Below are 114,785 nucleotides of genomic sequence, written 5' to 3'. Positions count from 1 at the left end.
TGTGAAAGTATTTGTTAATTATTAGAGGTAGATACATGGCTATTATATGAATCTCTGTGCTTTTCTATATTTTTCAACAAATAGACACTATTTCTGTGTATTAACGTCTCTTTCTTGTTATGCTTAATATTATATGAGGCCTTGGGATTTTCTACAGAAACATCCCCCTTTAAATAATTTGTCAGTAGCTGTGGGAGACTGAGATTGTGGCCCCCAGTTCTTTTTACCCTTCCCTGAATCCACACCCTTCCCATGACTCTAAGGAGGCAGAAGGCCTTTCAAACCTTTGGTATGTGTTTCAGCTGTATGACATGCTGTGACCGATCAAAGGAGACACAAGTGACAGTTCGTGAGTACAGCCTGAGCCCTACGGGGTGTCGTGTCTTTCACCTTCTTGTGTTCTGCCTTGGCTGTGCAGAGAGCCTTCCCAGACTAACCTGCTGGCCCCAGGAAGAGAGTAACAGTCCCGTGGAACAGAGTCACTGTAGCCAAGCCACCCTAACTGAAGCCAGCCTAGCACACCCCTTAATTTATAGTAGAAAATCATCAGCTCTCACAATTATTGAACAGAGTAAACGCCATGGTGTTCAAAGAAATACTACAGGAGTTGAAGCAAATATAAGCTAGCTAACCCAACAGTTGTTTGAAAGGCTGGCTAATGCCCCTTTTGAAGTGGTAGGAGGCACTGTCACTGTTCTCTTGTGTATCGTCCGTGACTGTAAGGAGTGTTGAGGTGGTTGCCGCGTGCTAGAGATCTTGCTATGAGAAACTCTGACCTATTCACAGTTTTACATAAGACCTTTATCTTCTCTGAGCTCTACTTCCTCATAAGGAAATGTGTGTGGAAGTAAGGTGACTTGTTGGGCTACAGTTACTGAAAGGCATTTAACTTTTGCAAGACAAGCTCAACTATCAGCATTAAATTGACCTCTCATTTCTCCCCCATGCTTTGACTGTTTTACTTTTCTTAGCACTTTCACCAAAGCCAGAGGTAACCTGGAGGAAGAGGAAAAATTCAAACTGGCTATAATTTAGCTTTGAGGGCAGTGGTGCTAAAGTCTACTTCCGGCATCGAGATTAACTAAAAGTTACTTGCCTCTTTCACCACATCATTCTCCCGTCTAGTTAGAAGAGTTTGAGGTAAAATTACATGAGAGCTCATGCAATTGCAAGACTCAGATTGTTTCTTCCTCTTGCCCCGGCTTCTCTGTACCTGTCTCCTGCTTCCTCTGAGATGGGTAGTTCAATACCAGAGTGAGAGGGTTGGCTGTATTCCAGGAGCCAATGAACAAATTGCTTATGATAAAAACCACTGAATCGTATGCTTTTCTCTGATTAGCCAAAGGAAGCACTTGATTTTCTTCTCTCAGGGCTATTGTATCCTTTTGTTAATAGTTTCTTAATTGATTTTTAAGAAGTAGCTATATTACAGAACACTAAATCACAGAAGAGTTGAAGTTTTGGGTATGTCTGAGTGCTTCCATTTGAGAACAATTTACATGAAACCTTTTTGGTTTTCCTTAACTGTGGGAATAGTGGGCTAGAGGGTGAAGATATAATTTCTTTGGTAGCTTTGATCTTTGATTTGCTCTGCAGTTTGGAGGCCTTTGTGAAAGAGAGGAGGCCAGCGTGCTTTGCAAAGGGTTGTTGGCCTGGGGACCTGACCAAACACACTGGCTCCTTACTTCTGTGTTTCACTAAAATGAACCTACCTAGAAATAGCATGCTGTGTTAAGCTACTGATTTATTAAACAAATGCCTTCAGAAATCTGAAATTAGTCCAGAACTGCTCTGCTAAAGTCTGTCCTAGTCATGATAAGAATGAAGAAGGCATTAAATACAAGTTGTGGCCAGTAGAGCCTTAGCCTCATGATGAGGCCTTGTGTGTCACTTTCCATCTCTGATTTTAGAAGGCCGAATGAACATTTAAATCCATTCTTCCTTCTCCCACCCCCTTCCCCTCACTCCTGCCACCCCCCACAAATCCTCTGTGGGGACAGACAACGGTAACAATTGCAAGTATGACACATTAGTCACCACAGCTTTGGGAAGTGCAGTTAGCAAAGAGGAGGGGTTTGATTACAAAAATCATTTTATTTTTATTTATGTATTTATTTTATTTCTTTTTCTTTTTCTTTTTAAATTTACTTTTAATGTTTATTTTTGAGAGAGAGAGAGAGTGCGCATACGAGTGTGGAAGAGGGGCAGAAAGAGACAGAGACACAGAATCCGAAGCAGGCTCCAAGCTCTGAAGTGTTAGCACAGAGCCTGACTTGGGGCTCAGACCCACAAACCATGTGATCATGACCTGAGCCAAAGTTGGACACTTAACCGACTGAGCCACCCAGGATCCCCCCCAAAATAATTTTAATATGGAGAATCATTCCTAAGTTTTCCAATGTATAGGGCAGTTGACTTATCCTAGAAAACAGGAACTTGAAGCATTTTCTAATAAGCCATTTACTTTTTCACTCATAGGATAATGGGGGGGGGGGGGAGGGGACAGATAGTGATTCCTAAAACCGGCATTAGATTTTATTTGCTTTTTTTTTTTAATGTTTTATTTATTCTTGACAGAGAGAGAGAGCATAAGCGAGGGAGGAGCAGAGAGAGAGGGAGACACAGAATCTCAACCAGGCTCCAGGCTCTGAGCTGTCATCACAGAGCCCGATGTGGGGCTCGAACTCACAGACCACGAGATCATGACCTGAGCGGAAGTCGGACGCTCAACCAACTGAGCCCCCCAGGCGCCCTGGATTTTATTTGCTTTAAATTAAGTTGTAAACTACTGAAAAGGGAAAGTTCTCTTTATGAAATGTAGACATACAACACAACTTTGTGTCATGTCTAACACAGTATTTCAAGGTTAGAGGGATGTGGCCAGGAGGTTTGCTGACTAGAGGCTTCTGAGGGAACATTATCTGTGTCAGAGTGGCAACTGTGAAGTGCAGGTACCATTACTTTCCTGCCTACATCCAAGGCAGACATTACTCATCAAGCACGGTCATCTGTCAAACTCTACTCAGATGTGTCCTCATGATCTTGCTCCTCACAGAGTCTTTCCCAACTGGGAAAGCATCTTGATTAATATCTACTTCTCAGAGCACCTGGGTGGCTCAGTTGGTTATGCGTCCAACTTTGGCACAGGTCATAATTTCACAGTTCGTGAGTTCAAGCCCTCCTTGGGCTCCGTGGTGACAGTTCAGAGCCTGGAGCCTGCTTCAGATTCTGTGTCTCCCTCTCTCTCCACCCCTCCCCTGCTCACGTGCTCATGTGCGCGCTCTCTCTCAAAAATAAACATTAAAAAAATTACAAATAAAAATAAAATAAAATCTACTTGTCATTCTTGATTGAGGTAAATTTATCTTAATCCAGAGTCTGCTCTTATTTATTTTATTTTATTTTACTTTATTTATTTATTTATTTATTTATTTATTTATTTATTTTTTAATTGTATTTGTATTTTTTTCAGTATCCCAGACTCAGACACAGGCAGGGTGAGTGACTCAAATTCATCAAGTTACTGGAAGATAAATGAACACAGAGGTAGATAGATAAGTAGGTATTACTTTCATTGGAGGTGATTCCTCTCTACTGAGGGGTTGTACTCCCTTCTTGATGTTGGAGCCCTTGGAGAAGTGGTTTGATCAATTTGGAATGAGAACAATAAGAGATAAAGAATTTTAAGGGCTTTTCCAACCAACTATGTGGAATCTTTTAAATTTTTTCCTCTTGATTAAATGGACTAGAAAACATGTCCCTCTTGAGTGACACCAAATGCACCCATGAACCTCTGTCTCTTTGATTCCCTTTCTGGCACCCTAAGCCCATGTTTTTCAACTGGGAGTACCTGGATGTAGGCCAGGTAACACAAAAGCAGTGACACTTGATATCTATTTTTTTAGGATTTGGGAGTGGGGCCAGAGGAAGAGGAATAACCATTATTTATTTACTATAGTAAGTGTGTGTTTTTTTTTATATCTGCCGACATATTAAATCTTTTTAAAATTAATATTTAATTTATATATTATAAAATTTACCCTTTTAAATTTTGTAAAATTTATTTTAAATTAAATAAAACCCTTTTTTAGTCTGTTTACAAAATCACACAAATATTACCAGAACTTTTGTCACCCCCAAATGAAAAACCATACATGTTAGTAACCACTCCCCATTCCTACTATCCCCAGCTCCTGGCACCTGTTGATCTACTTTTCCTCTTTTTGAATTTGCCTATTCTGGACATTTCATATAAATGAAATCCTTCAATATGTGGCCTTTACTGTCTGGTTTCTTTCACTTACCATAATGTGTTCACGGTTCATCCATGTTGTAATATGTATCAGAACTTTATTCCTTTTTATGACTGGATAATAGTCCAGTGCATGAACATACTACATTGTTTAGTTGATGGGTATTTGGAAGGTCTCCACTTTTGGCTATTATGCATAATGCTGTTATAAACAATCAGCTACAAGCTTTTGTGTGGTCATGTGTCTTCAGTTCCCTTGGGTCTGTCCCTAGGAGTGGAATTGCTGTGTGTTTAACTTTTTGAGGAACTGTTAACCTGTTATCCAAAACAGGTGCATCAGTTTACATTTGCACCAACAATGCATGAAAGTTCCATCTTCTCCATGTCTTTACCAATGCTTGTTATTATCTCTTTTTGTTTTTTTAATGTTTATTTTTGAGAGAGAGACAGAGTGCAAGTGGGGGAGGGCCAGAGAGAGAGGGAGACACAGAATCTGAAGCAGGCTCCAGGCTCTGAGCTGTCAGCACAGAGCCCGAGGGGGCCATGAGGTCATGACCTGACATGAAGTTGGTTGCTCAACTGACTGAGCCACCCAGGTGCCCCTTATTATCTCTCTTTTTAATTATAGCTATTCTAGGGGATACAAAGTGGTATCTAATTGTGGTTTGGATTTGAATTTCTCTCATAACCAGTGAGGTTGAACACCTTTACATGTGCTTATTGCCCATTTGTATATCTTCCTTGGAGAAATGTCTTATTTAAATCTTTTGCCAAGTTTTCAATTGAGTCATTTAACCTTTTATTGTTGAGTTGTAAGAGTTATTTTTTATCTTCTAGGTACTAGTCTTTGTCAGATATATGATTTCCAAATATTTGGTTTCACCATATGTATTGTCTTTTCACTTTCTTGATGGTGTTCTTTGAAGGTCAGAAGTTTTTAATTTTAATGAAGTTTACTGTATTTTTTTTCCTTTGGCTGCTGGTGTTGCAGGTGTCATATCTAAAAAATCATTTTCTGATCCAAGGTCATGAAGATTTATGCCTTTATTTTATTCTAAGAGTGTTAAATTTTACATTTAGGTCTTTGATTCATCTTGAGTTAATTTTTATATATGGTGTGAAGTAGGGGTTCCAAATTTATCTTTTTGTATGTAGCTATCTGGTTTTTCTAGCACCATTTGTTAAAAAGACATATCATTTCCCTCCTGTAATTTTGTTTTATTTATTTTTATTTATTTAATTTTGTTTTATTAAAAAAAGTTTTTTAACGTTTATTCATTTTTGATAGACAGACACAGAATGCAAGTGGGGGAGAGGCAGAGAAAGAGGGAGACACAGAATCTGAAGGAAGCCTCAGGGGCTCTGAACTGTCAGCACAGAGCCTGGTGCAACGCTCGAATCCACGAACTGTGAGATCATGACCTGTGCTGAAATGGGACATTTAACTGACTGAGCCATCCAGGAACCCCTCATGTAATTTTATTTTCTGTACCCTTGTTGGAATTCTGTACTCTTGATTCTGTTTCATTGATCTATATGTCTGCCCCATGCCAATAATGCACAGACTTGACTATGCTTTCTAGTAAATTTTGAAATCAGGAAGTATGAGTCTTCCAACTTTTTATTTTCAAAAATTGTTTTGGTTATTCTGGATTCTTTGTATTTTCATATTAATTTTACAATCAGCTCATCAGTTTCTGGAAAAAGACTGACAGGTGGCTGAAATTTTGATAGAGATTGAGTTGAATCTGTAGATCTGTCTGGGAAGTATTGTCATCTTAATGATATTAACCCCCCAAGTTTTTTTTTAATTTTTTAAATGTTTATTTATTTATTTAATTTTTTTTAATGTTTATTTTTGAGACAGAGAGAGACAGAGCGTGAACGGGGGAGGGTCAGAGAGAGGGAGACACAGAATCCGAAACAGGCTCCAGGCTCTGAGCAGTCAGCACAGAACCTGACGCGGGGCTTGAACTCACAGACCGCAAGATCATGACCTGAGCCGAAGTCAGACACCTAACCGACTGAGCCACCCAGGCGCCCCAATGTTTATTTATTTTTAAGAGAGGGAGAGAGACAGAGCCTGAGTGGGGGAAGGGTAGAAAGAGGGAGACAAAGAATCTGAAGCAGCCTCCAGGCTCTGAGCTGTCAGAGAAGAGCCTGATGTGGGGCTTGAACTCACAGACCATGAGATCATGACCTGAGCCGAAGTCAGACACTCAACCGACTGAGCCACCCAGGCTCCCCTCCCCAGGTTTTGAACATTTATTTCGGTCCTCTTTAATTTATTTCAGTGAGTTTTGTAGTTTTCAAGGTATACATCTTACACTTCATTTGTTAAATGTATTACTAAGTATTATATGGTTTTTGCTGCTCTTACAAATGGAATTTTTTTAAACTTTGTTTTAAATGTTTATTCATTTTTGAGAGACAGAGAGAGACAGAGCGCGAGTGGAGGAGGCACAGAGAGAGGGAGAGACACCGAATCTGAAGCAGGCTCCAGACTCTGAGCTGTCAGCACAGAGCTCTATGTGGGGCTCGAACTCACCAACTGTGAGATTATGGCCTGAGCCAAAGTCATATGCTCAACTGCCTGAGCCACCCAGGTGCCCCAAATGGAATTGTTTTCTTAATTGCATTCTCATATTGTTCCTTCCTAGTGCATGGAAATGCAACTGCTTTTTGTATATATATCTTCTGTCGTACAATTTTGCCAAATTAATTTATTAGCTCTAAGAGTTTTCATTTTTTTTATGGATTCCTTAGATTTTTTTTGATATACAAGCTTATATCATCTGCAAATAGGCCTTTCTATTCCCCTGTTCCTCATTACTACCTTCTTTTGTGTGCAGTAGATATTTTCTAGTGTACCTTTTATTTCCATGTCATTTCTTTTACCATATATTTTTCAGTTCTTAATGGTTACCCTGGTAATTAAAACTTAACTTTAACAGTCTAATTCAGATTAATACCAACTGAATTGCAATAATATACAAAAAGTTTCCCCCATATAGCTCCATTCTGTCACTCCTCTTCTTTGCTTTGTCATACAAATTATACCTGTATCTATTGTGTGCTCATCAACACCCAGATTTAGAATTATTGCTTTATTCACCTATGTAGTTACTTCACTGGTACTTTTTATTTATTTATTTTTGTATGGGTTCGAGTTATTATTTAGTGTCCTGTCATTTCTGCCTGAAGGACTTTCTTAGCATTTCCTGTAGAGCAGGTCTTTTAGCAACAAATTCTCTCCAGTTTTGATTATCTGCAAATATCTTAACTTCTTCATTTTTGAAGGATAGTTTTGCCAGTTGTAGAATTCTTATTTAGCAGGTGTTTTTCTTTTGGTACTTTCAGTTTTGTTTTGTTTTTGTTTTGTTTTCTGTACTATGTCCTCCCAATGCCTTTTGGCCTCCACAGTTTCTGATGATAAATCAACTGTTAGCCTCCTTGAGAATTCCTTGTATGTGATGGTTGCTTTCAAGATTCTGTTTTTGCCTTTGTCTTTTGATTGTTTGAGTATGATGTGTCTGGTCTTTGAGTTTTTGAGTTTTCCTTACCTAGATTTTGTTGAGCTCCTTAGTTGTGTACATTAATGTTTTTCATCAGATTTGAGAAGTTTCCAGCCGTTATTTCTTTAGATATTCTTTCTGCCTTTCTCTTTCTCTCTCCTGTCCTTCTGGGACTCTGTTATGCATATATTGGTATTCTTGAGGATGCTGCACAGGTCTCTGAGCCTCTGTTCATTTGTCTTTATTATTATTATTATTATTATTATTGTTTCTGAGACTAGGTAATCTTAATAGACCTATCTTCAAGTTTGCTGATTCTTTCTTCTCCCTTCAGGTGTTGAGCCTCTCTAGAGATTTTTTTAAAATTTCAGTTATTGTGTTTTCCAGCTGTAGAATGCATTTTATATATGCATACATTTTATAAACGTATATAAAATTTCTGTCACTTTATTGAAATTCTCTATTTGGTGAAACATTGTTTTCATACTTTCCTTCAGTTCTTTATAAATGATTTCTTTTAGTTTTTTGACCATATTTAAAATACTGACTTATAATCTTTGTCTAGCCTGTGCAGCATCTGCTTTTCCTAATGACAACATCTATTGGCTGCTCTCTGTGCTGAGTCCTCATATAAAATTGTGTGGCTTTTTCTGATTGTCAGAGCCTTGACCCCCATGGGAAGTGCTTGTACCTGTATAAAATGTAAATGTCCTCTCTCTTTATTTGTACTGTGTGCTGAGGACAAAGGATCAAAAGTGAGGAGGTTACTCCTTGCAACTCATCAAACTTACACTTTCTGCCTTCACAGCTTACAGCCACTAATATTTTACCTGAGGTTGCTCTCAAGAGCTCTTGTGAACTGATTGACTCTCCATCTCTGGCAAACCTTATAGCTAAAAGACATAAAATAAAACAAGACCACTCTAGCCTGCAAGATTTAAATTATACATGAATTTTTCCCAATAAAAATTTTCTTTATCTCATTGGGCACAAGTATATAACCAACAAAGACTCTATACCTGCTCTTCATTTAAATCCACTTTTTTCGCAAATGAGAGACTCTTGGTTTTAAAATCCTGCCTAAGGATTTTGTCTCACCACTGACCATTTGATTATAAGATTCTAGAATGTACTAAGCCCCAGTCAATAGACAACCCTCACTCTATCAAATACTTCCAGACCCACAGTGGGCATATTTCCTCACCCAGTTTCACCATCTGCTAGTACTTTGACCAACAGAGAGCAAACAGCCCAGGGCCACCTAGGGAAACACAGACTTAGATTACCTCAAACCATGGTAAACAGATGTAATGGGCCCACTGAGCTTTGAACCCTCAAATTGCACCACACACAGACATGGTCAGAGCACTGCCAGAGGTTACAACACACACATTCTTGGCACCATTGTTCTGATTGACTCAGACCAGCTGAACTTCTTAAACTGTATGATAAATTCATTACAACAATGGAAGAAATGATGCTCTTCTGTTCAGGGATTAAAATGTCTCTCTAGCTACTGATACCTCCTGAAAAAGAAACTGACTTCGAAAGTTACAGTGCTACTTCACCGTTCCACAATTCAAGCCAGCCCACATTTGGTGGGCAGTGTGTGTGCAAGGCGCTGGGTGCAGCACTGTGAGAATGGAAGAGGAGTCGGGAGGCAAATAAGCCAGGAAAGCCTGAGAACTCGGGAGGGGTCAACCCTGGACATGAGAATGAGGATGACAATGGGTCAGAATGTACGACACAGGCAAAGGGAGTGTTGATTGTCCTGTAGCTCCCTGAGCCCATGAAGGATTTCAGAGCGCCTTATAAATCAAGCCCAATCCTACTGTTTGCTTGTTTCCAGGAGTAAAGATGGGATTTTTGGATTTCATTTGACTCGAGGGAGATCTGGAACTGCTCCAGGAAGATTTGCGTTGGATGCTATGAAAGAGGATAAGGAAGTAATTGTTGGATATGTAAATACATTTGTGCAAGGGTGAGGTACATTTGTGTTTCTGTCTTCAAGGTTTACTTTTAAAGTGTTTTATGAGAAGTAATATCAGAGATATAAAACAATTTTTTTGTGGTTGCTAAATAGAAACCATCAGGAAAAGAAATGTAGTTGGACCTGTTGGACATCAAAGATAGAGATTGTGATATTCAGAGTTCATCACCCTACCTAAACTGAACCTGATCCAGACAGCAAGGTAAACAGAAGTTTTCAGGGACAATAGAATAGTTCTAGGATGGAAGGATCTTTTGTAATTCTAAATTCAGATGTTTTTGACCCTTGAACAATAGGGATTTGAACTCTGTGGGTCTACTTATATACAGATTTGGGGGGGGGTTGTCAATACAATACAATACAATACTGTAAATGTATTTTCTCTTCCTTGACTTTCTTAATAACATTTTCTTTAGCTTACTTTATTAAAGAATACAACATATATAGAAGATACAAAACATGTCTGTTGTAGTTAGTTGACTGTTTTATTTTGATAAACAGGGCTTCTGATCAAACAGTCTATTCATAATTAAGTTTTGGGGGAGTCAAAAATTATACATGACTGCTCAGGGGATCAGTGCTCCTAACCCCTATGTGGTTCCAGGGTCAACTCTAATTTTATTTCTGCTGGAGATGTTTTCTTTCTGTGGTTAACAAAAGAATATCCATTTGTATTAATCAAGGTTCTTCCCAGAAACAGAACCAGTAGGGTGTTTGTGTGTGTGTGTGTGTGTGTGTGTGTGTGTGTGTGTGTGTGTGTGTTTGCATGTATGTGCATACAAAATAGATCTATTATTTTTTATATTTATGTTATATACTTATGTATATAGTCCATGTATACCAAAATAACCCTCTATAGACTACATACTAGAGAGAGAAAAAAAAACGTGAGGGAAGAGTTATTTTAAGAAATCGGCTCATGTAATCGCAGAGGCTGGCAAGTCCAAAGTCTACAGGGCAAACAGTCAGGATGAAGACCCAGGGAAGAGTTAATGTTGGAGCTTGGATTCCAAAGGCAGTCTGGAGGCAGAATTCTGTCTTCCTTGTAGGGACCTCCATCTTTTTTTCTTTTAAGACTTCAACTGGTTGAATGAGGCTCACAAACATTGTAGAGAGTAATGTGCTTTACTGAAAGTCTACTGATTTAAATGTTAATCCAAAAACTACCTTCATAGAGATATTTAAACTGGTGTTGGCCAAATATCTGGATACCATGGCCTAGCCAAGTTAATCCATAAAATTAACGAGCCTAGCACCTTTGCTTCGGAAATAAGAATTTAACTATGTGCTTTGACTTCAAGAGTTGAACTAGAACAGAGGCAAAACTTGACATGCTGTGGGGACTTGCAGCTGTGGGAGCCTTCACAGGACTTCAGGAAATTTCATTATGTTGGTTTAATTTATGGAAGCTTTATGTACCTAATTACATTGTCGCTGAAAACTTTCCTTATGGTCTGTCCAATTTAAAACTTTTGATGAGGAGTTAGAGGAGAAATAAGACATAATGAAAATGATTGAGCCAGGGAAACGTCCCTAATTCCCACGTTTCTTTAGCATGTTTTGCATTTTGTGAGCACTCTGCACATCTCTTTGTATTTTACCAGTGCCAAACCGTACAGAAACAGAAGGGCGGCCCGTGAAGGGCAGAGAGTGGGTGGTGTGCTAGAGCAAACGGAGAATCCCACAAGGGAGCAGGCATTCAGGTTAGCCTGAGGCCCCACATTTTCGATAGCAAATAGCACAGTCTGTTCCAACTCATCATGTAAGAGCAATGTCAGTTGGAAGAGGGATTTCTGGCCATGGGTTTTGAAACAGAAATCACCTAGTCAGTGACTTAGTGCATTTGTTGATCATTATCAAATATTTTGAAACATCTTTTCATTATCAGAAGTTACAGTTTGTCCCTTTCTTTCCTAAATCTTGGTGTAAGAAAAAAAAGGGGTGGGGGAATGTTATGCAAAAATCCTCTATTTAACAATTCAGAGGAGTTCATTTCTTGGTGTGTTTCTTTTTAAAAGAACAAAGCGCTTTTTTGTGTGTTTTCCTTTGCTGACTCATTCGTTTGTGGTCCTGGTTTATGCCAAAACTGCAGCTCAGATGAGTTAAGTGATGACTGTCTGGCCTTGATTCCTGGGAAGCTCTCTTCTGCACCCATTGCCCTCTGAGGATGGTCTCTCTGGGATGACTCTTCATTCCTGGTCTCTTGGAACCATGGGAGCTCCGGGTGTGAATAAGTCGGAAAGAGATTTTCCCGTTTATATCTCACATTCACCTAAGACACAGAATACCCGAAGGTAATAATAGTGCTCTCTTCTGTGGGAGACTGAAAATGTAAGAGTCAGGGAACCTGATTATATCATGTTACCTAAGGCAGTGCTATAGGAAGATGAAGGGTGGTCTGAAGGATGGATGGAGAGTAAGTGACCACAAAGAAACATTTTAAAGTGGTGACAGGGTATGTTGGGAAGTCATGTAGAATGGTTTCACAATCTTCTAAGATTGGGTAACTAAACAAGATGAAGGTGGTGAACAAACAACCATGAGCTTGAGATGAAGTATGGTTGGAACTGCAGCTGAGAAATGAGAAATGAAGAAAAGGATTGCGAAGCAGCTGGGGCCCAGGAAGCCAGGCATCGAGTCTCCAGCAGTGTCTGACTGCCCAGGAGTGGGAACAGAGGATGTGATGAGCAGAGGGAGGTTGAAAGGTATCTAAAGCCCAGGATTGACACGCTTCAGGGAAAGTGCTGACCATGAGTTCTAGGCTAGGCAGAGAAACAAGAAAGAGGCCAGATGGGAACTTGGAAGAAGTTTGAGAAGCTAAAGTCATGAGATGAGTGATGGCAGGATTAGTCTGAATACTATCTTTCTATCCACGGAGCTCATTCCTGCTTCAGCCACCACCATGAATCCTTGTGAATTTGCTTCCCTGAACACTTTTTCTTCCTTCCATTCTACTCGAATGCCCTTCTTGTCCTTAAAGTTCGGTCAAGTTGTCCTATCCGCTCCACGAAGTTCTCCTATTTCTAGATTTGTCAGCACCTTTTCTCAAAACTCCCTCAGAACTTTTTTTCTGAGCCACTTAAATTACCTCAAAATTATAGTCCTATATTGTATCTATTATATGTATATGTATCTTATTTCCTTGTGAAGATTTGCAACCTGTCCTGATGTAGGAATGGAGTCATATGCTACTTTTCTTTCTCTAACATGGTTAAATGCTATTTGAACACAACTATGCTTAATTTATGATGTATTTGTTGAGGGGCACCCTTGGTGGCTCTGTTGGTTAAGGTTTAACTTCAGCTCACATGATGATCTTGTGGATCATGGGGTCCAGTTCAGAGTCTGGGCCCTGCTTCACATTCCGTGTCTCCGTCTCTCTGTCTCTCTCTGCCCCTCCCCAACTCGTGCTCTGTCTCTCTCTCAAAAAATAACTAAACATTAAAAATAAAATAAAATAAAATAAAATAAAATAAAAGTAAAAAGTATTGGTTGATTACCCAGTAAATGGCATTACTACCACATACTTATTTTGAGACTGGTGGGTTTTGTCAGATTTTTTATATTTGAGTATTTGCAATATGTTGTCCTGGTCACTCATGAGGAGTTCAGAATATGTGTCAAATAATTCTTATTTCCAATATTATTTATCTCTATGAACCATTTGATTCCAATAAAATGTTCATGGGAGAGGGGTTCCCAAGCATTTATTTTCACATTTATTAAATTATGATAGAATCAAAAGAACTAAGACTCTCCCAGATATTTTATATTTCCTTGGATTAAGCGTAGAGCAACTTTGCACTCTATTGTAACATGGTGACTAGTATCTAGCAACAAATAAATATTAAATGAATGATGAAGGATTAGTGTATTGTACAGAAGGTGACTTTTCGGCATGGACCAAAATGACTGCCAACAGGCCAACTCTACCTCTAATTAGCTGGTGACCTTGGACAAGGTGTTCCCTCTTTCTCCTTCAGTTCCTTGCCCGCCCCCACCCCCACCCCCATGAGATGCACGAGTGGACTTTTGTCTTAAGCAGTATTCAGAGCTGTTGGAACCCCTGCCGCCAGCTAGTCTGCATGGTCACATCATGGCTTTCCACTAGTGGGTGCCATTGAGCAGACTTCAGAGACTGCCTCTGCCTCTGCTCTCCGGAGTAGCCTACAGCATTTCCCATCCTGACTGACGCATTTGGGTCTGAAATGGCATAGGATTAGGAAAGTCATTGGGCATAATTCGACGCCATCAGCTATTCTGAAGGTCTTCCTTGGCTCTCTGGTTTTGAGTCATGCCCACACTGGAAGCTTGCTGTTTTGCCACCACAGCCTGTTGCCATCAAAACAGTTCATCCTTTGTGGAAAATGCTGACCCTTCTATTGCTCTGCTCTCTTAATAGGCAATTAATCTCTTCCTACATATTCAAGGCAGGCTTCATCCTCCCTGGGCTCCTGGACTAATTTTCACAGGCAAAATCTTAGAGATGACTTAAGTTGTAAAAGTTCAGAGCAGAGTGAAAGCTGAGGAGTCATTCTAGTCAAATCCTCTTGTTTTACAGAAGAAAGATCCAGAGAGGATTAAGTGATTGGAAGCCACCCAGCCCCTCAGAGAGGCAGGGCTGGAATACTTGTGAGGGATACTTGTGAGGCAGAGATCGACCCAAAAAGTGACCCTCAACTCAAGGTTCCTCGTAGCTTTCATTACCTTAACTGCCCTCTCTGGCATTTTCAGTGATGAGGAAGGTATGTGAGTTGCAGCTTGTATTGGTCTGTTTTTGAATAAATGTCCTTCACTTTGCCCTTATTGGCCGGTCATTGTATGCCAAGTGCTAGGCTAAGCTCCCCAAATGCATTATGTCTCATTTAATCCCAGGCTGTGCAGTCCAGCCTCATAAGGACAGTCTCTGGAGCCAGCAACCTGCGCTCAAATACCAGCTCTGCTTCTCAAGAGACTTGTGGGCTGGGGCAAGTGATATACCCTCCCCGTGCCTCATTTTCCTCTGCTGAATCTGAGGATGATACTAGAACCTCCTTCTATTCAGTGAAATAAAGCATACAAGCCACTTAGCAGATAACCTGGCCCATGGGAAGCACCCCAAAAATGTTAGCTATTGTTTCTATCATTCTAACGCATTAGTTTCCTTCATATTGATATACAACACAAGAACTATCTATGTTCCCATTTATACTGTAAGCAAAATATTAAAAGTATATTTAGCTATCAATATGTTAATAACTCGATCATTTGTCCTTCATATAAATAATGTTATTGTGAAATGAACAAATAAAACCAAAGTGCTATAATTCTGCTTAAAAAATTCTATGCTAGTCTTCAAAAACAGTTTGTTTTCTCCTGATGCATCTCTTCACCCTCACATTTACAAAGGTCGAAACATGGGGCACCTGGGTGGCTCAGTCAGTTAAGCATCTGACTTCAGCTCAGGTCACAATCGCATGGTTTGTGGGTTCGAGCCCCGCGTCGGACTCTGTGCTGACAGCTTGGAGCCTGGATCCTGCTTCTGTTTCTGTGTTTCTGTCTCTCTCTGCCCCTCCCCCATTCATGCTCTGTCTCTCTCTGCCTTTCAAAAATGAATAAATGTTAAAAAAAAAGTATATAAAAAGATGAAAACAAAAATAAGAAAACACTCCAGATCAAAGGCATCACCACATTTCTTCCTGATAGTCTGTTTTCTTCTTTTTTCTTTTTAAGTTTATTTATTTTGAGAGAGAGAGACAGAGAGCACAAGCAAGGGAGAGGCAGGGAGGGAGGAAGGGAGAGGATTCCAAGCAGGCTCCATGCTGTTGGCATGGAGCACAACGCAAGGCTCAATCCCACAAGCTGCAAGATCATGACCTGAGTCAAAATCAAGAGTTGGACACTTAAATGACTGAGCCACCCAGGCACCCCTCTCTTTGGTTTGTTTTTTCTTTTTTTCTTTTCTGTTGTGTTTTTTTTCTTTTAAGGATTGGCACTGTGTTTATGGCTCTGACCCAAAGTCCTTTTCCACATACACTTTGTAATGTGTAGGTGATAATTGTGGTTAACTTGTTTCTTCACAGAAGAGGACAGTGAAGGACAGTGGAGACTTTGATTCCCCATATGGGTCAATGTGGTAGCATTGTCTGAGCCGTGCATCAGATCCCCATGACAATAACCCCCACGTGTTTACAAGTTACATAAGTTCTTGCCTTCTGGACAGCCATCAGAGTTAATACACCACAGTCCGAGGATTCTGCTTGAATTCCCTTGACAGGCTCAATATTCAAAGCAATAGCTGTTTTCAGTTTGTTGCATTATAAACCTGAAAGCTGGGGTTCTAGATATAAATAGTATGCACAGTTGGACAACAGCATTGCCATCACGGTGAGATCACTTCCAGGAAAACACTGAAATGTAGCAATGGGAATAACATCTGGCCTTTCAACAGTTGCATTTGATTTAGCCTTGGACATCCCACATGAAATAGAGGCTGTATTTATTAATGACTTCAGTTTCCATGCAGTTCACTCATTTTAACTTGGAACTCACAACTTCCATAGCTGTTTGTTAAACCTACTATGTTTAGGGTATGGATGCAAAACTCATTTGACCTAGTAACTGCTTGCTCATGCATTCCTCCCTGATGCATCCATTCCCACCTTATACTACCCCAAAAGAATACAGCCAAAGAGGACCCTAGGGAGCTACGTTTGTCTTTTTCTGATAGTGGTGGTGGTGATAGGCTGGGGCTGGAAAAAATTAATAAGATAAGATCAAAATGGGAATCTTTTGTTTCTCTCTTTCCATTTCAGTGTCTGGATATCATTTTAGTTTTCCCTGTGTAGCATTGAAACCCTCTTTTTATTTCTTTCTTTCTTTTTTCTTTTTTGCTGGCTACATGGCCAACCAAAATAAAAGTTCCCTTGCCAGCCTCTGTGAAGCTAGATGTGAAAGTAACAAGTGTTGGCCAAAGAGATACAAGCAGAAATAGGACTTGCAAATTCTTGAAAAAAAATTTTTAAATGAGCTTGTAAAAAAAAAAATGTTTTGTTTTGTTTTTAAATGGGTGGCACAGTCAGTTAAGCATCCAGCTCTTGATTTTGGCTTAGGTCATGATCTCATGGTCATGATATTGAGCCCCACATGAGGCTCCGTGCTGAGCATGGAGCCTGTTTAAGATTGTCTCTCCCTCTCCCTCTGCCCCTCTCCCCGCCTGCACATTCTAAATTAATTAATTAATTAATTAAATGAGCTGTGAAATCCCTTTTCTTATCTTGTTCTTCCCATATTTGGAAAGTGGTTCCAACAGCTGGAGTTTCAGCAGTCATTTTGGACCAGGGGTGGCCTTGAAAATGGAAGATATATATGTGTTGTGAAAACAGGAAATAGAAAGAGCCTCAGTCTCTGACACAGTGGAGGGTCTTAATAATCCTAGGCAGAGAATTTCCAGATTAATGTGGAGAAATAGTATAAAAACAGTAATGTAAATAAAATACAAATATACAGCACAATGATTTATCAAAAAAGAAAGCCCCGTGCAACTACCACTTGGTCCATTTTTGTAAATATTCCATGTAGGCTTGAGAACAAAAATGTATCTTTTGTGTTTGGGATTGTAGAAGATGTGTCCATTGTGTTAGTTTGCTAATCATGTTGTCTACATTTACTATATTTCAGTTGGCTGGCTGCTTGCTCTTTTGATTATTGAAATAGGTGCACAACAATCTCCTGCCTGTGTCCTCTCTGATACTTTATTCACACACTTATATTTTGAGGCAATTTTATTGGATGCATACAGTGTTAGAATAATTGCATTATCCTCTGAATTGAACTATTCAGAAACATTTTTTTAATTTGTTTAAATTCAAGTTAGTTAACCTACAGTGGAGCTTTGGTTTCAGGAGTAGAACCCAGTGGTTCCTCACTTACATGTAATACCCAGTGCTCCTCCCAACAAGTGCCCTCCTTAATGCCCGTCACCTGTTTAGCCCATCCCCCCACCCAACACCCCTCCAGCAGCCCTGTTTGTTCTCTGTATTTAAGTCTCTTATGGTTTGCCTCCCTCTCTGTTTTTATCTTATTTTTCCTTCCCTTCCCCTATGTTAATCTGTTGAGTTTCTTAAATTCCACATATGAACAAAATCATATGAGATTTGTTTCTCTGCCTGATGTACTTTACTTAGCATAATACACTCTAGTTCCATCCATCTTGTTGCAAACGGCAAGATCTCATTCTTTTTGATCGCTGAGTAGTATTCCATTGTATAGTAGTGAATTGAACTACTTATTTTTAAAAAAAGTGTTCATCTCTGGTAATACACTTTACCTTAAAGTCTCCTTTATCTTTAAATGTTAATCTAACAGGGGCGCCTGGGTGGCGCAGTCGGTTAAGCGTCCGACTTCAGCCAGGTCACGATCTCGCGGTCCGTGAGTTTGAGCCCCGCGTCAGGCTCTGGGCTGATGGCTCGGAGCCTGGAGCCTGTTTCCGATTCTGTGTCTCCCTCTCTCTGCACCTCCCCTGTTCATGCTCTGTCTCTCTCTGTCCCAAAAAAAAAAAAAAAAAAAAAAAAAAAAACGTTGAAAAAGAAAAAAAAAAAATTTAAATGTTAATCTAACAAAGTCAAATATATTTAGAGGTTTCCGTGTTAATCTTTTCTCATTCCTTCACTTTCAACCTTTCTGGATCCCTATGTTTTAGGTACATCTCTTATAAATGGTATATAGTTGGGGTTTGTATTGTTAAATCAGGTGTCATAATCTTTTTTTTTTTTAATTAGAATACGTAAACTGCCTTAGCCACACTGAAGAACCATGATAGGTCCCTACGCAAAATGTGTTGGACGTTGAGGCTGCTGGCACCACACATATATGCCAGAGGATATGAAAAGTTTTATCAGTTACATAAGTGAAGCTGTCTGGGAGAACACGTCAGGCTCCCAGAGGAGGTCTGAAATGGCTTGAGAGAGCAAGGAAGGGAGACTGTGGTTAGAGTATTGGGTTGGGGGCTTACGTGGTTTGCATCTCCTACTGGTGCCAAAGGAGAGAGCACCAGCTTATCAGTTTTCCTGGATGTGGGGGAGGGTGAGGGAAGGGTGAGACTTAAGACCTGTCGGCACTGAAATTTCCAAAAATGGAGGCAGACTCTCTTTGTTACGTAGACCCATTCGTTTAATGTAAAAACTGATATTTTTGTTTAAATCCATCATGTTAGTCCCTTTCCATTTTTCTTGCCTATTCTATATTAGCTTTTCTCCCCACTCTTTCCTTTCTTTTGACTAAGGATTTTTATATTGGCATTAGTCCCTCTGTTAACAGAAGCATTTTGTATGTTTAGTCATTCTTTTTTCCTCTTTTTTATTGAAGTATAGTTGACGTCCAACGCTTTATTCATTTCAGGTGTACAACATAGTGATTTGACAATTCTTTCCATTATGCAGGACTTACCATAACAAATGTGGTCACCATCTGCCACCATACAGTGGTGTTATAATATTGTTGACTGTATTCCCTATGCTATACTTTTCATCTCTGTGGCTTATTTGTTTTATAACTGGACGTTTGTACCTCTTAATCCCCTTCCCATATTTTGCTCTTTCCCCCACCCCTCTCCCCTCTGGCAACCACCATTTTGTTCTCTGTATTCATGAGTCTCCCTCTGTTGGTTCATTTGTTTTGCTTTTTAGATTCCATATATAAGTGAAATCATATGGTATTCTTCTTTGCCTGAGTTATTTCACATAGTATGATACCTCTAGATCCATTCTTGTCGTCACTCATTGTGAGATTTCATCCTTTTTAAAAATGGCTGAGTAGCATTCCATTGCACATGCATACTACATCTTGTTTATTCATTCGTCCATTGATGGTCACTTAGGTTGCATCCATATCCTGCCTATTGTAAATAATACCGCAGTAAACATAGGGGTTCATGTATCTTTTCAAATTGGTGTTGTTTTCTTTGGGTAGATACCCAGTAGTGAAATTACTGGACCACATGGTATTTCTATTTTTAATTTTTTTGAGGAATCTCTGTACTGTTTTCCACAGTGGTTGTACCAGTTTGTATTTCTACCCAACAGTGCACAAGGTCTCCTTTTTCTCCACGTCATCACGAATGCTTATTTCTTGTGCTTTTGATTTTAGCTATTTTGACAGGTGTGAGATGATATCTCATTGTGGTTTTGATTTGCATTTCCCTAATGGTTAGTGTTTTGAGCATTTTTTCATGTATCTGTTGGCCATCTCTATGTCTTCTTTGGAAAAATGTCTATTCAGATCCTCTGCACATTTTTAATTGGATTATTACAAGTTTTTTGCAGTTGAGTTGTATGAGTTCTTTGAATATTTCAGATATTAACTCCTTATTGGATATATCATTTGCAAATATCTTCTCCCATTCAGTATGTTGACTTTTCATTTGGTTAATGGTTTCCTTAGATGTGTAGAAGCTTTTTCTTTTGATGAGGTCCCAATAGTTTATTTTTGCTTTTGTTCCCCTTGCCTCAGGAGACACATCCAGAAAAATGTTCCTAAGGCCAATGTTCAAGGGATTATTGCCCGTGTTTTCTTTTAGGCGTTTTATGGTGTCATGTCTCACATTTAGGTCTTTATTCATTTTGAGTTTTTTTTGTGCATGGTGTGAGAGAGTGGTCCAATTTCATTGTTTTGCATGTTAATGTCTAGTTTTCCTAATACCTTTTGTTGAAGAGACTGTCTTTTTGCCACTGCATATTCTTGCCTCCTGGGTTGAAGATTAATTGACCATATAATTGTGGGTTTATTTCTGGACTCTCTCTTTTCTAATGATCTATGTATCTATTTTGTGCCAGTATCATACTGTTTGGATTCCTACAAGTTGGTAGTATATCTTGAAACCTGGGATTGTGATACCTCCAGTTTTGTCTTCTTTCATAAGATCGCTTTGGCTAGTTGGGGTCTTTTATGGTTCCAGACAAATTTTAGGATCATTTCTTCTAGCTCTGTGAAGAATACTGTTGTATTTTGATAGAGATTGCGTTGAATCTGCAGATTATTAGTCATTCTTTTAATAATTATTTTATAGATTTTAGCACATATTATGACTTTCCAAAATCCAGTGTGAATTGGTGTTTTTCTTTCTGGAGAATGCTGTGATTTTATTTAATACTTTAACTCTCTGCTTTTGGTTGTATTTTCATTTTTATGACTTTTAAACACATAAGACATTATTATTTTACACACTTGAATGTCATTTAGATTTATCCACATATTGTCCATTTCTTTTCTTCTTTGTCTCTTTCTGCATCTTCAGATTTCTGTCTAGGATCATTTTCCTTCTACCCAAAAAATACTTTTTAGTATTTACTTCAGTGCAAGCCTGCTGATGAAAAAAATCTCTAATTTTTTACTTGTCTGAATTTTTTCATGTCACCATCTCTGAAGAAATTTTTTGGTGGATATAGAATTCTGTGAGAGCTGAGAGCACAGAGCCTGGAGGCTGCTTGGGATTCTGTGTCTCCCACTCTCTCTGTCCTTCCCCTGGATGCTCTGTGCTTACAACACAGAGCCTGAAGGCTGCTTGGGATTTTGTGTCTCCATCTCTCTCTGTCCTTCCCCTGGAGGCTCTGTGCTGAGGGCACAGAGCCTGGAGGGGCTGCTTGGGATTCTGTGTCTCCCTCTCTGTCTGTCCTTCCCCTGGAGGCTCTGTGCTGAGAGCACAGAACCTGGAGGCTGCTTGGTATTTTGACTCCCACTCTCTCTGTCCTTCCCCTGGAGACTCTGTGCTGAGAGCACAGAGCCTAGAGGCTGCTTGGGATTGTGTGTCTCCCTCTCTCTCTGTCCTTCCCCTGGATGCTCTGTGCTGAGAGCACAGAGCCTGGAGGCTGCTTGGGATTTTGTGTCTCCATCTCTCTCTGTCCTTCCCCTGGAGGCTCTGTGCTGAGGGCAAAGAGCCTGGAGGAGATACTTGGGATTCTGTGTCTCCCTGTCTCTCTGTCCTTCCTCTGGAGGCTCTGTGTTGAGAGCACAGAGCCTGGAGGGGCTGTTTGGGATTCTGTGTCTCCCTGTCTCTCTGTCCTTCCCTTGGAGGCTCTGTGCTGAGAGCACAGAGCCTGGAGGGGCTGCTTGGGATTCTGTGTTTGACAGAGAGGGAGGGAGACACAGAATCCCAAGCAGCCTACAGGCTCTGTGCTCTCACCTGTCTATCCAATAATTACTCCTTCCCGGGTAATCTGTTTTTAATGTTTGTCTGGGATGTTTTTACAGTTGTTTTTGTTTGCTTATTTTTGTTTGTGATTTTGAACAGAATTGCTGTGATGGTCCTATTGTGGCTCTCCCTTTAGTCCTGTTAGGTTCTTAGAGCTTCTAGGCTCTGTGGCTTGATATCTTGTATCATTTTTGGAGAGCCCTCAACCACTCTCTGTTAAATTTTTGTTTGGGATCCAGTCTCTCTGTAATCTTGTTTGGAGATTGCAACTACACTTTTGTAAGACCAGAGTCTCACCATCTTTGCTGTGCCTCTTCCTTTCTCCTCTGTGTTGTTTAGTACCTTTTCCTTTCTGAAAATTTTCCTTTTTCTGACTAATGCTTCTCCAATTTTAATGTCTTTAAAATCACGTAGGGATCTCATTAAAATATAGGTTCTGATTCACTTGGCCTGTAGTGGGGCCCAGGATGCTGCATTTCTAAAATGCTCCCAGGCATAAAGAGAACATTTAAAAAAAAAAAAAAAAAAAAACACACACACACACAACTAAGGAGGTATGAATAAAGTTGGACTTGAGTATTAGTTCATTAATTGTAACAAATATACCATATCAATATAAGATATTACTGATTGCAGTAATTGGGTGTGAGTTATATGAGAACTTTCTGTACTATATTTGCAACTTTTCTGAAATCTAAAATTATTTAAAAATTTAAAAATCTACTTAAAAAAATACCCCCAGCTATGTCAGTGCTGCTTGTCCACAAACCATAGTATAAGCATAATATTCTAGCCTATCTTACCAATTTTCTCGTGGGTTATCTCTATTACTAAACACATCTATTGAGTTCTTAATTTCATTTATTGTATTTTTTTTTAATTTTTTTTTTTTTACCGTTTATTTATTTTTGAGACAGAGAGAGACAGAGCATGAACGGGGGAGGGTCAGAGAGAGAGAGAGGGAGACACAGAATCTGAAACAGCTCCAGGCTCTGAGCTGTCAGCACAGAGCCCGACGCGGGGCTCGAACTCACGAACCGCGAGATCATGACCTGAGCCGAAGTCGGCCGCTTAACCGACAGAGCCACCCAGGCGCCCCTCATTTATTGTATTTTTAATTTCCAAAACTTACATTTGATTCTTTTTATAACTATTAGTTCTCTGACCAATATTCTCAAGCTTATCTCCTATCTCTTTGAAGGTAAATAGCATAGTTGCTTTTAAGTCTGTGTTGTAACTTAAACATCTGAAGCCCATGTGGGTTTATTTCTTCTCTCTATTGTTTTTCTTAATTGTCTCTCATGTTGTCATGTCTTTGTGTGCCTCTGGTTATTTTGAATCCCATGTTGAACATCATATTTACAAATTTTTTATAGAAATAATTAGAGGACTAAGATGCAGTTATAATTCTAGAAAGGAATTATGTTTGCTTTTGCCAGATCCCAAAGCATCCCAGGAAGCCAGGGTGAGCTCAAAAGCATTCTAAGATTCAGATGAGCTACAGTCCCTGCAAGACCTACCCCCCTCTTTCGCCCCTACTCCCTGGGGGTGCAGATGATTTTCAGTGTCTTGCCCTGAAGCAAAGGGGGTGACTTCAGTCTTTTACTTGACAGGCCCTGGATTCCACTGCCAGATCTCCTAGGCTGCCTAAAGTCTGTTTAGACTGTAAGTCTAAGTAGTAGGTTGGATCAGTTCAGCCAGAGGCCACTGAGAGGAATGCCCTTCTCTTATTCAAGATAATTCCTGTAATGTTAGCAATACACTCTTTCTCTCTTAAGCCTTCATAACATACAAGTCCCTTACTCAGCCCAAGTACCAGTGACTTCAAATGGGAAGATTCAAGAAAACTGTAGGCTTTATTCTACATCCTTCTTTCTCCCTATCCTAACAGTTTACAAATTCAAGTTGAAGAATAAAACTGGAAAAGATGTGACCCTTCAAGGCAGAAGATTAAGTACAGCTATGTGGTCCTCAAATGTCAGTACACATGAGAATCCTTGGTATGGTTATTGAACATGCTTATGTCTGGGTCCTCTACCCAGAGGTTTTTGGCTAGAGTGTTTCCCACAAACTCTGGATGGTTTTGATGCAGGTTTGATCATGAGGTCTTCTCAAAATGCCTTCGTGGACAGATTTGTGCCACCCTCCCCCACCCAGCTCAGAGCACCTCAGTGGCTTCATGGCACAGGTAGACTAATCAGGGTGATCTGGCCTCGGCCCACCCGCTTCTTTATTCCCACGCCACCCACTCCCCACTTCCACTCTGCGCCCTTTAGCCATCTGGATGACTTCTTCCTGTTTCTCTAGCATGCCACATTTAGTTCTGCCTCAGGGCCTTTGCACTAGCTGTCTCTTCCATCTGGAAGGCTCTTCCCTCTGTCTCCCTTCTTTTGTCCTCAGAAGTCACTTTAAAGGACACAGGTCTTCCCTGACCCTTATCACTCTCTATTCATTTTCATCCCTTTAACAACTGCTGCCATTTGATTTGTTGGTTGGTTGTTATCTGTCCCCTCATTAAATTCGAACTCCTTGCGGGTAGGAATCTTCCTCGTCCTGTTCACTGCTGTATCCTCAGTATCTAAAAGAATACCTGGCATAGAGTAGATGCTCAGTAAATATTTATCAACTACAGAAACCGAACACACGCAGGCCGTGTGGGTGCCTTCTGGGGAATGCTGTTCTCTCTGCTCTTTAACGAAGTCTTGAGCTGACTTATTTATTCGGTGTAAGCAGTCGCTGCTGAGCACTGAGCATGCGCTCTGCATAGGCTGCGTCTGAGGTGAGAAGTGGACATGGCGTGCAGACTGATGGAGACACAGCCACACAGACGAATACGGGACAGTCTGGAAAATGCTGTGACCCAGCTGGGGAAGCAGAGAAGGCACGATCTTCTGCTGACCCTCAGGCAGCAAAGTCCGGGGCAGCCACAGAGAAGGATCTTTGGGATGTGTGCGTTTCCCCCTCTTGCTTAGTGTCTCATTCCAAACTTTAGTAAGTGCCATTGAGGACAAGTGTGTGCTTCTCTTATAGTGAATAACAAGGGAGTCTGGCCTAGCCTGTGAGTCAGGGAAGGATTCCTTGAGGAAGTAATGGCCTGAGCCAAGATCTGCAAGAAGGGCAGGGGATCAGAGGGGGCTGGTGCTGGGGCAATGCCAAGGGGGAGAGAAGAGGAGGGCACCCCAGGTGCAGGCATAGCTTGTGCCCGTGCCCTGCACAGAGATGACCTGTGTGTCCTGCAGGGGCACGAGAAGGGAATGTAGGGTGAGAGGAGCCCACAGGTGGGGCTTGGGGCAGGTGTGCAGAAGTCCAGCGCACAAACTTCATGGACCACATGAGAGACTTCGGTGTCTATCTCAGAATAAAATGGGAAACCACTGAAGGTGTTTATAAGCAGAATAAGAGCCATGATCGAATTTGTGTTTGGGAAGAGGACTCTGGCTGCAGGGAGGGAAACTGAGAATGACAAAGAGGGACTGAGAAAGGGTAGCAAGGAGGACATCGCAGTATCAGTGGCTGGGTCTTTGCTGGCAGTGGAAGTGGAGAGAAGTGGACAAAGTTTGGAGACATTTCGGAGGGAATACAAGCAAGCACGATAACAGGAACACTCATGTGCTGTGCTGTGCTCACTTCAGTCTGTCACTGCCCAGCACAAAGTACCTGGGTAATTACCAGTAGTGCCATCAGCCCTTCAGATTAGCCCAGTATGTCATTCAGAGGGGTCGGTTCCCAGACAGGCCCTCCAGAGTGACTGCAGGGAAGACGTTTCCATTCGATGCAGCTCAGGTTGTGAAGAAGCTGGCAGGTGAACCCAGGCCCTCTGCATGTGGCCCACTCGGGTAACAAGGAGCTGCTGGTTCTTAGCACCCACACCGATGAGTAGAGGAAAAGCTGCCTCCTGTCTTCTCTGTGTGCTCCAGCTGCCCTTCCTCTGTGTCCCCTGTTGTCAGCTAGCTCCATGTGTTCCCTCATATGGAAGAGGGAACTTCTGATTCACCCAGACATGGAGGCTGCATGAGCCAGGAAAGGGTTAAGTCAGCCAAGTACATTTTCTGAGTCAAGTTGCCCTTCTCCCCCCCCCCCCCCCCACCGCTGCTCCTTTTCTTCCATTTTATGTTTCCTCTCTCTTCGTCATATTCCTATGCAGCTTTTTCCTCTGGATTTCCCATCCGTGGGGAGAACAAATGACATGCTAATGCGTTCAATTGGTATCATATGTGGTCGCTTGCAGAGGAAAGTGCCAGAATGGGTAAGGGAAGTTGTGGGGCAGCGGAAAGTATCCATGGCAATGTTACCCTGTTTAGCAAACATATTAAGAAAATTTTTGCTGAGATAATCAAAGCATAACTTAGAGGTACCCTTTGGCAGGTCCACATTCAAAACTGGGATTTTCCACTACTTGGCTACAAAGCAGAAATAATTTTCATACAGTGTGTGCCCTGAACGTTGTAGCAGTGGTGAGGTGGGCTTTCTGTCACTATGGATAATGATCAAAGTGTCCTGTGACTTTGGGGTGTATCCAGATCTCACAACAGTATCAAATTTCATGTAATACAAGTCCACACACCTCTCCCCCCACCCTCTGCAGTGAGATGACCTCTGGTCATGCCTGTTTCACCAAATAATTTTTATTGTTGTTTTCTTACAGATTCTGTAAGTATGTGGAAAGAGAAATATTTACATGAAATACCAAAAATGCTTACTCAGTGCAATCAGCATTTATAAGGAGTTGAGTCCTTATAAGGAGGTGAGTGGCCGTCACTCACCATTGAGTGTGCCCTCACTGCTACTCATTCAAGTCCTCCTTGTTCATGCAGCAGGTGTCCCTGCATGCCTTGGTGCATTCTGAATTGCCTAGAGTTTATGTCTTGTCTAAACTTGGCCCAAGAAAAAAGATTAAAAGCAGCAGCGTGTCGCAGTTTTCTGGAGGAAAATGGAAGGTCTGGTTTTGGGGATGGCTTTGAAATTGGCATACGTTCCATTTTCTTGCACGTAAAGTACGTCAGAACAAATTAGGCGTTGGCCTGTGGGTCCTCTGGGAATTGAATCAAATTCGTCCAACAAGGAACTATGCAAAGCTCTGCGAAAATCCAAAAGGACCTAAGTCTGGGGGCTTCTAAGAAGTGGACATTGAAATCAACCAGCTTCCAATGGCAAACGCAGTATGTGACCAGTTGGTAACAATTTGTTTAGTTACAGCAACAAATAACGTGCTGTCCTTGCTAAGTGTTGATGATTCACTGTCGAGAGGACATTTTCCTGGTAGGCTAAGTTAGACATAACCTAGGTAGTGGTATGTATATATTATTAAATGCTGTATAAACATAAAAATTGCCCATTATCCAATTATCCTAAGGGCCATAGATAATATTTTGTTGTATGTTCTTAGGGTCTGTGTATCTCTGTGTGATGCAAACTACCCTATGCTGATGCAAACAACCTGGAAATCTGTTTCGTTGGGTTGTCACGTGACCACTGAACTTCTCACAGGGCTTAGTACACAGTAATTATCCAATGAATTTTTGAAACAGCAAAGTGATAAGGGCAGTTTAGTCTAGCTTTGGTACCGAATCTTAATAGGCATGCCCAAGCCCCTCTATAAAACACATTGATAACATCTACTCTGTTTTCGGTGATCCTTGTAATTACCTCAGCCAGAAAAGTGATTTTTGGATTTATGGCATTCTTGTCATTCTTGTCTGTCATTCGTTCTGCCAGACTGAACCCAGGCTACTCTGACATGACATAGGCCACGTGCTGGGTCCGTGGCTGCCTTTCCAAGCCCAGAGTCTTTCCATGGAAGAATGCTAACAGCAAGGCCTCTGTGCCCAGGTGCTCGGCACGGGGAGGGAAGCATGTCAGTGTCTCCCCATCCCAAACCCCAGCATGTACTCCGGGAGCACTTGTTACAGTTCCACTTCTGCCTACCCACCCCACCTCTCCCCTGAAGTCACAGAGAGCCACCCAGCTGAAAATGGTGTGTTAAGTTATTCAGAACACCTAACCTAAGGTGAGATCAACAACCTTATTCTGTCTCAGAAAATCTAACTGAGTCATTGTTTGGGTTAAGTCCTTTTCCAATCCATTTATCCACCAGACCTCCCACATTGAATGTTGTAGCTTTACTTCTTTATTTTTTAAGTTATGAGAAAGAAAAAGGAGAAGAAAGAGAAGAAGGGGGGGGGGGAAGGAGGAGGAGGGGTGGGGAGGAGAGGAGGAGGAAGAGGAAGGGGAGAAGGAGGAAGACAAGGAGGAGGAGGAAGACGGGAAGGTGGAGAAGAGGAGGAGGAGGAGGCGGGGAAGGCAGAGAAGAAGAAGGAGACTATCTGGACGATGGCTCTGTGATGCTTGCTCCACTTGGTAACTTGAAAGGGAAAGATAAAAACACAGGAGCCAGAGTCTACATGAAGCAGAACGTCACCTACTTTGTCTCAGAAGCATAGGCATCTTCAGAAGGACATTCTGCCTCCCTAGAAAATCATTTCTAGACAATTGTCCAAAACAAAGACTTCAGATGAAACAGGCTCTAAGAAGTCAACACCAACAAAACAGATGATTTCAAAAAACTTTGAAATGTACACAGCCACAGATCTCTTTTCTGTCATTGGTGGGGTTTTAGGTTTAGCTCACATTTACCACCTCCCTGCAAGCAAAAGTTTCCAAGGCTGAAAGCCCATGGGAGATGCACTCTGTCAGCCGGCAAAAGGAGAAAGGGCACAAGACCACCCCGACAGAGAAGATACTGGAAACTTTCTCCCCAGTGGCTCACTCCCCTCCTGCCCAGAAATGCCTACCCCCTCGGCTGTCTGACTCATCCAAGAGCAGACAGTAAGCAATCAGGTTTGTTGATTACAAATCAGCCTATCTGGAATATAAATATTCAAGTAGCTATATTACTCTATCTCTGAAGCATGTAGGAAGTCTGCTCCATGTCATTTTTCCATTAAAATGTAGTCCTAACAGAATTCCAGCTACCCAGTAACATCTCCAAATCTTCACATGATTTATATGATTTGTGGCCAACTCCATGTATAAACACAGATAGAGTCCGAGAGGGATCTCATTCTAAACATGAGTAAAAGGGGAAAGATAGGTACTTAATTACATCATCAAACTTGTTTTAAATCTTAGAACCTCATATTGTCAACCACATTTATTATCTCACATCATTGAATCACAAGAGTGCTGTAGATATATATGTTCCTTGTAATTCTGAATATTTTACATAATTTATTTCTATGATAACTGCAGGCAAGAGAGAAGGAACAGATTCCATTAACTCTGTTCTATGTCTGATGGAACTCAGTGGTCACACCACAAATCAAGTAACCAGCACCCTACCCTTTTGGCTCTCAGCTTACTTTTTTGGTTGATAGTCTCTGCTCAAAGTCGTAAAAGTATATTTTTAAATTTTTTAAAAAATGTTTATTCATTTTTGAGAGACAGAGCGTGAGTGGGGGAGGGGCAGAGAGAGAGGGAGACACAGAATCGGAAGCAGGCTCTAGGCTCTGAACTGTCAGCACAGAACCCAATGCGGGGCTCAAAACTCACGAACTGTGAGATCATGACCTGAGCCCAAGTCAGATGCTTAACCGACTGAGCCACCCAGGCACCTCATAAGTATTTTAAATAAAAATAAGGAGAAATGTATGGCCACATTTGATTGAGGGGAAGGGCAATGCCACTCAAAGGTCTGCAAGTTCCTATGTCAGAGTGGCCCTCTTCTTTGGCTGGGAATTTTGTGTTAACTTACTTTGGCTGCTGTGTGGGGAGTAGACTACACCCTCAGGGTACACAGGTAGGGGTGGGGAGGCTGTGCCACTGTTCCTGGTAAGAGACAGTAATAGCTTGGGCTTGGGTAATGGGGTGTTTGCGCTGTGAATGAAGAGCAGGAGGCTAGTTCAAGGGAGATGTGGAAGGCCAACCAAGTGGGCTTTCTGATCACGTATGCAGGGGAGGGAATGAGAAGATAGAAAGAAGAGTGGCACTCAGGTTCCTGCATGGATGGTCTGACCATTCATTAAAATAGGAAGTTCAGGAAGAGGCCAGGGGTCCAATCAAAGAGTTTCATCTTTAACAGACTGACAGGAGATTGAGGCTTGGAATGGAGAGGTCACTGGGAAAGCAGACCGGGCATGCGGGCCTCACCCCCCTCACACCTGCTTCCATCTGTGTGATAGGTTAGTGTTCTGTGTAAATGAGTTTTGGAGAAAATAGTCTATAACCACGGAAAATACTTTTAGAAATACCAGCTGTAGGCAATGGGGAGTCACTGAAGGATTTCAATCAGGGAAATGCATTGAATGGAATTGTGTTTGCACCTGCCTTAGATCAGGAGAGAGGAGAGGGAAGAGGTTTGAATCATGGCAGGGGGCCCTCACCAGCTGTTTAGATTTGGGCAAATTAACCAAACCCTCTGGGCCCCAGGTTCTTCGTCAGCAAAGTGGACCTAGGACTTCCTTCCTCCCAGGGTTGTTATGAGAATTGTAATTAAAATGTCTAGGATAAGAAATACTTAATATGTGTTGGTTCTCTTGTCTGTGACTAAGCACCTATTGGCGCAATTCAGCAAGTGGGGTGGCCGGAGGTGATTCTAGCAGTCTCCCCAGGGAGAGGTGGGCAGAGTCCAGACTGCTGGGTTAAGTGGGTCAGGGCCACGCCGATGAGTGTGGGGTTGGGGCCCCTGATACAAGGTAGTGCTGTTGATCATGTTCAACATGATCAACATGTTAATCATGGGAGAAGAGGAGCATTTGGAGTTTGGTCAGGTAGAGGGGCCATCTGATAGCCGTTTGTATAAACAGGCCCCATGATCCTACTAGACCCTAAAGCCGCTTTGCACTTGTCTTTCCTCATCATCACCCACTCTTCCTCTTTTAGTCTCCGCTGCTGCCACTAACCACTGCTCAGCTCACGGCCTTCTTCCTCTTCCCAGTGCCCACGACCTCCTGAGACTCTCCACTTCTCACAAGCCACCAGCCCATGTGTAAGCACTCTCTGTTTTAACCCCAGGACTTGGTTTCTGCCTCTTTACAGTTAGGGGTGCTAGTTGCTCAGGTGTGAGCTCTTTGCTTCCAAAGATGGGGATGTTTTCTTTTTACCTGGTTCTCTCCATGTCTAGAATCCTGCTGCCGTCTCCTTGCTTTCCAGCCACTGCCTTTGCTGAACCTCAGCTCGTGGGCAGTATCCTGAGTGACAGTGGGAAGTGGGGTAGTGGCTGGCTAGCCACAGGCCGCACCAGGCAGCAGGACCTGGGCAATGGCCCTCTGACCCTTGATCCTGGTGAGGATGCCTTTCATTGGTGGGAAACCCCATGCCCCCTGTTCAGACTGTAATCAGGCTGGTGGCCGGGACGTGTGGATTCAGAGCAACATGGTATGTCCTGAAAGCTCTTCCCTCTGAGCCATGGTGAGACCTCTGCATGGCTTACCTGCTGCATGGCATGGGGTAAGCTTGGGGGTGGCCAGACCATCTTTGAACCTCCAAATCCAGGCTTCTCTTTCAGAACACCTGGCCCCTCTCTGTTTTCCTCTCTCTCCTTTTTCTGGGCTTTTGTTGCTGAGCGGACACTGTTTTAAGTCGGTTAGTTCACCTTATAAGCCACATTTTGGTCTCAGCCTAGGAGCTCATCTGTCTGGGAGAGACGGAGTTATCAGCGTTCTAGGGGCTGGCTGCCTCCAACATGAGTCCGCAGGCATTTTCCCGGGCTCACCCTTTACAAATCACGTGCACATCTCCATTTCAGAATGGTATGGCCTATGACGTTGCCAACAAAGTCTTAGTTGATTACGAATATACAAAGATTTTTTCTTTTTAAGTCAGTCTTGAGGCATGACTTACGTATCATAAAATGCATCCATTTTATTTATCTTTTAAATGTTTTATTGATTTTTGAGATAGCGTGAGCACGAGAGGGACAGAGAGAGAGGAGGACAGAGGATCCGAGGCAGGCTCTGCGCTGACAGCAGTGAGCCTGATGCGGGGCTCAAATTCACAAACCATGAGATCATGACCAAAGCCGAAGTCAGAGGCTCAACCAACTGAGTCACCCAGGCGCCCCCCAAAATGCATCCATTTTAAAAATACAATTGGATGACTTTTGATAAATGTATACTTCCCTGTAGCCAGCACCACAATCAAAATACAGAACATTTCCATCACCCCACATGGTTCTTTGTGCCCCTTGGCAGTCATCCCCCTGACCCCTAGCCCCAGGCAGCTACATATCTACTTTCTGTCAGTACAGATTAGTTTTGCGTTTTCTAGATTTTTATACACATAAATCATACAGTATGTTTATTTTCCTGTCTTCTGGTCAGCATAATGTCTTTGAGATTCATCCATATGATAGCATGTTATTAGTAACTTATCCTTGCTTTAGCTGAGCAGTATTCCATTGTATGGAAATCACACGATTGGTTCATCTCTTTACCTGTGTGTCCAGTGTAGGGGGTATTATGACTACAAATGCCTTTTCTGATTCTGGATGTAGCACCTGGAGTAACCATGGCTGTTGCCCTTAGAGAGCTTGAAATCTTGGCAGGAAGAGGTTTATATGATGCGATATTCGTGGAGGTGTATTATTGGTTGTAATCAACTGCAGGGATGCTTAACAGTTGTACCAGGAGTGATAGAACAGTCAGAGAGTGAGGGAGTACAGTGGGAGGGAGTCACTGTTATTTTATCTGGGGGGGTGGTGTGTTAAAGCTCCATCAAGTGAATGGGGACTAAGGAGCAAGGGGCAGGGGAAGTGCTCCTGGGAGTAGACAGGAGTGGAACACAGGAGGGAGCAATCCTGGCAGGCGGGAAGGGCCATGCGGATTCCATCAGACCTGGAATAGAGAAGTTGTGTTCAGTGAGAGGGAGAGAAAAGGGCTGGAAGGCCTTGAACACTGGGATTAGAAGCTCAGAATCGATGTCCCAAGCAAAAAGAATGGAGGTGCTGTAGGTTTTGAGCAGGGAAGGGCAAAAGCTGTATTTTTGAAAGATTCCCATCATTCGTGGGCAGATTAGCTTGAATGGAGCAAAGAGTGCAAGAATAGAGATAACAAACAGTAGGTGTTCATTTGAGCTCATTTTCTTGCCAGCTTCAAGGGTGGCCTCCCCAGCTGCAAAACATGCCTGGTCATAGAGTGCGGCCGAGACACAATGGGGGCGGGAAGTCGCACAACATACCTCTGTCATGGTGTATTAGTTTTCTGTTGGTGCATAACAATTACTTCAAAATCAGTGGCTGAAACAACACGTTTTGTTTTGTTTTGTTTTGTTTTAATTGCACGGTTTTCTGAGTCAGTAGTTGGGACATAGGTTAAGTAGAGTTCTCAGCTCATGGTCTCATCAGGCTAAAATCAAGGTGTTGGCTGAGGCTGTGTTCTCATTTGGAGCTCAGGATCCTCTTCCAAGTTTATTCAGCGTGTTGACACATTTCGAGTCCTGCACTTGTAGGGTTGAGGTCCCCACTTCCTTGCTGATCTAGGGGCTGCCCTCAGATTCCAGCCAGGTGGCCCCCTCCATAGGTAATTCACAACATGGCTGTTTGCTTTCTTCCAGACCAACAGGAGAGAGCCTGCTGTCACTTTGTCTCTTTTAAGGGCACTCCAGATTAAGTCAGCTTCACCCAGGATAACCTCCCTTTCAGTTGACTCCAGGGATCTTAATTACATCTGTAGAACCCCTTTTTGCCGTGTAAAGTAATGTAATCATTGGACTGATATCATATTTATAGATCCCACTCATGCTGAAGGGGAGGAGATCAGGCAGGATGTACACCAAGGAGTGGGTGGCTGGGAGCCATCTTCGAATTCTGCCTACCACACGTGGTTTGGTTTCTCTTTTGACTCCCCGTTTCCTCCACCTATAAGCGAGGAGTTGTCGGCTAGGTCCTCTCAGAGGTTCTCCTCTGTGTTTTCCCTTCCTTTATGATTATGGACTCAAGGTGGAAGCTCTGTTACCAATCCTCTCCTCCAAAATGTGACTGAAAGATTGTGGTGACCTGCTGGGCAAAGATGGCTGACTGTCATTGAGAAGGGTGTGTGCTGAGGGAGAGGACAGCCAAGTGACAACAGGTGGGTACGTTGTGGAATGGGTGGTTGGTGTAGTTGTTAGGGCTGTCCACCCATACACCCTTTCCTCTCCTTCTGAGCAGCACATGGTAGGACTGCTTACTTTGGCCAATGGAATGTGAGCAGGTGCGACGTCTATAATTCTGAGTGGGAGTTTTCAGAGCCAGTGTGTGTGTTTTGTGTCGCTCTTTTTTCCTCTGCCACAGTGACTAATAAGATTTGAGACAGTGGCTGCTCCTTTAGCCTGGGTCCCTAGGTGAGGATAGCAAAGCCCCAGCCAACCCACCTTGGACTGTGGCATAAACAAAAAATAAACCTTTGTTGTTTAAAGATCCTGAGATTTGGGGTTGTTTGTTACTGCAGCATAACCTAGCCTATCCCTGGCTGATACAAAGGACAGTATCAATGTTAATCTTGCTGCCACCTTCTCTCTCTTTTAATTGAAGCCTAATTAACCCACAATATTAGTTTCATTACAACATAATGATTCAATACTTGCATAATTTTATGACCACATGTGTCACCATACATGGTTATCAATTTTTTTCTCGTGATGAGAAATTTTAAGATCTATTCTCTTAGCAACTTTCAAATATGCAGTGTGGTATTATTAACTGTAGTTGGCATGCTGTATATGACATCCCCATGACTTATTTATTTTATAAGTGGGAGTTTATAGATTTTTTAAATGTTTATTTATTTTTGAGAGAGAGACAGAGTATGAACAGGGGAGGGGCAGAAGAGAGGGAGACAGAATCCAAAGCAGGTTCCAGGCTCTGAGCTGTCAGCATAGAGCTTGACACGGGGCTTGAACCCATGAACTGCGAGATCATGACCTGAGCTGAAGTCAGAGGCTTAACTGAGTGAGCCACTCAGGAGCCCCGGGAGTTTATGGCTTTTAATGTGCTTCACCCATTTTGTTTACCCCGTAGGCCCCCTGTCTCTGGCAACCACGAGTCTATTTTGTGTATCTATGAACTTGGTTTTGTTTTTTGTTTCTTTTAAGATTCCATGTGTAAGAGCAATCATACAGTATTTGCCTTTCTCTGTCTTATTTCACTTAGTGTATTGCCCTCAAGTTTTATCCATGTTGCACATGGCAAGATTTCACTGTTTTTTATGGCTGAATAATGTTCCATTGTATCTGACTATAGCACATTTTCCTTATCCATTCATCTATTGATGGACATTTAGGTTGTTGTCTATGGAACTTCTCACCTTAGCCTGATCCATTTTCTTCTGTGAGATATAGCTGTAGGACCCAATCCAAAAACCTTCATGAAAAGTGATGGTGTTGCTATGTCATCTTGTATTTTCTTTCTGTCATTCAAGCAGGACTACCCACCTGCTCACTGAGAAGATGCTTTCTCACACCCTGGACCTTGGCCATTATGACAAATAAGCTATTTTTGTTTGAGAACAAATACGTGTAATTAGCACATTTGGGGAAAGCAGCCAGGCAGGTGCACCCTCTCCTGATTTGGATGTGCTTGATGCAGTTTCCCTGTCCCCACTTTCTGAAAATCTCAACTACCGTGCAGTCAACACAGACCCTGGCTCTTTTCTTTTCCTACACCTGTAATTTGTCCATCATGTTGACGACTTTATGATTCTTGTGTTTACAGACTTGCGTGTTGACTATGTCTCTCTCTTAGATCTCTCTTTTCTGCCACTGAACTGTTTCTCTTTCCTGAGCATTTTGAAGGTCTGTCCCTTCTCTGACGTCTTGTCCAATGCTCCTTGTTTGCTTCCCTTCCTCTGAGGACTGTTTCCCCCTTTTCTTCGTAGACCTGCCTTTGCAACCCTCCACTAAGCGCTTTCTTCTCCTGCTCCCTCATATCTTAGGGCTTCAGGGGATGCCTCTCTACTGGGACTATCTACAAGCCTCCATCTGGCTCTCAAGACTGTTGTCCCTGCTACACAACTGCCTGATGGGGGGAAACACAGGGCCTTATTGGACTGTCACACAGTGATCATATACAACAATCCGGACTCCTCCCAAAGACAGCATAAATCATTGGTGACTGCAGGTGGAGATCCATGTGGGGCACATAGGCAGGGACCAGCCTCAAGGAAAGACTGAAAATAATTGCTGCTGTGGGAAGAAATAAGGCACAAGAGCATGCCGTGGTGTCAGTTATGCTGTGGTGTAAAGAGGAGGGAAATAAAACAGCGAGAATCTGGCAATTATAACAATGATAGCCAGTCGTTAACAAACACTTATTGTGTGCCAATTACTCTGTAGACACCTGCTATGGTTTATCTCCTGCATGATATTTCCTATGTGGTAACAGAAGTCTCATGCCCATCTGTCTGATGAAGAAATCGAGGCTCATGGCGTTTAGGTAGCTGGCCTAACGTAACGCAGCAAGTAAGCAGAGAGCTGGGATGAAATCCTGGACAGGACAGCTGGTTCCAGAGCCCATGCCCCACCCAGGAATGCATGGTGCCTCAAGGCAAGGGGAAGGAAGAGCCCCACGTGCAGGATGGCTACCTGTTTGTTGCCAGTGCTTACAATGATTCCCTTCACTGCAGGGTGCAAGGCCTGCTACCCACCGGCCCCTCCACCTTCCTTCCTAGCTCCTGTACACAATGCAAACTGAAGAAGCCCCAGTTTGAATTCTTCCCTTGCTGGTCCTAAAAGCCTAGAGCCGCGGGGTCCAGACCATGGGTTCAGGGGTCGACTTGCTTCCGCCTGAGGCAGTGCAAGATGGGCTTTGAGTTTACAGCTCAGCCAAGGCAGGCACCCAGGGAGGTTGCACGGCCTTGCCTTTCAGAATAGGAGAGAATTGAATCATTGTTACATCAACTCCCCTGACACTTTCAAAACTATGGCCTCCCGCCCTCCTTCCTCTGCAGCTTTTCTCTGCCTATAAAATGAAAAGCAGATTGCCTTGCCGGGGGCTCAAAGCCGGCCCGCATCGGAGGTGTGTGAGGAGGGGAAGCACAGCGTGCGAGGGCGTCTGGGCCATCTGCTTCTCATTGACCGCGGTGCCGCCATGGAACACAATGGGCCAGTGTGCAGCCTGCCCCCAGAGCGGCCGCAGCGGTGACCCCGGGCCTGCTGCCTGGCAGGCTGGGGAGTGGCCCCAGAGGCTGGGATCTGCTTTCCTAGAGTGTGGGGGTGGTTCCCCCTCATCTGACCATTTCTTCTTTCTTTTCTTCCTAGAAAGATGGCTTTCAGCTGTTTCCTCAAGACTCCTGGTAACCTCTTGAAAAAGCGGTATTTATTGTATGTGTGTTTTAACATTATAAATGTAATCTGCATTTGATGCACAAAACCCAGAAGAGTAAAAAGAAGCGAAAACTCGTGACAGTCCCACTACCAAGGGTTAGTATGTGTTCTGCCAGTCTATTTTCCGTGAATGTTTTTCAGCATTGTTTTTAAAGACATTAATGACCTAATTATACACTTCTGATTTAGGCATCATTCTAAGTACTTTGCCTGGATGCTCTCAGGCTGCATATAGTACAGCCCTGTTACGTCAACACTTTTATTACCACCATTTTTACAAATGAAGGCGTTGCAGTTTAGAAGGGGCAGGAAATCTGCCCAGGACTTCCCAAGGCGATGGTGGGGCCAGGATTTAGTAGCAGGCTGGGCTCTGCAGATTCCACAGCTCCAAACCACCTCACGATACATATCTGTGTGGGATACAGACTAATGTGTGTCCAGTTTTTCACTGAACAACAAATTGGGACTAATTTCTCATTCTTTCGATAGCCCTCTACACATGGGTTTTACAGTTGCCTATATCCCACTGCACAGACTTATCTTAACCTTTGTAGCCACTTCCCTGGTTTTGGATTGTTACAGATTTTGCCATTGTGATCCTGAGATGATCAGTCAGTACAGATTTTTTAAGCCCATCTCCCGTGATCTGATGGTAGTGGAATTCTGTGTGAATGGACACACACACACATGAAAGAGTTTTGAAAGACTGGCAAATCACCTTTAAGAAAAATTATACCTGCAACATTCAGTATTATAATCTTCTATCAAACTGGCAAGCATTTTTATTTTATTATTTTTTAAATGTTTGTTTGTTTAATTAATTAATTAATTAATTAGTTAATTAATTTTTGAGAGAGGAGAGAAAAGCAAGCCAGGAAGGGGCAGAGAAAGAGGGAGAGAGAAATCCTAGGCAGGCTCTCTGCTGTCAGCATGGAGCCCAACGCAGGGCTCAAGCTCATGAACCACGAGATCATAACCTGAGCTAAAACCAAGAGCCACCCAGGCACCCCAGCATTTTAAAAAATTTATATCTAACTTTTAAACTTTTAACTTATTTTTTTAGTGATCAAGCAATGAACTTTCTTATTTATTCATTGTCAATTTTAATTTATTCTTTTGTAAATTTACTGCTTATGCTCCTTACCTAGTTTTCTACTGTGTGTGTGATTTATTTTTAGATTGACTTGCAGAAACTTATTACATTAAGGATATTAATCCTCTGCTTTCTGGATTGCAGATAGGTATCTCAGTTTGTCTTGCTTTTAGTCAGTTTTATCCTAAGATAAAATTCAATTCGGTTTACCTTAGGATGTTTTTGCATTTTCGTTAGAGGCTTGAAAATGTTATGCAGCTGATTTATTGATCTTTTTCTTTGTGCCTGCTTCCTTTACTTTTTTTTTTTTTAACTTCCTTCTGTCTCCTCAGCAATATGACATAAACATTCATGTTGAATGTGGATTTTATCCTGTTGCTTAAAATTAAACTTGCTACAACATGAACTAAAGCACTGAGATGTCAGAGTGGGTGACTCAGTGATAGAAGAGAGTGAAATGAAACCATACCAGCTAATTACCCAGGAAAACACAACCCAGTAACACATCGATCCTGAAACGGAGATGTAGACTGACACAGTTATGTTGTTTTATCTTATCACACAACTACAGGAGAAAAAAATGTTTATGTGTTTATTTTTTGGTGTGATTTGTCAAACTTCTAAGGAAGATATCACCATTTCTTACCTTATGAATGGAATTCATATGTATTTTCTTTAAATATCAGAAAGTGTTGCTTAATTTTCTTCATAATCATTATAAAGCTAACATTTTATGACTTGAAGCACTTTTTAACATAGAACTGCACCCAGTTTCTACATGTTCAGAGTTAAGATATCATCTATATTCTGCCACAGAGCTCAGAAGCAAGGAGTGCCATCCTGATCCCAGCCTCAAGTCCCCAATCCAGGTGCCTCCATGTCTTCTCAATTTCTTCTCCATGGAAAGGAATAGGAATCTTATAGGTCAACAAGTATGGGGTAGATTCCAACTTGCAAAACCTTTATAGATGGCCTCATTTACTTATATACATGGGGAAAGGTATCCAAAAGACAGGAAGGAGCAGTAAAATATGTACATGAGTGATCCACCATACTGTTGAGAAATACCACTGAATGCCAGTGTTACTCCAATGTTACATTTCCTTGGCCTCTCTTTTTTTCCTTCCTTTAATCTATTCCAGACACGCTCATTGGCAAAACCCAACCAGAAGCCAGAGCAGAGAGCCTGGGTACTGTGTCCTATAGAGGTTACAGATCCAAGTTCACAGACCGAGGTCGAGAGACGTGGAGAATGGGTCTCATGGCAAGCAGAAACACAGAGAATTAGCCAGGATAAAGATGAGAAGAAAATTAAAAATCCTTCGGAAGTCCACCCTCCAGAGGTAACTTTGATTAACACTTCGGTCAGTTTGCAATGAGTTTGTCATACGGGTTACTTTTATACAGTTGAGATCTACTACATAATTGCTTTTGAAAGCATAGTTAACCAGGAAACTGAGGTCCAAACAAAAACTGTTTAAAATTTTTTTTTTTTAACGTTTATTTATTTTTGAGACAGAGAGAGACAGAGCATGAACAGGGGAGGGGCAGAGAGAGAGGGAGACACAGAATCGGAAGCAGGCTCCAGGCTCCGAGCCATCAGCCCAGAACCCGACGCGGGGCTCGAACTCACGGACCGTGAGATCGTGACCTGGGCCGAAGTCGGACGTCTAACCGACTGAGCCACCCAGGCGCCCCCAAAAACTGTTTTAAGAAGGGTTTGATGACAGATAATCATTGCATTTGAGTGGTTTATTAACTTTCCAAATATGTTAAAACATGCATGTGCATGCGCATGTGCGCGCGCGCACACACACACACACACACACACACACACACACAAAATGACCCAAGTCATTTAATGGGAGAATTTTTTCCCCAAAACTTTTGCTCTAGCTTCTTGAAATGTAAATGCTCTTTTTTCTTACACTGTGAGACCAACTATTCTTTCATGGACAAAATTAAGATTTTTCGGTTTATTAATTTTTTTTAAATCGCAGTATCCTGAGTATGTAATCAGAGATAACAAACGTATGACACATTTACTGCCATGTTCCATTGAATTCCCCAAGACAGACATCACTCACTGATCCCCTCCTTCTTTCCTCTGGAGTGCCCATGTGGCTCGGTTTCCTCCCCAGCACAACAATCCTCAGTATAGTAAGTCTCATAAATGGAGGCCTATTCCTGGCCATCAACTTCAGCAATCATTAAGAATAGACGTATACTACCCGATAGTTTCCGTGGCCATCAACCATGGCAGAAGATTCTTCCTAGATGTGACGTGAGAGATACAGCACCAAAAAATCCATTTCTTAGCCTCAGCAAAACTGCACAAGCTGAAAAACAGCTGAGGAAAATAAGTGAAGAGATGAGGTAAAGTGGCAGAACTCTCCACCAAAGCAACCCAACTGGATTTTGAGTTTGGGATCTCCAGAAAAGAAGAAGTGCATATCCACAAATCCCCATTCTCACATTCTTGGAGTTCATGATCTCAGCCACCAGCCTAAGTCTGTTTTGCATGCTCACGCGTCCAGGAATGTCTATTGCCCTTGCTCCGAAGACTGCAAAATGATGGGGTCCCCACTTTTTCCTTCCAGAACCCTCTGAAGGCTGCTCCACAGAGAGTGGTGAAAGAAGTCTGAGACCAATCAATATTTTATGTTCTTTATAAGAAGTTGTTTTTTTCTTCCTTGATGCCTATAATGTAAAAGTAAATTATTCTTAATATTCAAATATTTTGCTAGAATGTGTTTTAAATGAAGCCCCTGTGTGATGGGTCCTGAAGGCCATCCATCACTAGGTTTGGAAATTCACCAAAATGACTCCCAGAACTCGGCCTGAAGTATCCTTGTGGCTAAGATATATTATAGCAAAGTCATAGGAATATGCAGCTAGCTTATAAGGGCAAAGGCACAAGCAAGTCTGGCGGAATATAGGCTTCTTTTTCCTCTCTCCCTTCTCTTAGGGGTCACAGAGAGCTCACTCTTCCCCTGGCAAGGAAAATGGAACAACATATGTGTGATGTGTCTGCCCAGGGAAGCCCATTAGAGACTCCATTCTCAACTTTTTTATTGGCATCTGATCATATAGGCCCTCCAGCTAGCGTGGACCAAAATTCCAGACTCCCAGAAGGAAAGCAGGTGTCAGCATATACCCCAGCATTTGTAAAAACAGTTCAGGCACTGTGAGCCACTCTTTCCAGTTAGGCGAAGTTTTCTGTCAGTGTAGGGAACTAGTTACCAGCCAAGTTCCCAGATACCAGCCAGCATGGCTTCCTAAGGGCAGCGGCTTCAGTCTGCTTTATTAACTCTTTTCTGCACAGCCCTCTTTCAGTTTATTTTTCCTTAGAATGTGATGAGCCCCTTCAAATTGCATACTAAATAAAGTTGTCTTTAATTCTTTCATCATTGCTTTGGTTCTGGTTGTACAAGTTTCTTCCTTAAGACGTTCTATAATTCTTGAATTTGGTGAGATAGTCAAGGAGGACACAACCTCTCCTCTTCTTTCCTTTCCTTTCCTTTCCTTTCCTTTCCTTTCCTTTCCTTTCCTTTCTTCCCTTCCTTCTTTCCTCCTTTCCTTTTCTTTCCTTTTCTCTTTCTTTCTTTCTTTCTTTCTTTCTTTCTTTCTTTCTTTCTTTCTTTCTTCCTTCCTTCCTTCCTTCCTTCCTTCCTTCCTTCCTTCCTTCCTTTCTTTCTTCCTTTCCTTTCCTTTCCTTTCCTTTCCTTTCCTTTCCTTTCCTTTCCTTTCCTTTCCTTTCCTTTCCTTTCCTTTCCTCTCCTTTCTTTCCTTTCCTTCCTTTCCTTCCTTCCTTTCCTGAGAGAGAGCACAAAGTGAGTAGGGGCAGAGAGAGAGAGGTAGAGAGAGAATCTCAAGCAGGCTCCCCATTCTGTCTGCCTGGAGCCCTACTCAGGGCTCAGACTCTCAAACTCTGAGATCATGACCTGAGCCAAAATCAAGAGTTGGACGCTCAACCAGCTGAGCCACTCAGGCACCCCTCTTCCTTTTTATTTCCATCACTTTGCCTGTCTTCTCTGCATTGTCTTCTATTTCCATGCTTGTCCTCCATGTTACTCGTTCATGGTTCTATGGTCTCAGCTCTGCTTCCTGCACCCCTAATGCAGGGTTGGGAGGTAGATTTTTGTCTGGTATTGCATTAAAAACGTCTAAATTGCAAACCTGAGTGCTTTTTCCTCAGATGTTATTTTCGTGTTGTTGCTTCTCCCCCTCCAGCCTTTCTCCACAGTGAGAAGTCTATCTCGATCCATTACTTTCCATAAGAGAGGTCGTGGGGGCTTAGGCTCATTGCTGCCCCCGTCATTGGGGGTGGTGTCTGTCTAAAGTCCTTTCCAGGAGTTGAGTCATAGATTGTGGTGCAACTTCCCGGTCTTGCTCCGAGTGACCATCAGGTAGCATTTAATGAGTATCTGTTAACTGAAATCCTTCTTCTCCTGCCCCGCTGGATAGCTCTCTGATGCAGCGGAGACATGGAGAACGTAGAAAGAACGGTGCCCTGGCGTGCCTGCCTATGGGCTGTGCCATCTGCAGGCTGTGACTGTTGTGTCGTATCTGTGAAGACTCCCGTCCTGGGCTGCTGTGGAGCCTCATTGTTCTCCACCCCCGTTTCCCAGGACATGAAGAGAGGGGTGCCCATGGACGCAGCACTCTGGATGGTGTCCTGCTATTTCGGACAGGTCAGCCCTGTGGTTCTGGTTTTAGGGATCTTGGCTCATGGAATGAGAGGTCCTGACGTGGCACTTTTAATCCAGTTCATTGCCTGGCATTTGTTTGAATATTGATCTTAACTCACTGAATGATGTTTTTACTGTTTCCAATGTTTCCAATCTTAGGTATTTTCATGAGAAGTTGGGAAGGGCTTGTTAGGGAGCTATTAACCAAGCATCATTTAAAAACTCGAGTTCTAAGGAAGCTTCTGATTAAGGAGCTATCAGGGCTCACAAAGAATAAAGCGCTGCAAGCAGCCAACAAAGATTAGAGTCTCATTAAGGGGCTAAGACAGGTACATGTGGAAAATAACCCACAATCCCAGACAGTGTATTTTGATGGGTGCCCTGGGAGTACAGCAGGCTGGGACTCGGGCACCCTGGCTTCTCCTTCCTGCGTCCAGCATGGACTTGCTGTGTGACCTCGGACAAGGCAGAGCTCCCTTCTGGAACTCTCTTCCCTTGTTTACAAATGAGGGAATTGGTCTAGAGAGTTCCAGTATGCCTCCCGCTCCAACATTCTTCATCTTTCTCAGCTGTTGTGATTCAGTGGGAATTCTGTAGAAAGGAGGGATCGGCTGCCCTTGGACTGAGGGATCACCTCTAAAGGCCAAAGAAGCAGAAACTACAGACCCCTCCCTGAGTCCTGCCTCCATGCTGGCAGTGCCTGCATACCTCCAGGGCTGCTCAGCTCCATGTCTCTTGCTTGTCTCTTTGTCTCCTAGATTTCCTTACGCATAATGGCCTGTAAACGATATGAGCATGAAGTTTACAAAGGTCTTGTCTGTTTGAATCATCCCGCCTGTGTGCATTTATGTGTTCAGTGTAGCAGAAAATGGATGTCAGAGCCTTTTCAAAAGGGAAAAGTCCATTCTCCCTTTTATAATTGATTCATAATTTAGCCCTAAGGAGTTGGGTGTTGCTTCCTTCTGACAATAAGCCATGACCCTTTTGTTAGGCCAAGTTAAGGCTCGAGTGAGTAACTTCTGATACATCAGGGTGTGCGGAGACCTCAGGACCTGGCCTGGATCCTCCTCTGCTCCAGGTAGAGTTTCTTCCTGTGTTCAGAATTCCATATTCTCCGTGAGCGTCTGGCAGGCAGAGGTGAGTCACCACCCATGGAGACAGCAGCCTGGCACGCTGCTGTCTGAAGAGGCTGGTCTTAGGTATGACTCCCCCAACCATGCCCTGCCTTGGGTCAGTGAGATAAAGACCTGGGGCCTCAGGGACTGTCCTCCCCGTGGGGACACTGCTGTCTGGCTGTCCTCCTGAGCAGGAGGCCCTGCTTCCCTCCACTGTATCTCATGTGAGAACTCCTCACCCCGCCACCCCCATCCACCACCAGGATAGGAGGGCAGGGAGCTAATTTAGCAGATTATAAGACACCACCAAAACCAGATGCTCAGGCTGACGCAAAATCCTTGTGCGGGGGATAAATAATCTAACTGGCTGTTGATCTGCAACCCAATAGAGAGATCATCGAAAGTGCTCCCTGGTAGTTGTGTTGCAGTTTCCCCTTCTTCCGAGACAAACTGCTCATACTGGTGCCTCTCACATGCACCCATACTTGCAGGAGAGAGGAGAGTGGGGAGAACTGTTGTTATCTTTAGTATCTGTGAAATGTTGCAAGAGGGGGAAACGCACGCATCCCAAAGGATCCTTCTCTGTGGCTGCCCCGGACTTTGCTGCCTGAGGGTCAGCAGAAGATCGTGCCTTCTCTGCTTCCCCAGCTGGGTCACAGCATTTTCCAGACTGTCCCGTATTCGTCAGTGTGGCTGTGTCTCCATCAGTCTGCACGCCATGTCCACTTCTCACCTCAGACGCAGCCTATGCAGAGCGCATGCTCAGTGCTCAGCAGCGACTGCTTACACCGAATAAATAAGTCAGCTCAAGACTTCGTTAAAGAGCAGAGAGAACAGCATTCCCCAGAAGGCACCCACACGGCCTGCGTGTGTTCGGTTTCTGTAGTTGATAAATATTTACTGAGCATCTACTCTATGCCAGGTATTCTTTTAGATACTGAGGATACAGCAGTGAACAGGACGAGGAAGATTCCTACCCGCAAGGAGTTCGAATTTAATGAGGGGACAGATAACAACCAACCAACAAATCAAATGGCAGCAGTTGTTAAAGGAATGAAAATGAATAGAGAGTGATAAGGGTCAGGGAAGACCTGTGTCCTTTAAAGCGAGTTCTGAGGACAAAAGAAGGGAGACAGAGGGAAGAGCCTTCCAGGTGGAAGAGACAGCTAGTGCAAAGGCCCCGAGGCAGAACTAAACGTGGCATGCTAGAGAAACAGGAAGAAGTCATCCAGATGGCTAAAGGGCGCAGAGTGGAAGTGGGGAGTGGGTGGCGTGGGAATAAAGAAGCGGGTGGGCCGAGGCCAGATCACCCTGATTAGTCTACCTGTGCCATGAAGCCACTGAGGTGCTCTGAGCTGGGTGGGGGAGGGTGGCACAAATCTGTTCATGGAGGCATTTTGAGAAGACCTCGTGATCAAACCAGGGTCTCATCCTTCTGTGGGATGACCCTTCCACTGTCATGCTGCTTTTAAGGGAGGGACGTGACTTTCTGCTGCTCTTTCGCTACCACCTCACTTGCTTAGCCCTTCCGGTGCACGTTTGGGCCTGTAGAGGAGAGAGACTGGCTCTCAGGAGGACGGAAGCCACAACTCTGGGCTTGAAAGCACTGAACAACTCCACCCTGGCCAGGGCTCTTTGGTTTTGTGTGTGTGTGTGTGTGTGTTTAGTTTATTTATTTATTTTGAGAGTGAGAGAACCAGGGAGGGGCAGAGAGAAAGGAGAGAGACAGAATCCCAAGCAGGCATGGAGCCTGACGGGGGGCTCAAACCCACAAGCCCACGAAACATGAGATCATGACCTAAGCTGAAACCAAGAGTCAGATGCTTAACCGACGGAGCCCCCCAGGCACCCCTGACCAGGGCTGTTTTAAACTGTAAGTGAGAGAGACACCACACGAACCAGCTAAAGTCAGAAAGGGAGTTTGTCGGCTGCCAAGACTGATAGTGACTGTGCTTGAACTTGAATGGTTCAGTGTCAGCAGGACTGTCTCTGTCAGCTGTCACTCTGTTTCTCTCTTTGCACTGACTTTATTTTCTCTTACTCTAGCAGAGCTTCCTCCCAGATGCCTTCAGTCCTGCAAGGTGGAGTGTCTGTCCTGGACCTCATGCCTCAGGGGACCCCATGCTTTGGAGTAACTTCCTTGAAATTACTGGAGCTGGAGCCATCAGTCCCTTTATAGGTGCTCTGGTCCTCATTTCTTCCATTAGGTCCCTCTTTCACCTACAGAGTCAATCATGGGCTGGGAGGAACTTGAGAACTCACATCCGTGGGGTTATCCTGGGGCCCTGTGGACAGGCCCCAGTTCCAGGATGATGGTCTGATGAGTAGTTCACTCTCCCAGGGTAGCATGGTATTTCTTTCACTGGATCTCACAAGATGGCCATCAGAATGATGCTGACATGCTGATTCGGGATGACTTAAAAAAAAAAAATTAATGTTTATTTATTTTTGAGAGAGAGAGAGAGAGAGAGAGAGAGAGACCCAGTGCAAGTGAGGAAGGGGCAGAGAGAGAGGGAGACACAGAATATGAAGCAGGCTTCAGGCTCCCAGCTGTCAGCACAGAACCGAACACCGGGCTTGAACCAGGAGATCGTGACCTGAGCGGAGGTCAGATGCTTAACCCACTGAGCCACCCAGGCACCCCTGATTTGGGATGACTTTTACTCCCATCTGACACAGGATGAGTTCAGAGTTCTGGGCTACCATGCCTCTTGGGCTCAAGGTGCATGTGAAGGCCTGAGCATCAGTCTCTCTTGTTCATGTCCTGATTGTGGTGCCCTTTTAGTCCGTAACCCCTGAGGATGGCCTGTTGGTGGCAGGAGTCCTTTATCCTGTCCCCTGCTGCTGTACCACCCCACACTACACCACATGTCAGGATCTATACCACATGGCCATGCCTCTCTCCCTCGAGGGTTTTGAGACCATTTCTCCACAACCACAATGTGCTATTATAACTGATATTCTCTCTTGCAACAGATTGATTTTTGTGCCCTCCTGGGTCGGTTGTGACGCATGCCAGATAAGGGACAGGCCTTCTTTGTGCAGATGGAGATGATAATATAGCTCTGACCTCTGCCCTCAACCACCTGCATCTTTTCATTTACCTCCCTTCCATGTATGATTGGCTGGGAAACCTTTATAAAGCCAGGACCAAGTGGCACAGTTCCAAGAAACACAGACCATCTATCTAAATTAATTTCAAAATGGCTCAAGTATTTTTATTCTTTACTCTTTGAAAATTCTGAAGGGAATCTAAGTACATGCTTCACAGCAATTCTGTACATTTTTACCTGACAGTTCACAGCTTCTCCAGCACAGATTTCTTCAAAATTCATACCCTTCCTGGGCACCTGGGTGGCTCAGTCAGTGGGGCATCTGACGCCTGATTTCAGCTCAGGTCATGATCCAAGGGTCGTGGGATTGAGCCCCCTGTTGGGCCCCTCACTGAGTGTCAAGCCTGCTTAAGATTCTCTCTCTCTTTCTCTCTCCCCCCCCACCTTCTGCCCCTCTCCCCTGCCTGTGCTCTCTAAAAAAAAGAAAAAGAAAAAAAATTCTTGCCCTTGCCAAAACACCTAACCCCACAGCCCATGTGGCCTTTCTTCTTCATTTCTACTCTTCCTCTTAGTATTTAATTACCTAGATCTGTGCTGTCCAGAGTATGGTGGCCACTAGCCACATATGGCTGTTAAGCACTTTAAGTGCGGCTGATCTGAAAGGAGATGTGCACTAAGTATAAAAAACACACTGTATTTTGAAGGCTTGATATTAAATTTAAAAAAGAAATTTAAAATAACTGACTGATTTTTTATATTCATTCCAAGTTGAAATGATAATGTTTTAATATATTGGGTTAAATGAAATATGTAATTAAATTAACTTTACCTGTTTCTTCTTGCTTTTTCTAAAATATATATATGTATATAATATATATATACATGTACATATATATGTGTATATAATATATATATATATATATACGTGTACATATATATGTATATATATGGGATATATGTATATATATGTGTATATACATTTTTTTGAGAGAGAGAGAGAGAGAGCAAGCAGGGGGAGGGCAGAGAGAAGGAGACATAGGACCCAAACCGGGCTCTGCGCTGACAACAGCGAGTCCAATGTGGGGCTCAAACTCACAAACCACAAGATCATGACCTGAGCTGAAGTGGGACCCTCAACTGACTGAGCCACCCAGGTGCCCCTCCTTTTGCTTTTTTAGTATGGCTAGTAGAAAATTTTAAGTGGCATATGTTGCTCATGTTATATTTCTTTTGCACAGTGCTGAGTCAGATCAATGAAGACTTCCCAGTTTTCTCCTTTTCCTCCTGCTTCTTCCTCTTTCCTTCCTGGTTCTGTCTTCCTTGACCTGATGTCTTGGTTTGAAAATACAAAAGTCCCAGTAAGTGGTCTGGCAGAAAAGAAGCTCTCCCAGATGGGGGCATCAAAGGGCAAAGGCTCTAGATATGAATACATCAATCATTTATTTTAAATTTTTTTAATGTTTATTTTTTTTGAGAGAGAGACAGCATGAGTGGGGGAGGAGCAGAGAGAGAGACACCCAGAATCCAAAGCAGGCTCCAGGCTCTGAGCTGTCAGCACGGGAGCCTGACACAGGGATTGAGCTCATGAACCTCAAGATCGTGACATGAGCTGAAGTCAGACACTTAACCACCTGAGCCACCCAGGCCCCCGATACATCAATCATTTTTGTCTCATCCCACGTATGTTAAATAGATCACCATCATAAAATTTACTACACAGAAAACAACATCAGATGGAGGAAAAACAGTATTTTTTTTTCCTGAAACACTTACAATGTCCACATCTTAATCTAGAGTTTAAATTATTTCATTCATGATTTAACTCCTCGCAAATGTCTGTTGTGTCCAGGCTCTGCCATGATTCTATACTTCTCAATCGACACATTCATATTAAGACCATTAGCTCTTTTTTATTTAAAATTGGTAGGCAACACTTTCCTATTTTGTGTTTCTTCACTTGGATAAATGTCTAGTTCCCAGTCCATCATCACCAATAACTTAAGAACCATTTTATTCTTCACTCCAGGAGCCTGTCCCTAATCAGGAAAGCCAAGCTGCTGTGACTCACGCCTCGCATAAAATATGTCTGTTTGGGAAAACAGCCAGAACTATTGCTTGACCTTATGATAAGAGATAAAAAGTAGTTGTGAATACAACAGGAAGATTTGTTCTAAACTTTTAAATATTTTTATTTGATGATCTTTTAAATTTTATTTGATGATCTTTTAAATCTTTTGAAATGCAGTGCACAATGACAGCTAACAAGAGACGTATTCCCACGTCTAAGTGTTCACATATGTGAAAAATAATTGGATGTGGGCTGAATAGATGCATTTGAAACAAATCATGGGTGAAGAACAAGAGACAATCTTTTACTTGATGATTATTCTCCCTATGTTAATAAGGGAGTAATTTACCCTGGGTGGTTGCAGCCAAAGATTGAAAAGCTAACCAGTTAATGCTATCAGCCTGTGGTTTTGTTAAGTCAGGAATCGAACTTGGAAAATAGTTTCTTGGAATCTCCAGGGAACAGGGTGGGGCTGGAAAGCCGGAATCCCATGTCTTTGCCCATGAAGAGCACACATATATAATTTTAGGATTTATTAGTTAGTATTTACTAATACTTTGGTTTTGTACATTTAAAATTTCAGACAATTGCTTGTTCATGTTCACGGAGGAAGAGGAAGTCGAGTATTGTGTAATTAAACGGAATCAGGAGAATTTACGCTGATATTTGGTAAGCCATTTCCTCTTCTTACTACAAGTGTCTGATACATGCTTTTCCCGATAAGTAGCAGAACTGCTGTTCTCATCAGAAATTTCGGAGCTGAAATAGAAATCTCTGAGGGGCTGTTTGACTTTGAAGTGGCATTTTCGTAAGGATTTTTTGGAAACAAGGAGCAGTTGCGAATTTAGATCTTCGAGGACTGTGCTATTACCTCTGACGAGATGAATGTTCAGGCGTGTGCAAACAAGTCTCTTGGTGTTTGGCCCAGAAAGCTCGATTGTTTCCCCCTCTGGCCTGCACTTTCTGTGTGAGAGTGGACCCTTGCAGTAGAGCGGGAGTAGGACAGTGATCTGGAGATCTACACACTTACCCAAAAGCCCAGCCAGCTTCTCCTGAGTCAGGATGAGGCCGACTGCACTCCTCAAGAAGTCCCAACGTAGAAGCAGCTTTCAAAGGTCCCTTGACCCCCCCCTCCCCCTCTCTGCGGTGCTTGCCCTCAGCCAAATGCATGGCTGTGTGCTCCTAAAGATCTCAGGACACCTCCCAGCAGCTTTTGCAATCCGTCCCAAGCCTAACACTAGAGCAAATCCTCTAAATGTGTAATATAAATTTGCCCTGGTCTAATCTGGGGACCCCATGGGGTCGCTGCCTTAATACCACATGTCCAGGTGAGGTATGGAGAGACAGACTGATTTCTATCTCTGTTAAATATGCTCCCTCTTAAGTGATGTGACTAAGGAAGGAACACCTTCTCAAATTTCTCTGGAGGCCTATGGTTTGGTGCTAAGAAGATATGGAGGCCGAAATTTGCAGCTCTTTACTAAATCCTGCCATACATCTGCAGCCTTGTCAGTATAAATTCTGATCTCAGAGGAAAAATGAGCTTCAAATGTGACCCACACGGATGCATATCAGAACCCTGTCTAATAGATAGGCTGGCAGAGCCGTAGAAGAAGTGGGTACCAAATCACCAAGTCAAAAAGATGTCTACACCCCAATGTTCATTATGGTATTATTTATAATAAATATGGAATATATAACAGATAGATATGGAAGCAGCCCAGGTGCCACTGATGGATGAGTGGCTAAAGGAAAGGGGAGGTGCACACACACACACACACACACACACACGGGATGGAATACTATTCAGAAAGAAAGAAGGCACTGTTGCTGTTTGTGAGAACATGGATGGCCCTTAAGGACAGTATGCAAAGTGAAGTAAGTCAGGCAGAGAAAGACAAACTACTGTTTGATATCATTTATACGTGGAATCAAAAGAAGAGAGAACAGGCTGGTGGTTGCCAGACTGGGTGGTAGGGGACAGGGGCAGGGGACAAAATGGGTGAAGGGGGTGGAAAGGTACAAACTTCCCATCATAAAGTCCCAAGGGTGTAATGTACAACATGGTGATGATAGTTAATAATACTGAATGGCAAATTTGAAAGTTGCTCAGAGAGTAGATCTTAAAAGTTCTCATCACAAGAAAAAATAATTATATATATGTATGGTGATGGATGTTGACTAGACTTACTAGGGTAATCATTTTTGCGAGATGCATCAAATCATTATGTTGGAGAAATAAAACTAATACAAGGTTATATGTAAATTATCCCTCCATTTAAAAAAAGGTGTGGGTGGGTGCCTGGTAAGGGCAGGAGGTGAAGGTGAAGAAGACCTCCCAACATGAAAGGAGCACCAGCTGGGGCCCTGGGGCCCTGGGGAGGAAGACACAGGTCTGCCCTGCTTGGAGGCACGTGGAGCAGTGATGGTGGGTGGAGCCCTCCTCCCGGCATCCTGTTTCTAGACATTAAATATCTGGTTCACTGCCTGAGCAAATCTCTGAATGCTTTTCATAGCGTGAAGGGAAAACAGAAGAGGAGTCCAAGCCTAAATGCTAATGCAAGTCTCTGCATTAAAGAAACATTTATTATGGGTTTGAACCAAGGCCAGGCTCAGGCTGCCAGAGAGAGCTGGAAGGAGAGATTGGAGAGTGCTTCCTTTGAAGCTGGTGGTCAGATCTCTGCTGGCTGTGGTAGCGAACCTATCTTATCCCACCAAAGAGGAAGGCTATTATTTAGGAGGGAGGGGGCCCACATTTGAAGTTCTGTATTAACATTATTACAAATGATAGAAAACTTTTTTTTTCCAGACAGCTTTTATGTTGCAGAGACCAAAACAACTTGCCTAATGTGGGTTTTGCCCACTCCCCTTAGAGTAGTAATTTTAAAAGAGCTTTAATTTAATGAAACAAACTGCCATGCCAAATAGTCCCCAGTGGGGGTGGAGATGGTCTGCAGTGCTGAAGGGCTGTCAGCCCTGCCTGAAATTTCCAGGCTGTGGAGTTGTCCTGGGCCTGCCCGCCGCCTAGGGGTGCAGCTCTTCACTAGTAGCTCTGAGTGCCGAGCCAAGAGCCAGGATGAAAAAGGATGAGCTGACCTTACTGTGCCCTCATGGCAGCTCTGAGCCTGAGGGGGCCAGGTGGGACGGGGAGAGAGGGCATCCAATGTGAATCCAAAGCAGAAAGTATGAAGGGCCATGTGAAAGTCTGATAGAACATTTCAGGGAGATCACCACCAGGCAGGGGGCATCAGGTGGAGAAGGGATATTTAGGATACACTTCAAAAGATGGTCAGGATTTGGACAAGAAACAGAGTAGAAGACAGATGAAAAGAGGGCACATGGGGAAGTTGGAGGCATGCCTGGGGAAGGAGGAGAGTTTGGAGAAGAGTCTGAGAAAGGTAATCAGGGCCAGGTTGTGGAGGGTCTGGTGTGGGAGGGAAAGGGCTGGGGGTCGCCGCAGTGGCCCAGGGGAGAGGAAACGAGTCTGGCAGTGCTGTTGCAGGCGTGTCTGTGACAGTGACTGTCAGCGGGCCCGGGAGCTTAAAAACTGAGGCTGGGAGCACAGAACCTGAGTTTGGGCTTAAATGGTCTGAGGTGAGGCCACGGGCATTAGGATTTGTGAAAAGCTGCCCATAGTCACTGATTCTAAGATGCTGTCAAGGTGAAGAACGAATCGTTTGCATTCTGATTCAGTGGGGTGGGACTTGTTTTCAAAGCTTGCGGTGATGCCAGTGATCCTGGTCCACGGGCCACTCTTGGAGTAGCAAGAGGGTCCTTAGGACTCGGCCACTCAGAGCACCTGCCTGCAGTTGAATCTTGCTGGGGAGGAAAAACAGAAAACATTTGACCTCTTCCATCTGGTATGCCCTGGGATGCTGGCGCTTGCTGAGGGAGGGCAGCCTCTTTCACTAGCGGTCGCTGTCCTTCAGGGACAAATGGGAACTCTAAACTGAAGCACACATACTCCTAGGGCTAGAGGAAGACGTTTCAGGGGTTGAGCGAGCATGGGCAGCTTTTGCTGGATCTGTTTCCTCAGCTTCCACAGCTAGGCTGTCCCACAGAAGATCCGCCGGAGGGCACCCTCCTCCATGCTGACCCGCCTACTCCTCCTCGCCTTCCCTCCCAGTCTCTTCCCTCACCCTTGGCAGAGGGAAGATTTCCCTCTCATAGGCCTTACCACGGATGGGGCACTATGGCCGGATGCAAAAGTCCCCACGATTCGAACCAGAGGGCAACGAGAAAATGCAGGCTCTCGCGATCAAAGCAAGAAATAGTTGACGGTGTTGCCCTTGGCTTCGTGAGCACAGAACCTTCTATATCGCTGCTAGAATCATATCTTGTAAGGGATTCTCAGGAGGGCCCGCAGCAATATGTTTATTTGAATTTAAAAGGTGAAATCATTCTTTTCTGACGAGAAGTAAGTCAACTTTACTTAATGTTGACAATGAGGACTGACTTTGCAATTAGATCATACATTTATTTAGCCGTATGGACCAATCCTTATTCCAAACACTTTACACAAATGCAGTGATTTAATCCTCTCAAAGGCCTTATAATTAAGTACTACTATTATTCCCAGTTGATACAGAATATTGATGTACAAGAGGTTAAGTAACTTGTCCACAGTCACATGGCTGGTAAGGGTTGACATTTTCTATAAATTTCACGAACTCAATCTATAGTTCCAACATTTTGACAAAAATACAATGTGATGTCCATGTTCAAAGTACAGTACTCGGGCATCTTTGGCAGTTATTTAAACATATGGTAAAGATCTTTAACTATCGCCTTTAAAATTTGGCTCACTGACTATGCAGTCTTGGCCCAGTCCCACTTTTCTGAGGGTCAGCCCCTCATCTGCAAAAAATGGAACAAGCATCTCTGCTCATCAGGGTTGCTGAAAGAGCAAATGTGAGAGCCCAAGAAGTAGCCTGGCCCGTAGCCAGTTCTGGATGAATGGCAGATATTATTAACATGGTTGGCATCTGGAAAGCTATCTTGGCATGTGGTAGGAGCTCCCTGAATGTAAGCACCCTTCCACCTGATTAATGATCCCCAGATTTCATTCCCATGGCATAAAATGCCCTGTGAGGGGTGGTAGTGTGAGGCAGCTATGCATCCTCTTGTCTTCCTTGTCCAAATTTCCTCAAAGAAGACATCACAGTGCACTTCCTCCAGCATGCCCCCTCTGAGTGATAAAGCCTCACAATGACCTCTCTTTTCGTTGATCATTTGACTGGCTCACACTAGGTCTTCGTGAGCAGATCAATGAATCAGTGAATGAATGAATGCTGGGAATCGGGGAGAGGGAATGAGGCAGGCACTTCCTTGCCTTCACCAAACTTGGGGTCTAGATGTCACCAGACAATTGCAACACTGACAGATGCCAAAATAGTAGAAAAAGAGGGGCCAGCGCAAGCCCACGTAAGGGGCATCAAGGAAGGGAAGGCTTCCTGGAAGGAAGTGTTGTCTAAACTAAAATCAAATGGACAAGTAGAAGTCAGACAGCAGGAGCGGTGTGTTCATAGGCCTAGAGGTAAGAAAAGATCCACTGAGCTTTGAGAATAGGACTTAGTAAACTTGACCATGGATGAAGATTTCCTAGTCTTAAACTTGATTTCTTGCCTTCTATTGCCCCTCCCAGATGGTCAAAACACAAGGAGTTTTCTACATCTTTTGTATTCACCCTATATTTGCTCATTTCTAACCTCCTGGAGCACTGCATAGAACCCATTCTAGCCAGGAAATGGGTTAAGAGCACCCCATCTGCTGGTCCCTAGGACACACATCCCCAGGAAGCCATGCTCTGAAATATCTGTTCACACATCAAAATCGGGATTATGTGGGAGCACTTCACCTGCAAGGGGCAGACAGACCCCGTGGCCTCAGAGCTGGGGCTTTGGGTCTATAGGGTGGATGAAATGTGTGGCTTGTCCCAGTCTGCCTTTCGATCCCAAGATCAGAGAAGAGCACAGAGTCAGCAGCAGGGCAGGGAGAGCAGGATTGTCTGTTCATACTCTCCCTGTGACTGAAGGTCAAATCCTGTCACCAGCAGACAGACTAGCCTTTGTTGCTTCCCCGGAGTAGCCCTGGACACTCTCTCTCCTCCATACTTTCTGGGGCTTTCTGTTCCAGTCTGCAAAATTAACTCCTGCAAATGAAACAAGAAACAAGATCTGGACACTGCAAATCCACCAACCGAGATCAGATATGTCTTTTGAGGCATGAAAGCAAAGATTTTCTGTGATTTTTCAGAGCCTTCCCAGTTGCAAGATTTTCCTGGAAATCCACAAGTAAGTGCTACTTGTGTACTAGAAACAATGAAATTCATTCTTACGGTTGGCTCCAGAGTGGTCAGTGATATCACCACACAGGCAAACACACTCCCTATCCGTCTGCTAGCGAAGGCTACATTTATATCAAACTAATTTATGTGTTTCCAGTTTAAAAAATTCAGTTTATTTTCCCTGTGGTTGTGATGAGCAGGTTGGCTGACAAAGAAAAATCAGTAGAAGGAGACTTTCCCAAAGATCAGAAAAAGAGTAAAGCAGAATGTGACAACACTTGGCTCTGTTGGCCTGACCGGTACATTGACCAAAGTCTGAGGTCTAGGGTGAAGTTCCCTGCACATGGAGACTTGGCCACTTGAACCATACTAGAGCCTGCCATTTTCTCTCTTTCTTTCTTTTTTTAGATATAATTAAGTGTCAAGTTAGCTAACATACGGAGTGTACAGTGTGTTCTGGGCTTTGGGACTAGATTCCCCGTGATTTTTCACTTACGTGCAACACCCACTGCTCATCCCAACAAGTGGCCTCCTCGATGCCCATCACCCATTTTCCCTCCACCCCCCCCCCCATCAACCCTCAGTTTGTCCTCTGTACTTAAGAGTCTCCCATGGTTTGACTCCCTCTCAGTTTGTAACTATTTTTTTTCTTCCCTTCCCCCATGGTCTTCTGTTAAGTTTCTCAAATTCCACATAGGAGTAAGAACATAAGATATCTGTCTTTCTCTGAATGACTTATTTCACTTAGCATATTACATTGTTGCAAATGGCAAGATTCCATTATTTTTCATTTCTGAGTAGTATTCCATTTTATACACACACACACACACACACACACACACATACATATATACACCACATCTTTATACATTCATCAGTCACTGGATATTTGGGCTCTTTCCATAATTTGGCTAGTGTTAATAGTGCTGCTGTAAACATTGGTATACACGTGCCCCTATGAATCACCACTCCCGTATCCTTTGGATATAAATGCCTAGTAGTGAGCCTGACGTTTTCTAAGAGCACTTCTTTTTGCTCCTAAAAGTAATCCCAACTTTCCTTTACAAGACCTTTAACGTGTGTGTTTTCCAGGATGTCTTTCCTGACCGATCTCACCTGGCCCTGGTCACTCCTTTGGGTTTTCTTTCATGGCTGTGTGCCCCACCTTGGGTTGTAAGCCCTGTGAAGTCAGGAACAAACCATTTCTTGACTGTCCTCTCTGCAGCTCTAGAGGAAGCATTTTGTCAATGGGAGGGATGGGGTCCGAGGCTACCGACTCCACAGGTACCATTTCCTTACTGGCGGGATGTTTGAGCCCAAATCCAGCCCCTATCTTCCTCCATCGCTTTGGACTCCTCTTGCAAATAGGCCGTTTTGCACAACTGCCTTTTCTAGGAGACACCTTGCACTGCGATGCTTTTGTTTGGCTGCAGTTAACTCCAAGGCCTGTGCCAGCCACACACTCAACAAGGGCCATGCTTCCAGCCAAGTGAGTCCTCTGAAATGAAAACACAAACAGGCCATCCTGCCGGGACCAGTAGCCGCCTGCTGCTAGCTGGGGAGGAAGGACTTTCATTAGTTATTGTCACTGAGCTGGCACTGTGCCAATCCCCACATCTGGAAACAGTTATGAAGAAAGAAGAGGCATGAAAGCCTGGGCCTCATGACCCTGCAGTGTTCCTTTCTGCTGCTTTATTTATTAATTTGCTTGGTTTGGAGTGATCAACTCAGGTCCCCAGTGTAAGTTACAGGAACCGAAGTTAAAAAGGGGCCACGACAGTCACAATATGCTCCGAAAACAGGCCAAGATCTTATTTATGGGGTCTTGGATGAACTTTACATCTAAATAAACATGTTTTGAAGTTGCATAGTGTGTTGGACTTTAATCACCAAGCCAAGCCTTTCTAAGCTCTGCCTCGAGCTTCATGCTCCTCCCCAACTTGGCAGGACTCTGCCACATAGGTCTCCAGGGCACGCTAGGATTTGTGCCCATTGGATTTGGACATGCAGATAGAGCCTGCTGTTTGCGCACGCATGCACACACGTGCACACACACACACACACGCACACGCACACACAGGGACACACTTGTTACCTCCCCCGCCTGCCTCCTTTAAACTGTAAGTAACTGAAATGTTTCAGTGGAGGCTGACCTGTGTCTGCACGCACCAGTGCCATGTGCCGTTAGCTGCTGACAGTGCCCTGAAGATGAAATAGTCCACAAGGCCTAGGGGCCTGTTCCAGAGTGCTTATTGGTTCTAAAGTTTGGAAAGTGCTATATGGAAGATGGGCTTTTTGAAAAGGACCCAAATTCAAACGTTAGGATATTTAGATTTCTATACAATGGAAGGGTGGAGAAGGATGGTCTTAAATCGAATGATCAAGAAGGCATTTTCCTTGGCCATTGAGAATGGATGCACAGAAAAGCAACTCTTCCAGGCTCTTGTAGGTCTCAGAAACTGTAAGGTGCTAACGAGAACCAGAAACCCAGACTAGCAGTATGTCTGTCTCTGGTACTAACTCTGTCTCTGGTTTGGGGTTTGATGAGTTGCAGTCTACCTTGCTGACTTGGCTTCCCTCCCAACCAGATGATGAATCACCTCTTCTGGGAAGAATCCCAAACCCCCTCCACTCCTCTCACCCTCGACCGACTAGCCAGCCACCATCCCCCCCTCGCCCCGTGTGGTTGGGTACTTTCCTTTCGAGCTCCTTTCTATGGAGCCATGTATTAAGCACTTATTTCATTGTATATACGCCTGGCTCCCCCACCAGACTGAGTGCCTCATGGACGGGGAATGACTGAGTCATTTCTGCAACTGCCACAGGCAGCCCGTCGCTGAGCTCGTAGCATGATTTCTGTGAGTGTTTGTACAATCAGTCCAGAACCACTTTGTGGAGCGAGACGGTTGACCCATGCATCGGCAGTAGCTTTTTTTTTTTAATGACATAGAAAAATAGGACTTACTCAAATTACAGTTCAACTGTGACTTCAGAAACGTGCTAATTAATCCGGACACATCTTTTCTACAGACTCTGGGGGTCATTTTAATTCTTTTGTTGTCCTGGGATTTTGTTGTATTAAATGTTAATCTAAGTGACTGTGCCGTTAATTTGAAGAATTCTCAAGGACAGATAATTGATGTTTGATCAGTAATTTAAAGAGGAATAAAAGGAAAGTTTGGGTTTTTGTTTAAATGAGACTTGCCGAAGTGTTGTCGTATGTGGGGTTGTGCCAGGCACCCCAAAGAATTATCTTTCACTTCTTATGTTACACACTTTTACGGTGCTTTAAGAGAAATGAGGGCTCAGAATACATAGTCCATCCGCAGTGTGAAATGTATTAGGAAATAAAATGATCTGTCTTGCCAGCCAAAGAGTCAGATGGAGGTCATTGCTGTAGTACGGGAGGCTGCAAAGAGGGGTCTAGATAATTAAAGAGGAATGATGAGGCCTTGCCAGCGCTTGCTGCAGTATGTTTAAGAGTCCACATGTGCTGAGACCATAAGTTAGCTCTGGGAGCCTAGAGGCTACCTGATGGTAAATTGGGTGCAGGTGGGAATGTTCCCTTTGGGAGGTCCCAGGCCATGGGGAGCCCAGTGTCAGTGCTGCAAACTCCCTCAGGTGTCTGCTTAAGCCCTGGGGAAAAGACAGGGATGTGCTTCCCCCAAATTCAAGAAAGCAATTCTCGTCTTGCCTATGCCAGCTGAGTAGCATTTTTATTTGTTCAATGCAAATTCTGGAGACTTCATCAGAGGACCCTGCTAGTGGCTAATCTGGAGGAGCAGCGAGTCACTGCTATGGGAGCAGGTGGATAATCCCTTCCCCTGTATCTGGGAGGCACGGGCTCATCTAGATTCACCAAGCAGTAAATACAGATGGTTCTTTCTGTAGGCTGGGAGTGGCGTAACGGTAAGGTTGTTGAGGGGTGCTAAATAATTCTAGGTGAGTCACTCAAAGGAACACAGACAGATTTCATGGTGAAGATAAACGATGGTTCCACAGCTCAGTCCTCTGCCTCTCTGGGGTGGGAGGGAATGGCTCTGTGTCACCACTTTCCTCACCGAAGCTGCCTCATTTACCAGAAAGTCTGCTGGGGACTTGCGGGGTTTGCTCAGTGAACATCTGTGCAAGCGAGAGAAAGTTCTAGAGCTTTCGAAAAGTGTGCAACTACACTGCCCGCCGAGGGGCATTCAACAGTGGTGTAGGCAGTGCGGCTGCTAGGACCTGGTGGGCCATCTCTGTTCAAATGCTGATTCTTCCGCTTACAGCTTCATCACTTCTCTGGCAAGCTCCTTCGCCTCTCCCAGCCTTGCCTTTCTAATATCTGTAAAACAGAAAAATGATTCCCAACCCATAGGATTATGTTAAGGATGAAATGACTTAATGCATAGAAAGTACTTAAGACAGCACCTGCCGTTGGTAAGCTAGGAGTGGTGTGCAAACGGGTAAATAGTCCGTGTGCGCGCATGCGTACACGTATAGCCCGTGCGCATGTGTGCACGTATGTGCCTTTCTCGGCTTCCCCATGGCTCTGAAGCTCGCTACCTTTCTAGAAACAGCCTCATCTGGGGGATCCCCGGGCTAACCCCTGCTTTTGCTGTCTTGGGAAGCAGCAGTCCAAGCCCCTTTCCGTGGCTCCTCTCATCACAGCATTTAGGCCCTCAAGTCTTGGTGAAAGGTCAGGAGCCCCATGGGTGGAAGGCTAAGGAGGAAATGCTGGGGAAGGCTGGGAGCGGGGAGGGAGCCGACTCGGAGAGGTGGCTGGTGCTGACAGGTGGGCTCTGGGCCCAGAGCCTGACTGCTGCGTGAGGGGCGGGGCGGGTCCAGAGAAGTCAGGGTGTGTATCACAGAACGCTGAAATGTGGAGTAATTTTGCCTCCATTTCAGGGTAAAGGTGCTGATCTAGAGAACGGGCATGTTCCAAAGTGTGCCAACCAGCAGGCAAGATGTGTCTGTTATCTCTCAAGCTGTCTGCCCTGCACAAATCACCTTCTGTACCATGGATTCAAATGTCCTGAGGCCTTTTGGGGGAGGCAGGGTGGGGGCAGGATCAGAGCATTTCTTAGGCACTTTCAACATGGCTCTCAGGGTGGCTGCTGTGGAGCCACATCTCTCGATGGCTGCAACCTCTTCCCCCTTCTTCTGATGGTCACACAGCTTGCGGCTGAGGAAGTGGAGGCTTTCTCTGCATTTTAGCACGGCGGGGGGGGGGGGGGTGCAGTCAAAATCAGGATGTGACGTTGGGAGGGAAGGTGGGGAGGGGAGCCAGGACAAACATTTTTTTAAGCCCCTTGGTTTCTGCCCGACTCTGAGGGCCACTTAAATCAGAATCCTAGCTGCGTGGAGGAACCACCAGCTAAAGTGGTGTCTGTCTCCGCTTACTCCAGACCCATCTGTTGCAATGGGTGGGGGTTGCACAGAAGGGATTTAGGCTGGACCTTCCAAAACACAGACAGCAGTCAATTACTGAGGCTGTAGCTGTTAACTGGGCTCCATGCGGAGCTATTCTGAAGTTCTAAAAGAAGAGCATGTGTAAGCACTTGGGCTAAGTGTCACGGCAGACCTAAGGGCTAACATGGGAAAGGAGAGCCTCCCTCAAGTGGGAAGGCCAAGGAACGAAGACGAGATGATAACACAGCAGCCCAGAAGGGTTACGGAATCTGCCTGAGGGCACACAGCTTCTCAGGAGCAAAGCTGTTCTTACATGAGTGGAGACCAGGAGGAGCCCAGTGCTCTGCATAGCGGAAGCAGAAGTGGGGCTGTGTGCGGTGTGGGCTGTGTGCTGTGTGCCTTGCCCCGCAGGAGCCAAGGCTGATGTCAGGATACGTGGGAGAGCAGGCTAGATCCATCAAAAGGAGGCATTCTATAGGAGCCTTAGCGGCCAGGCACAGCATAAGAACGGCAATGAGTGGAAAGTAACTTTGGGTGTAGGGATTATGGATGGGATCAGTTTTATTCTATGATCTAGCCTTTTCGGTGTTTTCCAAGCTCTGTATAATCTGCATGCGTTCTTTTTTTAACCAGAAAAAAAAAAATGTCCATTAAAATGAAAGAAAACAGACAGGGAAGTCTGGATTTTCTCTCATAAACAATAGAAGCCATTGGGCGTGTCCTAGGAGATCAGTGTTTCCAGAGAAGCGGTATTTGGGGAAGATAACGCAGGCAGTGTTGGGAAAGGTGGATGGCGGCAGTGAGGGTAGGGTGTCAAGGAGACTGGCTGGGGACTGCTGCTGGTGAGAAGTGAGGTAGTGGGGTATTTGAGTGCTACCTGGGGGAGCAGAAACATCTGGAGAGGTGTGGAAAGAATGCTTGGAGGGTCTTGGTGACTGTTTGCACGTGGGGGGCAAGAAGAGGGAAGAGGCAAAATTTGCTGTGGGGTTTCCAACCCTGGGCGGTGCCCTTGGCAGGAATATAGAAGCCAAGAGGAGTGGGACGAAGGAGAGGAGTGGGACAAAGCAGCCATTGGGGCTTGCTGGAGTTTGGAATGCATTGCCTTTGGGTGATGTCTATTTTTTTGAGGCCTTTGCCCTCCAAGCAGGAAAACTTGAGGGGAGTAGAGAAAGGCATGGGTAAACTTTGTGTCTTAAGTTCCCTACTGTGGCTATCACTCCTCGAAAGTATTTGAGGTCAGGCAACCTCAAAAGTGCCTGTGGATTCTTCTAGGAGATTTTATCTGAGCCAAATCAATGCAACTCTCGTGTGAAAAATCCATTTCCCTGGAAAATGAAGTTGGGTTCTAACCAACAAGTAGTAGCGTTTGGCAAGCCCTGATTAAGAAAGCCAGTGTTTGGAGAAGTTGTGACAACAGCCAGTCATTTAGGAAAGTAAACACTGGGGGCCTCATGCCATTTTAGGGCTGTGACAGTTGGTTCTGTCCCCTTCAGATGTAGAGACTGACGCTGCAGGTTTAAGCGCTTGCTGGTACCAGCCTGTGGACCACCCAGGCCCCCTTTGCAGGCTTTGAAAAGCAAGAAGAATTGAAGGTGACCCCGACCGGACACAGTTTCCTTTCCCTGTTCATTGTGGAGAAGACACTGAATATCTAACAACTGGACTTAGCAAAACAAAAGACAAACCACCTGCCAGTCACCACGGTATCTTGACCGACATTCAGAAAGTCAGCTGGGCCTCAGTGCAGCAGCTGACCACTTTCCAACGTGGTCATGTCGCTGGTAAAAATTCTCGGGTGTCTTTCTCTTTGTCGATGTCTGTATTTCTTGAAAAGCTTTACATGAATTGAATCGTAGTTTAAACTCATCTGAGCTTTACCCGTTTAACCTAAAACGCCACTGGGCTATGTTTCTCAGACTTTGACATGCACACAAATGACCTGGTGATCTGTTAAAATACAGTATCTGACAGAGGGTGGGGTGTCTAAGATTCTGCATGTGTTCCACACGTTCTCAGGGGCAAGGTTATGGTACGCCCTTGACAACCCAAATCCAAATTCCCCAAATGGCACTGCAGTAACCCCTCAAGTTTAGTAGACAGGGCTGTTTCTTGCATTTGTCAGGGGGATAGAGAATTGCTGTGTGTATAGTACTGTTCTAAATGCTGTGTGTTGTACAAAGAATGGAAGCTTTCCCCCAGATGTGACTCATGTGTTCCTTTAAGTTGGATATCTCATGCCAAAGCTCATCCTTCTTTCTCCCCAGCAAGTCTTAGGGTGCTGAAGAGCTAATTCGCTACATGGCGGCAGCTTTTTTAGGCCGAGTGCCCTCTGGAAATTATTTTGGCCATGTCATCTGTCCCCACTGATGCACAGACATCACCAGGAGCTCTGGGGAGGATGGCCAGAGGGAGGTATGAAGTGGACCAAGCTGCGAACACCAGTTCTCCCACCCACAGACCCCCAAACCAGTTTGTCTCGGTTTCCTTTGTGGGGAACTTGCTGGAACCACTAATTCGTCGTGATGTTTAAAGCGCGTCGTCAAGCACAACAGGGTTATTTTAAAAAACTGAACTGTTTTTGGTGATCTTACATGAGCCACAGAATGTGAAAGTAGTCATTTTTATAAAGTGCCTGAAAAAGCCTAGTAATTATTGTTCCAAACAAGCCGGTCTTTCTCTGCAGTTTGTCTGACATGGAAAGAAAAAGAAAACCCCTTCCAAGTGAGCGGTCTTTCAGTGAGCTGTGCTCGCCCTAGCTGGATCCAGGTCAGCGGGGTTGGGGGACCCCTGCTTTTCTCTCCAGCTGCATCTTGTCCTGTGGTCCAAAAACACCCCTCCAAGCAGCTGTCTCTGGTGGGAGAGCATGTTTACAATCACGGCGCTCTGTGTTTTACAGTTTCCGAGAGGGGCAGTGGTGGGCAAGAACGGGATTTATTTTTTACTTACATCCAAACAGTCAATGAAATATTACTGTAATCTCTTACTGAGCTCATGGAAAAACTCAAGTCATCGAATGTTAGTTTTACAGATGAGGGAAGTTTTACAGCAACATTACCTGACTGGCTCCAAAGCCCGTAAATCTTGCTACAGGGAGAGTTAGGCTGGGAAAGCAGGGCTCCCGGGCTCTTACACACAAGATGCATCTTCCCTAAAACTGCGATGCAGCTAATGCTCCAGCCCCGGGGGAAATTTCAAGCCTGGGCTTGGATCTCTTTGAGTGCTTCCTAATGTCCTGTGCCAAGCAGTCATGTTGAAACAGAGAAACGTTCTGCTTGAAATTAATTAAAAGATCATTTTCACATGATCGCTTCTAGAGTTGCTAATCAGTGACCTCTATTATATAAAACAGTTACTGGGGAGAAGTAAGCAACTCATATGCATCAACCACTTGACTTGAGTTATATTATAATCTACCCTAAATCCTGTGGGGTAGTTTTGATGATCATCTCTATGAGATAAGTAGCAGTTGAAGCTCAGAGGAATTGACCAGCTTGCCCAAGGCCACACAGCTTATAAGGAGCTGGGATTTGAACTCAGGCCATCTGCCTCCAGAGCCTGTACTCAACAGCTTTGTTATACTGGTGTCATTACTCAGGCAAGGCTGGCTGTCTACATGGTGGATCCTGGCGTGGGGACAAACGTGAACCAGCTGCAAACCTGAACCATTAAGTGAAATTGCCAAGGGCTGCTTCCTCCCTTTCCTTCCCAGAAACTTCCTGTTGTTTCTTACCTTACCCTTCTGGTCAAAGCCACCCCAAATTTATAAAGGAGTTATTTTACAGCAGCTCACACTCAGATGCCAAACCATGGAGGCTGCTGTGTGCTCAGACCTCAGCCCAGCCAATGCAGCCTTCCCAGCTGGTGACCTGAGAGGCCATCCATCTTGACTCAGTGAGTGGGGCCATTGCCAAAGATACCTCTCTCTTTGCTTGACCACTGGCTGAGCAGAAAGTCAGCAGATAGGATTTTTTGATGGGAAAATCACCAAAATAGTTCTTCCTATGCTAATCTCTGGATTTTCTCCCACAGGGTCCAGAAAGAAAAAAAGAAGAAGAAAGAAAAAAGAAATGATAATAAGCACCACGATGAGGAAAGAATTCATAGATAAAGTGGAGCTAAATCGTAGGGGCCCAAACCCAGAACCTAGGGCAGCAGGAGAGACATTTTCCTCTCTCAGAAATTTGTTTTCAGGAAAGTGCATTTATTCCAGACTGAAGTGTGTATTTGATAGTGCTCCCCAGTGAGCAGAATGAGCCTCATCTGGACAGAGATAGGCAAAGGGAATATTTTCCCCAAAGTGGCAGAGGTCCCCAGCGCTGAGCCTGGCCCCCACAGCTAGCCAGCAGAGTGAATGTCCCAACCCTCCCTTCTGGGGAGATGGGGAGGGGAGGAGACAAGGAGGGCATCAGGGAAGGTCAATGTCAGGACCACTCCAGATCACCTCCTGGTCTTCAGGGCAGAAGACACAAGTGGGGTTTCCCGGAAACTATAGCCTTCTGGTCTTTGGCTTCCTGAGTGCCAGCCAGAGGCTAGAAGCCACTTAGTGATAGGATCCAGCTGGAACTCTGTGCCCCAGCTGACAGTGGTGATAGCTCTGTGAAATCCTCCTCTCCATTGGCCTCCCTTCAGGGTTTCTTCTCTGCCTGCCTCTCCGCCTCTCAGATGGATCCTTCCGCAAGCTCGGACCTGCTTCCTCACCTCCCTTCCCCTTGCTCTTCCTCCTTGTCTTTTCCAACGCAGGAGCTGCAGAGAGCTCACCTAGTCCACGGTTTGGCCACCACCTGCTGGTGTGCTGACTCAAATCTGCATCTCTAGGCCTCAGGATTCCCCTGGCCTCCGGCCCTGTGAGGGCAGGTCTGTCCTGGGCCTCTCCATCTGGAAATGCAGGGGGCCCAGAAGGCATGATGTGGACACACCCGGACTCGTGGTTCACTCCCCACTGGCACCTCAGTGTGCCCTTCCCGGGGTGCTGGTCATGTATCCAGTCATCTGAGCCTCAAGCCTTGGTTAACTCTGACTACCCACCTCCCTCCCTTACCCTCCAGTGCCCACGGGGTTTCCAAGTCTAGTCAAGGCCACCCTGAAATCTCCCTGCAACCTGTCCTCCCCTCTCGACTCCCTCTGTTCCTCCAAGTTAGGCCCCCAGTAGCTCTTCCTGCCCCTTCCCCTGGCCCTCAACTGCTCTGCTCCCCTCCTCTCCTTGCACCCCACACTCTGATGACCCCTTCTCTTTCTTCTTCCTTTCCATCAGCATTCTAACATGTACAAGTCTCTCTTGATTTTGTCTTCACCTGACCTCCGTCCTGACTCTCCCCTTCCCTTCCCAGACAGGATTCTTGAGAAGAATCTTCTCTTCTCCATACTCGTGTCACCACTCCAACCATCGCAGTCTGGCTTCAGCCATCCTGCTGCCCACAACCAGGTCCCCAGGGGCTGTCTGTAACGGGGCAGGCTGAGTCATGTATACAGTAGTGCTGCTAACAGCCCCTCCTTGCGGGGCCCCCTCCCCAGTGTAGCTCCACACTCCCCATCTCCTGTCCCTCTATCAGCTGCACCACCTGCCTGGTGACTGTTCTGTGCCCTGCCTCCTCCCCATCATTGCCGTCACCCACCTGCTGCTTTGCCTGCCCTCCCCTAGAGTTCAGGGACTCCTGCAGCTTCAATTTCATGCAGGCCCAGGGTGACGCCTATGTGGGAATCTCCACACCCCAGCCCCCCCCCCCCCAGAGAGCCACATCCCACATCCAGCTGTCTGTGGGACCCTCCACCTGGATGAGTCACAAGCACATCAACCTGAGAGGATCCAAAACCACTTACCCTCTCCTGGCAAACCTGCAACCCCATCCGTGTCCCTTATTCTAAAAATGGTGTCACCACCCGCCTAGATGCCCATGCCAAGAGCACCTTAGTCATTGTGCCTCCTCCTTCTCCCCTTCTTACGTACAGCGTCCAAGTCTTGCTGAGTGTATTACCTCCTCCACACCCCTGGAGTTTGTCCGCCTCTCTGAATGCCCACCTCCACCACTATTGGTCCAGCTCTTACATGGTCCCCCTCCTAGTCACCTGACCTTCCCACCCCAGGCTCACCCTGTTTTGCCTGGGCCTCTCCCAGCCTGTTCCAGACACTGATCATGTCACTTGCCTGCTTTTCCGTCACCTGCACGACTCTTAGTTTGGGTCTGGGTCCTGTGACGTGTCATCCCGCTTCCTCTCTCCTTGACCTCCCTGTTCCTGAATGCATGCCGTGGTTGCCTGGCTAACTCCTTTTCACCCTCAGGCCGAGGAACAGGTGTCACTTCCATAGAGCCAAGGGTCTCCTCCCAGCCCCCCAGGCCCCAGCTGCCACTCTCCATGGCAGGGTTATTGGCTCAGGGATCTCTAAACGGTGAGCTTTTTCAGAAAGAGCCTCGATCTCCTTTGCTAGTATGCCTCTGTCTCCCCAGGGCTAGCGGTGCCAGGTAACTGGTGGGTGATTAATAGGTGTTTGGATGGATACTTAGCTCCCTCCCATGTGACTGTCTGCTTAGGCACTCTGCGCTGCTCTGGGCCAGGAATCTTGCCCCTTCTTCCATCTCTTCACAGCATCCCTCTGGCGCGTGGTGCTGCAGAGACGTTTACTTAAAGAGAATGAGTGTGTACCAAGGCAAGGGACCCCACCCTTCTCCAGGGTTTCCAAGGGTAGCTTAGCGTCTAACAAAACCTGCCCCATGTATTTTTAGCTTCTGGCAGGCATAAGGTTTACTCCTTATCTGTCTGCCAGTTAGCAAGCCTTGGGGTGAGTGCTCTTCCCGAAATGCAGAGGCCGAGTGTGATGGGAGTGCGGTGGGCATCAGCGGTGCCCGTCAGTCACCCCTCTCCCCCGGAGTTTTGTAGCCTCAGACCAGGGAGGGACCTCGGAGCTGGGCAAGCTGCGGGCCTGGAGGACAGAGACGTGTGAGGAACCCAGCACACCACCGCCCCGCCCGCCCCGCTGTCCCCGCTGCCAGCCCCCCACACCCGCTGCGCTGCCGGATGACCCGTGGCCCCGGGGAGGGCGCAGCGGGGAGCGCGGGCCTGGGGCTGCGGGGGTGCCGCGCAGCGGGGGCGGCGGGTCGGAGGCGGGGGCGCCCGGCTTCCCCGCCCCTCGCGGCCGCTCCCTCCCGCTCGCCGCCTACTTAACCTGGCCCGCGGCGGCGGCGCTCTCACTTCCCGAGGTCCGCGTCCTCTCGCTCCATGGCGCTCCTCCTGCGGCTGCTGCCCCTCGCCCTGGCGCTGGCCCTGGGCCCCGCCGCCACCCTGGCGGGCCCCGCCAAGTCGCCCTACCAGCTGGTGCTGCAGCACAGCCGGCTCCGGGGCCGCCAACACGGGTAAGCCGGCCGCCGCGCCGGGGGTGGCCGCGGGCCGGGCTGGGGGCGCAGGGGACAGAGCGCAAAAACGCCGAGCAGGCAGCACGGGGAGGCCGGAGGGACCGGCCCTGCACCGGGTGAGAGAAGGAGGTGGGGGACCTGGAGGGCAAGCCCGTGGCACGGGCTTCGTAGAGGAAGGGGTGGGAGAACTGAGCGGCAACACCGGCCCTCGGGACAAGAGCACCGGACCACCGAGGCTTTCAGCTTCCTCTCCCAGGGGTAGGAAGGGGGAGTTGGCGGCCGTGCCCAGAATAACCGTGGAAAGGTGGCCAGGGCAGAGAGGAAGCCCACCCGGCAGGGTACATGGTCCAGTGCAGCCAGGGCCTTGTCCGGAGAGCGCCTACAGATGTGGCACTGGAGCCGCACAAGGTGGCACCGTCCAAAGCCCATGGGCTCCTGTTCACCTGGTCAGGCTCCGCGCCCACCACCTGGCTCCAGGCAGTGCTCACCAGGCACCCCACGGGCCGAGCGGCACCTCCTCCCCTGCCAGATGAAGAGCAGAATTCCGTGGGCCTCACCCACGCTGTGTAGACTGGGAAACTGAGTCCAGAGAGGACACATCCCTTTTCTCTAGTCCTGCACTGGAGCCAACACTGGAATCTGCCTTAAAACACTAACTGGGATCATAAATGTGGCACATGATCTCGCAGATATTCCTTTGAGACACTGACACTGATGTGTTGGCTGAAGGAGGCAAACCCAGGCAGAGGGTCTGACCTGGTAAAGACACCAGCCCAGACCCAGGCAAGGACAGGTGATATTTCTACATACCAGACTAGACCATCCCGCTTCACACTCACCCGGGCTTTGCCATAGCTTCCAGCCCGTCTCGTTGCACCAACTCTTTTTTCACAAGTAAGTAAAACCATACGTGGATAGAGTCATGCCACTGGGTCTGGCATTTGAACCCAGGTGGTGCCCAGGCTGCCACATGACTGGGCAGACCTGTACTCAGGTCAAAACTCACTGTTGGGGGTGACTACAGGTGACTTCAGAGGCCTCACCATGCCTTGGCTCTCCACCCTTAGGAGTGCTCCAGGGGTGGGTGCCGGCTGCCCCCCACAGAGAGCAGTTGTCCTAGTTCCCTCTGCCTTGGGCTTACCTGGCCTTTCAGGTGCCCAGGGCTGCGGGGAGGGGGATTTCTGCAGACTGGCAGGGTGAGCTGTGGCCTCAGTGCCCTCCTGGAAAGAGTAGAGCACAGGAGAATGTCTTGGGGTCTTTAGGGAAGGGGGAGAATCACCTTCGACTGTGGCTGTGTGTACAGAAGGGTGAGGGGGGCAGCTCAAAAAGTTGAGGGGGATCATAAGAGACGTAAAAGTCAAAATGTGTGCGACTGGCATCTTCATTGTCTCTGCCCAGCTCACCTTTCCCCTCTTGCCTTTCTTGCCAAAGAAGCATGTTCTGTTTGGGTGCCGCAGTCTGCCTGGGAGGTTTCTGTTCCTTCTGTATGTTAGCCACTAAGTCAGGAGAAGGTCCCGATAGCATGCCGAGCAGTGCTGTCCCCCAGAGTGGGATCTCCATGCACACCACAGTGAGGCTTCCCCAAAGGTGTTGTCAGGGCTCCACCAAGAGTCATCTCGATAGAGAAGCTCCTTCCCTTCAGAGCTCAGAAGAGACAATGACCAACTGAAAAATAGGACTTTTTTTTTTTTTAAGGCGAATGCTCTTTGTTATGGATTTCAGATATTAGCTCAACTGCCTCTGTACCCCTCTTCCCCATGCCCCTGCAGGCCAATCCTGTTGTTTTGCTTCTTGGGGGGTGCAAAGGAAGGCCTCTAGGAAGGCCTATAGAGATCTGGGATGGGCAGAATGGTCTGGGAAGTCACACACACACACCCTTCCCAGTAAAGTGTGGGTGTGCAGGCAGGTGAACTGTGACCAAACGCTTGCAGGCACAGTTGCATTTACTGTGATCTAACTGTCCCTGAAAATTCCGAGGGACTGCCTGGCCTTGCACATAGGTGTGGCACCCTGTGCAAAATGGGTAACCCTGTTCAAGCCCCAACCCTTCATTCAAAGTGAGAAGTGGCAGAGAGGGAAGAAAAATCTGCTCTTTTCAGGCAATGCGGCATGCTCCAAGACATGAAGGAGAACTAGGAAGTGTGCCTTGCCCACGGACAGCGTTTTATCACCCCACACCCCCATCTCCACCACAGCGCGGGAGATCTGTTGTTCGTGTTCCCATCTTACAGGTGGGGAAACTGCAGCTTAGTGGGTTGGAGTGACTTAGTCCCAACATGGGAAGCTGTTCGGAGAGTAGAGATTGTGATGTGATCTCTTGACTCCCAGCTGCATCCATGTTGCTACAGGGAGGGGAAAAGAAATACGGACAGAGAAGTAGAAACGCATTTGCACTTCTGACTCCCAACATCCAAAACTGGACTGGATTTCCTGAAGCATTTGAGTTTCTTTCTTTTTTTTTTTTTAATGTTTATTTATTTTTGAGAGACAGAGCAGGAGTGGGGGAGGGGCAGAGAGCGAGAGGGAGACACCGAATCTGAAGCAGGCTTCAGGCTCCGAGCTGTCAGCACAGAGCCCGATGTGGGGCTCGAACTCACACCAGGAGATCGTGACCTAAGCTGAAGTCGGACGCTTAACCGACTGAGCCACCCAAGTGCCCCAAGAAGCACTTGATTTTCAAATCCAAGTTGAACAGCAGAACTGTTATGCTGGAGGCAGAGGGCCCAGAAATGGCTAGGTCATTTCTATTAAACTTCAGCCTAGATTTCCTGTGTATACAGCCCACCCCTCCCCCCGCTGCTGTGAGTGGGAGCCACCCCCAGCCTCTGCTCCTGTCTCAAAGGGGCCGCAGCAGTGGAAACTCACTCCACAGAGGAATGTCAGAGCCACATCCACAAGAGACTCACTGAAGATTCGCCAGCCGCCTACGGAAAGTTGCAGGGAATTCATCGACAGTAATTGTTTCCTGCTTGGGCAGATAGAAGAACTTCTGAGGTTGTACAGCAATAAACAGTACCTAGGGCTGGAGTGTGGCCAGTGGGGACTCTCCAGGGGTTATTTGGGGACGGCTGTAACCTGTGAATCCCAGGCGGCAAACAGAGGAGCAAGGTGGCTTCGGTTAGAATCCTCTGGGCATCTGGTCAGACCCAGGTAGGACTAAGGGGACACAGGCTTACCTCCCTGCCAGCCTGTGATTTGCCACCCCCCCCCCCCCGACTTCCCTTGCCCTCCTCTTCTTATGCCGACTCACGAATATTTAGTGTGCCTCCTTGGCCCATGCACCTTTGCCTCCTAAGCCACAAACTGGACAAAGAAGTGACCTCCATATGGTAGAAGAGAGAGGGCAGAGAAGCAAAAGGTCAGTGCGCCCTCCTACCTAATAACCCGATTCTGACTTTTTGAGAGCTGACCACGTTCCTGCAGCTGATATGATGGGGATGGTAGGTGTAGCTGTTGCTGCAGTACCCATGGCTTCCTGGCAGCAAGTGATGATTGCTAAGCACGTTTTTAAAGTAACAGAGGAGGTGATATATAAAAATGACACCTGAATCTCTCAGGACACAGAGGTTTTGTGGAAGCCCTCAGTCTCTTCACTTTGTTTTCCTCCGACTTATGGTTCAGCCGAGGAACTTCCTGCCTCAGGTCAGGAAGACCCCCTCCCAATTGTCTCCCGCTACACAGCTAACTCCTTTCCCCCGGGGCTCCTAATGAAGATCCTGCCACTGCGTGGCCTGAGCATGGTTTGGGTCATGACTCCATACATTGGTTAAAAGACACACCAACAAACCCCCCTCCCCCCCCAGCTCTGGGAAGGGGGGCTTCTCAAGAGAACCCTGGGCATTGCACTGAGCTTTTCCAGCGTTCCCGAGAACTCCTCCGAGTGGGTGGTCCCAGCAACAGTATCTTCAGCAAGGTCATTTCCAAGCTCTTTCTTCACCCTGACCCAGTGCTGGGCCCCATGTAGAACGTAAAAGCGAGAACAAGGCAGCGCACCTACCCTCAAGGGTCTTTGGGGGGGTAATTGGAGAGAAGAAAGATATGTACTCTGATCAGTTTTGGATTCTGTTTGGTACCAAGCATCAAACAAGGGCCGTATTTTGGGGTAGATTTGCACAGGAGAGGGTCGCCTGGGACACTGGAGGGAGGCTTTCTGGGGACAGTGGACTCAGGCAGGGGCCTAACTAGTGAATGGCTGAGAGTCCATTGGGAGAGTGTCGCCTACCAAGGTCCTCACCTCAGCCAGCATAGTAGTATTCAGAGCCAGGCTCCTGGCTTAGGGATGTGGAGCGTGTCTGTGTGGAGCTGCCTAGGAGGTGCTGGGCTCAGACTTGGGCCTCCTCTCATGACAGAGGGGCTGGCTATGTGCACTGGGATGCCCAGTTAGAGCCTGTGGACATTTTGGCTCAGAGGGGTTTGGGGGTGCAGAGAAGGGCCGGGGGCTTCTCTCAAAGCTGCCTGGCTTCACAAACGTACTACATAGCTAGCTTTCTCAATCTGTAATCTGATCTAAAAATGTTAAGATGCTTTTATTTACACGGACCCACTACCTATGTCAAAGAAGGATACTTCCATGAAATTATGTCAGTGTGGGAGATACACTTTGACAGGGTTTAATTTGGTAGGAAACTTGCAGGGGAGCTTGAAATCAAGGGAGAGAGTATCTGCCCCCTAGCCACCCCGCAGGTCCCAACACTGACATGACTGTGCCTTCTCCATATCTAGAACGTTCTAATGACCCATTCTAATACATTCCCATGACAATTCTAGAACATTCTAACGACCATTCTAGAACATTCTAACGACCCTGGAAGAACCACATGGCGGGAAGGACATGGTAGTCGGGTAGAGGTGCCGACCGTCCTGCTGACACCACTGCTTTTATTTCAGCCCCAACGTGTGTGCTGTGCAGAAGCTCATCGGCACCAACAAGAAGTACTTCACCAACTGCAAGCAGTGGTACCAGAGGAAGATCTGTGGCAAATCAACGTGAGTATCTGTAAGCACTTGAGACTGCCAGCCACCTCAGAGGGCACACTGCACGTAAGCCAGTTGCAGGGCCCCTGGGCCAGGGCCGGCCTTCTGAAAGGTTAGGCTGCCTAAGGAGTCAAGCAGATGCGTGTGCAAACGTGTCACACAGCTGTGTCCTGGGGAGGGGCGCTTTTAGGAGGCTGGCCAACTTTTTTTTTTTTTTAATTCTTTTTTTTAATCTTTATTTTTGAGAGAGAGAGGGAAAATGACAGTGCAAGCAGGGGAGGAACAGAGAGAGAGAGGGAAACCCAGAATCCAAAGCAGGCTCCAGGCTCTGAGCTGTCAGCACAGTGCCCGACGCGGGACTCGAACCCACGAACAGCGAGTTTGTGACCTGAGCTGAAGTCGGATGCTTAGCCAACTGAGCCACGCAGGTGCCCCAGGAGGCTGGCCAACTTTGGTTTGCGTTTTTAAGGCTCCTGACAAGACTTGGATACATTCTTCAGGGCTGCTGTGGGATTATAAGCAGCGTGAACCATGGTGTATGTGTGCATGTATGTGTGGACATGCTTCTCAATACTCACCAAGTGGTACAGAGTCAGTAGAGATGCCACTGGCCTGTGTCTCTAGGAAAGAGAGCCCACTGGTGAACTTACACAGCACTCCTGCTCTGCAGTCATAAGGTAAACACCCCCAAAAGACTGGATGCCTAGAAACATGCATGTTATGAGGCAGCAAACGTGTTAAAAACATAGGCTCAGGCTCCCTTGCTTCAGATGCTGGCTGTGCCACTTAGTTGGGCAGGCAGCTTCACCGTTGGAACCCTCAGTTGCCTCATCTGTCAAATGGGAACAACAAAGGACTGCCTTACAGGGTCATCATGAGGATCGAATGAAGGAATGCATTTAAGACTGAATAAGGTGCCTTGCATATAGTAAATGCTCAGTAAATGCTACCTGTTGTTATTTGCAGATCTAGGCCATGCAGACAGTGGTGAGAGTGCCAATGGGGTGTGGACCAGTGTGGTTACAACAGGGCTTTTCAGTGCCTCTGTCAGCATCCAGGGAGGTGGCATTCTCCCCAGTTGTGCTGCCTGGTGGAAACAGGGTGGCATGCATGTCCTAACAGAATTCCTAGGAGGCTTAATCTGTTTTGGCACCAACAGTCAACCGATCTCAAAGCTGGCTCTCTGCTACAGACAGGAAGAACTGCTATGAGAAACCTCCTGGGCCACTTTTGAGGGCCTGGCCTTCCTCTTGTCTGCATACTAGGAGGATTAAGAGCTTCTAAGCCACTCTCTTGAACTCTTTCCCATGTTAGGGAATTTTAAATGTATTGCTTGCGACATTGCTTTTGAGTAGACGTCTCCTTCGGCTTCATAACCTGCGAAAGAAGGGAAAATGCTCTTTCCTGAAAATGTACATAGAAAAGAAATATCCCAGCCTGTGACCCTGACTGCTTTAGGCAATTATCAATCCTGGTATGAATCAGGAGAAATTAGGGCTCATGGCAGAGCAGGGGAGAGACCGGCAGCTCCCTGGGAGCTTGTCAAGGGCAGATCCATGACAGCTGGCTCTCGCTTGACCACACCCAGCCTCAAAGGTAAGGGCTGAGTGAACTAAGAGGACCTACCTTCTGGGTTCAGTTGAGTAAACACCCAGCATTGTTTGCTGCCGTGGACAAAAAGAGATTAATGCAAATTCTATACCATACATCCTTCCATGGTGTCCTTCCACGGTGTTTGTTACACAAACAACAAGAAAGTCTTTAGTACTGTTTGATTTTTCCCATGTGTGTGTATTATCTACTCGATGTAACAGTGAATTAATTACTTAATTAAGCATAGAGGTAGGCCGCACATAATTGCTTCTTGGAAGGTGACCAAAGACCTGTACCAAGCAAATAGCCCTTCTACATCTTGGAGCCCTGGGTTTCAAGAGTTGCACGTTTTTGTTAGTGCTGGTTTCTCTAAAGATGAGAGCCACCTGTAATGTCAAGCTGGCCTCGGAGTGGTGTTGGCTGTGGTATTTTGTTCAGCCTTGTGTAGAAGCATTTGCCTACCAGTTAACCGTAGCTGGGTAACGTTCCTCAGCAGTTCCCGGCTGATACCCCTGTCAACGATGAGTCATAACCTTGGCTTATTGGCTGTCAGTACCTACACCCTTCTCATCTATGTAACAGGACAGGGCATAGGCCGCATAGCTGTGTGTTGGCAAATGTTCTCGATGGCCCATTCTTCCCTCGGGGAAGGTCTGGCTTTAAGAAGGTGGTGATGTGGTAGCACAGCAACCTTACGCCAGTGAGCACAGGGGAAGCCTGGGGTAGATAGGGAATGGGCGGCTAGGCTGTGGGGGGGAAAGTGAGGTGTAGCATGGAGTCATGCGGCGCCCCATGCCCAGCCCCAGCCGTTGACCCGGTCCTACAGAGGCAGAAGGGGTTGCGTGCGCATTCAACTCTTCCATGTGGCCTTTGCTTTGGGCGACTTCAAAAACAGGAAATGAGGATAGGAAACCATGAGTTGATATAAAACTTCATGATCCGGGACAAGAGGGTCCCTTCCTGGAACATCACATGCAACATCGGAGGAGCTGAGTTGGAAGAGGTCCAGAGGCCTCAGGCAGGGAAAGGTGAGGCAGTAGAACGCGTCCCCATTCTCAGAGACTGAGAAGGAGCAGGCTTGTGGTTCACATGTGTACATGGACCGAGACCCGAGAGAGAGAGCTACCATCTGACCCCCAGGAATTCAGCGCCATAGGTGGCCACAAAGGGAGGGGCAGAGGGCTGTGTTGTCTGGAGCTGACAAGGGGTCCCTCCAGCCAAAATGGGTCCCTTGGTGCATTTGTTTGGGTGAAGACGAGAGTGGGAAATGGGGAACATAGTTGTGGTTGGAGCAGAGAGGACCGTCTCAGCATGGGGCCGACTTGGGCAGTGAGAATTTTTAGGGAAGAGGCTGGAGCAGAGGTGTGTGTTGGGGTGAAAGGAAGCCAAGCGTCTTGGGGAAGGAGGCAGCCCAGGTCACCAAGGGGCCCAAGTCTGGAGGAAGAGTTTAAACTTGAAAGCAGACAAGTGGCATTAAACCCAGGGCCTCGGGGTGAAGACTTTGCAGTGTCCAGTCACACAGAGACCCGGGACCCTGAAGCCACTTGTTGGATGCTTGGAGGCCCTGGATTCCAACTCCATGGAGGAAGGAAGGGGGCTGGCCACACACTGTCCTCCAGTCAAAGGACACGACATTGTCAGACGGAGGTTTTGCTGCATTTCCAAAAAGAGAAGAACCTGAGTCTTTGGTGCTGTTTGTCTAGCCTGCCATATGGATTTTATTACAGGAAGTGGTTACCAGTGGGCCCCTATTTAGCGACTTGAGTGAATTTTATTACTTGGAAATTCACATGAGCTTTTATTTCAGGTCCTAAAGAGCACCAGCACGATACAATAGCTAATCAAGCAAAGAGGGTTTGGGGGGAGACGGCATCCCATTCCGTGATTTCAGGCCCCAGTCTGATCAGTCACCGTAAAAACTTTATATGCAGCAGCTTGAGCAATGCTGCAGGAAACGGTGGTCAGGAAACCTCGCCGCCTCTCAACAGGCCTCCTTTGTGCCAGCCTCAGGAGAGGGAGGCCTGCTTAACGGCCAAGTCGGGTCAGAGTTGACATCACGGGGACGTAGCAGTCATCGTTGGAGCGCAGGCATCATAAACGTGGCACAGGCAGGGCCGGCAGGGGAGCCGGCAGTTAAGAGTGGTAGCTGTCCATTCTAAGAGTCTTGAAGTTATTTTGTGAGTAACACATCTCAAGAGCTCAGCAGCCGGTTCCGCGAAGCCAAGATGAGCTGGCGGGGCACACCCCTTTCTCGGGGAGCAGCGTTGCTTTGCCCAGGGGCTGAAGTATGAATACGTCTTCAGCACTGTGTTAAGGCTGCAGCACCCAAGGCAGCGGGGGTATGGCCGAACCTTTCCGTCAGCGGGCAGAGCCATTTCCAGTAGGTCTCACGTTGTCAGGGCACCCAGGGACATCTGCAGGGAAGCTGAACAAGAGCCCTCCTGTTCCTCCCCGTCCTGTATCCCACAGCCTTGGTCCCATGAGGAAAAAGAAGAGGATGGTCCAGGGACGCCAGGCTGTCCCCGGGCCCACAGTGGCACTTCTTTCCTTGTTTGATGTTCCTTGTGTAGCCACCTGGGATAAACCACTTCAAAATAACTGAGATCGGACGTAGAGCAAACACCGGGGGTTCACCGGACACATTGGCCGTACAGGTTTTCCTGAAGGTCCTCTCCCACTCTGTAAATTCCAAGGAGGCAGGTTAGCTGCCAGGGAATTTTGCTTGGGTGAGAATTTACATGAATCCTTGTACCATCTGGGGTAATGTCCTGTGGTAGGTGAATAACACCCCCCTAAAGACGTCCACATCCTAATCCCTGAACCTGTAACAGTGTTACCTGACCAGGAAAAAGAGAGCCTTTGCCAACATGATTAAGTGAAGGATCTTGAGGGGGGAAGATTATCCCGGGTTATCTGGTGAGCTCAGTATAATCGTAAGGGTCCTTTTAAGAGGGAGGCAGGAGGGCAGAGTCAGAGAAGGAGATGGTGCAATTAAAAGTGAGGCTCAGGTGGGGCGCCTGGGTGGCGCAGTCGGTTAAGCATCCGACTTCAGCCAGGTCACGATCTCGCGGTCCGTGAGTTCGAGCCCCGCGTCAGGCTCTGGGCTGATGGCCTGGAGCCTGTTTCCGATTCTGTGTCTCCCTCTCTCTCTGTCCCTCCCCCGTTCATGCTCTGTCTCTCTCTGTCCCAAAAATAAATAAATAAACGTTGAAAAAAAAAATTTTTTTTTAAAAAAAAAAGTGAGGTTTGGGTGATGGGACCACAAGCCAAGAAGCGCACGCAGCTTTTCCAGATGCTGGAAAAGACAGATTCCCCCCTAGAGCGTCTAAAAGGAATGCAGCCTTTGGTTTTAGACTCATAAGGCCGCTTTCTGGCTCTAACATCCAGAATTGTAAGACAATAAATGTGTGTTGTTTTGAGTCACTAAGTGTGGGATTATTTGTTACTGCAACAATGGGTAGCTGATGCAGGCCCTGTCTGTTAAGTGCTATAGATGTGTGATGGGGGATTCGTCTATCACGATGTGATTTGATCAGTGGCCACCTGGGTGGCTTAGTTGGTTGAGAGTCTGACTCTTGATTTCGGCTCAGGTTCTGATCTCAAGGTTTGTGAAATCGAGCCCCACGTCAGGCTCTGTGCTGACAGCTCGGAGCCTGGAGCTTGCTTTGGATTCTGTATCTTCTCTCTTTTTGCCCGTACCCCTGCTTGCAGTGTGCCTCTCTCTTTCTCAAAAATAAATAAACATTAAAAAAAATTTAAAGGTGCTGTCTTCCTCATGAACCAAGCTGGACGCTGGTTGGTGATGGGGCCTTTGATGGTGGACAGTAGGTTAAACAAGCCCTTTTCATAGGGGAGCTCACAATTTTGATTTTGTCCTGGGGGCTCAAGAAAGCTCAGCTGTGTTTCCAAGCCAGGAGGACAGGAAAGGAACCACTCCACATGGGCAGTCTGTGGGGGGGTGGCGGGGGAGGGACAACTGATGTCTAGACCATACCGGGCTGTGTTTGCTCTGTGATTCTGCTTGGAAATCATGACACGTTGAGCAGTTTACCTTCTGTCTCGGGCTGCATTCCTTGCTCCGCCTACTTCCAGAGTCTGCTTAGTCCCTAGATGTTCACAGCCGTGACAGCCGGCCAGAAGTGTGCAGTGCACTTGGAGAGAGTGATTGTTTTAACTTATTATATTAACTGCTCAGAAAATGACTTTGGGGAGAGAAGTACCAATGCTTCTGTCTATCTGATCATGAGTAACTCTGGAGGGGAATGGCAGAGAGCCTCCCAACTGTCTCTGTTCTTAGACCTTGGACCGATGCTGCCTTTGCCTTCCTCCTTTAAATGCCCCTCTAAATTGGGCACCTTTCCTCACCTTCCTCAAATTGTTCTTCTGACCAGGGAAGCTGGAAGGAGAATATTAGCGTCTCACGGTCCTAGAGGATATTCTTTTTCTGATCTCAGGTCTTTACTTACTGGAATGTGTTAGGTCAAGGAAAAGCCAGGAGCCTCTCTTGAGAACAGCTTTTGCTGATGAGATTTGATTCAGAGACCAGTAGATGGTCCTCCCTGCACAGGGAGGCCAAGAAACTAGGGAGACGCAGATGGAGGCCCCCACAGTGTCCGTCTTTCCTGTGTTCATCTTAGAGAGATGGCATCAGCTGCACGAGCCTGTGAGGGTCCCCAGCCACATCTTCCCACGTGTGTTCTCCCCGGGGCCAGAGTCCAAGGAGGACACACGCTGGGCTGACGACAGACACTGCTCGTCCAGGAGCTCGGTGGGCTGTCTTCTCAGTCTGCAACTTCCAGCTGCCCTCTGCTTCTCTGGGGCCACACGGACCTGTCCTGAGAAGAGCTGGTATTGTGGGGTAGGGCTGGGAGTAGAGAAGTTGCCAGCCGAGGCAGCGTCTCGGCCCAGGAGGCTGTCAGGCTGGGGGTGAGGGGCATGGCCCGTGCCTGCGCACCTAGGGAGTGCCAAGGATGCCAGACTGTGGCAGCGGGAGTTGGGGGAGACCAGCAGGGCGAGAGGATGAGGAGAGAGCTTCCTGGCAGAGCCACACTCAGTTAATCAGGAAAAAGCCTTCGGCTGGCGGACTGAGCTCTGCTGGGGGTGACCCACGTCCAGCCGATGTGGGACGTGGCCGCAGAGAGCCCACGTGGCAAGGCACGGTGGGAAGGGTGCTGATGAGGGTAGGCTCTCGCCACATCAGAGAGAGCCCCTGGGTCCCCTTTATGTCAGATCGGTCTGCTTTCCCCCAATCTGTATGTTGCCAAAAGCAATGGAGAAGGGATTAGGCTCCATAAAATCCCAGGGGAGTCCTAGGTCTCTGTGATCTTTTTTTTGTTTTTAACATTTATTTATTTTTGAGAGAGAGAGAGCATACGTGCTAGTGGGGGAGGGGCAGAGAGAGATGGAAGGAGAGGATCCCAAGAAGGTTCCAGGCTCTCAGCACGGAGCCCAAGGTACGACTTGAACCCACAAACCGTGAGATCATGACCTGAAGTGGAAACCGAGAGTCAGAAGCGTAACCTACCGAGCCACCCAGGCGCCCCCTAGCCAGCTGTGATCTTAAGAAACCCTTTTGCCCCCTGAACACCCTTGCAGCTCTCTGGTTCCATCCTAAGTATCCTTCTCCATGCTGACACTTTCCTGCTTAAGTAGGTCTCTCCTCCCAGACACTTAACCCCATTTCTCCCCGATGGAACCCACTCCCCCCACACATGCCCATGTATACGGGGCCACAGAAACTAGTGAGTGCACACTTGAGTTGCTTTTCTCTGTCCTCCGTGAAATCCTGGTGAGGCACCTGAGCTGTGGAGCTCTCTCGTTTTTTTGAGATGGAACTCAAAAGGTTCCATCTGGACACCCTGAGAGAATCCATTGGCCAGCACAGCTGGGGGCTCCCGGGTGTGGAGTGTGCAGCACCCATGTGCACAGGGTGCACAGGGTGCCCCGGGATGAGAAGAGCTTTGAGGAGAAGACCCATCCTCCAACTGTGCTACTCTGATTTCACGGAGTGCCACCCAAGCACTTTTGGAAAGAAGCTAAGCTTTGGCGGACCTGACCGTAATCCCACCTCTCCAACCCCAGCCACAGAGCCCTGGCGTTTATCAGAGGAGCCCTGGGATCCCGCGTATGGGTGTCCTGTGGACCTATGGGCCCAAGGCTTGGAGCTCTTCCCAGACGTATCTGGGAGAAGCCAGCGGACACTCTCCTTCAAAAGACAACTTCTCTGCCCCCTACAATACTCCCAGGGACTAGGACCATGAGTGTGAGATTGGAATGAACCTTGGATATCATCTAGTTTAACCTCACCCCATTTTGTAGATGAGGCAACTGAGACCCCGAGAGAGAAGTGGACTTTTGAGGTCACAAGCCAGGTCTCCTAGCTCTAGTACTGTTTCCATGACACCACACTGCCTTTAGAATCAGTGGCATACCTTTGCACATCAGTCAAATCTTACTTTCGTTGCAGAAGATGACTTCAGTTTCCGAAAATAAAATTGTAGGTTGGTCGACATGAGTCCTGAGACTATTTAGCCCTTACAAGCAGAACTCTTATGGGTTTAGGGATAAGAGGTTAGAAGGGAGCAGGATGAGGGGAAGGCTGGAGAGGAGGAGGATGGGGTGGGCAGGAGGATGGAGGGAGCCGGGCAAAGAGGAATATGCGTGGCTCGACACTCCTTAGCCATTTCCCAGTGGACTGACTCATTTCTGGCAAAGCGATTCCTGTAGCTCCCCGGCTGCCTGAGAATCCTAGTCGGTCTGTCTCTGAAACACCTCCTGGATGACAGATGAACCTGGCTTCGTCTTCTCATGACTCACCAGGGCTTCCCTGAGCTGACTCCAGTTGAATTAATAAGAGCAGAATGTCCTGGGCTCATAGAGAGCAGCCTCCCCAACTCCCAAGCCCGCATTTCTCCCCCGTCTGCCCGCCTGTCTTTGAACGAGGTTATTAAACATCCTATGAGAGCCCCATGGTGAGCACCTATGTGTCAAAACCCGAGTTCAAGTCTGAATTGTCTCCTGTCCCGAAGGGACAAGAAAGGAAGGGGCAGGGCATAGCTGCTCACATCTGGTTACAAGGCTGCCAGAGAGGACTGTGTTCACTGCCAGTGCAGGAGTGGTCTTCGAGAAAACTTGGGGATTTGATCAGAAGCAAGTCTTTCCTAGGTGTAAGCTTTTAAAACACTTACTTCCTTGTGATATTTCTTGGAATTCTCAGTCTTTTTGGTTCCCCAGAATATGCGGTTAGCTGAAGCTGTGTGTTTCAGACCTCCAGAAGACAACAACTGTCCCATAATATACTGGCCAGAATTGGGAGAAGAGAAGTTTTTCTGCCAAATGATTTCAAAGTTTAAAACTGTATACTTCCAGGGACGCCTGGATGGCTCAGCTGATTGAGCATCTGACTCTTGATTTTGGCTCAGGTCATGATCCCAGGGTCGTGACACCTGCTGAGCATGGATCCTGCTTGGAATTCTTTCTCTCTCTTTCTGTCTTTGACCCTCCCCTGCTTGCTCTCTCTCTTTCTCTCTCTATCTCCAAACAACAATAACAACAACAACAACAACAGCACACACACACACACACACACACACACACACACAACCCACAAATTGTATACTGCCAGTCTTGTTTTCATCCAGGTACCAAAGAACCTTGCAAACTGGTGATATCAATGATGTGGTCCTGGAAGGACGATAGGATGAATTGGTTGAGGGATGAGGGTGAGTGGGGGACACTTTGCTATGTAATCCTTTGTATATTTTCAATTTGAAACCATATAAATGTTTTTATTGATTAAAATTTTGTTCTTATTTTAAAGAAATGAGAAAAAAGAGCTTTGTTTTTACTTTAACTTTAAAAGTGTTAGAGTTTGATTGTAAAGACAGAAAAACTTGATGATCATCTATACACTGTCTTTCCGGGTCCTCGAATTGGAGAGCAAATGACTGTGAGAGACTGAATCCCATGACTGTTGGAAGATACACACGTACGTTTTACAGATAAGGAAACGGAGTCAGGAGATAGGACTGGCAAGGGAGGTCCCAGTTGGTTAGTGGCAGACTCAGCCAGGACAGGTCCGGGGCTCCCCTTCCTCCTCCCTGCTGGCCCAAGAACGCTAACCATGGGGTTCGCCATGAGTTATGCTGGAGATAAGTTCTTGGTGGGGCTCTTTTCTAATCCTGCTATTGAACAGGCCACCATTGCTGGAGGGATGGAGACCATTAGGAACATTCTACAAAGCTGAGGAAGAGTGACAAGGTCTTTGCTCCAAAAGGCACAAATAGGACTGAGAATGAATGATCTCCTCCAAGACGGTACAGTGTTGTACCATCGTTTCCCTTCCTCTGCCTGTGGACGCCCTTCCTGGAGTGAGGACTGATGACAGCCAGGAGAAGGGGAGCCCCGCCTTCCCCTCATGCATGTGTCTCATTGCAGAGTCATCAGCTATGAGTGCTGCCCTGGGTACGAGAAGGTGCCAGGAGAGAAGGGCTGTCCTGCAGGTGAGTAAGCCAGGCCTGGCCCGTTGGTACAGATGGAGGGAGATGGGGAGGGAGGAACACCCATGTGAGAGACAACAGTGTCCACGGCAGAGGGGGGGTGGCGCGGGTCTGACATACAAAGCTGCATGGACATGCTCCCCACGTGCTCTCTGGTTCTGGGCTCCGTGCGAGGGCCAGAGCATGGAAGCTGGGAACACGGAGCTTCCCGCCCTGCTCCTTCCTATGTAAGCTTACCTCCTCACGGGGCTAGTGGAACAGACTCCAATTCCAGCCTGCCTGTGCTGGCCTCCCAGCCATGGGCTGCTGGCCTTGTTGTCTCTGGCTAGGAGTGATTTCTGATCAGCTCTGCCAGAGAGCCAGGCTGGAGCACGAAGCCACCCCTCCTCCCTCTGTCAGAACTTGGCTCATCACAGTCCAACGAGAAGAGCGGTAGACCAGGCAGGATCACCCGGAAATGGCATAGGGAACCACCAATGGCCAAAGACTGTGTGGCCCCTGTGAATTTTATCAGCTATCAGGCATATCCCCAGGGGCTGTGCAGAGTGGGAGTTTTAACTATGAAATACTTGCTGTTGATTCGTTGAGCACGTGAGATGGACTTAAAAGGAAGGGGCACTTTGGTTGGTACCAAGGTCTCGAGGTCATGGTTGGCATGGTGGGAGGCTCAGGCGGAAGGCAAGTGGGAAATAGGCAGTGGAGAAAGGAGAATGGCCTCAGAGAGGAGCTCAGCCTCTGAGCCTTCCCTCGCGCCCGTTGAAATGGACGGTGAGCTCACTGTGGGAGGGGAAGGCCCCTTGTGGGACATAACATTTTATTGCTTGTAAGTATACAAAGAACCTGGAAGGTCTGTAATGCTCTTTCATTCTAGTAGAGGCCATTAGGAACCCGGTTGGGACAACTAGATGAATCAGAAGGCCTGGTGTGTAAATAAGGATATCTATTTCCGATGTCCATTCCTGCTGGTACTCTCTAAATGTCTGGGAACAGAAGCTTCATCTTGCGTATGGCTAAAAGATGAAAAATAACCAATTAGTTGAGGCCGAGTAGGGAGGCGTTTGACCTACGGAGCCGCCTTAAGAAGCGTGTGACACACGTGACGAGCTTGAGGCACATTGAGACACAGTGGACGTGTCTGGGCTTTCCTGCACACTTGTCCTGCAGCTGTACCCACGCTCTCTGCAGCCCAGGGAGGGGGCCGTCTGCCTGGGGTGGGCCCCACAGCCTGTGCCTCCTCTGTCCTCTGCCCCCACAGCCCTACCTCTCTCAAACCTTTACGAGACCCTGGGAGTCGTCGGCTCGACCACCACCCAGCTGTACACAGACCGCACAGAGAAGCTGAGGCCCGAGATGGAAGGGCCAGGCAGCTTCACCATCTTCGCCCCCAGCAACGAGGCCTGGGCTTCCTTGCCAGCTGTGAGATGCCTGCCTTACTTCCCAGAGGGGGGTGCTTGTGGGCATGAAGGATGAGGCTCTTTAGTGCTTTCCCACTGTTTCAGGAAACGTCTTCCTTGAGCCCTCAGAGAAAGCCAGGGAACCCGAGTTAAAATACACCTCACCAGGTTGCCTCCAGTGCCCCATCTGTCCAACTGAGCTCAGCAGACTGACTTTGGTGCTCACGGAGGAGAGGTCCTTGGCAGAATGGAGGCGTGGGGCCATTGGGGTTTCAGAAGCGCCTTTCCCAGGGTAACGAGAACCTCCCCCCTTGAACATGTGGTCTGCAGCTAAGTGCAACTCCGGCCTTCCTTCTAGGAAGTGCTGGACTCCCTGGTGAGCAACGTCAACATCGAGCTCCTCAATGCCCTTCGCTACCACATGGTGAACAGACGAGTCCTGACGGATGAGCTGAAACACGGCATGGCCCTCACCTCCATGTACCAGAATTCGGACATCCAGATCCACCACTATCCCAATGGGGTAGGGAGTCCCCAGCTACACTTCCCTGTGTCCACACCAAGCCTGCCCCTGGTCCGCATGTGGGGCTGGTTTCTGGGGTCTTGTCCTGCAGGTGAGATTGGCCGGAGGTAATTCCTGCCTCCTGCGTCTGCGTCTCCTCAGGCCCTCTGGGTCCACGGGTGTGGAACCTGCCTTCTGCACTGCGTTTTCCCTTCCTGGGGCTTCAGGCCTGTGCCTCCGATCTGTCAACCACTCCTCCTCATTTCTTCTCTGGGCAGATCGTGACCGTCAACTGTGCTCGGCTGCTGAAAGCTGACCACCACGCAACCAATGGTGTGGTGCACCTCATCGATAAGGTCATCTCCACAGTCACCAACAACATTCAGCAGATCATCGAGATCGAGGACACCTTCGAGACCCTTCGGGTGAGGGACTGCCTTGGGAGGGGAGCCGACCTGGGGACACACCACCTCCCCAAAGGGCCTTCTTGTGTGGGAGAAGCAGAGGATGTCTCCATGTTCATGAGCATTTAGGGGACATGGAACAAGCTCCTCTAAGTGCCCACGAACAGGAAGGGTCCACTTACCAGATGCTCGGCTTGACCACAATGAAACATCATAATCCTCTGCTGGAAAAAAATGTCTCTGCCCATCTTCTCCTTTGTCAAGCTTTCCTTTCATGACTCCCCTGGAAAGTTCCATGGTCTCCAGCTGCAGCGGGGCAGGTCGCTTGAGCCCGAGGCTGCCTGGGCACGCACTGCGGGTTCCAGAGGGGAGAGGGCCCTTCCTCCCAGGCAGTGGCTCCCATACGTGGGACTAGAATAATGTCAGGCTGCCTGATCTTCTGGAACACATGCTCCTACCATGGGGCCCTGCTGCAGCCATACCCGTGTCTCCTTTGAACCCAGACCGGCAGTGAGGCCACCAATGTGGACATGGGAGGCTGGGTTTGACTTCTGGCCTGGCTTCTGACCTGGCCACCGAGTACTGTTCCTTCTGCCCTTCCCAGCAGGCATTTGTCTTACAACTGGAGTGGCAGGCAGGCATTGCTCTTGGCAGTGGCTGCTGAGAGGAAGTGAACACAGGCTGCCCCGTCAGGGGTTTTGCCCTGATTCAAGGAGAACTTCCTGACCACAAAGGACACCAAGGGGGGTGGGGTAGTTCCTCCCCTGGAGATCTCCAACACAGAGAGACAAACACCCTGGGGCTGGGCTGCCTCTGAGGTAGCCTCAGGAAGTGGCTCTGCAGGGGACTCTGCTCTCCAAACTTTCCCCCTGCTTTCCTTCTGGGTCACTCCAAGGGCAGGGGTCTGCAAGGGAATGATGTCCCCACAAAGTTGGGGGCACGTCTTTTGATTAACCGTGGTTGACCCCGCTGAGTAACCTCCTCTTACTGTTTAGGTTTGGCAAATATTCCTTCTTTCCTTCTTCCTCTTTGGATCCCCCTAACGCCCATCCTTCCTCCCACTAACCCATACTTAGTAACACCTGCTACTTCCCAGGTATTGTTCCGTGTGCCAGGGGTATACAGGTGAACAAGATGGACCAATTTGTGTCCTCTGTGGCACTTCTTATTTTTTCCTGGGGAGACAGACAAGATGCACATGAGGTAGCCATGGACTGTGCTGGGCATTGTAAAGTCAGTGAGTAGGGAGCAGAGGAGGCCAGTTGACGCTGGATGGTCAGGGAAGGTCTCTCTGGAAGAGGTGACTTTTGAGCTGAGGACTAGAGGATGAGAACGGCCAGTTAAACAAAGCACAGGGTCAAGAACATGGTCAGCAGAGGGGAACAGGTCGAGCAAGGAGGAGGCCAGCAGGGCTGGAATGAAGACAACTACGCTGACAGAGCATGAGGCGGGAGCAGCCGGGCCACCAGGGGCCAGTCCTGTGGGGCCGCAGACCAGGCATAGGAGTGTGTCCTCATCCTGAGAGCACAGGGAGGCACTTGATGCTTTTGCAAGATATTCTGGCTGCTCTGTAGATGCGGGTGATGGGACCCTCCCACTCCTGGAGCTCACCCAGGTAGTATAGCCAGTAGTTCTTTACACAACGTGAGGACAGCAAGCCCTAAGAGTATGGCGACAGACCCCTTCTCAGTTGCAGAGTGGGGGTGGGCATGGGGCGATCGGAGGTTGGCTACCTAGAGAAATGACATTTCAGTCAAGTCCCAAAGAAGGAATAGGGGTCAGAGAAGCAAAGAAAGAAGGAAGGGCAGAGGGAATAGTGGGGCCAAAGCGTGGGGGTGGGAAGGACAAAGCGACGTGAAGTCACTGAGAGCTGGCCAGAGGGGTAGGAGCTCATCAAAGCTCAGAGAGGTAAGCTTTGGTTCGGCTCTCCATCTCGTCTTGGGCTTCTACACAAGCCTGAGGCCCTTGGAGGCAAGACTGGCGACACCGTGTGTGCCTCTTGTCTGCGGAGCATCCCAGAACCTTTAGGGAAACCTCCATCCTCTCCCCTCCCCACAGGCCGCCGTGGCTGCCTCTGGGCTCAACACACTGCTTGAAGGTGATGGCCAGTTCACGCTGTTGGCCCCGACCAATGAGGCCTTCGAGAAGATCCCTGCTGAAACCTTGAACCGGATCCTGGGTGACCCAGAGGCCCTGAGAGGTGAGCACCCCTCTGCTCCTCCTGCCCCCTCATCGGAGCAGCAAGACTGAGCCTAAGGCCTGCTCTTGTCCAAGACAGACATGTGGCCTGACATCCTGTCACAGGACAGACATGCCACCTGACATCCTGTCTCATTGCTCCCAGCTGGCTCCATCTCTGCAGAAGCCAGAGCAGAGCCATGGTTGGAGGAGTGAATACAGAATCCAGCCACCTTTGTCTAATGACACAGTTGGGCTGAGGAGCAAGGCAGAGTTGGAGGTCCAAAGCAGGCCCTGGCCAGACTCAGAAAGAGCTAAAGGCCTGAACGATCAAAGCCAGAGCAGGGCATCCAAACGGGCAGCAGCTTGGAGGTGTGGGGAGGAGATGGCAGGTTCTGGCATCCTGGAAATGAACCCATCGTGCTGACCCTTGAATTCTTCCTATGTCTGGCCAGGGGCCTCATGGATAATCAAAAATTACAATTAAATTCAGTTACGGTCAACTTCATAGCAGAGTCCCTCAGTGCTTCCTCAGTGTGTTGCTTAGCTAGGGGTGCATTGATTATTGGAAGGACCATGCACGTGAGAGAAGGGAGGGGAGGGGATGCCCGGCCCTCTCTGCCCCCTGCCCCTGCCCCCTTCAGCTCCACGAACGCTGAGCCGCTCCTGCTGACCGCGAATCTCCTGCAGAGAGGAGTTGGTCCCAGGTCCCCTGTGGACCCCAACCCCACTTAGTCATCCCAGCTATAATCCAGGGGTGACATCATTTCTTTTGAATCTATTTAAACGCACCTTTGAAATCTACAATCTACAATACCTACTGCATTTCAGACACCCTGTAAACGTAAAATGTTCTCCTTGCAGCCATGCAGCGACGGGTAAGGGCACATTTCTGAGAGCACAGATGGGGATCTGTTGTGTCCAGATGTTGTGGCGCCTCTGTGCCTGGCGTGTGGCAGGAACTGGGGCCACACAAGGGAACGTGGTACAGACTTGCCTTCAAGGAAGTTTAAGCCTAGCTGGGCTTAAAGACAGGCCGTGGGTTCTGAAGACAGGCCTTGGTGACAGAGATGCCCCCACCCTCATGGGCACCTGCAGCCCGAGGCGTCCCAAAGCTTCCTGGAGGAGCTGAGACTTGGGTCCATCTCAGCACACTGAACTTGCCATTCAGAGCTATTCTTTCCATAACACCTGTTTTGTGCAGAACACATTTGCATCTTTGTAGATATCAGAATTCCTGATGAGAAGAAAAAGACTAATTTTTCCCTTTTGCACATCTGCCTTTTCCTGCTCAGTAACCCATTTGCTCTAAGCAAGAGCCCTCTGCACAGGGCTCTGGCTGGCGGGCTTGAAGGCGGAGGGACAGGAGTGCAGCCGGACAGGCTCTGTTGTTTCTAGTGGGTTGGCAGACAAGCGAGAGGCCCGGGCTGGCGTGCCTTGTTGGAAGACTGGCTTCCAGCCCTGGCCCTGCTCTCCCTTCCAGTGGCCCTAGTGGGTTACCCCACCCTGCCTTCAGTTTCCTTCCCTGAGAAGCTAAATCCCGAGGCCTCTTTCCCATAGCGACCCAGCTGTCCTTTCTCTCCCACTGGCCGAAGGGCGTCAGCACTGGCTTTCAAGGCCCCCAACACCCCTGCAGCAGCCCTGTGACTCTGCAGGTCCTCAGTGCTTCCTCCTGTCCGTGACTGTGCGGTTTTGGTTCTCACACTCGGCACAGATTGAGACGCGCCTCTGTGGCGAGAACATAAGACAAAGGGCCCTGAGTGGCCATCTGGGAACTTGTTTTGCGTGGCTGGGGTCATGCGCCCCCCCCCCCCACTGCCTCTTGCAGCTTCCTCAGGGCCCCCAACTTCTGTCCTGTCCCTGAAGGGCTCTTGGACAAGTAAATAAAGGATTCTATTTATGATTTATGGGTGGGGTGAATGCAGTGGCAAAGACCGTGTCTTTTTGGTCACTATCCCCAGCCCCTAAGCAAGGTCCTGGCAACTAGGAGACCCTTGGGTAAAATGAACAAAAACAGATAAAGTGAGCAAATACTCCCAGAACTCTCATTTGCTATAGTTTCCATCTTTGCCTCCCACATTTTACATTTTCTAAAGGTCTGTCGATAAAAAGTCCCAGGGTAAACTCACTTTGAGGTTCAGGTACCAGTAAGAGAATTCCCCTTAGATTCAGGTACAAATGAGCCAGCCATTAACACGTGTTGGGCATTCACTGTTGCCCAGCACCGTGCTGGGTACTTCACATTCAGAGCTTACACCTCCCCCAGGAGAGGAATGCCGAGCTCATCTCCCCTGAGGAGGAAACTGAGGCTCACAGAGGTTCAGTGACTTGTCTGGGGCCCCAACTGCTGGTGAGTGAGTGGCCGAGCTGGGATTCAGACTCAGGCAGTCTGCCCGTGGAGCTGGGCTCGACTCGGGGCAGCAGCAGGAGGAGGGGAGGACCCGGGCTTGTGTGGTGCCCCAGCCTCATCTGAAGGGCAGCGTCAGAGAGAATAGAATCGTTACAACCATGGAGGCTGTGTGCTGGCCTCTGATATCAGCCTGGAGCCAGCACCGACTCGACCTGTGTCCTGTTTGACCCCCAGACCTGCTGAACAACCACATCCTGAAGTCAGCCATGTGTGCTGAAGCCATCGTCGCAGGGATGTCCGTGGAGACCCTGGAGGGCACTACGCTGGAGGTGGGCTGCAGCGGTGACATGCTCACCATCAACGGGAGGGCCATCATCTCCAACAAAGACATCCTGGCCACCAATGGTGTGATCCACTACATCGATGAGCTGCTCATCCCAGACTCAGGTGAGCCAGGCCTCCTAGGCTATGGCCCTTCCAGGCCTCCTGTCCCCTCTGGCATCCAGGGTGGGGACACTTGGGGAATGTAGGGATCTGGGGGGCCATTTCCTTGCCTGCACGCAGCTCACAGCCTCTCAGGAGAAAGGGCCTGGGCCCCTGTTGGGTTGCAGCCGGGACTGAAGCATCTTGAGCTGCCGACCTAGGAGTCCAGGCGTTTCCTTGGAGGCAGTGGAGGAAGCTCAAGGGAGGTTGGAGGGAGCTGGGGAGGGAGCCGCTCGATCACAGAAGAAGCCTTTCAGAAGATCTGCCTGCACAGAGGGCCATTTGCTGACCTCAGAGCATGTGCCTTCTCAGTGATGCCCAAGCATCCCAGAGTTGCTGACCCTGGGAGAAATGACTGAATGGACTTTGGCTTGGGTTTCATTCAGCATGCTAGCTAGCCCCATTCTGGACTTCGAGGGAGGTCGGTTGCTCAGGAGTGAAGCAATTTCACAGGAAAGAAACCAAACCAGAAGAAGACTTTGTATGGGTGTGGTTGCTGGCATTATCTGCTACTCAGAAGCCATGACACGGATGGTGCTGCCCTGCTGCAGGCATTAGCTGGTGCCCTGACCAAGGGTGGGGACAGAGGCCAGCCCCGGCTCGCCTGCACCTCCCCTCACTCCCCTGCCCAGTGAGACCTGGGCGACCAGTGCCCTGATGACACGAGCCCGCTGCGCCCCAGCAGTGCTGAGAGGGCTGTTGACTCGTGGGATGACATTCCTGCTGGTGTGTGTCACGCTCCGGGGTGGACAGATGATAAATGAAAACAGCACTTCTAACTTTTGAACCTACGTTCTCCTTCCTTGCAGCCAAGACGCTGTTTGAGTTGGCTGCAGAGTCGGACGTTTCCACAGCTGTTGACCTTTTCAGACAAGCTGGCCTCGGCACTCATCTCTCTGGAAACGAGCGGGTGACCCTCCTGGCCCCCCTGAATTCCGTGTTCAAAGGTAACATGGCGATAGCAGCCCCAGGAGTTTGTCTCTGGGGTAGCTGCCCCCCCCCCACCACTGTCACCTCTTGCAGCCTCCTCCCTGATTGCCAGCACCCTGCAGAATGTTAGCACTCCCACTCAGCTCAACAGAAACCTCGGAGGCTCTGGCACATCATTTGGCAGAGCAGAGAATGCATTTTGGGGATCTGGTCCCCAGAATTCAAAAGTTCACATCTGGCCGGAGAGCAGAGCACTCTCATGTCTTTTTATGTACAGAATCAATCGCCCATGTGATCATCAGAAGGTCAGAGTGAGGATACAGCTGAGCTGTGGTCATGGGGAAGGCGGAGGAGGGGGCCAAATGGTGTCCATGCCTTCCCCTCCCTCCACGGGCAAATCTCCAAACACCCTCGATTATCTAGAGCTTTTTGTTTGGTTAATTTGTAGAAGATGGCAGATGTTAAGGAATTTGGCAGCCTTACTGCATTTCTCAATCTCCCGTTTCCAAACTTAAGGAGGGTTGGCCTTCTCAACTACATTCGTCTCTCATTCTCTTCCTTTCTGGAGCATGCCTCTGGACCTACGCACACCTTCCCTTACAGATGGAACCCCTAACGTTGATGCGCGCACAAAGAATTTGCTTCTCAATCACTTGATTAAAGAGCAGCTGGCCTCCAAGTATCTGTACCATGGACAGACCCTCAACACTCTAGGTGGCAAAAAACTGAGAGTTTTTGTTTATCGCAATGTAAGTTCTGGTTCCCCAATTGTCCTCTTTCTTTGTCTCAGGTCTAAGAAATGGAAGCTGTATTAATGGTAAAAGAACATGTATGTCTATCTCTATGTCTATGTATGTGTGTATATACGAATATATTGTATATGTATGTGTGTATATATATACATACCTATTATATATATACACACACACACACACACACACACACACACATAAAATCTCAATAAACAGAAGCTTGCCTGAGTATGTATGTGTATATATATATATACTGATTTCTAATAAGGAAGGAAGGAATTTCTGGAAAGTATCTTATTTGAAAGGATCAAAATGGGAAACTGTAGAAGAATTAGAATCTCCTTTGCTGGCACTCTTTGGGAATAAACCACACAGCGGTCTCAGCTGTCTGGGTAGGCAGCCGTCAGCCTCAAGCTCAGAGTGATGAACAGGGGAGGAGGAATGGAGGTTTTAAATCCTTGGCTTATGTGAACAGAAGCCCCCTTAACTGAATGAGCACAGCCCTTCCTGGTCCAAAAGGCTCTTTTCTCTCTTCTCCAGTCTCTTTTCTGTCTTCAAACCCAACAAAATATCAAACAGGAAGCACATCACAATGCATTCCTTCCTTGGAACCATCCAGTACCATTGACTAAAGATGGTTGTCGTCTGTTACATAGATGAGTCAATAGACTCGATCTATTGATTTGACCACTGTTGATGGACACCACGTGTGATGGGATATTCTCATTAGGGGACCTCTCTATATCTTTATTGGGGCCTGATAGCCATTTTTCCTCAACACAGTTTTTATTTTTTCTCTTCTGGAGAAAACACATTTTATCCTAGTCTTAATGACCCACACCAGTGTATATTCATTGATCTTTGCAGATGAAGCCATCGGCAGGCACATGTCCTGACCAAATTATGAGGCCCCCATGTGGGAGGATAACGTGCCCTTTCTCTGCTCCTCTTTTGCATAGAGCCTGTGCATCGAGAACAGCTGCATTGCCGCCCATGACAAGAGGGGCAGGTATGGGACACTCTTCACCATGGACCGAATGCTAACCCCCCCAATGGGGACCGTCATGGATGTCCTAAAGGGGGACAATCGCTTCAGGTAACCAGCTTCTCCCAAGTGGTCATGCTGGGGCAGGACGTTGGGTCTCAGCTATCTGTCAAGCTCCCCACTTCCTCAGGGATTCAGTTAATGCTGACGGTGCACTGGTCACCTTCCAGGCTGGGGATCTGGGAAGGGTGAAGGTCAGACTGGAAGCTTATGTTGATAAAAAGGGTTATTTCTGGGAATGTGATCCTCACATCCTTGGGAACAGGGAGGGGGTGACATTTTTATATTGAAGTCCGAGGAAGACATCATATTCTCTTTTTAAAGTCCCAAGTAAGTGGAGAGCACCTGGTTTTGAGTGTGGGATGAATCTCGCTCTGAACGATATCCACTCATGGCGCCTGGAGACTCCCAGCTGCTCCTTCTCAGGCTCCCTGTGTTGCTTTGCTTTCTTGCTCCTCTCTCTCCTTTTCTGACTTGCTCACTTACCACAGGGTGCTCTGACACTGGAGTCTGGGAGACCAGCCAGGCACTCCCTGAATCGTATTCCCAGGGCCCGGTGGCTCGGCCAGTCTGTGGGTTGGCCATGCTGCCGGTCTCTCCCTTCCTCCTTCCCTCTCTGGCCTCTGACTTCCGGCCATTTGACTGAGCTTAGCATTTATGGAGAGAAGATGCAGACTGGAATCTTCCCTCTTTGTGTACGAGCAGGGAGTGAAAACCAGCCAGGGGTGTGAATTCCAGTGCTGGGCCCCACCTACCCACAGTGGGGAGGCATTTGGGAACGTGACCGCCCCTCTCCCCACCACAGGCAGGTGACATTTTCTCTGCTGTCTCCACAGCATGCTGGTGGCCGCCATCCAGTCTGCAGGGCTGACAGAGATGCTCAACAGGGAAGGCGTCTACACGGTCTTTGCTCCTACAAATGAAGCCTTCCAGGCCATGCCACCAGGAGAGCTCAACAAACTCCTGGGTAAAGACCAACTGAAGTACATTTTCCATGGTTTCTAAAGTGACCGTATCGGTCAGGAGACCCGCAGGAAACAGGTGGCACGTTACAGAGCGTTTCACTGGAAGGAACTTAATGAGGAGACTGTTTGTAAAACTATGGGCAGGAGGAAGGGACCAGCAAAGGGTGATGACACCCAGGCCTGGGGTTGGGGAGGAAGGTGGAGGAGGGGACAGGGAGAACCAGAGCTTCAGAGGAGGGACACAGGACAGCAGCCAGAGCCACACGCAGCTGCTGGCAGAACCAGGGCAAGGGGCCAGGACTACCGTAGCCTCGTTCTCTTCCCGCATGCCCGTTGCCGTGGGCCTCCTATCAGCTGTGAGTTGGGGGGACACGGGGCAAAGGAGCCTGGACAATGTGCTTCACAGCTATCAGCCTCCCTGGGAACCATACAAGGCAAAGAAGAGTAGAAAGGCATTGAGTGGGTAACAGCCAGCCTGGTCACTGAGACATGTCTGCCACTGAGGACAGCGATAATGAAGCCATGTACCTTCACGAAACATCCCTTGGGATAAAAGCTTTACCAACAAGCTATTCCTGGCCCTGAGAAATTTAGTTGAGGATGTTTCAGAGGTAATCCTCACAGTTCAGAGCTTGGGCTCTGGGATTAACTCAAAGCTGCTTCCCATCCTGGCTCGGACATTCACCAGCTGAGTGACCTCTAGCAAGTTGCTTAACCTCTCTGAGCTTCAGTTTTCCCATTAGAAAAATGAGAGCACCTTGCTGTGTGTTGTGCGGAATAAATGTGCTGCTGGGCACTGGGCATGCGTCCTCTCTCGGTGATGGCTACGATGAGGAGGGGGTGGGGTGGGGGTGCAGTGTTGAGCTTGCCCTTGACACACACACCTCACAAAAAGGTGAGCCTGAGGGGGGGGGCGGGGGGGAAGAGAGGGAGGAGGAGGAGGAGGAGGAAGGACCTTGGCCAGACCTTGGGGCCCACATCATAGACACCTTCCTTCCTGCTCTGGAGCAGGAGAATAGGAAATTCAGGTTGCAGGCAGCCCCGAGCTGAACTTGTGTTCTGTTTAAGATTCTTTATTGCCTGGTAAACGCCTGTCTCTTTGATGCTGACGTATGTTCCCGAGAAGAGGGGAGAAGTTCCTTCTGAACATAAACTTGTTCCATCCTCTCTGTGTCCAGCAGGACTGCAATATTCCCCGATGGCCTCGGGCCTGCTCGGCCTCCCTCGTGTGTTCGGTCGTGCAGGAGCAGGGACGGGGTGGGATGTTGGTGTGCCCAAGGCTGCCCACACACACACCTTCCGCCAGGTCCACGGGCAGGAATAGCCCCCAGCCCTCCTGGGAGACAGAGACGGAAGGCTGTCCAGGTGTAAGAGGTCAATCCAGGTGTTAAATGTCTCGGAAGAAAGAAGCTTCTCGCACCCCCGGGGGCCGGCTGGGCGCAGCAGCTCCCGGCAGTATTTTCGTGGAATGGGAATCCATGGCAGCCAGGCTGTGGGTGTTTGGAAATTACTTGGTACCTGGTGTCTCCATCCCACGGGCACTGATGTGGATTTGTCAGTAACCAAGTGAACTCTCCAAGATGCTTTAAAACTTCCCCCGTTCTCAGTTTTGAGATGCTGGAAATAGCCATCCACAGGCCCTGGGGAAATCTAGCCACTAGGCTGGGACTGTGAGTGTCGGGGCGGCCGTGATGGAGAGGAGAGGGCAGCTGGCGGCTTCAGGCATTGCCTCCCACACTTAATTTGGAAAATGCCTGTGCACCTTTATGAGCAATCGGATGCTCTCCCCAGTTGGTGGAGGAGCTGATGTGGGCTGGAAGGAATGTTGAGACGTGACGGGAGGGGCGCCGTGGAGGGAATGCCCCCCTCAGCCCTGACCTCATCGGCTCCACAGCCCCCCCAACCAGACTGCAGCTGTTGACTCTTTTAAGTTCTCCCTTCAGGAAACAGCGGCCGCAGAATATGCATTTGAGGGCAGAACGTGTAAATATTTCACTACTGTGTTATAACCATCGGGAGCCATGCTGATGATGAAATGTCCCAGATGCCGGGGCTGGAAAGGTTCCTAGCTTTCCAAGCAAATATTTAGCTCATGGAAAAATGAGTCATACTCCTAGAGGAGTATGGATTAACTCCTTCTCGGCATCACAGAGAGCTCTCGCTTAGCCCATCAGCCCCCTGACTGCCGAGGCAGATGCAGGGCCACAGACATGGGCCTTTTCCCCCTGAGCCTTAGGCAGGTGGGGGGGTGGTCTGAGGGGTGAGCACATGGCAGGTGCTCAAGGAGTGCTCGTTACCTGTTCAGGGAGTTCTCCATCTCGGGCATCACTGCTCGCATCCCCTCTGGGCCCTCCTTGACCACGCCAGTGACCAGCCTTGGAATGAACTCTGCTCTCCCTTCTTTCCCATGAACCCGCAGGCAATGCTAAAGAGCTTGCCAACATCCTGAAATACCACATTGGCGATGAGATCCTGGTCAGCGGAGGCATCGGATCCCTCGTGCGGCTGAAGTCTCTCCAGGGGGACAAGCTGGAAATCAGCTCAGTGAGTGTGTTTCAGAACCAAAGAGCCGGCCGGGCACCGTCACTGGGGTTCCAGGGCTTCTCTTGCCCCTGGGCCAGCCTTAGACACACACACAGTCTTGAAGATGCACCTTGAATCTCTGAGTGCATTCTGTCCAAAGAAAGAAAAGAGAAAAGGGTTTTCAGGGAAATGAGGCGAGACTGTGGCAGCACACAAATAAGAACTTGCGGATTTGCTCAGGAATCAAGCATCCGACTGGCCTCTGGGAGAGGCCATTATATCTTCCTCCCTTTAAAGAGACGATAGGCAATTACTTACGCGTCTTGAGGGATCAGTCCCCCCGGCCCCTTCCCGCCCCATCCCTTCCAGTCTAGGGCTCACTGAGCTGTACCACGTGCCAGACCATCCCAAGAGCCCTTTCCTTCAGATGCTTGGTCTGCAAGCTTTCCCTTGCTCTGCACTTTGATAACACACATTCCACTCTGAAGCTGCCTCAAGGGGTTCTTACCTTGAAGAGAGAGAACAGATAGCTGGCCCCGCTCCGTGAAGCTGCCCGTGGCCTCCCTGGCTGCACCTGGCAAGGTCACTGGGCTTCCCCATGGAGGGACCACTCTTCTAGTATGTGGCTGGCTCGGCCTCTGCTGCCTGCTCCTCTCTCCCGACTTTCCGCCATCCCTTTGCATATCACTTTCCCCATGAGGAAGCATGGCGAGGGGTAGGAATGTGATGACTAGTTGACTTCTGCAGGTCACCTGAGAATCTCCCAGCTCCTCTTTTGGGGTGTTGGGATGCCGTCACAGGCTTCTGTTCTTCCTTCCCCCTTGGGATGACACCTGAGGTTCAGGAAGGACAGAGAGAGACACCCGGGTGCGCTTCCTATGGGAGAGGTAAGGCACTGAGGGCGAGTGGAAGGAAGGAGCCCTGCACCAGAACTGGAGGCCCAGCTTCTGTTCCCAGCCATCCCACCCGCTTAGCTTAAAGGAGGCACCTGGCCTCTCTTGAATCTCTGTTTCTCTTCTGCTAAGTGAGACGATGACATCTGTGTCTTTACCACATGTCGCTGTGAGGACCAAGTGACTAGCACGGAAGGGTGTTTTGTAAATTACACCGGGCTGAGGCACACAAGGGATCAGAAAGAGTCCGCCAGACTGAAGGTGTGGCTGGCAGGGACCGTTCCATTCACCAGGTCTCCCTCATGCTTAGCACAGGCTCTGGCATCCAGAACTGCTCAGTAAGCACTTGCTGAGAGTAAGATACGTACGGTCTATGTTCAACAGTGGTCTCTTTTTCTCCCAGAAAAACAATGTAGTGAATGTGAATAAGGAGCCTGTTGCTGAAGCTGACATTATGGCCACAAATGGCGTGGTCTATGCCATCTCTAATGTCCTGCAGCCTCCAGGTAAGGCCCTAAAGTATCCCATGGCCCCGCAGTCTGCAGCTGACTCTTCTCCACACAGCAGCTGGTACTCAACAGGAAAACTGTTCGAAGCAAAGATTAGTGTGCAACGTGCCCACAGAGGGTCCGTGGCCAGCATCGCGGTGGCTGATCCAAAAGTGAATTAGGAACTGTTGGTTTCAAACGCGCTACCCCAGAAACTCAAGCCAGATTTCTTTTTGTTGAATTGCCTGGCTGTCTTCGCCCCTCTCAGACACAGACACAGACGCGGATTTCTCACACGTGGATGCTGGGAACGTGGTTCCAAGCACGCTTCTTACATCTCGCCTCATGGGAGCTCTCTTTACCTCCAGCAAAGTTGAACTTGAGTCCAGCCTCTGTCTGCACTGTGCGTTCACCTTTCTTGGAGCTCTCTCCCCATGGGCCAGATTCCATCCACTGTCAGTTATGAAAAATTTTAAAGGAAAAATTCATTGGCGAATGTGAGGCAGGAAACCCAACAGTGCCCCTCAGTCACGGTCGCTATGAATGCCGTGCTAATAGTTTTGCTCTCACCAAAGTTGCCTTTTCTTTCATCGCCAGCCATCAGACCTCAGGAACGAGGGGATGAACTTGCAGACTCTGCACTTGAAATCTTCAAACAGGCATCTGCATATTCCAGGGTAAGATGCGGCTAGGTTTGCCTGTGGCCTCAGCACCCTTGGTGCCTCTGCTTGGGCCCTTGGTGGGGGAGGGCCCTCTGGGTCCCTGTCTTCCTTGGCTGCCCTCCCAGGGCTCCCGTGAAACTTCTCCTCCCTCCCATTCAGGAATCCTTAGCACTGGCCTGTGTGGAGTTCAGAGAAAAGAACCCAGGCAGCCCCTGTACCTTTGTGGGCCAAAACCCAGGCCTATAAACCAAGGCCTCTGAGCCTCATTCTATGGGGAAGCCCATAGAATGCTGGTGAAAACAGATAAAGCTCTAGAATCCATCTATCCAACCAGGGCAACCCATCCCGAATCAGCCTTACAGTGTGGCCTCTAAGTCACCTCTGGTTTCCATGATGTGGCCCGTCGGGTGATGCTGGGGCTCTTCAGGGTAGTGGTGAGGATTCTGGATATAGGGCAAGTGTGTGTGTGGAACCTCCCTTCCTTGCTCCAGCTTCCCTTTCCTCGCAGAGCCTCTGTGATTCTTCCTGGGCTTCTGTTCCTGCTCCCCAGCTTGCCCAGGGCCTCCTAGAAGCCCCACTCAGGCTCCTTTGCTGCTTCGAGTGAGGTGGAGCCCCTTGGGAATATGGGCACCTTACAGAAGACGAGAGGGTGCGGCTGGAGGTGGTTCTTACCCCAGAGACCCAGAGCTGGAATATGTCCTCTGCTTTTGGACAGAAAGGTCTCCTCAGTGCCCCTTGAGAAGGGTTCTTGGCTCTGAGCTCCTACTCCTCAGGGCCACCCCCTGTGCCGTCCCAACTGTCCAGGCTCTAGGCTTTGGTCTCTGTGGAAGTCAGGTTTTGTGGTCTCCCAGGAATATCCACCTCAGACTCTAGTTGGTTGGGGCTTACACTTCACTTGGGGCTGCTGAGACTGACTGAGGGGCTCCCTGGGGCCCAGCAGCTACACATTCCCATTCCTCTCCCTCACCCCTGGCATTTTTTGTGAGTAGTGTGGCAGGGGGCAAAACCATTGCTGTGAACTCATGCAGGGACAGCTTTCACTGGAAAACTTGACACTTTGTGCGTTTTTTTGTTTGTTTGTTTTTTCAGGCTGCCCGGACCTCTGTGAAACTAGGTAAGTCTGGCCTGGATTTGAAGTCCTTGTACACTAACTAGTTTGGGCCTTTCCCCCAAGCAGGCCCAAACGTGCCATCTGCTGTATATAGATAAGAACGTCATGGTGCAATAAAACCAGCCTGGCCTTTGGGGTCAGACGCAGAACACCCACTTCCCTTCTCCATAAGATGGAGATAATAAGAGTACCAGCATTTTAGGCTTGCTGCGAGTTTTTGGCTTTGGGAACCCAGCTGGAAGACGGAGAAAATCCCAGTTCAGAACATTGTTGAGTAAGACAGCAAGGCTCACCAACCAAAAAGCACCCGGGATGTGCTGGAGAGAGTGGCGGAAGGGGCCGCCGGCCATGTGCTTGTGACTCTGACGGTGTCTTGACAGACAGGGGCAGTTCGCACGTCTCACCTTGAAACTTCTCTCTTCCAGCTCCTGTCTATCAGCGGCTATTAGAGAGGATGAAGCATTAGTGCGGAAGATGTAGGAAGAACGCACTTCGGCAGCTCCCTGCCACTTTCTCTGAGTTTACCAAAGAGACTGAATGTTTTTGAAACCAAATATCACACACACTTCAGTGTATCTGGGCGGCACCATAATGAGATCTGAGCCCTGGGTGGGTGGAGGGAGGAGAGAAAGAGATGTCCTTTAAATTGTTTTCCCCCCACACGCGGCTGGTAACCTACTCCATGCAGAGACCTGGATGTCACTGCCTGAGAGTCGCTTCCAAAAAGGCCCTGTCCCAAACGTGGAATTTCCTGCCCGTGCCAAGTGCTCTGGAAAAGGGAGCTGAGGTTTTGTGGAGCTCACAAAACATGAATCACGCGCTCCAGCATCCTGGGGGGGCGGGGGGGGGGGGTCTCTGTAAAGCTCTTTTGCAACTGGAGAAATGGCATCATTATAAGCTATGAGCTGGAACTGCTCTGTCCAGCGTGTCTCGTGCCTGCACGTGGTTTGGACACTTCTTTGTGGCCCTGTCCAGGTAGGAAAGAGAGGGCAGGTGGAAAACGCAGAGCCCAGGATTTCCCAGGTGTGGCAGAGCCATCGTGTGTTGGTGAAAATAAAACCAAAGGAACATGTGCCTGTGTGGACGGGACCTGTGTGCTGGCCTGGGTATTCACGAGGGATAGGTTTCTGTTTCTTGGGGCTGCGCGGGTCCTTCTTACCGGGGGTCCACCTGCAAGCAGCTGCAGTAGCCCTGAAAGGAGCGCTGAGGGGACCGTCTGTGGGCCGTGCTGAGTCTTTGCTGAACTTTTTTCATTTTCAGTCTCCACAGGCCCTTGGGGGCTGAGTCCTCAGTCTTCGCTTTCCTCCCCAAGTGCCCATCTCCCTTGCAGCCTCGTGAGCCCGGTCTTTGGGTTGGACTTTTGAATGCTCAGCGTTCTGCCCTGTGAAGAGCTTACAGGCACAGTCCCGTTATACAGATGAGGAGACCAAGGTTCCGGAAAGGGAGAGCCACTGGCAACACAGAAAATAGCTGAGTTGGGACTGCCTCCCAAGCCTTCTGCCTCCCAGAGACGAGGCAGGAGAGCCGTTCAAGGTTTTCTAGACCCAGACCCCCTGTGCGGACCCACACACAAATCCCTGCCCCTGCTCCTTTTGTCTTCTCCGTTTTGAAATATCCTCAGCACAGACAGGCTAGTGCAACCGGGGCATCACCGCTCCCTGCCTGTGTGGCCTTCACCTCTCAGGGCCTCTGTTTCGTCGTCTGTACCAGGGGGATGACCGTATCATCTCCTTCCTGGGTCCATCATGAGGAAGAGACGAGATGATCCTGGTAAAACGCTTAGCACAGCATCAGGTATCCTTACTCCCGTCCTGGTGTTGCGGATTGCTCAGGATCAGTGCAGCTGAGAGCCCTTCTCTGGTTCTGTCCCGAAGGCAGCCCACTTACTCGGAGCAGGGGGTCAGTGCTGCCTCCCACACTCTGCCAGGGCTGTCTGGCTCCAGCAGGCGGAGCTCATTCCACTTCCAGGACCCCGAGACCCAAGGACGGTGCACCCGTAGCGCCACTGCTGGCAATAGAGCCCCTGCCCCGCAGCCTGGGGAAAGACGGACTTTACCTCTCACACCTTACGGTCACTCATCCATCGCCCCAAGGCGCTTCTCAGTGGCTCCACAAATAGCTGTGTTAGGCTGTTTTCATGAAGCTTCCCTGCTCATGGGGAAGCGAATTGTGAATCTGCTAGTGGCACTACCCCCTGAGCTTCTGTGACAGATGACGGAGAATCTGAGGAAGTAGGGGTGGAGGAAGGGATGCCAGGGAGCTCCCGAAGTGGGAGGAGTGAGAGCAGGTTCAGGAGCTAGCCTGGGGACGAAGGGCTCTCGGGGAGAGGGTGCCCTGAAAGGTGACATTTAGCCCCTTCTGCGGGCTGGTGCTGTTCCCACAGCTCTGCCCTGCTCACCTGCCCCCAGGGGCTGCCGGTGATGGCTAGCTCTCGCGGAACATGCTGCAGCCATACCTCACTTAAGCACCCGAAATGCACACCCCAGACCTTCCAAGAAAACACCAGAACCAAAGAAGTGGTTGGTGTAACTTTTAAAGATCCCTTAATTTAAAATAAAAATCAACACAAGTTCCTTAAAAATGCCCTGTGTCCCTGCGATCCCTGCCCTACCTCCACCCCAGCCTCCCCAACTAGGGGCTCCATTCTTTCAGCTGGCTGTGTCCTCCTTGTGACTGAGCATCACACACAGCCTGGCCCTGCCTTCCCCTCCTGGGCAAAGAGGGTCAATCTCCCTTTTTTGGATCCTCAACACCCCGACCCCCGCCTGTGTTTTTCCTGGAGACCCTGGCTAAACATTCGGTGCTCCCATCTGGGAATGGATGCCCAGGGCTGGCGGAGCGGCCCCTGGATGTTTGGGGGGGGGGGGGGGCGGGCCACTGCTGGAGGGAGGTGTGTGCCTGCCCTGTGTCCCCTTCCAACAGAAGGCCAGAGGCAGCCCAAGCCTGGGCCGGCCCTGACCAATGAGCCCCAATGAGGAAAAGGAAGGAGAGGGAGAAGGGAAGGGCTCCGCTTGGCTCCCTTCTCTCTCTGCTTCAGCCACTGGGTGGCTGCCAGTGCCTCCGGGGTAGAGAGGACCACAGAGACCCTGAGCAGGACCGTGCCTTTCCCACAGAGGGCCGCCTGGCTCTGGGGCCAGAGGAGGGAACCCTGCATTGGGCTATGCACTAAATGCCTTATCTTTCCTAGTCTTTACAGTCTTATAAAATAAGTGTGTATGAGTAGTTTTCATTTTACTGCTGTGGAAATGGGAGCTTAAAGAGGACGTCTGCCAGATGGCAGACCGGGCAGAGGCTGGAACATAAACCTGGCCCACGTGGCTCCAGACTGCACCCTCTCAAGCACTCTGCCCTCTCGGCCCCACTCACACCAGGGTGTCTGGCCAAGTAGGGCATGGTTCTGGGGGGCTGGAAAGGGTGTGATGCCTCCACCCCTTCTGAGAAGCCCCAGAAAGCCTGGTCTCTGTTTGCACAACTTAGACCGTAACTTGTTTCCGTGCTGCTGGTGGCCAGGAGGGGGTCAGCAACAGCTGCGGGTGCCCAGGCCACAGGGATGTCAGGAAAGAAGAGAGGAAAGGGATTTCGCATGCAGGGAAAATGCCTTTGTGCTTGAAGCCATATTCAGTGTCATGGTCTGAGAGGAGCTGCCCGGAATACTGTGCTCAGAAATCTTTCCAAAGCCAGGAGAGAAAGCCATGGAATGAGGGACGGGCCCAGTGCCCTTTCCAGACAAGTCAAATGAGGCCATCTCTGGCCATCCCAGGCTGGCGAGGACAGAAACGCATCCCCTCCGTGGGATCCTGTGGCCAAATGCCGGACTGAAGCAGTTTGGGGAAGTACACACACTCACAAATGCTCACACATTCGTATGCACGTGCTCTCACATGGTCACACGCATGCACACACTCATTCTCACATGGTCACGCACCTGCACATACATGCACACACTCTCACACACTCGCACACTAACTTCCCTCCGCAGGCCTGAAAGGCCCCAGACAGAGCCTGGGGTGCAGGTAACTGGAGGTGGCAAGGGGACTCTGGGACCTGGGAGAGGAAGGGGAGCAGCAGGGTCCCACTTTCCCCCCCAGGAACCTCTGGCTGTGGCCTCAGGACTGTTGGCAGCAGGCCACACACGTCTGAAGCCTGATGACCAGTTAAGTATTTTTTCATGTGTGTATCTTATTTGGAGAAATATCTATTCAAGTCTGTGCCCATTTTTGAGTTAGGTTGTTGGCTTCGTTAATGTTATAGAAGTTCTTTACATACTCTGGATATATTTTATTTCGTAAAATATATGATTTGCAAATATCTTCTCCCATTCTGTGGGTTGCCTTTTTACTCTGCTGATATTGCCCTTTGATGAATAGGAATTTTTCATTTTGATTAAGCCCAGTGTATCTGTTTTACTTTTGTTCCCTATGCTTTTGGTGTCATACCCAAGAAACCATTGCCAAATGCAATGTTGTGAAGTTTTGCCCTATGTTTCTTCTAAGAGTTTTATCGTTTTAGCTTTTATGTTTAGATCTCTGTCCCATTTTGAGTTGTGGTATCAGGGTCTAACTTCATTTCATGCAGACCCCAGTTTTCTCAGTAACATTTCTTGGCAAGACTGTCCCTTTCCTGTTGAATGGCCAAATCATTTGGCCATATCTGCAAGGTTTTATGTCTGGGATCTGTTTTCTATTGGCCTATGTGTTGATTTTTATGTCAAAACCACACTGTTTTGATTACTGTAGCTTTGAAGTGAATTTTGAAGTCAAGAACGTGAGTTGTCCGACTTTGTTCTTTTTCAGGAGTATTTTGCCCAAGCAGAGTCCCCTGAGATTCCAAATGCATTTTAGGATGGATGTTTCTATTTCTGCAAAACAAAAACAAAAAACGTCATTGGGATCTTGGTAGAGATTTCGCTGAAAATGTAGATCTCTTTGGGTAGTATTGACACATTTACAGGATTAAGTCTTCTGGCCCATGGACACAGGATATCTTCCATTTATTTTTGTCTTCTTCAATTTCTTTCCATAATGTTTTACACTTTTCAGTGTGTAAATCCTTCATAGAACCTGGGTTAAATTCATACCTGGGTGTTTAATTTTTTGATGCTATTGGAAACGGCATTGTCTTCTTAATTTTCCAGTTGTGTTTAAAGGATTGCTTTGGCTTCAGGGTGGAGGGAGGGAGTAGAAAGAAGCTGGGAAGCCAGTCAGGAGATTGTTACAGTCATGCGGTCAAGGGACGGCGCAGGACCAGGGTGGTGGCACTAGAAACGGGAGGACATGGAAGGATGAGATCTATTCTGGAGGTGCAACAAATAGGACTTGGAACTGGGTTGGAGGAGTGGTGTGAAACAAGAGGAGAATTCAAAAGTGCTAATGTTTCCACATTGAACATCCGGCTGAAAGGTGGTGCCAGTTTTTTCTAAAATTCAGAAGAATGAGGGAGAAGCTGTCAGGAGAAGAAAACTAATCCCTCTACTTTGGATGTTTTGAAGCTGGGGAAGCCAGTTCAACATCTGGCTGGGGTGTCAAAGAGGTTTTTCGATATCCGAGCCTAGAGCTCAGGGAAGAGGTCAGGACCGAGTTGCAGTGTTTGGGAGTCATGACACTTAAGGGTTGTTCACAAACGGTGCCTGGGTGAGATCACACAGGTCAAGAAGAGTGCCTTGGGTTTCTGTAGCATCCAGAGGCCTGGCCGAGGCAGAGAAAGCTGCAGAGGGACCCGAAAACTTGTGTGTGGAGCCCTGGATGCCAAGGGAGGAGAACCTTTCCAGAAGGATAGAGTGTCAGCTGTGTTAAGTTACTGGTATGCCCATGGGATTTGGCCACATGAATGCCCTCAGTAGCCTTGGCAAGAACATGGTCAATGGAGGCAAGAGGACTGCATGTGGAGTGGAAGGGCACAGAGGTGAGACAGATACGTTTTGTGGTCTGAGTGTGTGAATAGATGCCCTTTTGAGGGAACGAGAGCCCCGGGGGGGGGGGGGGGGGGAACCTGGACATTGTCTATTCGTTCAGCCTCCTCCTTCATGTCTGGCTCAGAAGCCCCTTCCGTCATCCCCCATGCATCCATTATCATAGCCTGCATTACTTATTTGGAGTAGTTTTCCACTTCCTTTCTGCCTCCCCCTCCTAAAGAGTGAGCTGCTCTCAGGTAGGGACTCTGTCCCAGCACCCGGCACGGGGCCCGGCTCACAGTAAGCGCTCAGTAGGAACTACCCCAAAGCCTGGTTTCCAGACAGGCAATAGCTCATTTCTTCAACAAGGTGGGCTCAGTCCCCTTTTCTTCTCTGAAAAGGAAGAGGAGTCTTCCCAGATGGGGGGGGGGGGGGGTGTCCTCTGGAGGCTATTACGCATGTGGATGGGAGGAAGCATGAATCGAGGGCTCTCCTGAGGTCTCTCCCCGGAAAGCAGAGGGTGGCCTGCTCTGCTCTGCTTCAGTCCACTTTGGCTAAGAGGCCTCCCCCTCACTCAGAGGGGACACCCGTGGGCCAGCAGGCCCCAGGTGGAGGAGGACGTCTGGTCCAGACAGCAGACATACGGCTGGGTAATCACGCCATCGAGCAGGTGACTTCATCTTGAGCGGGTGACCTGACCCTCTAACCCCTCTGGGGAGGAAGTTTCATGCTTAGGTAGTTTTCACCGTGTGCAGGATCCTCTCCCTCCAGTTCTATTGAAGGAAGAAGGTCTGCGATTGGGAAGCAGCAGAGACAGAGGGGAAAGACTTTGGATTAAATATCCTCATTTGGGCGGAAATGAGTTTTTGAGGGAACAGATGGAAAAACCACTCTCTCCCCTGTCAGTTGGGGCCAGTACGTCCCTATGGCTTCCTGGCAACAGCCCATAAATAATTCGAGCTCAAGGAAGCCATCTGCATGCAGGGACCTTTCCCTGATGACAGCACTCAGTCGGGCTCCCAGAGGTGGAGAATGAGGCAAACAGACCTGGGGGTGGCGTAGCCACACTGTGGTCGGTCGAGGAGGGGCGTGACCCGAGGCTAGCGTGTGTGTGTGTGTGTGTGTGTGTGTGTGCGCGCGCACACACACACACACACACACACACACACTCCTGTATCCTCAGTTCTTCCAGCACACAGGCACAGGAGCTCAGAGCATATCTGAGAGCAAAGCAAGAACAGACTCTGACCTGCCAGGATGCAGCCTCAAATACCAGTTCTACTGTGACAGGAAACACCACCAATCAGACCCCGTCGACTTCCAGCATAGAGCAGGGCTTCCTCACCCTCCTTGAGCCTGGAGCTCCTGATGCAAGCTGGGACCCTCTCCCAGGGACACGGGCGCCTATACTCAGTTTGAATGACCACTCACCCTTGAGCCCCACCCTAAGTACATTTCGTACTGGCTGGAATTCTCTAGCACTGCGAGCTTCTTGGCACCAAGTTCTCTGCCTCCCCCAGCATCCCACTTGGACACACAGTCAATGTACACCAATAAAGATAGCATATATTTATAAAAGAAATATAAAATATTTATATAAAATATAAAATATACACCAGTAAATATAAAATGTGGGCCATCCCACAGCAGCCCAGTTTCTCAGCCTGTGACAGTGCACACGGGCTGTCCGTCAGAGGCACGGGGGTAGCCGGACAGCAAGGGACTTGAGAGAGCCGTCACCAGTCCTGATGGGGAAAGGCCTTCTGGGGTCTCATGGTGTGGCCCACCCACCGGTGCAGATGGAAATGGTGAGAAGCCCCGCGGCTGTCAGGAGTGTGAGAAGACCTTTCCTCAGAACTCAAAACGTTTTTAACATGAGAGAATCCACCCCAATGGGAACCCCTGTGCCCTTGAGTGACGGGGAAGGACCACTATGGGGGGTTTATAGTTTATATCCTTGTGTCGACTCGACCACAAGGACACCCCATACAGAAAGTCAGTCTTGGAAGGTGGTTCTCAAAAGCTTACACCTTTTTTGGAAATCATGAAATTTATATCAGTAAGTGATTAAAAATAAAAGCCCTTCAGTCATCTTTCTAACCACCTTTTTAGCTTGAGAAAAATCCTATTTGTGAACTTAGTTTTATTTCCTAATGCATCTATCATATTCGTGTTCATGTTTAAATTTGATTTGAATTTGATTTACTCTCAGACAAGAATTCAGGGTCTCTCTTTTTAATGTTTATTTATTTATTTTTGAGAGAGACAGTGTGAGCATAAGTCGGGGGCGGGGGGGAGGGTGGGCAGAGAGAGAGGGAAACAGAATCCAAAGCAGACTCCAGGCTCTGAGCTGTCAGCACAGAGCCCGACACGGGGCTCGAACCCACAAGCCATGAGATTATGATCTGAGCTGAGGTCGGATGGTTAACTGACTGAGCCACCTAGGCACCCCCAAAATTCAAGGTTTTGATGAATAATGTCACCTCCAATCTTTTATCCCCCTGCCAGAAATTCAATAGTCACTTCCTCCCCTATTATGTTGTCTTGTCTTCTCAGAGATACTTTTGATTTTTATTCATATCGGCTGTGTCTCAGGACCATGTTTTCTCATCTTCTGTTCCTTTCATCTACCTAGCTGTGCTGGCACCTGTACCACACCCCATCAACTGGTGTTAATTTAACATCTTTTAACACCTTGGAGTCAGATTTCTTTGCTTTTGAAGGTAACTTTTTTTCTTTTTGTGAAATTAACACTTTCTCCTTGTAGAAGTTTCAGAAAATACAGAGAAGTGGAAAAAAAAAAAAAGTAAAAATCATCTATACCTCTATCAACGAGGGACAACCTTGGTCAAATTATTGGAGCAGGTTCTGCCAGATTTTGTTTTTGAGGCAAATGTGAGCAACAGCTCATAATCTCCCTTAATTGTGCTAAAATAAATTATTCACAAGTCTCAAAATAAAAACAAAACAGGTGTTGTGGTAGACGGAATTTTGGAGGGGGCCTCCGTGACCTTGGCTCTCTAGTGTTATTCCTTTGTTGGCAAAAGGGAGATGATCCAGGTGGGTCCAATCTAATCACACAAGTATTGAAAAGCAGAGTTTTCACCAGCTGCGGGCAGGAGAGGATTTTAGGCAGACGTGGTGTTTTAGGGCGGCTGGAGGCAGAGTTGTTCTTTGAATTCAGAGATGGTCAAGTGGAGAACAAAACAGGCAGCCTTTAACAGTGAGAGTAGCTCCCACTGAGAGCTAGCAAGGAAATAGGGACTTAGAACATACTACCCCAAAGAACTCAGCTTGACCACCCACCTAAAGGAGTTTGGAAATGGATCTTACTCCAGAACTTCCAGGTAAGAACCACCCCCCGCCCCCCCTACCGCCCCCCCCCCCCCCCCCCCCGCCACCGCCATACTGTCAGCCTAGGGGATGCTGAGCAGAGAACCCACTCAGAGCACTCATGGAAATGGGCAACAGTTAGTGTTGTTTTAAGCCACTACGTTTGTGGTAACTTCTCACACGGCAGTAGAAACTAATGTAGGTGTTTAAACTAGTGAATGATTAAAAAGGAAAACACATTTATCTTTCTAACTGTATTTTCAATATTAGGAAAATCACTCTGGGGAATAATCTTGTGGATTTAGTTTCATTTTTTTCTACTCGGCATCTGCAGCGGCCTCTCGATTGCTCTGGTTCCAGGGAAAGCCTGTGTCAAGATGGGGTCTCTGGGGCTGGGATTCGGGGCCAGGCCATGTGAGGCCCCACTGCGCACCCACTCCACGAAGCGGAGTGATTCCCTGCCCGTAAAGCTCTCCTAGATTCACAAGAGACTTGTTTTGAGCTGGGGGTGCTCCTAGGCACACCCCTGGTGGGCTAGCTCACCCCAGGGCATCCACACAGTGTATCTGACAAATTAGGAGCCTGTGAGCATTCAGAGGGCCTCCTGGGAACAAGTCCCCACCTTTGCATTTTAACACACGGAACAGCCTGCAAGTTGTTATCCTATAACTGCTAAGGGTGGCCTTAGGACTGACCCGTGAGAGAGAAACTGAATCACAAAGACTCTGGGGCTCCACCAATCTCACCCTCTGGTGCCTATTGTAATAAACCAAGACCTCTCTTACTGAACGCCTAGCTTTGTGAAGCCTTATGCTCCCTATATTACACTCACCTTCTCTTTCATTATTGTTTTCGTTTACAGAGGGAGAAGCTGAGGGTCCAAGAGATTGTATAATGTACCCAAGGAGGCACCGTTAATGATTAAGTGGGGATTCTGATCCTGCTCTGACTCTAGACTCACTCACTACCTTGGGTAGCCACGGGGAAGGACTGCCTCAGCAACATCCAGAGCAGTGCTTTTTATCCTAATGCATGTTAGAGTCTTGAGCAACCTTCTAAAAGCCCTAGGCCTGGACTTCAACAGATATTTGGACATGAGTGCTTTTAAGGGAACCTGTGCCTCAATAGTTGACAACCTCTCCTGGTGGTTTTAAGGTGAAGAACCGCGGTTCTCTGCCAGTGTTATGCAAAAGATCCTTACTAGGGCCCTCCTTACATATGCAGATTCCTGGGCCTCCCTGGGAGACTGGTTCAGCTGGGGTGGGGTAAAGACCAATAATTAGCATATTTCACACCCAGCCCTGTGTGCTAAATAGCCGTCCGTGCTATTTAAACTTGGTAAAAATGAAGATTCCAATTCATAAGTCTGAGAAGGAACCTCAGAGTCTGCATTTTAAACAAGTTTCCAGCTGACATGAATGGTGCTGGTCCAGGGGCTACATTTGAAGTGGCCAATGTCCCAGCAGACTTAGAAGTACCCTAGACCAATGTTTCTCGAAGAAGTGTAGTCTGGGGACCAGCAGCATGGTAAGCAAACTTAACAGAAAGGGAAACTGGAGGCCCCACCTCAGCCTTACTGGATTAGAAATTCAGGGGGTGGAGTCAGCATTTTGGATAAACCTTCCAGGTAATTCTGATGTGGGGTACGTTTTGAGAACCACTGAGAAATCGGCCATATCTGGGATAGCAGCTCAGGGCTGGCAGAGAAGGGGTGTCTGTTCTCTTCGTTGTTTCTGCTTTGGGCTCCAAAGGCAAAGCTTTGTTTGCCCAGGAGGACAAGTCAGTGGAACAGGAAGCAGGCAAGGCTTCCAGCAGCCACACTGGAACCAGCAAAAATTCCCTAGTTTCCTGACAAGGTCTGGGGCAGCCAGGTAGATATTGTGAGGCAAATATGGAAAACTGAACATTCTTGAAGGATGCAGCACAGTTAGGTCGAGTTTTTTCTCAGTGCATCAGTTTCTGGAGCCTAAATACCCTTTTCTGGAAAGCAGTGGGATTTCCCTGGCTTGAGGAAATAAAGCGAGCCCTTCTGTGAAAGGAGAGGGTGGGATTATTTCTCACTTTGAACATTGATTCAGTCTTTCTTTGAGTAAGTACATATTGAATGCCTGGTGTATACCAAGCCCTCTGCTAGGAAGCAGGGTGAGAAATGGCAGAAACATTTATTGTGTACCCCATCCCACCAACCCCCTGCCTACCCCAGAGGCAGGTGCCAGGATCTTCTCCCCTACAGGTCACCAGGTACCCTTTATAGGGACACATTCCTACATTCTGGGAACATCTAGCTTTTAAACAGGAGCCTTAGGGGGCATTCTGATGGGTTCCCTTTTTCTAAAAGTAGAGCATGAAATAATAGGTATGCCTCTCTGAGCTGGAACCTTGCGTCCTGAAGAGAGAAGGGCTCAGGGCTGAAGGCGAAGGAGCAGGAAGTACAAGAGTCTGGGACCAATGGGGGCCCAGTGGCCTCTTCTGTCCAGGAGAACAAGTCCAGCCCTCCAGCTCCCTATTCCCTGAGCTGGGCAGTCACATGAGACCCCCTTCAAAGTCCACCTGTTCTGCTTGGCCCCGCACAGAGGTTTTTTACATAGCAGGACACCACCTGTAGGTCTCTTGATAGCTAAGGGCTGAGAGCTCCTCACAGAAGAGAGAAGCCGTGTTTTAGGGATGCTGTGACAAGTCTGCAGCAGTGAGCCTCAAGAGCCAGCCAGCCGTGGAGGGCAGAGCAGAGGAGCACGCGGTCTCCACTTCACCCTCTGCCAAATACATAAATACGTGGATTTTTCACCCTACAGTGTGGTTCCCCCCCTCCACCCCACCATCCCTGCCCCAGCTGTTGGATTAAGGATCTGGGTGTCTCCAGCCATCCTCCCCAGATTCAGGTTCAGGGATCCCAGGGAGCTCCTGTCACATCTCTCTGCCCCTCTGGAACATCCAGCTTCTGTATCCTTCTAATAAGACCCCAACAGCTTTGAGCATTTCCTTGCTCTTTTCATAGACCATTAGCAGGTGACCCTGCCATGTGGAGGGTGAACTGGAGGGTGTTAAGACCAAGCAGGGAGCCCAGGTGGCTGCTGTCACGGAGTCTAGGTGAAAGGTGATGGAGGCAGGATGTTTGGGGACCAGGTTGCAGTGGCAATGATAAGTGATGGAATTAAAGATTTATTTTACAAAGTAAAATCATTAGGACTTGTTCATTAACGGCTTGAATGGGGGTGGGGGGGGGGGAGGATGACGAAGACCAAAAGATAGCATCCAAGTGGGTAGTGCTGCCATTTCCTGATGGGAAGGAGCGAGGAACATGTTTGGGTGGGCAGAGGGAGGGAATCGAGAGTTTGGGTTAATCAAGTTTGAAATGTCAGAAATATATCAGGTAAGCAATTAGATATTAAAATGTGAAGGTCAAAAAAAACCTGGGCTTGAGATCTGCCTTTGGAAATCATCTGCAGCCTGGGAATTTAATGCCTGAGGGTTGAGTAAGGTTACAGGGGGAGGGAAGAGGGCTGGATAGTCGCAGAAAAGATGTCAGAGCCATGGGGCCTTCAACCCTTGGGAGTCCAGAGAACAGGAGTCCCCAGAGGAGACCAGGAAAGACAGGCCAGGAAGGCAGGTGGGAAAAGGGGACCAGTGGTGTCAGGAGGCTTAGAGCAGCAAGTGTGGCTGAAGTTGGTGGGACAGAATAAGGTTGGGAAAGGGAATTGACATTCGCACTTAGCCTGAGGGTACCTCAGCTGGAGAGAAAAGCTCTTAACCCAGTGAGAGGAGAAAAGAATTGAAGGCTAAGAAAATGGAGACAGAGGTGCTTTGCCAAGAAGGGGTGGGGGTGGGGGGGCGGGGAAGTGGGGGGTGTTGTCAGGAGAGGACATGGGTTAGAAGGAACCTCTTTGTTGGTGTAGGTCTTAGTTTTGTTTTTGGAGGGTTGGACCATGCTAAGGCCAGTTTGTAGGACCATGGGAAGAACCCAGTAGAGGGGGAGAGGTCGGTGATGTGGGAGGAGGTTAGGGGAATCCGGGTCGATTGTGATGGACCCATGCTCCTTTTTCTGCGCCGGGAAGGTTCCTCCCAGATGCTGGTGCTTGTTCGTGGGCTGGGGCTGCTTGCTGCTCGCTGCTCCCTGCTCCCAGTCCCCTTTCAGGATCTCGTGCCTATCCAGTAGGGAACAGAGGGGGTGCGCCCGGGACCTCTGCTCCCCGCCCCCCACCACAGTGTCGGAGGAAGGGGAGGCAAGCCCCTGGAGGTGGGGTGCAGAGGCAACAGGGCTGAGCCAGTGCAGCCAGGAGGCAGAACAGGGCGCCTGCAAAGACTCGGAAACATGCAAAGACTTAGAAGTGTGTTTTGCCCAATGCATGTAGCCTGTCCAGAGTCAAGGGGGCTGGAGAGCAGGCAGGACCGCTGGTCGCCTGTCCTGGAAGGGCTGCAGTGTTGAGACCAGGGCTCAGAACTGTAGCTCAAGAGCACAATCATGTCAGGATCCCCTGCCCCACGCACAGCCTCAGCCTCCTGGGGCTTGTAGGGATTTTGGGGGGAACCAAAGGTCACCCCCCACCCCAACTGGACCTCTCCGCAGGGAATTTGGGCTGCGAGTATCTAATGCCCTCAAATGTGCCTTAACTCGATCTAACCTTGAAAGGGCTGGATGCCCTGGGTACAGCAGGGGTCAGAGATGCTGCCCTCCTCATGCAGTTTATATTCTAGAAAGACCCCTCACATTAAACAAAATCCCATAAAATGTCTAGGATTTGGGCAAGTGTTATGAGGAAACCAGTAAGGTACCGGGGTGGGGGGTGTAGATAAAAGGAGAGATTGCCTTTTGATTGGGAGGGAAGCATGCCTAGGGACGGCCCATGTGAGTAAGACGGCAACAGGCTGCCACAGGAGGATTCTAGGACTTAAAAATCTGGGGTAAGATAGGAGGGGGAGGTCTCAGCTGTGGTTGGGCCAGCAGGTCCTTGGAGAGCTTGGTATACATGAACAAAATAGTCTGGAAGGGTAAAATAACAATAAATGGCAGTGACTGTTATTAAAGTTCCGGAGGCTCTCTAAAACCTGAAATGAAATCCATGATCCAAACTACACAGTTTTGATCTTGCCCCTGGACTCTCTTGTCTGGCATTTACCGCCAACCCCCTCGCCCTGTTGCAGGTATCTGACTGGTCAGCCTGTCATACAGAACTAGTCTGACTCTGGGCCCAGAAGTGACCCTTTTCATAATCTCCTTCAGGCTATCAAAGCTACACCGATATATATTATCAACAGATAAATAATGGGGCAAAATGAAGACTGAAAGAACATAATCTAAAATTCTCAAAAAGAAGGAATTAATAGAGAATTTGAGGACAAAAGGGTCAGAAAGCACCCGCGGGTCTCGAACCCCAATGAGAGGGTTGTAAGGTTTGGTAACCACATGCGAAGTAACCGCTTGAGCTAAAGCCGACCCGAGTGTCTGGTTGCAGTTTCACCCTCTCAGCTGCAGTGGTGTGGAGTGACGTCTAGGGGCAGGGCTGCATTTCTCCACGCCCCCAGAGCTGCTGGCCTCACCCAGTCCTGCCTGTTCCCGTGT

At 47.7% G+C, this 114,785-nt stretch overlaps 1 protein-coding gene and 2 long non-coding RNA genes across 4 annotated transcripts; 2 read left to right on the top strand and 1 right to left on the bottom strand.

Moving 5' to 3' along the window:
• The first annotated feature begins 30,679 nt into the window (after nt 1-30,679).
• Nucleotides 30,680-64,997, top strand: LOC131515257 (uncharacterized). The gene is made up of 4 exons (XR_009263532.1): nt 30,680-30,906; nt 37,152-39,653; nt 42,778-43,004; nt 49,821-64,997. It is a non-coding gene; the product is annotated as an uncharacterized LOC131515257 (long non-coding RNA).
• Nucleotides 64,998-66,653: 1,656 nt separating this feature from the next.
• TGFBI (transforming growth factor beta induced) lies at nt 66,654-101,077 on the top strand. 2 transcript variants are annotated; one of them, XM_058735988.1, is made up of 17 exons: nt 66,654-68,260; nt 73,148-73,246; nt 83,264-83,328; nt 84,581-84,741; nt 85,078-85,242; nt 85,500-85,646; nt 87,684-87,825; nt 90,388-90,600; nt 91,446-91,583; nt 92,170-92,315; nt 93,278-93,414; nt 94,200-94,330; nt 96,748-96,872; nt 98,148-98,250; nt 98,830-98,909; nt 99,984-100,008; nt 100,431-101,077. In XM_058735988.1, the coding sequence occupies exons 1-17, from the start codon at nt 68,127-68,129 to the stop codon at nt 100,469-100,471; spliced, it is 2,052 nt and encodes a 683-aa protein (XP_058591971.1). In that variant the 5' UTR covers nt 66,654-68,126; the 3' UTR covers nt 100,472-101,077. The 2 variants fall into 2 exon arrangements, with proteins under 2 accessions (XP_058591971.1, XP_058591980.1); XM_058735997.1 differs by lacking the exons at nt 66,654-68,260; nt 73,148-73,246 and adding an exon at nt 83,124-83,142.
• Nucleotides 84,108-86,292, bottom strand: LOC131515265 (uncharacterized). Its single transcript, XR_009263533.1, has 2 exons — nt 85,808-86,292; nt 84,108-84,335 (listed from the first exon to the last, which is right to left on the bottom strand). It is a non-coding gene; the product is annotated as an uncharacterized LOC131515265 (long non-coding RNA).
• Nucleotides 101,078-114,785: the final 13,708 nt, after the last annotated feature.

Source organism: Neofelis nebulosa, chromosome 1 (genome assembly GCF_028018385.1).
Source record: "Neofelis nebulosa isolate mNeoNeb1 chromosome 1, mNeoNeb1.pri, whole genome shotgun sequence".
In the NCBI taxonomy this organism is placed as follows: domain Eukaryota; kingdom Metazoa; phylum Chordata; class Mammalia; order Carnivora; family Felidae; genus Neofelis; species Neofelis nebulosa.
Note: the sequence above shows the minus strand (reverse complement) of the source record. Positions and strands in the feature narration are given on the sequence as shown.

What these genes read in the sequence shown, in the direction of transcription:
- TGFBI (XM_058735988.1), top strand. Translation starts at nt 68,127, where the DNA reads ATGGCGCTCCTCCTGCGGCTGCTGCCCCTCGCCCTGGCGCTGGCCCTG. An exon ending in AAGATCTGTGGCAAATCAAC is followed by an intron (nt 73,247 to 83,263) that starts GTGAGTATCTGT and finishes GTCTCATTGCAG; the next exon opens with AGTCATCAGCTATGAGTGCT. An exon ending in GCTGCTCATCCCAGACTCAG is followed by an intron (nt 90,601 to 91,445) that starts GTGAGCCAGGCC and finishes CCTTCCTTGCAG; the next exon opens with CCAAGACGCTGTTTGAGTTG.